The sequence below is a fragment of the Patagioenas fasciata genome, chromosome 3 (genome assembly GCF_037038585.1).
Source record: "Patagioenas fasciata isolate bPatFas1 chromosome 3, bPatFas1.hap1, whole genome shotgun sequence".
NCBI lineage: Eukaryota > Metazoa > Chordata > Aves > Columbiformes > Columbidae > Patagioenas > Patagioenas fasciata.
The window spans coordinates 49,774,432-49,897,173 of NC_092522.1; the positions used below are offsets into that span (position 1 = coordinate 49,774,432).

Below are 122,742 nucleotides of genomic sequence, written 5' to 3' on the forward strand. Positions count from 1 at the left end.
GGACACATAGGTGTTACTGTACATAGGAGAGCAGCACAAAAGAAAGTGCCAGAAAAGAACAACCTAATGTCTAGACTTCTGTTTGTAAAATGGAACAAACAACGAAAAAAAAAAAGCATTTACTGTTAGAGCGACAGTGTTGTCATTATAGGCCTGATTAGTTTTGAAAAAATTCAGAGGACATTTCAAATGCTAGCTTTTGCTACAAGTCGTTAATAGATACTTTTGAAGTTCATTACAGATTTGTCATGTTTTCCCCATTCTACTTCATTAGCTGGCCTCTCCTGAATAAAACCACAATAGCATTTATGGCCCTGGGTCTAAAACAAGTCCTAGTTGCATATCATTTTCACTAGAAGTGTTTGATCTTGAGTCCTACATTATTGTGCATGTCAAGTTCAAAGGGCCTCTAGATCTGGCAGGCCTCACCCGCTTAGTATTTAATATTCAGAAACTTCTCATCAAAGTGCAAACATCAACTCAGCAACTGATTATTTATAAAACTTTTCTTTTATACAGTCAGCAGCTGACTACACAGAATTTGATTCATGGACTAACATCTGAAGTTCCTAAAGAATCAGATGCATTAGAAATTTCCCAAAATTATAGGCAAGGAAGCACCAAGTTCTGTGTTTTCATTAAGAATATACTATGTTATCAAAAGATATAGAACATAAACAAGCTGTAAGTAATTATAGCTCAGCTAGAAAAGGTGAGTGCAAGGATACATGCAACTCCTACCAAACAGCTCAACACCTCACCCTGCCTGCAAAAAAACTAAGAGGAAAAACATTAGAACTCCAATTTATTTAAAAAAAAAAAAAAAAGCCATGACATGAAGTTAAAAGCATGTGATTTATCCTTAGATAAATTCTGCATAAACAAACAATGGATGCAATGGTGTTAAGGATTATTTACAGCTACTGTCATTCCCTATATTAAAATATAGAGGTTTATTTCCCTAAGCTTATTTGGCAACACTATTGAATAGAGATTAACCACCCTGAAGTTAAGACGCTTTACTAGTCCAGAATTGACAAAATCCCTGCTTAAAAAAACCCACAACACAATATAAAATAAACCTGTACTTCTCTAATATCCAAGGAAAAAAGCAAACAAACAACTGTCTTGGAAGACTGAAGTACCTTGCCATATAGGAATTTAAACAGTGCTGCTTTCTATCCTTCAACAGCCTTCCTTCTTCTGAGCAGCCTGTCCCAGGGCTCACACTGGAGATGACAGTAGCTCAAGGCCTTCACAGCAGCAATCGGGCTGAGTAAAAAGATTCCTTTAACCCCCAACCCAAGAGAGAGGGAAGATCAGTGCTGAGAGGGCAGAGGGGCCATCGCAGCCCCAGAAACACCAGAATAGTGTTGGAAACAAAATCCAGGAAAACCATCGAGGGAAGGGAAGCAGGGGTCTGTTAGAATGAAAATTAGGAAAAGGAAAACCAAGGTTTCGCCTTTCAGTATCAGCAAGCTAGACAAGCAAAGCCAGGCCTCTAGAAGTTCTTATGCTGTGGAGCAAAAGCCACTGCCTGTGGTCATGTTTTACGTCCTTTCGTATGGGTCCAAGTATCAGCTCAGCAGCAGCTTCTAGTGTAGAGAAGAGTATGGCACTGGGGCACAACTTCAGGCAGGTGTACCCCTCCCAACCCACTTGTGGATGGATGTTCTGGTGAGGATGCCCTCTTTGTCCTTTTAGAACAGAACGTGGGGTGTACCTTGCCGTTCCAAAAGACACAGCCACGGGACTTCTAAGATTACATATTTGTCTCACGGTATGCTTTGGAGGTTAAACAGTTCATAACCTGACATGGGGTAACCTGAATGAAAAGACTTCTTCAGGAGTTTGCTTTCTCCCCTAAAGAAAAGCAAAGAAGACAAGACTACATTAACAGGTTCTGAAAGCACCGTCTCTTGGCGTGACGTAAATACAGCCCTGAGAGGTCAGATGTACAATTCTGCCTCTGGCATTTAGCTCGAGAAGCTGAGAACTGCTGTGCACCAGCCACAAATTGTTCTATTTTCCTTGCAACATAAAATTTTTCTATTTGACTTTCAAGGTTACTTAAAATGTCTGAACCCCTAAGAAATAGAGCTGATGAAAGAAAACTATAAATATGCCATATCTTTCACACCACAAAATTGGTAATAAAATACTATAATCTACCTCCAAATCAGAGCAGAAAATTTACTGCAGAGATGGAGAAGACCCATGTGTGTAACACCCCACATGCCGACATCTAAGCCATGAGTATGCCTGCATGTTCTAATGAGCGGATAGACACTAGACATGCGAGTTTAACTATTGTCCCGCTCTCAGTTTTTTACATCAGATTGCAAACTGGCAATTGATTGGGTCAACCAGAAAGGGAAGGAAATGGTAGTTAAAATACAGTTACACGCCCCCTGCCCCCTCAAAAAAAAAAAAAAGTCTCCCTTTCCTTTAGGTTTGCCAGTCATGAGGGCATCTTGATGCACATCTCTCCTTGTCGCAGCCGAAGCGATGACGGCAGCAGGTCGGTGAAGGGCCGCGTGTCCCCTGTCCCAGGGCAGAGGCAGAGCCGGGCTGAGCTGCAATCGCTTGTGCACCTGAGCGTTCGGCAGTCGAACCGCCCCATGATGCTCCGCCAGCTACAAACACTCAACACTTTGCTAAGATTTGACGGTCAAAAGCGATTTGTCATTTAGGCACAGTTTGGGATTCTAGAGACAGGGTTTCAGTCCCAAGCCGCTTTCATAGATGATTTTTTTTTTTATGACTATGAATGAGCTGCAGTTTCTGGACTTCAACTGCCCACCTAAGGAATAAACCAAAAATACTTTATTTTTCCTACCATTTGTCCAAATTGTATTTCTGGGAACCATTAAGCCCAGAAAGTCTCAAGAGTTTACACACAGGCTGGTATAGTCCCAACAGCAATTTCTAGAAGTTATCAGAATTCAAATAAAAGTTATTAACAGCAGTAGCATTTCCAAGATACTGCAAGAGCAAATAATTTTCAACCCATTTAAGAGAGAGAGGGCAGAGAGAGTGTATGTGCAAGATGCATGAAGTAGTATCTTCAGGCAGAGCAAACCTAGAAGTCTGTGTTCTTTTCAGTCTTACCCCTCTGGTCTCAACTGACTGCAGGATTAAAATAAAGGCTTAGTAGGTCTTGGATCATCTTTCTGTCTAATAAATATAAGTAAGATTCAAAACTGTAGATTTTATGAAGTTGCATGTCCATCTTCCCTTAAGAAGGCTATATTAAGGTATTTAGGAATTTTATTTATTGGATTAAAAAATTTAGATATAACTTCAGTCTCAAGGCAGGGGAAATTCAGCAAATCAAAATACTGGCTGTATATACTCATGGGAAACAATGTATTCTAAAGGAGAATGTAATGATTTGGTAATACCATATAAAATCAGGTCTCAGTTCATAAGTCTATATTAAAAACAAGATGACCACAAAGGACCCAGGATGGCTTTTTTTAAGCATCTTATTCACTCATCAGGAATGTGTAGTATTTCACTAAACAGTCAGGCAAACACAGCCAAAAGAAATTGTTTTGCTTGGCAGCCTGAAAAATCCAAATTGTTGAGACAAAGACTGCAGAAAGAAAAGCAACTTGTTTTAAGCACAGCCTGATACATGCAGAGGTAAGAAAGCCAAGTTTAAAATGACTGGGAAAATGACTTTGCCTTGCTGAGTGTACAAAACCAAAATAAATATGTGACCCAAAGTAGTTGCAGTTTTTGCTTTGTTTCCTGTGCACACAGTGGGTGCTTTCAGGATCTTTTCAGAGTCAGAAAGAAATCTTCAGGTCAGCAGAGACCAAACACAATGGCAAAAATAGAGCAAAACACTCAAAAATAATCTAAGTAATTTTAGTCCACACAACACCAGAAAACACCAAAGTTACAAAACGTGGAGCTTTGGAGGAAATTTCATGATCTACTCTTCGGTGATAAGAACAGCATTCTGCCCTGCCACTGTTAGTTGCCAGCCTGAGAAACTCATACCTACAGTGCCTGGCGTGTACATGGTTTTAGGCTCAAGACCAGCTGTCTAAAGATTGATGCAGGTAATTGAATCCTTAGCTGAGAACACCTGGCCATGTAGATTGAGATAAACCTTGAACACAGCTCTTATTACTGCAAGCTGGTTTGTTTTTGTTTTTCTCATAAACTAATAGTCAACAGCAGTCTTACAGCACTGTTTTAAATATCCGCAGTCTAGATCAAAAAGGGAATGGAAAACCCCAAACCTCAGGCATCACTCTTCTTTCTTTCCAGGGAAGCATTGCCATTTGTGCCAGCTTGATAAAAATAATCACGCCAAAGAATAGTTTGTAAGAAACAATTCTAATACCAGGCTGCTAAGGAAGGAGGGGGGCAAATTGTTTTCTGCCACTTTCTTCCAATTAAAACAAAGCACAAAACCAACTAGGATTTGTACAAAGAAGGATATTGAAGACTGCCTTTTAGTTTTAGATAAAGAGAACAGTTTGCAAACCACATTTTTAGAAGTGCAACATATTTTTTTTTCTTTCTAAATCATCACTAGGATTAGGTTGCTTCTGTAGCAGAGTAATTAGGGAATTCAGACAGGGAGGCAGCAATCAGATTATTGAAGGGTTTTAAGCTTGACACTCTTTTTGAGTTTTGTTTGTTTGTTTTTAAACCCATCTTGAAGGTTTCTCTTTTCAACAAGTATCTGAGGGCCTGTTGAAAGTAGAAGAGAGCTGAAGAAGGAAAAATCCAGGAGTTTAAATGAAAAAAGTACAAAAAAATACTCTAAAAGCTACTTTCACAACTATTTTACCTGTATCATGAATAACATGATGCACATGTGTAAATTTTAAGCATTTGGAATGAAACTTACGTTAGTTAATAGCATGAATTGGAAATAGATTCCGACTGACTCAGACGCTGCTCTGTGCAGCAAATGTGCTGGCTGAGGTGGCGGACGGAAATTGTATTTTCTGTCCACTACTAAATTCATTAAAAGTTCTGAGTTTGAGAAGAGTTGCAGAGAAATTCTATTTCCAAACCCAGGCATGATTCCTGTTTTCCATTTATATCTTGGGGTCTGTGCTGAGTTTCACTGAATTTTTACTTCAAACAAACCAAGAAACCTCAAAGGCCAAACTCAGCCAAAATGTCAGCTTTCATCTCACTTAAACTGGAACCCATAAGCAGAATGCCCTAAATTCATAAACCTGGCCTTAGCTCCAGTTAAAAACGTAACCCACATTTCAAGATGTGTTATGTTTATGAGGGCTCCACCCATGAACCAAATCACTCCTTCCAGTTCAATCTCTGGTTTTAAAATATCAGCTTATTTGCAGTGCAATGAAAACTGTTTGCTTCCAGAGTCGTTTTACTGCTGAGAAGTGCTACAGTTTTCTATTAAAAATATTAATATTTTAAATGCTAACAGCCAACTCAGCAATTCACACTGTATTTCTGCTTTGTTCGTCTTCTTAAAGAACTTTAAATATACACCAAACAGCTAAAAATGGTGGATATAATCACGGAAGTGTCTGCTGTGACACAAGTGACTTAAAGCCATATCTCACATTTGTGCTTAAAATGAAAACACAGAAAGTTTACTTTTGACAGAAGTGAAGTTATCAAGCCCTTCAACAATGATCTGCCCAAAATGACAGCAATTTAGTACACTGTTCTCTGGGTAAGTTTGACAGCCACGGAATATTAGGGAATCTGTTGCACCAGCTACCATGAGAAAAATTTGTCCATACCTAATCAACTGGAATCACCATTGGCATCACTGTTAACAGCTGAGAGAGGCTCCAACCTGCAAGAAACAAGCTCTCCCCTCTTCCCACTACCCTCTCAGTTTTCCTGAAGTAAGTTACAGACAAATTTTGCTGCTTCAGATTCTTACAGTCTCAATGTTAAAAACTGAAAGAAACAAGCAAACAAAAAACCCAACCAACAAACCAAAAAACCCCCAAGCCTATTGGTTTTACTGATTTGCATCTCTGCTTTCTCCTTGTCTGGAAAAGCAGAGAGTGCCACGTTCCCCTCCTAGGGTAAGCCAGAGCACATTCACGCAAAGCTGCAAAAGAACAAAGCAATTTTGTCATCACAGAAATAATGTGCAAAAAAAAAAACGCAAACCAAAACAAAAACTCTGCATGAAAGGGAGGCCAGGGAAAAAAATATTATGGAAAGAATAACCCATCATGAGGTACAGCTCATGGAATGGAAAGAGCCTGACAGCCTAAAATAACAGTGGGAACAGATGTGGCTCACACGACACTAAATGTGCATTACAACATGTCAGCCTTACTAAACAGCTCATTCAGGTGTCTTCACTGCTTCCTCACACGGGACCGACTGGGGAAGGAAACTTCATGGAGAAACTGCTTTGCAGTATTATCTCATTAAAGTACTGGTTAGGGAAGAGATCAAGGAGTGAGCACCAAGTGAGATCACCTTTAGAAATGGAAGACTCAGCAGCTGAAGGATTTGGCTGAAAGACTGACACAATATGAGGCACTGGGGAAAAAATAAAAGGAGGAATCCATACAAACCAACCAACTCACACCCTTTAAAGTTGGATAAAATGGATTATCCAGAGTTTTGCTAAAGGAAAAGGTCATGCAACTTTTCAACCTACAGCTGAGGCACAGCTATTAACTCTGGTCAGCAAGGAGAGAGTGGGAAAGCGGGAAGCACAGCTTGATTCCCTGAGACAAATAGTTAATTCAAAAGTAACCTCCTCCCCACCACGCCTTTCTTCAGCAGTCATCAGTGTTTCCATGTCATTCTGTGATTCTTCTTTCATTATAGAAACGCATGAAACTAGATGTCCATTATGGTCCCTCATTTTAAGACACCAGAAGGACAGCAAAAATAATCTTAATCAGCAAGAGATAAGCAGTAGGTTGGGTTGAAAAACACTTCACTAGACATACAAGCATTTAAAATAAAAGATGGCTATCAGTTACAAAGAAAACCCATTTGAGTGTAGATAGATCTCATCATGGATCACTAGCCAGTTCATTACAGAAAGCACTAGCTCAAGAAAGTTTCAGTATTCAGAACTTACAAAACCCTACCAAGACAGAGCCTAGAAACACAACTACAGCTGCCATGTTTCCAAGCCTGAATTTTGGGGTTTGCCCTAGAAAGTAAGAGCAAGACAACAGCACTGCTTCCAACACAGGATTGATTTCACCTCACTGTCAATGAGGCCCACTACTATTCTTTTCTTGGCAGCTTCACCTGAGTACACGCACTCTAAATGCCTCTTTAGTATTACACTAGAAGCCAGTGGCTTCTTCTTCTAGGGTCCTGAAAGACAGGAGGGCTTGTCTGAGCTACCTGGCTTCCACCACAGGAAATTCTCCACTGGCTCATGAACCACCACAGCTTACAAGGGGTTTTTTAAGGCAAGTGAAGACCAGCAATGCTTTCTCTTAAACTGCAGTGTTGTAGGCTGCAAGGACCCAGGAGCCACATCGAGTTAATCAGCATCTGCAAAGCACAGATGGGGTGCCAGCCAGAGGCAGTGACCTTGAGCCGGGAAGGCTGACAACAAGTCTAGGGTTGGGTCAACTGGATTAATTCAGTATTCACTGGCATTTCCAAATAATTACTCTGCATTAGGCTAAGATTATATTCATAAGCTCATACATGATTATCTACACAGTTCAAGGGCAAAAAATAAAAGAAAGAGAGGGGGGAGCAGCTTTCTCTGGCAGATAAAGCCAGAAAACACAAACTATGAAACGTGATTAAATTAACATACCCACCATACCCGGTTCAGAAAGACAATGAACTGAGGTTTTTCTCCCATATTTTCTTCAACAAAAAGAATTAAACTTTATTTCCCACCAGAAACATGGTACAACTATGTTTCTTCATACTGCAGGTTCAGAAAGATGGGGAACTCTGGCTCTGTGTTAGCCTTATGAGAATTCCATTGTAAATAATACTTTAACAAAATAACAGATGTAGAGTAAAACAAAACACAAAACAAACAAACAACCAACCCACCCCAAAACCAATCCAGCACAGAAAAACATTGTTTTTGAAGGAGCTGCCTTTTGGAGAAGAAATGGCACAATGTTTCCAGCATAGCCTCAGGTTAACACATTCCATTACATTGTAGTACATAATGTAAAGATTAATCATAGGACAGGCTTTAAGAAAAAAAAATCCAAGGAAGTTACCGGATATCTGTATCTTTCTCAACTCATTCCCTAACTACTCCACTTTTGACTTCAAAAGTGAAATGGAGTTGTGCTCATAGAACGCCTGAGACACTGGTCTCACCAAACGTGGAAAGCTGTTTGGAAAGTTTACTATGAAAAATCTGATCATTTGGACTGAATCAGTTTTACACCTGCACTTGAGGCCAGAACATTAGTTCATGAAGTACATTTTGTGCAAATCGAAGCACACCAGCCCCGTTTCATTTGCAGGACAGTCACTTTACACAGCTCTCAGAATAAATATGACATCAGTCTATCAAGTCTCAAATTCAAGACGATATAAAAGCACTAGCAACAGCATTAAATGACAAACCAACTTTAAAAATAAAACTGCTGCATATTTACCTTTGTTTCCCAGGAGAATGGAGCCGAGTGTTCATCTTGCCAAGTTATGTCCTGAAATAGAATTCAAGAATGACTAAAAATCAGCAGAGCAGCTTTACCTGCTCAGGAGCATCATATGAAAATGACATTATGTTTCATTGCTGGAAGCATAACAACCATTATCATAGAACTAGCTAAAAAGTGAGAGCACTACTTAGTGATGACACTGATTACAGTTGAAGACTGACTAAAAGCAAGTTCTCTGTGGGGAAGATTATCTATTGGTATACCAATTTAACCTAGAAAATATATGAAGGTTTAACCTGGTCTAAACCTCTTGAAATGGTTTCTCTACAAATAGCTTTAAAACATATTATATTTCCAGTTTTCTATTAGGCATTTTCTTTGGCAGACACTAGCAACACACAGGGACAGAAATAACAAGAGAAGTAGGGGTCTTAGGGAAATAAAGTCCCATTTCCTCCTCTGCATAGATCACCGAGCATGTGTGCAACCGGGCAGTCGTGTGGTAGCAAAACAGCTGCACGTCCATCAGGCCATGCCACAGCTGGATCCAACCCTGACAAGACACATCACTGCACCACTTTGATGACGATCAGTCTGAAATAAGTATTTGGTGCTGTTGAAAGAACCACACGATGTCCAGAGTGAAATCCCAAGCTGAAATAGCTTTTTACAGAAGTTGTTTATCTGCAAATAATCTCAACTTGAGAAATTTAAATAATCTCTTCATTCGCAGCACGCCCTTCAGAAATACCTGCAGCCCACATCGAAAAAAAAAGAAGGGGTGAAAAAAAGAAAATTGTTGTTCACATTTGTTCAAGACTTGCAACAGAACAATGATCGCACTTCTCTTAATCATGGATAAGGCTAATTTGGACGTTGGATGTTCACACTGGTGGAGGTACTGAGTCACATCCTCTGTACTGAGTACAGCATTGCTTGGCCACCCCAGAACATCATGGGAGGAACAGGAATGGAACAGTGGACACCAGGAGTGACCATGCGCAAGGAAGGAGAGAACAGAACAAGATCTGGAGTGCTTGTTTCCCACTCAGGGTGTTCAAAGAATAACAGAACTAGACCATGTCCTAAGCTAACAGGGGAACTCCACATCCTACCATGACTGCCCTTCTCATTTCTGACCTCTATCTTTCTAGAAATATATTTCTCAAACATTTCTCTTACATCACCCTAGGCAGATTTTGCTGGCCAAGGGATATGAAATCACAATTAGAAGTGTCTGAAACCATCTCCTACACATGAAAATGTGTTGTTCTCCAACTATTACCCATCTGTGAAACAACAGGTTTCTAGCAGCAAAGTATTTGTGGTATATATGAGGGTGATCCCATGCTTCTAAAAATAACTGGGATAATCAGAAACCTCCTAAAAGGAAAGGTCTGGGCTCTGCTGGACCACACATTCTGTCCAAAAAATAAATTGGGTACAGGAAATTCTTGCCAGGAACACAAGTGTAATACCAAGTTCTCTCATTCCAGGAAATGGATACTCATATTTATTAACATTTAAAGGAAACAAAGGGAGTAAAAGTCCACTTTTTAGCATCTGTTCTAACTTCTGTCAGTATGTGCACTGTGGACTGCTGCTGACTACATGGAATGCCACAGCACTTAGGTGGGATACCTCGCAGCAGGTGAGTGTCAAATGATTTCAAAATTATTTTAGGACTGTATCCTCTGCTTCTGAAACTGGTGGAGTGGGCACTTCATTTCTGAAGTGTGCATGACAGGAATCATGATCCAGGAGGGAAATGAGACGGGAGAGTCCAGCCACTGAATCGAGTCTCACACACAACGTAGGACTGTAATCCTTCTGTCCACATGGGTCTGGACAGATCAGTACTCAACTTCAATAAACGACAGAAATAAAGTCCAGCAAACAGTGCAACATTCCTACATGCTGTCACAGCACCTTAAAGCTCCAGACATGTAGGCATAGCTGTCAGTGGAACCTACCCAAGTAGTTTAAAGGAACTATGACTTCTTGTCATTTACAGGACATGCAAATCAGCTGTGGACCGGTTTTAAATTTGGGAATGAGCCAAGACCATCCTCATCCTGGATTGGAGATAGACAGTTCTTTATTTTCCTGTATTTGAGGCAAGTGTAGACAGCACTGGAAGGGACACTTCTTCACCCAACACTCCCTGCACATCCTCAACTCAGCGATCACACTGCTGCTGCAAACAAACCCCGCTGACAAAAGCTGCCTGCAGAGGGGCAGAAAAGCTGCGCAGGGAAAGCAGAGTGAAGGTATCAGGTTGCTGTACACCAGGATGCGTCATTCCCTACAGGATGGAGCAAATAGAATCTTCATAGAATCTGATGTCTTCTCAACCACCATTGCACTTGTTGGCACCTCAACTTGTAACCTCAACCTTCAGGTTAGGTAGACAAAAAGCTCCTGAAATGAACTAATGGTATTTTGGTACCAGTTGTTAAAAAGTTCCTGTAAGAAGCAAAATCGAAGACTTCCATAGATTACTTCAAAAGATGGAAGTAGTAGACACTTAATAGGCAGAAGCAGTTCCTTGAAAGAAAAGGACTAAAGATTTTTCTTCCTAAAAGGCCATATCTCAGGCCACACAGCCCAACACACCTCACAGCTAGTATGTCTGAAGAGCTTTGTCCACATTCAAGAGCTCTTCCATGAGATCTAGTAAAGGATAAAACAGCACAAGACATGGTTTGAGGATATAAAGCTCCAAGGAGCTGATGACTGCAGTTATTTGAAGTGTACTTAAAGCCAGGATGAGGGGGACGGTTATAAAGTTATGTCCATTGTCAGGGAAGGAAAATAAGTTTGTGCTCTCACACAGAGGACATGCAGAGGACCAACTGAGAAGAACAACAACACAGTTCAACAGTTTCCCATCTGATGCACCTGATTCATATTCAGCACCAACAAAATCCAAGAAATAACTTTGCTTTCTGTAAGAATAAACAAGTTCTCACACACTTGAAGAAAATGTGAGCAAAAGTATCAACTATTTTAATATTCACAAAAGCAAATTACAAGTAGAAATTCTAGGGAAAAATACTTCAAAGCTTTTTATAATCAGCACATGAGAAGAAATCCATATCTGATCAGCTTTTGTTTCCAGCACACAACAAAGCCTCTCCGGAAAGAAGGCAAATAAATAAACTTTTGTTCACCACCATTAAAGAATGTATTTGTAAGAAATGGAGCCTAATGCAACATATTTCATAGCTAAAAAAAAAGAAAAGAGAGAGAAAGGGGCAAAAATCCAGTCATACACTTGATTTCAACAACCAGCTGCAGAATACATAAAAAAGAATCACAAACTACGTTTGCTGTATGTAGGCAGCTTGTTGCAAAACACCATCTGCTGCCAGCATATCTGACATGAGCATTGCTCTGAGCAGCTGAAAGTAACCAGGCAGTCACAAACCCACCAACAAACGCATCTTAAAAGTGTTACCAGAACAGGACTTGCTGGTTATGGGGATTTAACTGCACTCAAAGGCTGCCCTGCATTTTGCATTTTTTAAAGAGCACAAATCTATAAGAGGCCAAACTGAAAAGTTTATTGCTAAATTGAATATTTGTTGCTTTAAAGCATTTTTAAGTAGGAGATAAAAGGGTCAATCCTTTGGCTTGGTGCCAAAGTTCTTAAGGCTAAGCAAAACAAATACCATATCTGCCTTCAGGTAGATAAGTCAAGCTGCCCTATTAAAAGGTGATGAATGAAGCCAACTGAACTCCTATCTGTCTTTCCTCCACATAAAATGTTTACCGCTTCCTAAAGCACATGGTGTCTTCTTCAATGAAAAATTTAATTATTTCAAGTCCAATTCTTTGAGCTGCTGAGTACCACTCAAATACTCAATATCCCTTAAAAAAAAATCGGACCTTAAATCCATGTCACACACTTGTGGATACAGAGGGACAGTATTAAGAGAAGGGTGAGAACTTGTTAACTGAATATCTTAACTACCTTTCACTGAACTAAATGAGGAGGATCCAGTGGTGTCAAATGACATCAAATCAGATGCTTAACACAAGCTGACAACTACAGTGATCAAAGGGTGGTAGCCTCTCACACACTGCTGGTTTTCCACCTGTTTCCCCCATAATGGCTCATCATTTATGGCATTGGATATAAATGGAGAAATGCCACCAACTGGAGGCTTGTTGGAAAAGACGAAGATCTGCGTGAGGGTTGCAGCATCCAAAAGCCCTCCGCAAGAAGACCTAGGCTGTCTAGACACAGGCAATGACGGTGAAGCAACAAATAGACTCCTGGTGCTGGGCCCATGTGCAATAGCAAGTCAATCTTCAGTAAACAGGACAAAGTTTCTTTCAGAGGAATGTTAAATGACCCTATTAGCCTGGAAGAGAGGAAATTATGTGCACCATCTAGACAACATGACTCCAGAACATAGAACAAGATAGAGAGGCAAGAGATGTTTGGTTCCGTAAGGAGGAGGTATTGAAAAATACCAAGGCCTGCAACTCCATCAACGTTCTTGAGCTGCTGTATTCTGGGGTCTGTTTCAAATGGGAAGTCTTGACTTGACATCATGAGGCTGATGGTGGACACATAATGGCTGGCGTCAGCAGTTGTGTGCATCCTCACCATGGAAGTGTGGTGCACACAGGCAGATGCCAAGTGTGTTGGGTGCCACCCAACCCAACTCTGTGCTTTGGAGAGAAATGCTGCTTGGAGAATCAGTGAGCCCAGTTCCTGTATTTCTACTTCTTTCATCAAGCTTTTTGACACATTTAAAAACACCTTCAGTTCTTTGACAGAAAGACAGCAGATTAAAAAAGCAGCTTTGGTGTCCTGTCACCGATCCTGTTTGTGAACTGCATTCACAGTGCATGTACAGCTTCAGTGATTACCTCCATGACTGGCAATGCTGCAATGAGGATGAGATAACATAAGAGGAGCTGTGGTGCTCAGCTGACTCCAGGCATTTGCTAGGAGTCACACATGGTGCCTCAGCGCTCCAGCACTACAAAATGACCGTATCACGGCTACAGGATGCCATGGTCCTCTTACTGCCCATCTGTTTTCTGTCACAGCCTTCCCACACAGCCAACACACTGAAAGGTGTTTTAAAAATATAAGACATGCTTATGTTTTGAGAACTTACAGTTCTGGGCTACAAGTTCAGAAGATTAGTTTGGTGTTAGAAAAGATATATGGGAAATGGTAGGGGCAAGAAGAGAGAACCAATTGTCCACAGATACAAGACCACTACATATACCCCCTGAACGACCTTATCAAAGTAGTCACACGCAAGAAAGTGGGACTGAAATGGTGAGTGTCCTGGACAGGTAAATCAGTATCTTCAGCTTTCATCCTTATTTTGCTTTCTCCCAAGTCCTCCAAAGAACACGAGGTGAAAGAGATCAACTTGCCATGCTTAAGCAAGCACAGGTAGATCGCTACAGATTTCAACATCAGTTAACAGGGAAGATGAGCTGTGGCTGGAAACACGAATCCTTTGGAGCAGGTGTCAGCAAGAACATCATCAGACCAGAACACACTGAAACAGCTACAGCATGGCAAGTGATTTGGAGGTAGGCAGACTATTCTCCATTTCCTTGCCTCAGGACACTGTACACAATGGGACAGGGACAGCAGCCAGGACCAATCTAGTTGTCTCCTGAGTGAGGGCTGGGTGGCCATGGCATGTGCAGCAGTTACAACTTAGAAAGACAGCAGTAGTACAGCTCAGTAAGCTGTCAGACCAGAAGACAATAAGAAAATAAAGCTCTGTAAGCAAAGCACTTGCAAGCCTGGAAAGCTGAACCAAAATGGCAAGAGACCAGCCAGAGTGGCTCTGTAACAGCAGGACAAGGAGGAACAATTACCAAGCTAGGGCAAATGTCCAGGAATCAGGTCGAATGCCAGCAAGGGAGCAGGAGGAGAGGAAGCTATCAGATGAGGAGCCAGGAAAAGCTCCAAGGCTCAAAAGTGCAATTGGAAGAACTAAAATGGAAATGGAGGATGCCAAAACAAGTGGAATCTCTTTTCTTCAGAACTATGATTTATATTAACTCCAGCTTGGAAGTCAAGGAGGAAGTCAGCTGAGGCAGATGCTTCCAAAAGTGTTTCGATGAACCATGCTTTCTTTAGTTTATGGCTACACAAACGCTAACAACATTATTTGTATCATAGCTGTATTTCGGGGGAAGAGGGGAAAGAAAACAACTTGCCAAATTTCAGGTGGACTTCCTAGCTGTAGTTTTGTCAAGCAGGAAATTACTATTTCCATACAGTGCAGCACAACAACCTAAACATGCTTGCTTTCCTTCCAGATCCATATAATTCAAAGCAGAAAGCACAACAGAGCTGTCTGAGACTGGGAAACCTGAACATACTCACTTTCCAGAGTCATGAACCTAAATCCTTTTGCAACTAACTTCAGGTTTAGGTTTCCTTTCAAAGACTGCAGAACCCAATTTGCTGTCTTGCGTCCTTCTATACCTCTTTCTCACCAAGAGTTGCAGAATTTCTGGTATCGCAGACTAAACAAAATTGAGCTTGGCCATATGTTCTCTAATTCCAGATACCATGTGTGCACGGCACATTGTCACACTTTCCTGACAGGTGAAACACAAACAGCAGTCTCTTCTAACATAAAGCTGGTTGGGAACCATGATGCCGAGAATCTAAAAGTGCTTCAAACACTCCTTACAAATACCATTGCAAGGGATACTGGCAAGGAGGCTAAAAGTAGCACTGTTCCCTTTAAATTGGATTGATAATTACAAGTGCAGAAGCAGATTCTTTTTTTCTGGCAGAAGCCATGCAGTTAATTAACAATAGGTTACTTTAAGATATTATATGAACATAGCAAAAGATGTTGGTTCTGTACTCATACCAAGATGTAACAGAAAACATAACAAAGGAAATCTCATAGGGAATGTAAGAGAGATCCAGTATCTGAAGATCATCATCAGGTCTTCGCAAGGATTCTTAGACCTTCCTCTTCAAGGGATCACACTCACTAATATGACCCATTCCTCTGGACCTTGTAGCCTTATACCTATGCATTTCCAGAAAGGCTACTATGCTTCACCATTAAATAGGTGGCACTCAGAACCTTCAAAATCCATACTTTCTGCCATCTATTTTCCCACACCCTTGTTTTTCCTGGCGTGTGACATGGAACAGGCTGCATTTTTTAAGGTGTCAAAAATACCAAGAGCCGGAATGTTTTCAGTGCTGTATTTTTAACTGTGTCTAAAATTAGAAACAAAAAGGAAGAGATTTAACTCAGTGTAAACATTCCCTACAGCGCATTTGCAGCAAGGGACTGTTTCCAGAGCTGGCCGCGGCCATGCCCGGCTTGCAGGGGCAGCCGGTACCGGCCTCAGCTCTAAGCCTCCGCTTTGCAAAATCCACTTCACAGTTACTGCTGCTTCTCAGACAAACTCCGACTTGGTGCCTCTCCTGCTTTTAAGGGCTGACCAAGTGCCCCCTCTTACAGTGTAACATCCCGCCCTCCTGCACAGACACGGAGAGGAGAAAAAGAAATACATCTCTCTCCTGTTCATCTCCAGGGCAACTCCCCCCGTTGCCAACGACTAGAACCGCCCGCTCCTCCCCACAGCCGAACGCCGCCCGGGCGGCGGCACAGACGGGCAGAGGCGGTCGTGCAGCCGGAGCGAGGCTGCGGACACCCCACCGGGGCGCGCCCCTCTCCCCCAGCCCTGCCACGGCAGACCTCCCTGCACTGTCAGCGGCCCTGAGGGGAGCGGAGCGGGGCGGGCCCCGCTGGCGGCCCCGTTCCCCTGCCCCTGCGGTACCTCGTCGCCGAAGTGCACCACCTTCTGGCCCGTGTTGAGGCGGAGGCTGGGGTAGGAGGCGGGCGGCGCGGCGGGCCGGGCGGCGCCGCGGTGGGCGGCGTAGCGGGCCTGGACGTGCGGCTCCACCAGGCACTTGTCGATGATCTCGTCCTGCTGGCGGGGCGGCAGCCGCTCCCACTCGGGCCCGTAGCGCTCGCGGATCCGCTCCTTCTCCGCCATGATCTTGCGCGCCATGGGGCTCAGCGAGGAGAAGTAGCTGAAGCGCTTGCGCTCCCGCTCGTCCAGCGGCCGGTTGCCGTTCATCACCGCCGTGCGGGAGGCGGCGATCGCCGCCGCCATAGAGGCCATGGCCACCCCGCCGGCCGCCAGCCCCGCACGCACCGAGCCGAGCGCACTCGCACGGCGGGAATGGGAATGGGAATGGGAACCGCCTCCCTCGCCCTCCTCCTCCCTTCCTTTGCCTTCCCTGCTCCGCTCCCCGCCTGCAATCGCCGCCTCCCCTCGCTCCCTATAAAGGCCGGCCGCCGCCCCGCACACCCCGCCTCCCGCACGCCCAGCGCCCGCGGCGGGCGCTGGCGGCATTACTCGCCCGGCGCTCCCGGGAGGGGGAGGCGGCTGTTCTCCATAGGGCCGCCTCGCAGCTGGCGAAGGAGGGAGGGAGGCTGCCCACGAGCTCGCTTCGGTGTCATCGCCGTCGGCAGCGTAGGGCTGAGCGGGCCCGAGTCAGCCCCAGCCGCGCTGGGTGAGGGCAGGCTCCTCCGTGCCGGGAAGCGGAGGGAGCCAGAGCCGAGTCCCCGGCTGCAGCCCCGGCCATGCCCGCCCGGCCCCACTGTGCCCCAGCCCGTAGCGCTCGCCTGCCACAGCCCGTCCCGTCCTTTCCAGAGGGGGCAAGCAGGAGTGTTCCCACGCTGCGGGGCCGGGAGCACCAGGAAATGACTTGGCTCAGCTTGGCAGAGCAGCACCAGAGCCAAAAACCCGCCTTAACCGACTCCCAAATGAGTCTTACGTGCTTCTTGACACGGTAGAAGGGCCAGCAGCTCCTGTCAGAAGAGCCATTGTGCCTGGGATAGACTATTTTGTCCAGCTCAACAAGTTCAGCAGCTACTCACTCCAAAGCCTCTGTATTATTTTTGTAAAATTAAAAACAAACCAAAACAAAACACTGCCCAAGTGTAAGAAGTCATGCAGTGGCAGTAGTTGCATCGGTAAAATGTACTTCCTAGAGGCTGAAATAACTAGCTTGTGTGTGGTTGTTTTGGGTTTTGGTTTTTTGTTTGTTTGTTTTTTTTGTTTTGTTTTGTTTTGTTTTGTCTTAGGTGTGCTCCAAGAGGATGCTTTCTTCCAAATGTCCTATGAACGGGGCAAACGGGGAATAGAAAGTAGCTGGTGAAGAATAATTACAGCACAACACCAACATCTTAAAAGAATGTTTCATTGCCAAACTGTCTAGTTGGCAGCATTAGGACCAGCTTGTGTCAAAAGCAGGGTTCTGTTTAGCTTTAATTCTTTTCTCTGAATCTATTTTTCTGACTAACGTACTTCCAGGGAGATCCTGCATTAAATCAGCCTTTGCTCCAGCACCTTGCTTGTTCTGTTGGCCCTTCTCCATGCTTGGTGCTGACTGAAGTCATCGCTATTGACCACAGGTGACAGGAGTTGTCTACCAGAACTCCCCAGTACACCAGTATTGCAGCAGACACCCCATCACTGCTGTGTAACACCTTCAAAAAAACCCCTTTGACTATCTTTCCTAGCATGTGCGGGGGTTTCTGTATGTCTTTTCCACAGCTGCCTGATCGTAGCAAATTTTATTAGTTGCAACTTCAATTACCCAAACTTGAAACTCAGTATCTGGAAATTACAAAGTAATATGGTGAAATTGTATCCAATAAAATAATTTCAGGTACTTTCAAATGTTGAGTTCTCTTTCCCTGGTATTCTGTGCCTCATTTTACTAACACACCCGAACTTTCCATAACTTGCAAACCTCATTAGCACACCACACTACTAACCTCAGCTGGCCTGGAAGCCCACAACCTTGTTTTTCCCTTTCAGACAGCTCCTCTGCCCTATACAAGTGCTCTCCTTTCCTGTACCAAATCCTAACTTACTGTGTGGTACCTCATCAAATGCTTTACCAAACTCCCAGAAGACCCCTAAGGTCTCCTTGGTCAGGAAGCATAGTTCCTTCCCAAAAAATTCAAACCAAGTGTGCCCAAGACAGGTAAATATGTCAGAAGATTTATCTCAAGACTAAATCTATTTTGCCTTTTGGTCTAGGTAGTTGTATGGGGGATTTTTATTATCTTCAAAATATATTACAAAGTCACATAAATACTGAGGTTCGGATTAATGGGTTTTCATTGCTTAGCCTATTTTTTCCCTTATTCTGCTTTATTTAATATTATTCTTAACAGATAAATGGTTAGGGCTGTAATACATTAATGTTCCCATTTAAGAGTTCAAGTGATATTGCTAGACCAGCTGTCTCAGATGACACAGAAGAGGATGGAAAATTATAATTAGATTTCTCCACATATCTGGTTCTTAGGAGGTAATTAAGAGTTCTCTAAGTCATCACATACCAGCCCAGTTATATAATCCTGTTTTGTTTGTTAAACTTGTTTGAGAGCATTTGACTTGAGCTCATTTTCTTTCTTAGTCATCTGTATCATGTCCAGAAAAACAAGCCTTTGAAACATGTGTACACACACATATACACACACTCACAGAGGTGTAATACATGTTATACCTTACCCTCCCTGATTGCCCATTAATCTTTTTGTCCGTCAGCAGGAGGATGGGTATGAAGTCAGTCACAGGAGTACAAAAAAATGAGAAGGAAACCTGGACAGCTGTACATTGTTTGTTTGTCCAGGGAATTTTCTTCTTCCCCTACCTCTGGTCTAATCCCTAAACCAAGAAACCTCTATTTTCTAGTTGCCAACACAGATTTCCCCTTTCTGAATGAATAATACAAGGTAAAAGAAAACTTCCAGGCTTAAAAGAAAGATCGTACTATTAGAACACAATCAAGGCATAAAGTTAGGCATCTCTTCCTGGTTCTCCATGAGGCAGGCAGAAAACAACAATTCCTTTCCTCCATAATGAAAGATACTACAGGTTTCTGAAAATTCTAGACCTTTAAACAGAAGGCACCAGAGGAGCAAACCATGCTTATTTCCAGTGCAGGAAGGGAAGGTATTCAAGCAAAAGAATGGTGGGAAAACACCTTTGTCACAATTGAACAGCTTTCAATGAAAATGCACAAGCCTCCTTACATGGAAACAAACACCTACTTTCATCCTTTACACAAATTCTGATCAATAAAGTTTAAAATGCATGTTTATTAGTACCAGCCAAACAGGTGGTCAAATTTGCCTTTATCATGGTTTGGTTAATGAACCTGAGATCTGCATAAGAAATTCTGCCTTTTTATAGATATATATATATAGATAGATGGATATAGATATATATAAATATACACACACACACATATATATACACACATATTTTTATATATTTTTAATATATATGTATGTATTTATATATTTTTTTTTTCTGATGAGTTACTTACTCAAAATTATACCTATACTTCCAAATGCTTAGCAGCATTACAAGTGCATTAGTGCTCACTAATAACTAAGAACTTGGATTCCAAACAGGTGTCTTCCCAGTTTTCTAGATCTCCTTGCATTTTGGGCACCCATCTCTAATGCATCCCCTGATCAGATATATGTACCTAAACTTACTTAATAATTTCCCCTGCAAACAAACAGGTGAAGAGAAAAATAGGCTTTAGGAAAAATGGGCACAGCACTTGTTTTCTGATATTTGCAAAACAAATGTTGATTTCTACAGTTCAAGATATTTCATATTAGGTATTCTTCCCTTGGCTGGGAGTTGGGTCACTATTTTTTTATCAAATCTACCAGTTACCACTGTAGCTCCAGTACAGTTCATACAAATTTTGAAATAGATTCTAGACCTACTGGCAGACATAAGAGAATCAGGATTAAAAACATCTAACAAAAAATCTGCTTCCTATTCCATTCCCTGTCTTTGTACAATATTGTTTCTGCTGTGCTTACAAGTCTGGTTAGCAGTACCCCACTTTAGCATGGAGGAAGTTAATAAAGTAACAGCACTTGTTCTTAGGGAGGAAGAGTTACTACACAGACACCAACATTTGTTTCAGCAATAGATGGTAAAAAGCATTAAGTGAAAGGAAATCACATTAATTCCCTACCCTTGTATTTTCAACATACAATCTTATAGTCCAAGAGTTCACGAAAACTATTTCCCAAGAGTATATGTGCACCACTGGTTTAATTTAAATTGTGAGCACAATTTTGAAGCAATTCTCCTCATTTTCTCCACTTATCACGTTTCCGTTCACAGTGCAGAGGGGTTTCAAAATACCCATTTCATCCAAAAGACATCCGACCTCGAAGATGCATTTGCTCACATGTACTCCAAACGCAATGAGCAGCCAGTTCAGGAACTAGACAGGCAGAGAGAACTAAAACCTCTGAAATGCAAGTAGTGTGGCAAGTGAGCTGCTGATATAGGGTGGGATGCATTGGTTGCTCATGTAGACGTCATATGCACCCACTTTCCAGGACTCATTTTCCCTCTCAATGAAAAACTTTCAAAAGCGTAAACACTTGGGTCTTTAGCTACCCATGGCTGTCCTACTCTGCCAGTGACCAAGGTAACAAGTAGTGAAATCTAACTTTAAATCAACAGGGCTTTTCTTACAATGGATGTCAGTATTGATTGCAGCTTCTAACTTACCTTGTGGCACTTCCCACCCCCCAAACAAACACACACAGATATAGAGAGTCCACTTTGAATTTGACAATTACTTGGTGGATAATCAAGAAAAGACCCTTCATTCAATAAATCCACCCTGTTTTCAGTCCCACTATGAAAGTAGGTCACTTATATCAGCATTCCTGATGCTTTGCTGCATTTCTCTCTTCATTAAAGGGGACTGAGACTGCCCTGTGCTGTAGGCAGAAGAAAGAAACCACAGCACTGCTATTGGTACACCGGGGGTATGCAGAGTGCTCTCTCCTCTCCCTTGGTAAATAACTTATTCTTTAGCATATCTTACATTACATGGTTAGGACAGGTATTTGCAATTGCCCAACAAAGCCTTAACCTCTGGAAGGAAACACAGTAAAGAATAGAGTACTTGTGTAAAATATGACAGTGACATAATCTCAGTTTAGACCATCAGTATTAAACAAGCTGAAAGCTGTACCTAAACCAGAACAGTCTTGTACACTTTCTGAAATGCTGCATATTCAAGCAGGAAAAAAAAAGTTGATCAAAACCACTGAGGAAACCAGACATTTTCCCCACCATTGCTGCTGGTTCTGAAATCACTTAACCTGATCTAGAGCTCAAGCTAAAATGAGCATCATTTAGTTAGGACACACTAGAAATATCATCACTATTACAATCAGAAATTGGTTCATGGTACTGTCCATGTTGTTTGAACTGCATTAGCCCTACCTTACAGGAAGCCTGCATTCCTGCATTTCCAGAGCACTGTCACACCCTCCCAACAAAAACACCTCAAGAAGCCCCAGTTGCTGTCCCAATATACTGTCAATGCGGTGGCATCTCCTGCCAACCACCACGAAGGAGCATTTGGCAAGGGAGACCTATGTACAGTTGTCACGTTTCTGACATTTACTCACCAAGAGTCTTAACTCCAAAAATGTCATTTGTTTGGTTTTGTTTCCAAATGATGTTTTCCTGAAACCCATTCTTTTAAGCTGATATCTTTTCTTTTACTGGATTGCATTACATGAAATGGCTGTGCATTTACCAATTACTCACACATGTACAGCTCACAAAGTTTTCCATGCAGAAGGCAAAAGCTTTGAAAAAAAAACCCAACAAACCACAAATGGGAAGTGGTATAGTGGTATCTCCAGTACAGATTACTTTTTTTTTTCCCCAAATAAATTTTCACCTGCAGTATGTTACAATCTTAACTGTGATGGAAGTTTCCTATTGCTCTTTGGTTTCACCTCTGAACAACTGTATTTCCTGTATACCTCAATACAATAAATCAGCTGCTCTATTTTTTTCTTTTTTCCTTTCTTTCCTTTTGGTCACAGAAGGATTCCTTTTAACCTGGTGATAACTAATCAAGTAAGTTTAGTCTATTAAAAAACAAAACCAAAACCAACCAAAAAAAAAAAAAAACCAGCCCAAACATTTTGACCATAATTTCCCCTTCAAAAAAATGTAGGAAGCAGTACCTCTTCACCTTTTATTTGTATAAGTTATACAACAACTATAGTTTTTTTTAGACAATGAGATGAATCTGTATTTAGCACTTCAATCATCATTCTCAGGGTTGGAAAAGTCTCTGATACTGATGGTAGGCTCCTGTAAGAAGGTGAAATACTGAAAAAGGAGGAAAGAAAAAAAATTATCTTTTGCTGAGTTTTATGATTTACCTGGAAGTTAACACATTAGCTTATACTTCACTTCATGCCCTTCTCCAACAAACTCAGGACCTGAAGTCAAGAATCTGTTGCCCACAACCAGCTCTTACTTTTCACGACTTCTCACTCATTATACAGTATAAAAATAATGACTACATGAAAAAAGCCTTTGGAAGTAGCAGAAGTTAACGCAAAATTTTATTGCTTTAATGTCTCCAGCCTTACTTACCTTTCCCACTATTATTCCTCTACCACAGACAAATTAGCCATTCGGGTTAATTACCTTCATATTATTACTTCATGTCTTTTGGGCTGTGGTTCTACAGATATTTTTCTCAGCATCAAGCAAAGCCAGCTTTAGCATTTTCTCTACTCTGGCTCATTCTTCACCCATTATACATCTCTTATTTGAGCCAGCAATACTATCAGTGGGACTATGCTATGAAATGGTCTCTGTTAAAAATAAATTTTGGTTTTGGCAACGTTACTTTTAACAGAAATCAGTTCCCTAATATGGTTTGCTATGGATTCTCACAGGTTTCAACAGTACATCTGAGAGCGTTGGAAACACAGAGGTAGAGTTGAAATGGCTTAAGCTGACTTTGCTCCCATGAGAGAAACTCCCCTTTGGTAAAGATATGTCTTTAGAGAGAAAAAAACAAACAAAACCAAACCAAACAAAAAATACAAAAAACCCCAGAGGATAAAGAAAGAAGTTGTGTATATAAATTAGATTTACAGTAAAAAATGATGTGAACCATAAATATTTTATGTTTCAAAGACAATCAAGTCACAACATTCGTGCAGACTACTTTTAATAAAAAACACAACTTACTACACTGTAGTTTAAAAATGTCACTACTTAACAAGAGTTGAATTTTCCTACATTTACATTTAGATTTTTAGCCTGAGTCTGATAAAGATGTCCTTGAGTCTTCTTAATGGCCTTCTTAATTTAGAAGATTTTATAGTCCAGTGAAATTCACCAGGCTGAGAACCACCAACAGTGAAGTTAAACACCACTAATCGGTGTGAGATATTTAGCACTAACAGCAGCTGCAGAGTTCCTTGGGCTCTCAGAACAAGACAGGTGGGTCCAGACTTCAGGCGGTCTGCAGTCTAACATCCTGCTCAAAGCAAGGTCAACTGCAAATCAGACCAGGGTGTCAGGTCTCAAAAACCTCCGGGGATTGAGACCACACAGCCTCTCTGGGCAGCTCTGCTGCTTGACTGCCCTCAGGGTGAATAGATAATGCTAAGTCTGAAGCTCATTTCAACTCATGCATCTTGCCTTTTGTCCTCCCACCAAGCACTGCTCAGCTCCATTTCTCACTACTCACGGGTACCACTAAGCTGCTGTTAGGTCAAAGCCTTCTCCAGGCTGAACAAGCCCAGTTAACTCCTGTTAAGGCATATGCTCCAGCTTCCTGACCATCATGGTGGCTCACTTCTGAATTTACTCCAGTTTATCACATTCTTCACTGCAGCTGCCCCCAAAGTGGATGCAGTGTTCTAGATGAGGTCTAAAGTGCTGATTACCCCCTAAATGTGATTATCCAAACAGCTTTTTACCCATCTACCTTGTCCACTCAGCTAGACCATAATGTGCTGTCTTGGTATGAGAGTATTGAGGGAGTACCTGCTGAAGTAAAAATAAGCAACATCAACTGCTCTCCTCTCATCACCAAATCTAGTTGTTTTATCACAGAAAGCAATTATACTGGGTCACACAACATTTGGTAAAGCCATGTTGACTGCCCAAAGTCACCTTCTCCTTCACATACCCTGTAATACTTTCCTAGAGGACTCACTTCATGGATTTACCAGGGACCAAATTGAGGCTGACCAGCCTACAGTTTCCCTGGGTTGTCCTTCTGGCCTTCCTGAAGGTGGTTGCAAGATTTCTTTTCCGGAATTCACCAAGAATGTCCCCAGATGTGCACAACCTTTCGCAGATTATAGATGGTCTTGTAAGAACATTGGCCAGTTCTCTCAGTACCCTTTAAGTGTCTTGACCCTGACTTGAAGGATGCTAAAACTGATTTTGTCTGAGGCCCAATTTTTAGATTTTGTATGTGGAATAACCAATAAGGGTCACATCAAATGCACCAGATTCATAATATTGACAAGGAATTAATGTGCTCAGTCTTTAAAAAATCAATTCATATGAAAATAAAAATTTTAAAGCTTTATACAAAGTCATGCAGTTATACTAAGTTCTGTATATTCAAAACTTCCATCTACTTTGAAAATACTTATTCTCCAAATTAAAATAGCACTAAAGAATAAGTAAACACTAAACAGTGTTAAAAAATAGATTGGATCATTTACTAAACTCTTGATTTAAGCAACATTTTTTAGTATAGGTTTAAATTTTACATATAAAGTCTTTAATATTTTATTTCCTCACCCTCATCTGAACAAAAAGATTTACCTTTTTAGATTCATCCAGCTCCTTGCTATTTTGCTGAAAGCTTCAGACCCTGGTGCTGTCATTGCTTCAAAATCAACCAGCTGAAAATGCAACACAATAATAAAGATCTTAGGAAATCAGAGAAGTTTTAAGTTATCTGATTTCAGGAAGCTAATCCTTAAATATTCTTAACACAAATTCAACTTTAAAAACATATCCTTTTGTAAAAAAAAAAAAAAAACACCAAAACCAAAACACTGGATTTTGTTAATCTTTTAACAAGATGTTTACCCTAATGGGTCAGTGCCAGAAAATATTGACTGTCTTCAGCCCTTTATTGCAATATCCAAATAAAATTGGGATAGTTCTCATTTCTACAGACTGTATTCTGCAAAATATTGTGTCACATGATTGCTAGATATATATTGGACTTCCCAGGCTCTGTACTACTTCTTTCCACAGTGGGTTTTCAGACAAGCTTCACTACATACAGCCAAGAACTCTGTGTATCTTCATGTCTACAGATGAAAATAAGTTTTCAGCAGAACAATGTTTAGTCAAAACCAATTGGTTCATTGGTACTGAAACACGTAAGTTGACAAGTCTGCGATTCAGTGAACTTTGGCTGAATTCAAGGAAGGATTCTGAGAGCATGCTACCTGTGGTTCTTAGTAAGACAGGAGTAAGCTTACTAACTAGTCTGTGCCCAGACTACTTTATCCCTCATCACCAGTCAGCATGCATGGAAGGCACTGAAACTCTCCATGGGTCTGCACAACCCACCAAAACCGATACTGGAAGCTACGCTGGCCATGGCTACTGACTGACCTGCCAGGCAATAACAGGATTCTTGACTACTGGGCATCTTTATCTTCAAAGTAGTCTGATAATGCATGCTGTTATATGCTTGGGACCAGAAATACCCTTCTAAGGAATCTAGCAAAAAAACAAACCAAACAAAACCAAAATCCCGGTTTCATTCAACTGGGGAAAAAAAATTCTTCCTGATGGTGAAAACTTCTCTTAAAAATGGTTTTGTTCCAATTCATGCAACTCTGTTTCAGGAAAAATCCTCAAATGTAAAAATGTCCCCAAAGCCTCCTGCAAGTCAGAAATCTTTCTTTTTAGTTATCCCAAAACTCTGCTTGCCTGCATAAAATCAGTCAAGAAAATGCACTACACTACTGAGACCTAAGAAGATGCGTATGAAAACTCACCTACGTCTTTTACCTTAGCTTGAACTCCCACAGAACGGTGAAGATACCGGCTTAATGGCATACTGAAAAGGAGCTTTCTTGCTACTAAGCAACTGCAGTTTGCTCTTAAAAGCTACTAGGAGTTTATTATACTGAAAGGAGAAACTTACTGTTGTCAGGGCTTTCTAGAACAAAAGGGAAAGTCGCTCTTTCTTCAGTTGACACCCTAGGATGCAGCTAACTCATCTTCAGTAAACAAGTGTGCAACTTCTCTTCATTCTTACAGCTCCTTCCTTGCATTTACAAGTATTGCTTCCTCCATCAAGGCTGAACCAGTGTATTCTGATACTTACCTTTCCTTTAGGGATTTTTCCTGATACTTCTTTTCCACTTGCCATTAGTGCTCCCATGATCACTGAATACGCTATCACACTAAGGAAAAAAAAATCAAAATCCACAAACAAAGTACAGTAAAAGTCTTTCCATAATGCTATTTTAATCTACAAAACAAATAGAACACAGTACTGTTTCACAGAAGGTTAGCAGAAATTACTGTGCTAGCTACTTTATTTTAGAAGTAAAACCAAGCACGAAACACTTAAAGTGCAATCACTGTTACCTTCCAACGCCACTGGAATGAAGCTATGATCCTATGGAGTCTGAATACTGAAGACCACTGTTTCTACAGTAGTCAGAATCATAATTTCAGACTTACAAGTTCTTAAGACTCTACAGAGCTGAAAACAAAGCAAACTCCTGTTCCCAAGCAGCTTAGCTGTAGCCCACAAGAGTTTATGAACTCCAGTGATACAGAGCTACAGGCACTGTAAAGCTGTTCAGTCACTTAACATTTTAAAAAATCTAACTTAATTTTTTTTAATTGTGAAACTCAAGACAGATTCTTTTAATTTTTACATTCTATAAGATCAAAGTCTGATTATAAAAATGAAGTATCAGGATTTTTAACATTTTATTTTCTACCGAACTGTATTCAATAATAAGCTTAAAGATATTAAGTTCTTTGTGCAACAGAGAGTCAGACTTATATGTAGCCAGGTTTGAATTAAACTAGAATTTCAGTTGAAGAGATCTGCAACATATAGGACTTCATTCTAGGGTTTCATTTGGTGACCCTAACAGTTGCAATAAATTACTAAAATAATATTTTAGTGTATTTTCTTAAAATAACTTATCTCAAAGTATATTTAATCTTAAACACGTTTTGATAAAGCTTCTTGAATGACATTACAGTGGCATAACATAATATGGATTAAGAACTCAAGTATTTTAATTTTAAAATGACGCTTTTCAATCTGTGTCTATAAATACCGACTACTCATAAATTTAAATATATATGCAGCTATGAATAGTTACCATCAGCAATTACAAACTAGCTTTCAAAACATTATGAAGTCAGCACCCATCAAGGCAACATAAATTAGAGACTGCAGGACACACAGCTCAACCCAGAGCTTTTTTAGCTTTTTAAAATATTTTTAATATATTAAGATACTGCAACACATGGACATATACGGCATGCATCCAAAATAACAAGACAGGATAAAGACAATCACTAACCTAGATCCTCTGGAAAGTGGCATTAAATTATAGAAGTAATAAACTAATGACAGGATCAAGTTGCAAACAGCATCTACTTCCTAAACAGGGGGAAAAAAAAGTGAATTAAAGAAAATTTAATAGCCAGGTAATACCATATAAAGGAACACATATTGGAAAGTCTTATAGGACTATTTTGAATGCAAAAAATGTCAAGCTGAGAAGTCTGATTAACAGATGGTTAAGCAAATTGTTTTGTTATATCTTTACAATTTAGGTGAAACTTAGTTCAAATACATAGTGTTAAAGGATGAGAAATGGAAAGCACAAGCTCAAATGTACTCAGACTGTCATTTCAATATTAATAATCAACACTAACACAATTCTAGTGCTTGTCATGAATTTATGTTGCTTCTCATCTTCTATGTAGCCACCATGAGCCAAATCCTAAGCAGAGCTTATAAGGATGATGAAACAGTGAACATAAATCCATGACAAAAATAAATAAAATAGGGAGGGGATGAAAAAGAAAAAGGAACACACTGTGATGTTGAGATCTTGTCTGGACTCTCTATAGCTGCAGCAAAGCATAGCAAATTTTGAAGTAACAGGTAGAATTATGGCAACTGCTTATGGTATTGTTGTAATTTGGTTTAAATGAACTCAATTTTATTACTTAAGATCTCTTTCAAAAGTTATTAGAACAAGGACTGTTAAACAGAAGGACTGTTGAAGATAATTAAATTTTATCAAGGAATTAATAGTTTCCATTAAAACAGCCTTACCGCCAGCTCTGCAGACAGAATTAGAACTTTTCCTTTAGCTGTTAGATCCTTATATAGTGCATCTATTTCTGCATGATACAGCTGTGTTCTCTCTTCTGTTGTCTGAGTTTCTACCGAAAATAGTACATTCCCCACCCTATCAAGTAGATGAAACAAAAAAGGAGGTAAGAATTTTTTTTAACAGAATTTGATACATAATCTAATATCCAGGGTGAGTTACAAATGTACTACAGTTAAACAGCACATCATAACCTTTTTTCTATAATTTTTCCTTAAACTGGAGATAATGTGCAATGCCTTTTAGTAAAAAAAAAAACACAACAAAAAACCAAACCCACACACCCCCCCTAAAACAACACACACACACACACACACACACACAAAAACCCCACTGAGTTAGAAACATTTTGTCCTGTTGTGTGTCTGAAAAAATACATAAAGATTGCTGTCTAAACACAGATGAAGTATTTCAATTGAAGAATATCTGACAAGCATTAGTGTTTCACTTAAGGTGTAGGTAAAAAAAAAAAAAAGAAGAAAATTTAAAATATCTTCATGGGCTTGAGATATTTCTATAGACTGTAAAGCATAGTTTTGTTAACTTTTAAACTACCAAAATGTTTTGGTATAAAATGATAGTTACAAACTATGGATCAAAACAGACTGACTGATACAGAACAAAGTTTGTGCAGAACAATGTTAGATCATTTTACTGACACCAAAATATTTTCCCCCCAAAAGTGAGTCCATATATTGCATGCCATTTCACTGTATACAGGCATATGATTTAGAATGTAAAATTAAAAACCAAGAGATACGTTAACATTCTATTATAAAAGAGAAGTTTGGCTTCTATGCCACTCATTGGAAGCATACAAGTTTTGGGAAAAATTTCCAATGCATAGAATTTTAAAACACGTAAGTCAAAGTCTTCAGTTAGTAGTAAGACAGAGCTACTGAGCCTTGGATTATTGCTCACTCTTTGGGAGAACAAGGAACCAGTATCCATAAAGTAAGAAATTTACTATCTCACCCTAAGAGTGGCCTAAAGCCTCCTGTTTGTATCCTCAGACATTCAGGTACTATCTAGGTTGGCATCTGCAGATAGAAGGTCTGCAAACATCTCAAAAATAAACACAAAAAAAACCAAAACTCCAAACAGAAGAGTCTCTTTCATTCTTAGATCACAGAAATTTCCATTCAGGACTTTTCAGTCACCCTAAAAGACAAGGTCTTACGACAAGAAATGTATTTTGTTATGAATAAAGACTGAGATTTCTGAGATCTTTCCCCTTTAGGCATTTTGTGTTCTAAGATGAATAACAAGGTCTCTCTTCATTTTTGCACTGTATGTTAGAAAATCACCTCAACTGGGCCTACTCCATCAGTGTTATCCATATTCCCTCTTTGTCAGGGAACACAACAGGAATGAGAAGTCCTCAAATGAACGCATTTTTTTAGTTATCTACAAAAATGTCACTAGTGAAAAACAAAACCCGCTGAATGCAAGTAGAAATGGCATTTGAAAAGATTAATTGCTAATGCTGGATCATTACTTAATGTATGTGAAGCCCTGAAAAGAGCAAACATACTTATCGCCTGTTATTGTAATTGTGAATCCATCATATTCTTTCCCTTGATCCTTGAGGCTGGGGACTTTAGTGTTCACAGTAAACCCATCTCTTGTTTTACTGTTAAACTGCTTTCAAAAGAAAAAAAAGTGGTATTAGAGTGAACATATACAGAATGCCTAGCTATTGTTTAGAAACATCTAAAATACACGGAGCAGAAATGAAAATGGACAAACTGAGAGAACAAAACAAAGAAGTAGTGTCAACTACGCTATTTCATTTATCCTTTATTTCCTACTGAATGGAAATGACAAATAACTGAATGAGGCATATTGACATTCAACTTTATAACTACATGATTAATTTAAATGGCACTATTTATGAGAAGCAACTGTACAAAGCAATTGTATAGATTTCTCCCCAATCGTATGATGATAGTAACCTTTTGGGGTAACAATGTAAACGCAAAAGCAGGAATTTGAGACCCTGTTTTGTGTTTACACCAAGAAGTAGGTGCATCGGTCTATGCATGGACTCCAGAATACAGCTCACAGCCGCAATTTCTTAACTGTGATCCAGTTCCAATTAATCTTTATCTTCATCATAAGGAAAAGTATCACAGAGAATTTTAAAAAGCTATATTATCTAAGTGCAATACTGTAGCCAAAGAGTTGTATAAACCAGGAAAAACTGTATTTAAGTAAAGCCAAAAGGCCAGATTTTGACATGCAACATTCCCCAGCTACACAAATAGTTGAACTACATCAATATTAGCAGAAATTCACTTTATATAGGCACTATTAATGACTATCATGCAACAGTACTGAATGAATTACTCAGGCAATTATTTATTTTAAAATAGAACTTGTGATCTGGGATGTTTTGTTTAAAGATAATCTGCATTTATTTTAAAGAAACAAATCTAAAAGCCTCTAATAAGAAGCAGCATTCCGAATGGGCTACAGGAGATTCAAACCAGAGCAAAATATACAGGTTACAAAAACCAGGAAGAGTATTTGCTGCCAGTTCAGACATTTATTTTGAAATAAGTCATGTATAGTCCGCTATGTTTATACATTTTCATCATCCTCTGGAAGCAACATGTATTTTTAACTCCACAAATTGCAATTTTTCTGGCCTACAATTCAAGAGTAGCCATATTAGGTGCTCCACAGGGCCCTATCTGCACATTTGTGCCAGTAGGGAACACTTAAATGTCTATCCACCCTAACATCTACTACCTCTTAATCACAAGTCTTTGTTTATCTCCACTTAGTATGCACTTCATCTTTCAAGGCCAAGAGCAAGACAGTAATATAAAAAAGACCTCCAAAGTTATGGTATGTTCTTTGAAGACACTTACATTAGGCATGTATATTAAAAAAAAAAAAAAAAAAGGAAAAAAATTGGTGCTGGAGCTGTGTGGCTTCTGTAAAAATAGCAGTAGTGCACAAGTGAGTGAGTGAGTGCTATCATCATAAGCAAATCCAGACCCGACAGTCTATCAGTAGTAGCAGCAACCTCTCTTCAGAGAGCTCTGTTCTATGGCAATCCATTGGTTTTGCTCAGCTATGGAATTGCAACATGGACACACCCAACAAGAAAGCAATGAGTTTGTCTCTACTTGGAATGAATGTTTCTTCCCAAATTTTATTCTATTCTTAATAAAATCCTGTTAAATCTTTTAGACAAGACACTTTATTTGGGTTTGGGGAAACACTGTTACAATTACATACTGCTCATCCTAGATTAATTTGAGGGAGTGGAAAAACGGAAGGACCTTTTACTTAAACTCAGGCCAAGCCCTATTGCTCAAGAGTACAAATAATTTTGCACATCATATATCTAAAGCCTTTCTAAGAAGACCATTACTGGCAAAAAGAAAACCCGCAGGTTTCCCCAATCCTTTTCTGACAGTCTTCCAAAGCACAAGAATGTAAACGAAGATTTCATTTCAGATTAGCTGTCACTAAGGGCAACTACTCCATTACTTCCTCCTACCAGCCCCACCATGTACTGCCCTGCACCAATGAACCTCCAGTAAAAAGAGCACCCACGTTCCTAATCTTTCAGGCACACATCTTCAATTTTCTCCTCCATACTGCACAGTCATAATGTGAGGCCATTATGGTGGATCTGACCACAAACCCTCCCGGTTGATAAGGCTGACTTCAAAGAATTACATTCAACATTTTGTTTTACCATCACTTCTTCACCAGTTCACAGTTAGGCCAAGCCTTTCAAATATACATCACACATCTGCATTTATCAAAAGGGAGGTCATACCCTACATTTCCACATTTGAAATAACTTAAGAGGAATACCTGGAAACACCATGGTTATATTCTGAGGAACTGGTTATCTCCCCAAATACGTTTTTATTGTTTTTATCACATTTTGAAGTTTCCTTTTAATTTACCTTCATTATGGGAAGAAGATCTTCTACTCTATGTACCTTTTCCAAAGCTTCTCGAACCTCTAATAGTCCTTTTGGATTATTAGCACTGGAAAAAAAATATGGAATCACAATGGTTGAACACATGTAGCATTTCTGGAAATCCATCTAGGTTTAACCTAATTAGCCACAGTAGAATAAGTTCTTGAAAGTTACTTAATGATTTCTTTTCTAAAAATTAGTTCCTTCAATACCTGGCCACATGATCTCCTATTCTTCAAACAGTAATTTCCTCCTATATGAGTTCTGCTTAATTTTTTTCAGCTTCAAAACTCAACTTCAACCTTCAAGTTTATCTTACTTATGTTCTGTTGGGCACGCTAAAGCATTAAACGGTATTTGAATGAGCGCATGTGGGCAGGGGGTTGTTGATCAGGAAAGATGGAAGAAGAATGGAGGTAATGTTAGAAAGATTCTTCTCAAAATATACACATCTGTGTAGCCTTAAAGGTGTGTAAATACTACAAACGCAGACACAGCTGGACCGTGAGGAAACCTGTTGAACTAGTGATCTAATATTTATTAATTACTGTACCCAGATATTAGGAACAATTAAAAAAAAGAAAACAAACCACAGCACAAATTGTTTTGGTTTAAGGTCAAATGCTGTTGGCTCACTCTGAACAAACTTCCTCCCAATAGAGGACAGACTTCACAGTTACTACAGAACTTACATATCTTCAGCAACTAGCATAGATTTTCCCAAACTTAAATATTTTCAACTGTTATACGGATTTTCTGCACTTTAATTTTTTTATATTTAAGTAGCATAGTGAGATTGAAAACCAGAACTTAATATTTAATAAAAGTTAGCAGCCCAAAGAAAAATTAAAGGGTTTAAAGCTACAAGAGTTTCTTAAATTTTGACCTTAGCAGAACACTGTTGCCACAAATGAGCCGCAGGTGGGGAAGACATTTTACTCATAAAAATATGATCAAAGTTTGAAATAGATGTCAACTTCAATTTTCAGATTACCTTTAGTCATATTCTTTCATTCAAGATTCTACAACTGTCTTCTATTCCACTAAACTGTCTACCAATATGTCTATGTAACAGGTAGCAAAGACTATCTGCTTCTTTAAGACTTCTTGTTTCAATTAAAATTACCTTCCCTATCATCTTCTCCCTTTTTTCCTCATTCCTATTATTTATTAATCTTAATATTCAGATAAACTGTACTCTATTCTACCAGGAAGAAACACACCATCTTCAATAAATCATATTTTTTTAGAAATAATTGAAACCAAACTGATGCCAAAACTGTGGCTACGAATTCAACACCGTTATTAGTTTCTAGGTATATTGTAATTTGCAACATTTCTTCCTATTAGTTTCAGTTTCTTTGTTTGGCTATGAACAGGATTTTGCATTTCCAGTAGGAAATAAGACAATTACAGTTAACAAGAAAACTAGAACATACTAAAATTAAAAAAACATCCCTCAGACTTTCTGAAATGAATATTATGTAAATTTCAAATCAGTATTACCAGGGGAATAAAGCATGGAAAAAAATGAGTAATTTACCCATGATAAACAAGGATCCTGTCTTTGATAAACTGAAGAATTTTCTCAAAATATTCCAGGTATCGCATGTTAATGACTTGTCCCCTAAAAAGAAAAGTTTCTTTTTTAAAGTCTTTTTCAACCCAGCATTCCAGGGCTAAAACACAAATATTACTCAGTAACATTTGACCGAATTTTATCCACAGATGCTTAGTAAATTAAAGGAAATAACTAGAGTTTGTCTGAAATGGTGAGTTGCCCATCCCCCATTTTGAATACAAATTCCATAGTGAACTTGCAAAAGCTCATGTATGATTAGTGGTGTTGTCCTCTCATAAAATACCTTTCATGAATATTTTCCCATTTTCAGTATGTCCATGTCCAATAAACCTTATCTACGCGATAATTATATCCTTGTACAAATTGATAATCTTACTTTATTAGTTACACTCATAGATATTGCAGAACTAGGAGAGAATTCTCAGTCTACACATTGATTTACTTTGAGAACCTACACACTCCAGTTTATATATTTGCCAATATATATGCTGATCTGCTCTGACAGGCCACATACATTTTTTTTTTTCACCTACGCTCCTTTATATTGAAGTAATTTTACTTTGACTCCTAACAGGTACAAGCAGTAACTGTTACACTAAAACATCAGAAGTGTGTTGTTTTATCCCTTGGACCACTAAAGAAAAAAAATATACATTACAAATTTGGTAGAAACCTGCTAGGATTACAACCACTCTGAGAGGAAATATTACATACCATTATTGCATTTGTAGGAGTCCTTCCTCTTCTCCCAGTCTACAAAACAAGATTTTATAAAGCAAACATTACCGCTCTCTGAGCAAGCAAAACCACTGTCAACCACAGGAAGGTGTGCACATCTAAGTGTTTTTTGGCAGCTTAAGACCCTGCCTAATGTCTCACTCAACAGTCTCACACTTTAGTAAGCCTAGTCTCAGAATAATGGCAGAATCAGTCTTTAAAAACTGAACGGGATTCGAACACACATACATCTGCACATCAGAAAGGGAGGTAGAGAAAGCAGAAGGATGAAGACAAATCTATATACAGAATATGCCCTTGTTGTACGTCCCATCATTTTCCATCTGTTTTAACAAATATCTGTACAACAAGCAGAAGTGTGTCAGTATAAGGAACTGGATTTTCCTTTAGTGGCATCTTGGAAAATAAATCCAAACCAGACTTATCATTCTGTAATGCTGTCTAAAAGCAGTAGTACCAAAAAAGACTTTTAGTGGGTGGTCAGAAGCACTTCGTGTTTATTTCCACACTTTCTCCTTATTTAATAAACACTACCAGCAAGAATTCAAAAGTAGCAGTGATCAAGAGAGTGTCTTCACATTTTATAAGCATATTGAATGTATCATTGATGTTCAGCTGACTCAAGATCCTTGTTTTGCCTATGAAAACAACTTAAACTTTCAGGAACATTTTCTCTACTTCAAATGAAACTTGGTCATTTAAGTCAGAAAGGAGATAAGCCAAATTTGCACTTGTCTATAGACCCATGAAGGGGTAGTGACAGCCAATATACTTGCATCTTGAGTATGTTAAGATCTGGAAGCCTATCAAACATTGTGAAGTGCAAGACGTTTCTCATATACGTTTAACAAAAGGTCCCCAAATGGACTCAAAAACAACATACAAAAAAGAGTTTGTTTTCTGACACTCTCCAAACATTTTGCCACTCTGAAAAATAATTTTTAATTCAGCAGTTATTGAATGCTAGTGCCTCCATCCCAAAACTCATGTGGCAGGAATCACTGAACAATAATGGATTTTAAATGCAAAGAATTTCGAGTAAAGAAAAAGGTTAACAGATACCTAATCCAAAAATTTAGCACACGGAAATTACTGGTGTACAACTTAGACCAAACAAAACCTAGAGACAGTCTGAGCTCAGCATCACTAGACCTGTTACAAATACTAAAAGAACACCCAAGTGCTATTGTTACATTTCTTATTTGACTGGACAGCTTATATCTTTTTATCTTTAATAACCATGAAGGTTGCCATTTGTCAGCCTAAATAATGTACTATTACACCTGTTTTCCAGGTAGCCTTGCTACAGAAAGAATTCAGCCTTAGTCATACGGTTATCAGAATAAACTTTCAAATCATAGCAAATACAAAGCAATGTATGTCTTCCTGAAAAACAGTCAAAAGACTATAAACTGATCTCAATTATCAACAAAAAAGGTGTTAGCCTATTGCTATTTTACATCAGCAACCATTTTACAGTTGAGTAATGTGAGACTGAGAATATACAGATCTGTACAATCCATTAAGAGTAAATTTTCATTTTGAAATCATAAAGGACTAGAACATGCTACAAAAGTAAAATAAAATAAATAAATACCACTTAACATATTAGTTTATCCCTCACCTCATGTGACATCATCAGGAGGGAGTCCAAAAGCAGAAACCAATCACTACAGAAAGCTGACCAGTGAAAACACCTATTACTCTGGATGATTAAACAAGTATGGGCTTCCAGAATAAAAAAGTATGCAGTGACCATCCAGTACTAAAGTCCAATCAACTCCTAAGGCTGTGGTATCTAGGCTGCTTCAAATCTATTGTTCCTTCCAGAAGAAGTGCCCAATTAATAGTTTTCAAAGAACCACTACCTAGCTGTTAAAAAAAGCACAACCAAAATGAATGCTGATGAAAACCCCAAAAGTCAAGGCTGAGCCAAAAACAAAAGGTTAGAATGAGATTCACTATGTGCCTACCATTCAGAATGTTCATGAGGCTTATTTCAGATTTCTATGAAATCACCGAAATAGCTGGAACAGTAAATAATGAGTTTTGCTAGCATTCTCTGATGAGAGAAAAACAAGTGAAGTACTTTGGCCAGTGAAAAACAGAGCTGCTGACACAGAGATCCTGTACAAGGACGCATTTCCCCAGATTAAATGTTCAAAGTTATTTTCAGCATAGTAATTGTTATATGAATGCCTTTCTGCCAGCACAGATCACCTAGAATTTTTTACTCTCCCATTTAAAACAAAAACAGGAAGAAACAGATGAAGTACAGAATGCATCCTTGTCTCAAAGTACAGATGGTTGTGGGTTCTGCTGCATCATACATGTGAGAAGAGACAACTGCAGCAACAGCAAAGAGAGACAGAGCTTGGAGCCCAACTGTGACACTTAGCTTGAGGGAAGACAGAAGCCTGAGCTTAAGACTGTTCCAGAAGCAGCACATCCTGCAAGGCAATTACTGATCTGCATTGGAGTGTAATGCTACATGGTAACCACTCCCTAAAGTAACACCAAGGCTGGTGAGGTCCCTTCCTTAGAATGCAAGACAGTGGACAAATTCTCACTAGCCTCTGTGCGTGAACATTAGAACATCACTGTTTTTCTCTGCCTAAAATAATTCCTGAGAAGGTTTTGCTTCCCTTATCTTCCTTTTTCCAGGCAGCTTCTCAAAATAAGAAAAAAGAAATAGACATAAAAGCAGAATGACAGATCAAAGATTCAATACTTCCCATGTGAGGGGGAAGGAAAAAAAAAGGGAAATAAGATGACACCTGGATACATCTTTATTTACACAAACACACTCTGCTCCTGTGATTGACAGTGATGTTGCCACATTGAGTCTCTCACACTTCCACCACTTCACGGGAAGCAGCACTGTCATGACTCCAATACCGAGTCTTGCAGCATGGGAGAAGATGGAACGTACAACAGTGGTTGAATTTTTTAAAATGTGACCTTTGTTTGAAAGTGCAACTATTATCTTTCACAGGTTACTTATTTTATAATTTTTGCTTTACTTTGGCCTGCTTTGAAAACAACTAAAAGAACTATGTTTTTCCTCTTTATTGTAAATCGGTATTAAAGCTGAAAGAACAGCATTGTTTCATTACTGCTGCCACTATGCTAGAGAAGCAGCATTTGCAAAAATTACAACTGCGATGACCTTTACCTTAAATGTAAAAATTAGATTATTTGGGAAATAAAAACAGCATGTAAAAATATGCATCTTCTGGATCTTGGTTAGATCTTGCTATAACTCAGTCTTACAATTAAAACTCAGGAAAAAGAAGAAATATGAGGTAGAATTTGAGGTGCACAAAACCCAAATTCTTCATTAGAAAATACAAAATAAATATTAAAGCAAAACAATCAGCACATATACATTCAATACTGTAATCTGCTGTTTCATGAGCAGCTGCTAAGTTTCGCTACAGTCCCTTAGTACATGGGGGAAGGTTGTTTGGTAAAACTCCCATACCTGATTAAGTTAATGTGATTATTGAAACCTCTGCTAAGACTTCGGGCAGGCATTTGGTCCAACCAAAGCACAGGCTGGTCAGGGTCAGCTATCCTACAAAGACAATGAATATTAATATTGGCACACACTTCACTCCATGTAATATTTCTAATTGAGCTTTGTTCACACACAATAACTTTAGGCAAAAGCCAGAATTCGGAGATAACAAAAAAAAAAAAAAAATTGAAATGCATGTATGATTTTCATAAGAAAAAACTCAACTCAATTATTTTACATTGCTGGAGTTCGAAGCTGTTAGTTTGTTATTCCATGCTGCAATGTATCCCATGGTCTTTCACAGCTTTGCCTCAACCAGAAAATGCTATTCCCAACTCCTTCCCTCTTTTAAAAGGAAGAAAAATGAGTATTTTCAGAAGCATACTCCTTGCACTTAAAGCATCCCTCTCTTTTATCAGAACACTTTCTAATTTTACCGAGTGGTAGCAAGTGTCATTTTCTCCTCTGTGACATCAGCCCTTCAGTTAACCAAAACATAAATCATTATCACAACCAACACAAGGTTCGTTCTCTCTCTTCTTTTACCATTACCTTCGCCACTTCACAGCAATATCAAACATATCTCTCCACTGCATCAGTCTGGTTTTCCCATTCATCCGAACTTTTGAGTTTGCCCAGGTCCGCTGCACAGCTTGCATTACTTCTAGTGTGGCCAACCCCATTGCTGGGGGTGAAGGAGGAGAAGAGATGGACAAATAACAGCAGAAAGAGAAAAACAATTAAATCAAAACACTCTCTTTTGTACAGATAGGAAAACTGAAGCAGGAAAGCAAAGTATTTACAGGAAAAGAATCGCCAACATCAATAAAATCCGGAAGACCATTATTTCTGGTCCCCAATTAGGTCAAGACACTGCTGACACAAAGATTATTTTCATTTTAAACTTTTTATCTGATTTGAAAGGAAAAAAGCATAGAACTAATTTGCAGATAACAAAGGTGTAGCATGGAGTTATCACCACATTGATTTTTTTTTTTCCCACACTCAAATATATAGAGCATTTTTAGTATACCTCTATGTATTCTTCTATTTGGAAGAAATCCTGGTGTCTCATACTGCATCATGGAACCCAGATGATCAGCTACACATATGAGTTCTTGCACATCAGGCTTATAGCTTTCAAAATTCTGAAATAACACATCTCTTATGGAAGAGAAAAATATGCATCAGACATAACTTGGCAACAGTGAAACCCAGGTGCCATTAAAAAGAGAAAAAAATCATCTATCAGGTGTCTAGAAAATTACACCTACAATAAAATAAAAATCTAGTATGCAACAAGAAACTGTAATAAGGGTGCTATATAACACAACACTGAGCATCTCAAACACTTCAACTCCTTCACATTAATTGCAAAAAACAAACGAACAAACAAAAACAGTTAATCAATAAGGCCATAGGATATGAAACAACATCACGTGAATATGATCGTTTATGTGAAGACAGAAGTGAAGAAGATCATTGTAAGTGTCATTCTTCCTTTTTTATGAGCTAAACCAACTCCAATCCCTTTGATTGTGAAAAGGATTTATACACTCAGGGGAATTTGACTGTCATATATTTATGCTGTTATAATGTCTTTAAGAACAGCACTTTAAAAAGCCAAACTGAAAAAAAAATGGGAGTAGGCTTTAAAAAAAAAAAAAATTACTCACTTTATATGTGGCTGTAACCCTGGCTGTTCTTCATAATTTTCTATAAGAAAAGGAAGATTTTTGGCCCAATGGTCCTTGAAATTTCCAGGAAGATCTATATCAATATTATACTCTGTAAGAGGGGTATCCAAATGCGCATGCAAATACCTAGAATACTCTGAAGGAAAGAAATAAAATTAAATACTGTTTGCATAGTCAGCCTACTTATGTAATTACATAAAAACAACCACTAGATTATGTTTGTCAGTTATCCAACGTGACTTTAATAAGGCATTCCTCTTAGATACCTTAATTTTGCTATTAGCTAATTTCCAATACAAAAATAAGGCTATTCCAACTAAGTATCACACACTTTACCATTATACAGAAATTTATGTATAATTTGTGGTCCTAGCTTTTAACTGTATGAAAAAATAAGAATCGGTGTATATTTTGTTTTAAACACACTCAACAGTGCTCTTGAGAATGTACAACAGTTTCTTTAAAATGGCCCACAGCTACAAGCATGTTTGGACTTCCAGGGTTCTTGAAGGATTTAAGAAAAATGGAAAAAAGAAAAAATTTGAACTTACCTCGGAGATATTTGACTTTCAGATATTCTGGGCTGGCCTTCTGACCTGGTAGTGGATCATTTAACATAACTTTAGTCTGAGCTTTTATGCCTTCATAGAACTGTCCCATTGCAACGTGGCTGAGACCTTTCATGTACTGGCACACTTCATTATATGGTTCTAGCTGTAGACACCTCTGGGAAATTAAAGGAACAAAGCACCCATAAACCAAGAGAGAAAATCAGTATCTTCAAATAAACAAACCTGTTTGGTCAGAAGACCCTCAGGAAAATATTTACTGATTCTTAAGATCCACTTCTGTCACAATTTTCTTTCAAATGATGCTGAGCACTTAAATGGCTAGCAAATGTAAAAAAAATATATATATTTTCAGCTTCATTAAAAAAAAAGGAACCATGAGTTCAAATACACTTTTGATCACACTTTAATTGTTATGAAAATAGATCATGTTTGTTCTAATGATATTAGCACTACAGACGTTTCAATACTACTTGAATGAAATTAGACAAAACACACTCCTGACAGTATTAGTAACAAGTCATTTTTGGCTAGTTCAACACATACCATACCATTTCTTCCATACATATCTTCGCCAGTTTGTGCATTAGTACACTTCATTATGTCAGTCAAATATTTACTATATGTTAAACACACAGCAAATTCATATTTATTCAAACTTAATGCTCTGATTCTTCTAGCAATTACATGCCTTTAGAAGAGCATCTCCATCTTAAAAGTTGAAATATCTTTCCAATTACAGCAGTATCTATAAATTGTGTTATAGAAGGTAAATACATAATAATGCACATGAAGTGTCCTCCTTGAGACAAACATTCATTCAGAAAGGGATGCAATAACTTCCACATCTTATTTCAGTCATTATTTTAAGGATATGGACGTATAATTAACTTATGCCTTTATTGTTCTGTCTAAAAAAATGAGGCCATTATTTAATGCCAATGGAGAGAGGTAAGATTTTGTTTACCTGTGGAAACACACACATTTTTACAGGGCAAATGAATCACAACAAATTCTGGGTTTTTCTAAACAAATAGAATACCTCAGAAAAATTATATAAATATTGGAACTCTGTAGGTTTATTTTAACCTTTAAAGTTACAAAGAAGACTACATTCCCTCTTCTGTCAAATATGACAAAAAACCCTTACGTTTCAACCCAAACAAAACCTTTATCAAGAACACAACTACCAGTTTAACCAAAATTAAAGAAAAAAACCCCACAAACACACACAAACCCACACCAAAACAAACAAAAAAACCCCACCACACGCCAAAAAACAGATCAAACATTTCAACAAAAGCTCAGTTTTAGGAATTAATAAAACCACTAGAGGATGTATCTTTGTTTCAGCAAAATTCTATTTTTAATTAAAAACTGTAATGTGTTATACATATTTTTAAGACAAACTTCAGAAAATATTAACTTTAGTTCAAATGCACACACACATTCACAATTAAAAACTTCAACACTTGTCCATTTCATTGCACTTGTTGAATACTAGTCCTTGTTAAAACATTTTAATTTTGTATTTACTTTGGACCTTGCTTACCTTAAAATTCTTAAGTGCTTCATCTAAGCTACCATGATGATAAAGCATCATTCCTTTAAGCTGTAATGTCTGAACATGATTTTGATTTAGCAGCAAAGCCTTCTGGAAGTTCTCTGTAGCAGCATCGAAGTTACCAAGTTCTCTAGTCGATTCCATAAAGTGGAAATTGAAAAATATAGACAATGAAATTGTTAAACGTTGCTTTAATGCATCCAGAGGGTATATAATTACAGACCAACACAGTACTAAGGGAAATTTTCTTTAACAAAAGCAGTAATTTTGCAACTGTTCTTCAGTGGTAAGAACAGAACAGCTGCACAGTTTTTTCACTCCCAGAAATGTGTACTCTGAAACAACCCCACAAGACCACAAATCTCCACAATCCTCAGCGGACATAAACCATAAAAAACACATAACCTATGGTATTTCTTCAGAAACGAAAAGAAACGAAACGTCCACAGAAAGCGTTCTTGGAAAACATTATCTATGGTAAGCCTTTTAAGCTATTAAATATAAACACATTTTTAAAAACTCACTAGCTATTTAAATGCTGAATAAGAAGAAAGCATCTAGTGCTCGAAAGCTGAAAATAAATAAAAATGTATTCACTGGAATTACTCCCATGTGCAGAACAACTTTTAGTAAATACAGCCACAGAGAAACTATAATAAAAAATGAAAATAGTATAAGTATACAACTTAATTTTTCTTCACGTTTTTTTTACCCAAAATACAGATTTTTATTATTTTTTTTTAAGATCATAAAATTCTTCCCACATCAAATTAGGTGAAATTAATCCAAACAGAAGCAATGCAAAATAAACAAGATTTAGTAGTTCTAAATACTTTGGTCAAAAAGAATTTTTAGACAGAACAGTGAATAACCACAGTGCTCCAGTTTCAGATAAATGCAGTCACCAGATTTGAAGCAGGAATTAATAGGTAAAATGCTATAATTCATGTTATTAAGCAGGATAAATAAGACTCATAACTGTATATTTCCACAATAAAAATAATTTTTTTAAAGGTATTTTTAAGCATTGTTTTTGAAACTTATTTGATGTAGAAGAAAGTATGAACTTGAAACACAAGATTTTAGAAAGAAAGAAAGAAAGAATTTGACAGCTGGAGTCAACAGTACCCTGGAGAAACGAGTTTACTATTCTTGCCTGTTTTAAGACCTGACTGTTCATGGGAAAGTAAATCAGACTTTTCATAGTTGGTCACTAGATATGGTGTCCTCAGTTATTAAACAAAATACTGTTTAGCTTCTGGTCTTCTCTAACTGATGAGCATTTAGAAGACTCAACAGTAATTGTGCGTTGTACACAGGGTAGAACAGCTGATCAACTAGAGAGTTAGTCCCACATCCAAACACAAATTAAAAAGGTTAAAGCATTTATTGGAAACCTAAGGCAGCAACTGCTCATCTTCCAGCCTAAATTACTATTATTTAACACTTTGAAGGAATTTATACACAGTAAGAAGTATCACAGAAAAACTCATGAGGAAATTAAGTGATTCTACGTTGAGTTCAGAATTTAGATACTGTGGTAAATAAGGTCCAAGTCCACAAAGCAAAAAATAACAACAACAGAATTGACACTGCCTTCAATGAATACTGCATGTTCTGTAAGCTGAAGGAAGCATAAAGCCTGAAGAAAAAGAGCACATGATCATGTAACGCTTGCCCACCAGCCCTATCCAACTTCACCCTTGTTACACAAAAGCCATTTATGTTGCAGCAGCATCTATGCTGTAGATCAGTGCTTTCCAAAAATAAAAACCAGGAAATAAAAAGCTGTCAAGACACAGCAGGTTGCAAAAAAAATTAGAACAGGCAGAGATACCCAGCTGCTGACTATTTATGACTATTTATGTTCTTATTTTGTTATAGACAAGCTATATGTACTTTTCTCCTTCGTAATTATCTGCAGATCACTTTTTATTCAACTATAAATTATTTTATCTTTAATGTAAATTAAAAAGCAAAAAAATTACTAGTTACCTTACTAAATAGAGATTGTTGGGGTTTTGTTTGTTTGTTTTAATTACTTGTTTAATAGGTAAGAAACTACATGTCTATATTAAAAATACCCTAAACAGGAAATCAGCTAAATAGTCAGAACTGTAAATCTCTTTGTTGGGATATTAACTGATACATGGTCTAGCAGTTCTATAAAACGATATGCACTATGCAATGAGTTTTTCATAGATTTTAAGTAGCACAATAATCTCAGATGACAACTAATGAGCATATTAATCAGCAGTTTATATTAAACATTTCCATAATTTAAAAAACATTTAACGTGCCTAAAACACATCTTACTGAACATCACCAATCACCTAACCTTTGTGTCTGGGAGACTCAAAGAGCTACTGGAGACTACACTAAAAATACAAAGCAAACCTAGAAATTATTTATATCAAACATATCCTGCCAGAGCCTTACTGGCTGTAGAAGCTACCAAATCCACATAGGATTCAGCAGTTTTGTAACAAATGTACAAAAGTTACAGACCGCATTTAAAGAACACAATCAGATATACAACAGACTTTAAAACTATTTCTGAATGCAATTACCTGTAGGCTTGTCCCAGACTTTTATATGCATCTATGAAGTCTGCTTTCTGCTTCAGAGCTTCTTTGAATGATTCAATGGCTTCCTACAGAAAGGCAGAAACAGAAAAATTTGTCACTTCTGTGTTAATCTAATTTTAGTATCCTCAGTAGTTACTAGCCATAAATTTGCAGTTATTCACTAGAACCTTTGGAAGGAACAAACAAGGTATGAATTTATCACAAAATCTATAGAGTTATAATCATCATATAAAAAATAAAATATTGCAACATTATTTACAATAATTACAGATTTAGCTGGAACTCCTTTGCCTAATAAGCTATGGGAATAAGTGATTCTTCTAGCATTTTAATAGAATTCAGAGATGAAACACCTTCAGAGTTTGCTTTCTAAGCTCAGTTTGGTCCCTCCTTACAGTCCTTCCTCTTCATTCATAATGCACCTTAGTTTCTGCAGTCCAAAAGACTCCTTCAAATCTGTACTCTGCCTTTCATTGTTTTATTGTGTTCTGTGTTAGTTGCAGAGTTAACAAACACTCTGTTGAGGGATTACGGAGTAAGTGATCATCTTCACACAATAGCATGTACTGCTGCTGTAAGGAATACAATGCAATAAAAATAAAATAGCTAAAAATAATTATACGCATACATTCAAACAAATATTTTTCTTCAAAGGATTTGATAGAGAACTCAGGTTTTTAAACTGGACTGGGGTATAAATTGGCAAACAAAGTACTTACACTTGGAACTAAGGATGGAATTATCAACTACTTTATATTTAGAAGTAATGTCTGAAAAGTATCTTGAAGTCTATAGTGCAAGAAACTAAACACTGCAAGGCAAGAATTATTAGTATCATCTCTCAGTTTAGATATTCTTCTTTAGAAAAACTATCAAACATATTCTGAGCACTACAACGTTCACAAAAATATGTATTGAACAAAAAAATAATCTCTCCAAACTTGAACATTAGAAAGGGAAGAAACTTTCTTTGAGAAAAGTAATTCAGGGGGAAGGAGGTGGAGGTGCAGAAATGTGATGATCTGTATGTCAGAAGAAAGTATGCATTGCAAATTGAGACGTTATTTATCCTTGTCATTTATATTTCCACCATCACTTTCTGCTGCCTACACCAAATATCACTAATTCAATCAGACTATTATTTGCAAGTAAGTAATTTGACTGCAATAAGATACAGACAGTAATCTTAATGATAGCCAGAAGTTCTCACTGCATACACTAGAGTGTCAAAAAACCCCACCAGCTTGGGTACTAAGAAAATGGAGAAGTAGTCTGTTTACTAAAATAATAATAAAAAAAAATACAGTGATTGCCTATGAAAGATACTGGGCTGAAACTCAGGACTCCAGGGTTATCTCCAGGTTCTATCACAATTTCTTCATACAACTCATAATGAATCCCAAGCTGTTAGCAGAGGCTGAAAGAAAGCCTTGACTCTGCCGGATTTTAGGAATCACATAGTTGCATCCTCACTTTTCAAACTGAGGATTTGGGATAACTTGCCTTATTATTCCCCCCTCAAAAAAAACCTGCAGCAGTATCTCTAAATACTTTACAAGCAAGAAACAGGTACAATAATACTACACCTAAAACATAGAAAAGTTTTGAGTCAGAAAATGGTGAAACATTAAAAAAACCTTTGTAAGATCTTACTTCCCTGCTGGTTTTAGAATCTGAGAGCGCAACAATGTTCAAACATCTCAGAATCAACATATAAATGAAAGAGACACGCACAGATGCAGGGCTCTCTATCAGCAGTTTCCTTGATTACCTCCTAGCTCATTCAGGGCATAATTTCAAATTATTTTATTCTTCATCCCTTTCCCCTTCACAAAAGCTAGGGAGCCTCCATTTCATGTAAAAAAAATTTGAATATAACCCTACAGATATAAACAAATGTGCCAAATACAAACATCTTTTAAAGAACTCCATAAACACGTCTGTTATAACTGATTTACCAAAATCTAGCAAGACCAGCAGTATTTACATGCCATACCATGAAGTATTAGTCAACAATGGTACCTTCTCATTTTGCTTGCACTCTTTTGTGTTAAAAATTCTTCCTCATGCGAGAGAAAATACATGTATCAACACCTACGATATTTCTACTACTTTATAGAAGTAACTTCAAATAGAGGGCATTGTTCTACATGAACTATTATTTAACATAGCATTACCTTCAAAAGTCCTCTGTGAAAGAAGGTTAAGCCTTTATAAAGCATAGCTATAGGCTGATTTCTGTTCAGTTCCAACGAGTGCTGAAAATCTTCATGGGCTGTTGCATAATCCTGTGGTAAAGCAGATTTTAGGTGACAGAGGAAATAACATACAAATAAAGAGGAATACACACTTTTATTTTCCTAAAAGTAAACTACAGAATTTTGTTTAATATATGAAGTCAATCTCAGGGCTAAGCAGCCACAACTGTCAACTGCCAGTGAGAACACCAAAGAACAAGGAATGCACAATACGCTTCCAAATTTCATAATAAGCATCAGACAAAATGTAGTAAAGTAAGAGAAAAAAAACAAACAAACAACTGGAAACAAAGGGAGTGAAAACAGAAGAATAAAATGATAAATCAGCTATTTAGTATTCACACAATCTTTGAAGGTAAAGTTGCTTGTTTTATATTAAAGTGTAAGAACACTACATAGCAAAATAGGATGTTTGCCTTTTTGTGAGAAAGTCAACTACAGGAAAATCAGGCCTATATTGTTATTTTGTCTGTGGGTTGTTTTTTGTTTGTCTGTTTGTGTTTTTGTTGTTGTTTTGTTTGGGGTTTTTTGTTGATAAATTTAAATAGGAAAGAAGCCCTTGAGCGAAAGTAACAACTGGTATAAACAACAAAGTATTCAACGACACACACACACCCCAAACCAAACAGAACACCCCAAATCCACTAACCTCAGATATGAAGTAAAGGGTACCTCTGTGCCTGTAGAGTCGCGCTGATGGTTGCAGCTGAATAGCTTTGGTGAGATCAGATAATGCTTCACTAATTCGTCCTAGTGGGGACAATATCTAAGAGCATAAAACAAAAACACGGTTTGGAGCAAACAGTTTCAATAAGTTTGTTTTACAAATATGAAGATTACTATTTTTCATGTTCAGCTGTAACACAGTAACTGTATTTGCTAGAATAGGCTGGAAAGTTCTACTATAAATTTCCGTACTTACTGCTTTTAAACTCCTATCAAGGAAAATCTGAAGGCCTTTTTTATCCAAATAATATCAGTGGATATGAACATCACCAATAACATTTGCAGAAACCTAGCATTCTAAATAAAACAAGTCAGACAAATCAAAATACTCTCTTTCAAGTTATTTCAACACACTCAACTGAATATGTAACTAAGTAGTCTCATAAGACTTTTTGACAAAATATTCCCCCATGGGAAAATAGGCTATTTTCCAATTATTTGAATGCCTTTCACATTTTTAGATCAAGACAATTAAAAAAAATCATTAAAAACATGAAAATTGTGAATCACAATATCATACTATGGCAGTTATAATTATGCACTACACTGACTTTAATAAATATTTATGCTTTTGTTTTGTTTACAAAGCTGCTTCTTGAAACCCATTTTCTGTAATTTAATTAGCAAAACAAAACATGATTTTCAAAATGAAAATTATCTGTGTATCTGAATAATACTTAACTTATACGCATGAATATAAAACTAAAATATTTGATCAAAAACTAATTCTTCACAAGTCTGGCATCTTACCAACTAGTCCTAACAATAAATTTACTAAGGTAACACTAAGTGCAGTCAGGTTCGAGTGATATTTTGATTCATTTAATTAAACACACACACACACATCTTGATATATAGTATGTAAAAAACTAAACACTTAGATATAATATATACTATTCTATTGACAACAGTAACTCCATATGGCGTATGTCTTATTTTAAAAATATATATTCCACAAATTATAGTTTGAGAGCAAATGTGTGTTTTAAAAGAAAGGAGGAATGTTCTCGGAAAATATGTTTATTCATTAAATCAGTGAAGAAATACTTGAAAACACTGTATTATTGCAACTTCCCTAAAAATCTGAAGAGAGATAAAAAATGCTCACTTCTGCTCGCTGTTCAAATACTTCAGGATGATCTGGTTCTAGACTAATCACCCTACTGAGCTCAAACAGAGCAAGTTCAGCATTTTTCATATCCTGAAAAAGAGAAAAATAAAAATGGTAAATAACTGTGCACACTTAGAGTAGTATACTCTGAAGACTGAAAGAAAACCAGATTGGCTGTGTTTCAGAAACTAGCATAAAGTGGTAGTGAAACAGCCCTTCACACCTTTGCTAATAATATTAAGAAGCAGTATTCTACAAATAGTTGAGAAAATTCCCACCTATCTGTTATAAGCAAGAAAAATAAATTTTACTTGTACACATCATCTTTGTGCTGTATCTCTAAAAATGTATTAATATAACTCCATGAATAAACATTAGGTTTGTGGCTCCATAGCTACTTTTATTGGCAGCAAAGCTGCCAATTCACACAACTCGTGACCTCCAATTCGCACATACTCTCGCCTACTACTGTTTTCATCAGTACTGTCTGTAACTTAAGCCAAGTTTTAATAGTATTGGTGAATGGTTTGATGCCATCAGCACCTTGCCTAGCTAAATCTTTATAATATTCTCAGTAAATTGTAGGATTGAAGCAGTTACCTAATTAAAAAAAAAAAAATCAAACTGATTAGATGGCAAGTTCTGCATTAGATTTCATTGATCTTTTTTAAGACAAAGAAGTTTTGCATGTGACGAACATCATCTGTGTGTCTTGAAAGTGTCACTCCTGGAAACTTCTATGAAGTGAAGCTGTCTCAAGATCCAGACAAACTGAGAAAACAAACTCATACTGGTGTTAAAAACATGGGGGAAAGAGGGTGGATGTTCAGAGAGATGGCATTTGTCTTCCCAAGTAACTGTTATGTGTGAAGGAGCCTGGCTGCCCTGGAGATAGCTGAACACCTGCCCGCCCATGGCAAGTAGTGAATGAATTTGTGTTTTGCTTTGCTTGTGTGTTCGACTTCTACTTCACTTATCAAACTGTCTTTACCTCAACCCATGAGTTTTCTCACTTTTACTCTTCCAATTCTCTCCCCCAGACAACTGCTGGAGGAAGGAAGTGAATGGCTGTGTGGGGCTTAGTTGCCGGCGGCGGTTAAACCACAACATAATTGTTTTTTTTAACAAATTGAAGGTGGTATACATATCAAGAGGCATAAGCAATCAAGAAGCAATATAAAGCCTACCGGACTGCAAGAGCTGACAGTGTTTCCAAGTCTCAATAAAAGACTTTTTCATTTCCAAATAGAGATTAGATGTGGAGACAAATTCAATAGGACTTCATAAACCTGCTTCTCAGAGCCAAGGTACTGCCTGTTATCTAATATGGTGTCCTAGTTTTGTTAAAAACAGGTTTCTCTTTTGGTGAATTTGCCTGTCAGCTAAAGCCTTCATGTTAGTTGCATTTTCCTGGAGAACCCAACACATGTTTTGGTTAAACCTAGCAATGGAATGCAAACTTATTGATAAGCACGGATGGACATCTCGCGAGAGGGGCAACGAGAAAACTGATGACCGAGAGACTGACCAATGGTGTATAACATTCCATTCACGCGAATACTTCATATAAAAGTGGGAGACCACGAGGATCTCGTCCCTTTTTTCCCTTTTTTTTTCCCTTTTTCCTCATGGCTGACATTAGGAAAGGACCTTGATGGTCGTCCCTGCGAACTGAGGCCTAGTGAGAGACTGAATCCAGCTCCGGTTGGCTACAGAGTCTAATCCAGGACTTTGGGTGCTGGCTCTGCAGTTGCTGAGACTTACAAGATTGGTTTTGTATTATTTTCTCTATTCTTATTGGTAGCATTAGTAAAACATCTTTAACTTTGCCAACTCTCTTCTCTCTGTCCTTCTTTCCCCCCCCCATCGCCTGTCCTGAGTGGGAAGGGGGGAGAGGGAGGGGCAAAAGGGGGAAGTGGGGGGGGAGAGGAGGTTAACAATACATCTGCCAGGGTTTGATTGTCACCCCGCAATCTTAACTCTCGACAGATAATTGGCGCCCAACGTGGGGCAAGAGAAAGGGGTAAATTTGGAGATTTTTGACTTTTCTACTGCTCTGACGTACCTTTCAATTTTCTTGGCACGGTGTCAACTCATAGAGTTGTGATACTCGCGCGTCTGTTTGATTCGGATATTATTTAGTGGTATTAAGGCAAAGTGAATTACATTGATTTAAAGATGTTATGGCAAAAGTTGTATCAGTTATTTTCTACATTGTGCTCGCTGATCCCATATCTGTGTTGGTGTTTCTTTCTGAATCGAAGTATTCATTATATAACAAGAAGAAACTGGACAGCGGTCATGATGATTCTGTGTGGTACGGCACTGGTTTATTTCATTATACTGCAGCCGCTAATGAATTTCTACTCGCTTCTGCTTTACCTTGAAAAACCTCCAGGAGAGATTAAAGAGCAGAATGGCTCTATATTTGCTAATTGGTCAAGCGAATCTTTAGAAAGGCTGACTAACAATACTTTCGTGTTTTCGCTGGGACAGTTTGCAAATGTTTTAGAGAACTTTGAATATCCTTGGAGCTTTGATAGAACTGTGATGGTGTTATCTGGTTTGCTGAATGTGTGTCAGTTTGTGTTACTGTTAAGAGAAATGAGGTTCAATAGGAAGTTTGCGTCTCTTTTTAGTCCTGAGATTTGCAGTGTGTCTTCGGAAGCTCTAGCAAAAAGCACTCCTAGCCGCTCGAGAAAAGGCAAAACAGGCAAAGCTGCTGCTGCAGCCACTGCCCCCCCAACCGCGGCTTCACAGGCTGAAGCTACAGCTCCTCCGCAGAGCTCCTCTGCCAAGGTCGCTGCAGATAACGTTACTTCTCCAGCCTCAAAGCCTAACAAGGCAGCCCCCCCGTCTTCACACGCTGGGCACTGTTGCTGCTGTAACCACAGCAATCACTGTGACAGTCATTCAGACTCTGAAAATGAATCAAATGATGGTGAACCCATATCAGCATCAGTTGCTGGTTGTAAGAAAGTCACTAGAAAGACTACCTGTGCAGCAGGTGATGGCACAGGGCCAACATCAACCCAAGGGGCATCATCAGGACAGGGTGGAGATGAAGTGACCACCACTCGGTCCTTTTCTCCAGGTGAGCTGAGAGATCACGACGACTAAAGTCTTTTCGCAGAAGGTGAGAATATTTTAACCTGGCTGCTGCGATGCTGGGACAATGGGGCAGAAACAATTGAATTAGAAGGCGGTGAAGCCAGGCAGCTGGGATCTCTGCCAAAAGATTCCACCATTGATAGGGCAATTTCAAGAGAGTCTAATGCCGCTACTCTCTGGATCCGACTCCTGGCAGCTATGAAAGTCAGATTTCCCTACAAGGAAGATTGTACATCCAAGTTAGGGAAATGGAATACTATGGAGAGAGGTATCTAGTTCCTGAGAGAATTAGCTGTGCGAGAGATCATCTATCTAGGACCAAACAGCCAAGAGGGGAGAGACCCAGATAGAATCAATTGTACAAAATCTATGTGGCGCAGATTTGTACAAAGTGCACCACCTGCATATGCTAAGTCATTGGCAGGAATGGTCTGGTCAGCTAGAGGTGTACAAGAAACCAATGAAGTGATTGAGCAGCTCTGGTACTTTGAGGACAGCCTTGCTGGTTCTCTACGGGCTTGTGTCTCCACTGTGGAGAAACTGTGTGAAAAATCTGATGACCGGTTTGAAAAGCTGTTGCAAGAAATCAAAGAGCTCAGAGAAGACTCGTACCGTTCACGACCTGCACAAACCTATGTTTCAGCTGTTAGGAGAAGGTGTTTCCAATCTCGAGAGAGAGGGCAGAGACAGCCCACAAAAAGAGGTTCACTGTGGTTCTTCCTACATGAGCAGGGAGAAAACATGAATAAGTGGCATGGAAGGCCTACCTCAGAACTTCAAGAACGAGTACGTGAGATAAAAGGAAAAACTCCTAGGAAGGTGGCTGCTCCAGTTTACAAAAGGAGCAGAAGAGATTCTGATGCTCTTGAAGGAACCTCTAATTCACACCCAGGGACTGTGCAAAACAGGAATTAGAGGTGCCCTGCCTCCAACCAGGTGGAGGAAAGGGATAACAGAGTTTATTGGACTGTACAAATACTATGGCCTGGTACAACACAACCCCAGGAGTACAAAGCTTTAGTGAACACTGGTGCTCAGTGCACAATAATTCCTTCTAATTATAAAGGAACACAATCCATCAATATTGTTGGAGTGACTGGGGGATCCCAGGAACTGACTGTTGTAGAGGCTGAAATGAGCCTAACTGGAAAAAACTGGCAAAAGCATCCTATTGTGACTGGTCCAGATGCTCCGTGCATCCTTGGTATAGACTACCTCAGGAGAGGGTATTTTAAGGACCCAAAAGGGTATAGGTGGGCACTTGGTATAGCAGCTGTGGACACTGAGAAAATTGAACAGCTGTCTGATTCGTCTGGTCTTTCAGATGATCCTTCTGTTGTAGGACTGCTGATGGTTGACGATCAGCAGGTGCCAATTGCTACCACAACAGTGCATCGCCGACAATATCGCACCAATCAAGACTCTTTGATTCCTATCCAGAAGCTGATCCGTCAATTGGAAAGCCAGGGTGTGATCAGTAAGACTCGCTCACCTTTTAACAGCCCAATCTGGCCAGTGCGTAAGTCTAGTGACGAGTGGAGACTAACTGTAGACTATCGTGGCCTGAATGAAGTTACACCACCACTGAGTGCTGCTGTGCCTGACATGCTAGAACTGCAATTTGAACTGGAGTCAAAGGCAGCCAAGTGGTATGCTACAACTGACATTCCTAATGCATTTTTCTCTATTCCTGTAGCAGCAGAGTGCAGGCCGCAGTTTGCTTTCACTTGGAGGGGCATCCAGTATACATGGAATCGCTCGCCCCAGGGGTGGAAACACAGTCCTACCATCTGCCATGGACTGATCCAGACCACGCTGGAGCAAGGTGAAGCTCCAGAACACTTGCAATATATTGATGACATCATCGTATGGGGCGACACAGCGAAAGAAGTCTTCGAGAAAGGTGAGAGAATAATTCATATTCTTTTGGATGCTGGTTTTGCCATAAAACGAAGCAAGGTCAAGGGACCTGCACGAGAGATCCAGTTTTTAGGAATAAAATGGCAAGATGGCTGTCGTCAGATCCCAATGGATGTGATCAACAAAATTGCAGCAATGTCTCCACCTACTAATAAAAAGGAGACACAGACTTTCTTGGGCATTGTAGGTTTTTGGAGAATGCATATTCCTGACTACAGCCACATTGTGAGCCCTCTCTATCGAGTGACTTGTAAAAAGAACCAATTTGAGTGGGGCCCTGAACAACGACAAGCCTTTGAACAAATTAAGCATGAGATAACTCATGCGGTGGCCCTTGGACCAGTCCGAACTGGACTAGATGTTAAAAATGTGCTCTACACCGCAGCCGGAGATAATGGACTTACCTGGAGCCTCTGGCAGAAAGCACCAGGAGAAACCCGAGGTCGACCCTTAGGTTTTTGGAGTCGAGGATACAAAGGATCTGAGGCCAACTATACTCCAACTGAAAAGGAGATACTAGCAGCATATGAAGGAGTTCGAGCTGCTTCAGAAGTGATCGGCACTGAAGTACAGCTCCTCCTGGCACCTCGACTGCTGGTGCTGAGCTGGATGTTCAAAGGGACGGTTCCCTCTCCACATCATGCAACCGAAGTTACATGGAGTAAATTGATTGCACTGATCACGCAACGAGCTCAAATTGGAAGTCACAACTGCCCAGGAATATTAGAAGTGATTACAGACTGGCCAGAAAGCAAAGACTTTGGGATGTCTCCAGATGAGGAGGAAGTAAAACATGCTGAAGAAGCACCACCATATAATACGCTTTCAGAGACTGATAAACGGTATGCACTGTTCACAGATGGATCCTGTCGTCTTGTAGGAAAACATCGAAGGTGGAAAGCTGCTGTGTGGAGTCCCACACGACAAGTTACAGAAGCCACTGAAGGACAAGGTGAATCCAGTCAGTTTGCAGAAGTGAAAGCCATCCAGCTGGCTTTGGACATTGCTGAACGAGAGAAGTGGCCAATACTTTATCTCTATACTGACTCATGGATGGTAGCAAATGCCTTGTGGGGGTGGCTACAGCAATGGAAGAAAAGCAACTGGCAGCGCAGAGGTAAACCCATTTGGGCTGCCACACTGTGGCAAGACATTGCTGCTCGGCTAGAGAGCCTGCCTGTGAAAGTTCGTCATGTAGATGTTCATGTGCCTAGAAGTCGAGCCACAGAGGAACATCTAAACAACCAACAAGCAGATCAAGCTGCTAAGATTAAAGTAGCTGAGGTGGACTTGGACTGGCAACATAAAGGTGAACTTTTCCTAGCTCGGTGGGCCCATGATGCTTCAGGGCATCAAGGTAGAGATGCAACATACAAATGGGCTCGTGATCGAGGGGTGGATTTAACTATGGACACTATTTCACAGGTTATTCATGAATGTGAAACTTGCGCCGAAATCAAACAAGCAAAACGGTTAAAACCTGTATGGTATGGGGGGCGATGGTTAAAGTATAAGTATGGAGAAGCTTGGCAGATTGATTATATTACACTTGCACAAACACGTCAAGGTAAGCGTTATGTACTTACAATGGTGGAAGCAACCTCTGGATGGCTGGAAACATGTGCCGTACCTCATGCTACAGCCCGAAATACTATCTTGGGCCTTGAGAAGCAAGTCCTTTGGCGGCATGGTACGCCAGAAAGAACTGAATCAGACAATGGTACTCATTTCAAAAACAGTCTTATAGACAAATGGGCCAAAGAACATGGTATTGAGTGGGTATATCATATTCCATATCATGCACCAGCCTCTGGGAAAATTGAAAGGTACAATGGTTTGTTAAAAACTACACTAAAGGCACTTGGTGGTGGAACCTTTAAAAACTGGGATTCACATTTAGCAAAAGCCACTTGGTTGGTCAACACTAGGGGATCAACCAATCGAGCCGGGCCTGCCCAATCAGAAATTCTACGGACTGTAGGAGGAGATAAAGTCCCTGTAGTACACATAAAAAATATGTTAGGAAAGGCAGTCTGGGTTACTCCTGCCTCAGGCAAAGGCAAACCTATTCGTGGGATTGTTTTTGCCCAGGGACCTGGCAGCACCTGGTGGGTGATGCTTAAGGATGGAGAAGTTCGGTGTGTACCTCAAGGGGATTTGATTTTAGGTGAAAATATGCAATGCTGAACTGTATGATGTGAATTGCCGCACTAACAATGTTTAATAAGTGTCTTTCAGATCAAGACAATGGTGATGAAACTACAGCTAGCTTCTTCGAGTGGCGCCCAACACCTTCTTCGAAGTTGGTGTCCTTAACCCACAAACAGTGGTCATGAGATGCACTTGTACCATTTTTCCTGCCCTGGGAGACTGTTGTGACAAAATGAACTTAATGAACTTTTCAAAGGATGGTCCACTGATTAATTACTCCTGTGTATATATGTACATATGTATATATATATATAGTAGTGATTAATTAGATTGTATTGATAGATTGTATTGATAAGGTTTAAGTATTCAGTGAATGTCATATTATAAGGGGTGGAATGTTCTGGTTTTGTTAAAAACAGGTTTCTCTTTTGGTGAATTTGCCTGTCAGCTAAAGCCTTCATGTTAGTTGCATTTTCCTGGAGAACCCAACACATGTTTTGGTTAAACCTAGCAATGGAATGCAAACTTATTGATAAGCACAGATGGACATCTCGCGAGAGAGGCAACGAGAAAACTGATGACCGAGAGACTGACCAATGGTGTATAACATTCCATTCACGTGAATACTTCATATAAAAGTGGGAGACCACGAGGATCTCGTCCCTTTTTTCCCTTTTTTTTTTCCCTTTTTCCTCATGGCTGACATTAGGAAAGGACCTTGATGGTTGTCCCTGCGAACTGAGGCCTAGTGAGAGACTGAATCCAGCTCCGGTTGGCTACAGAGTCTAATCCAGGACTTTGGGTGCTGGCTCTGCAGTTGCTGAGACTTACAAGATTGGTTTTGTATTATTTTCTCTATTCTTATTAGTAGCATTAGTAAAACATCTTTAACTTTGCCAACTCTCTTCTCTCTGTCCTTCTTTCCCTCCCGATCGCCTGTCCTGAGTGGGAAGGGGGGAGAGGGAGGGGCAAAAGGGGGAAGTGGCGGGGGGAGAGGAGGTTAACAATACATCTGCCAGGGTTTGATTGTCACCCCGCAATCTTAACCCTTGACATATGGTAACTCTTAAGTGGCTGTGGCTCCCAGCCTTACTATCCACCACTCCCAACTGTGCCTGTATCCTCCCCTTAGGCACCCTCACTTCAGGGTGCTTTACTCCCACAGTCCCACAAAGCGAATGTACCCATGGCTTGAGCAGTATGATCCACTAGATCCCCCTAGGTTATGGACCACCTACCCATGGATGGACACAGCATTATAGTAGGACAGCACAAAGCCTTTGGGATGTACCCAGCAAGCTCTAATTAGTCTATCACTTCTGTTACAGGCCTTCTAATGACTTGGATTCAAATAATTCAGTCAGATATTAATTTAAATAATTATCTACTCACATGTAGTCCTTTTTTTCCATATGCTATCCCTCGTCCATAAATTGCACTAACCAGCTCTGGTTCTTCCTGTTAAGATTAAAAATTAACACAATAATCAGTTAGGTTTGCTTTTTTATTTTTTATAAAAGGTATATTTATTCAACATGTATTTTATTCTTGTAGATCTTAAGTAGTAAGCGATGAACAATCATAGTTGTCAGAAAAGTAAGTTTATTATATTACATTCCATATTTTCATATGCTGACAACTTCCAATTCAATATCCTCGAATTGTGCCAGAGTATTTGTCTGGAAAATGAGTTAAAGTGCAGTTACAGCAGCAGTGACCACCTATCAGAAGCTATGTACACATTAGTATAGTCTGTTGTCTAAACTTCATTACTTGTAACCTTATTGGTAATTACATGACTTCTTTTGTCTAATGTCACTGAAGCGATAATAAGATATAATTCAGCCATTCAAAGCTTGTTTTGTTTGCAATTTAAATTTAGGATTTAAAATTAGGAAGCAGGAAATTGTGACATCCTGATGAAATTTGTATTCAAGCAGCAACTACTAGAGGCGTTCTGCCAAAAAAATTCTGCAAACAAACCTTCCTTGGGTTAGATTTAATTCCCTGGCTTTCCAACTTCGGCACTTAAGAGGATGCATCTTACATAGTGAATATATTTCTTGTTCAGTATTATTTACTCCAGATAAGGTTTCCCATCCAAATTTGAAGAACTACAACAGTGAAACTGATTTTCTTGGCACAACACCTGTGCAGTCAGTTTCCCTGAAAACCAGTCAGGAATCAGGCGTCTTCACACCTGCAACCAACACAGCTGTGCTACACAAGTTTGTAGCATAGACTCACTCTCATTTAATCGGGACAACTGCCAAGAAACAAATTCTTTCATTGACAAAACAACAGAGAGGTGGCACAACAATGCTGGCAGCTTGCCAGACCTGAGCTGATTCTGAGTGTACACTTGTCAACATCAGCTTTATGTAACTTCACTACTTTTAATACAGCGGATAAGCAAGGCTGTTTTGTTCTGCTAAATGTTTTAGTACCCATTATATATCTATTTAAAATTGCCTTATGGAAGACAGAGTAAACAATCATAACCACTTTCCAGCCTCTCAGACATACAATAAGCATATTAATTTCAGCTGAGATGTGTGCATTGCATTCACACTTCCCACAGTATCTTTCTGCAGTCAGTGTATCTTGCTTATCTTCATTTATATTAAGTTTCTCTCTAAACGAAGAGAAGGCAGGAAACATTATATAAGCTTAGCGGGTTTTGAAGCAGGAGTTCTCATTAGGGTTAAAAAAAAATCCTCCCATTGAAAACAAATCAGAGGTCACTAAGCACCTAAAAAAACCTCTAACACAACAACAACACCCCCCACACATACACACACACAAAAACATCTGGTCCTCTGATAAGTTCCCTGGAATCATTTCGCTAAATTGCCATACTTTCACTCACTTGCAGTATGAGACATATGATATTTGAGTAAATAAAAACAAAAACATGCTAGTATTTGCAGTATTACTTTCAGCTTGCATTTGTGTACTACAACCAGCTTAGATCAAAAAGCAAGTCTGTACATCTTGTAGTCCAGACTCTTAGCCATAAAAATACATTCTTTTGAAATGAGCTTTAGTTGAAGCTTTTGAACTGTTGGGATTGTTTTTGTTTTAACAGTTGATACATTCTACTTCACAGAAGAAGATTTTGAATAAAAGAAATCTTGAAGTATTAGTTATGTTTTACTTAAATATTAAACTCAAATACTCATGCTGAAAAAGAAGGATAAACCCACGATATACTATCATTTATTATCATGAAAACAATGCAGTACTTGTCACTAGCAGTAAGTGATCTCTGTCAGGCTTTTTTTCTGATGTTACTGGCAACATGCTAACTGCAACCCTCAAAACCCCAGATTAAAATATCTCAGCCTACACATTAAGAGGACAATTAAAGGAACTTCAATTTTGCACAGGTCAGGTTTCCAAATATGTTTTGTTTTGGTTTTTTTTCCCTCTGGTCAAAGTACCATTAAAAGTTTATTCCTACAGATGAGAAAAATACTCACCAATTAACCAAGATACAGAACCACCTTTAAGAGTATGCTCATGTTTGGATCGGAAAAAAAAAAAGAACAAATAACAAATTGCTCTCATTTTAAAACCCTTAATTGAACATTTGTTTTAGTAAAAGCCATATCTTTTAATTCATAATTTCATACAGCCATTTTTAGGGGCTCAAACAGAAAACTTACCTGCAGCATTGTTGAAAAATGTCGTATGGCTTCATCGTACAAGCCGTTGCCAATCAACACATAAGCAATTGCTAACAAAAAATTAAAAGTGTAAATAAAACAGCAAAATCGATCTCATTTTTAAAGACATTTTACATTTACATTTAGTTGTATTTAATCTAAGTTCCTACATTGCACTGAAGATTTAAGTAGCCTAATATTTTCTGAACTTCCCTCAACCATTACAGAGCATTTGTTCACTATTCAATTCATACTGTGCTCATCAGAATTGTTTTGAGTTTTGGGATTCATTTGGTTTTTTGTCTCTCCTTTTTGCAAGTTGTTCAGGAAAGGGTCTTGCTTCTAAAGTACTTCAGAAAGGTACCGTGATCCCATTTAATAGCCCTAGATGCTTTCTCAATGGTAAGTGAGCCTGGATAACACTGCTTAACTTCTCTCATAATTCCATTAGAGAACATCTGAGGGTACCTGTTTCTACACATTTTGCTAAACTTTACTAGCTCACAGTAAGTTTTTCCTTCATTTTAATTAATTCGAAAAACTACAGCTAAAGTGATTCCATTGTTTACAAAAATACTTTAAAGTTCTTGCATATCCCCCTGTTTTGGAGCAGAAGTCAAGCATCTGAAAAAGAAACAGATCACTGTTGCAAAAACATGTTCCTGTAACCTCCAAAAGATACAAAAATACAGTGAAGTCGTAAGACTGGAAAGCTGTGATTGTGCTTGCATGTCTGAAGTTCAGTATTTACAGTTGAATATCTCAAGATTGTTTCATTTTGCATGTTCTAATCTCCCACAGTTTTTAACTCCAGACTACACTGCCCACAAAAACCAAGTATCTTGCAGACCAGAGCTATAAAAGGTAAAATACAACTTTCCCCCAGGCAGTTCGCATGAATGGCTGACAGGGGAGCTAAAAGCAGGAATTCACCTTTCTCCATACTTCTAATGAGCTTTTGCAGTCACTCAAACAGAATGGAAAAGGTACCTAGCAGCTTAATCATTTAGTCAAATGTGAGAAAGGAAACCTTGCCTCATTCTTGGAGCAGTTCTGTTATGAAGAAGGAAGTATTTGTGTGCAATAGAAGCTTTTTCCTCAATACATAAAAAGCTTCACTTGATACAGATACATAGAATTGCCAAAAAAATCCCAAAGAAAATTGGCAGAGTGAAGGACAGGTTGAAGAGCTCTTTAATTTTCCTCATTTCATTTTCCTTCAAGATTACGCAGCTCTTAGTATAATTTTTATGGTTCCAAACCCAGAACAACACAGTTGGCACATAAAATAAAAGGAAGCAAGATAATGAAGACTGTCTTGCTGATAACGAGTTTGTTTTGTTTATATGAGACAAAATGCTTGAGGCTGTAGACAGTGTCTGTAAAACTATGGCAAGTGATAGGCAGCTAGTAGCTGATACAGTATCAGTTCTTTTTAAATTTTATCTCTTTGATTAATCTTTTAATCTTTAATTAAATACTACAAAAATACAAATACTTTATTATGAAAAAAACTAAGGGCTAACAATGGTCCGTTAGCCCAAGTATTTGTGTACCAACATTGCTTCAGAATGCCCCACACATTTCACACTGCTTTTCGTCAGAACGGTTAAAAGTAACACGCACAAACAAGAAGGACCCTTATTAGGATCACATTAAAATTAATGTATCACTAAGAAATCATCAGTTTAGTTTCAAAACATTCACTGCTAATAATTATCACACAGTTCACCTGCACAAACTGTAGATAAAGCAGCTTACCTAACTCTTCATTTGTGTTGTCATTATCAGTAGCAAATGGAAATCGTTTTTGCTCTGCAAGCAACTTCGCTTGATTCTGTAAAACATCATGTTTTTTAAGCACTGAGCAAAGAACAGGAAAGAATTTAATAGAAAACCCATGCCTTAAATCCTTAAGAGAATGCCTTAAATCAAAAAGTTAAGGCTAACACGATTGCTTTAAGGTAACTGAAAACAAATTAATTCCTAACCTTCCACAGGGAGAGAAATTATTCTTCGGTCAGGTGCTACTGTTATTCTCTCTAACATAAGGCTAATCAAACCTTTCAGATGGAAGCATATTGTCAGCATTTTACCAGTGGCTGATGTTTCTATATGACACCTGCTTAACATGAAGTTTTGGAAGTTTTTCTAAGATGCATGCTACTTCATAGTAAGGTTTGTACTCCTTTGTCTCCTTCAAAGAGAAGGGTATTACAGAGGAGTATAACACTGAAAGCTAGACATTGAAAGGAATATGACTCCAGCAATAAAGACAAGTTTAACTTACCAGTGCCATACCACAGTAAAAAGACTGTCCTTTTAACAAGAACTTTCTAACTACAAAGATTTTGTTCAGCTAATTGTAGCCTTTTCTAAGTTTCTGTTTCCCAAATAATGTATCTACAAAAATCAAAACTGCCAAAGACAACCCCTCAGAAATACAGAAATACTCTACTTGTTCATTTTCACAAGTATTTTGCATAGAAAGCTGTAAGCCTACTAGAGCAGTTTATGTTAGGAAAAAAAAAAAAAGACGAAATGATCTCTTAATTAAGGGGCCTTTCAAACTGTTTTAGGAAGCAAGAAGAAAAAAATAACTTCTTTCAATGCTCAGTTCTGCCCTTTTTTTTCAGCTAAACACCACATATGTACATCTTCTACAACAGATAAGACAATTAAACACCTTAAACTTCAAAGAACATACTTAATTCAGATTGTCCCCTACTGAGAGGACTGCACTTTGTCCTCCTCCCTTCCAGTTTTTTTGGCTTGTTCCATCCTTGGTACTTGTGTCCGTGACACAGACCTTTCAATGACCTACAAAGCACAAAACTGACTGGCCAAATCTCACTGCAGAGTTTCTTCTCATTTCTAAGATTATTAGATGAACAGGGCAGAAAGTTTGGTCTGCTCTACAAATGTAATTATTTCAGAGGGTATGAAAGATTAGCAAATCAGATTTTATAAATCTTGTTTTTACTGAAATTAAAGATCATGTATGAGCTCTACATTACACTATAACGTTTATATTACTCCACCTACTGCTGCACCAACAGTAACAGAACAGAAAAAAAAAGTCATTAAAAAATCAGCACAACAGTGAGTAGGGTTCAACAGGTATACCAACTCGAAAACAAAATCTATATGCTGCAAAACATTACTCTTCTATAATTGTCTTAACACTAGGAGAAAATCATTTTTACTGAAGTACAATCTCTTCCTTCGTAGATTTACAAAAAAGGCCTACACTTCTTTGCCTGCAGACAAAAGATATGATACAGCAAGATGCCATGCCAAGTATTGGAAAATAAGCTACAAACAGAAGAATCTGGCATTACGTTATCATCCTCTGAATTACAGAGCTGCACATGACACTTGGCAAAAGAAGTACCACACAGTTTACCCTGCCCTCAGCTCACTTGCCTGTTTTGTTACCACAGAAAAACAGAATAACGTTTGGTTCTTGGGGTTGGGGAGGTTGAGGATTCATACTTCATCAACAGACTCTGAATCCAGTTATAGGTTTGATTTTCTGCAGCTCAACATGCAAAAACTGTGAGTTATTCTGTCTTCATGAAATGAGACAAGAATTTTCATCACAGCACCAGCTCCGATAGGCTGAGTTGTTGCTCTCTTCAAAACATTTTTTTTTTGAAACAGAGAAATTTCTAACAAACTAGTTTATGTTTCACTGCCTTAGAAAGAATTGCTGGTACCACTAGACCAGACAGAAGATCTGACCAATATCTGATGAAGTAATGTCTAAGGAGAATATTCAGGTCAAATAATTGGCCTGGTGGATTTGTGATACCGTAGTTTTATTTCCATATGGCACCTCTGGAGAAGTTGCTTCAAATTAGAATATTGTTTCCATGCTCCCCAATAGCCAATAATTTCCACAAATTTGCCAAGGCTTCCTTGTATATTCACATGAGAGTTATTTGAAGATTTTCCATTTCTGTGACTCTACTGGACTGAAAAAGTAACATCAAACCTGTGTTCTGACGTAGACTAAAGATTACATTTATTCAAGACCAACAGATTAACAGTACTATTGCAAGTAAACCCAAATTCCAAAATAATGCTCCTGAAGACTACCAAAAGATACTTCTCTTCCGTTTGAATATCCTCCATATACCATGTCTGTATTACATTTAGTGAAATATGGTCTGAAGCCTCCAACTCGATGACCTGTGCACATGTTATTTCTGTAGCAATTGCAAGTTAGCACTCCTATTCTTACATGCATTTCATGGTAAACCTCCTCAGGCAGTTAATTTGGGTAGAAACTAGTGCACCTTTCCCTTTTTCAGCCATAGCCTCTGCACCCCTAAAAACAAATTAAAAAAAATTGGTAGACTAAGTAGTTGAAACTGCTGACAGCCCTAGAGACTACAAAATCATACTTTCATGAGCAACTTGAGTTCATTCTCACTTAAGCCTTTTGGGGACCTATGCCTAGTGATGAAGAAATTCTATTTGTAGCTATTTGCCTGAAGTTCATTCTAATTGGTTATGCAGCTAAAGTGATCTGTAATGTTATATTTTTGATAGCCTACCAGAATTTTTTCTGTATGGAGAGAAAGGACAGGTTCACAAGATGAAGACCCTCCTACGTCACAATCCGATTCATGGAAGTGCAAAAATGATGAATCTGGGGAAAAAGAGAGAAAACACCTTTAGGAAGTAAAAGAGTTACATATATGTTCTCTTATCACATCTTACATTTACTCATGTTCATCTGAATACCCTGTTAGGCACTCCACGGGGTAGAAGTTTCATTAAGTGCTTTCTGCATACAGCACTACATCTACACAGCCAGGAAAGCAACAGTTGACGTGACCGCTTTTATAAAAGTAGTTTTATCACTACTTCTGCTTATGTTTTTTGCTAAAAATACATTGGGTTGACATGTCCCCACTTGGCATTATGATTTCATTCTCTGGCCCAAGAAATTAAAGACCAAATTATCACTCCAATCCCAGAGAGGAAAATAAATGGAATGGACCATACAGAGGCAGGGAAAGAGCTGCTGGGAGACCAGAAAACAGATGTATAAAGACTGCAAAAAGCAGGCAGAATAGCGAAATGTAATTGACTGAACACATACAAAGGTCCCCACAGGTATATTACTAAGAAAGCAACCTACGAAAAGTCAAATGCAGTGTGTTGGCATAGCAGAGGAAAAGTTTAATAAATGAAAAATTAACAAGTAACAACAATAATCAACAAAACATCCCAGACTGATAGACCATAGAAGTTACTACTTCATCTGCATGGTGCTTTAACTGATATCTCAACAGAACTGCTAGCTTTTAAATCTTCAGGTCTTAAGGCTTCTATTAACTTGAAATACTTCAAGACTAAACAAGAAAAAGCAAATAAACAATATTATCTCTTTGGTTCCATGGCACAAATTCCAAATTTTATCATTTGCCCTAAGGTTTGTAAATAACAAGCTTGATACTAAGTTGGAAAGGCTGGGAAGCAGTGTGTGTTTCTAACTCACTTTTACAGGCAGTGTTATTTTTATATTTTGATTACACAAGGGTTGCAGTTAGTTGACTCCCCATTTCTCACAAGGACAGTGCTAAAAGAGAAAAAGAAACGGTCTTTTTATAAAGACAAGTCAAAATAGCATCTAAAATCATTCCCTGTAAATAGAAACTTGGAACTAAGCTGAGCCATAAATGATAACTGGTGGGAGAAGTTTTACAAGAGAAGCAAGAGTGGTGAAAAGCAGAAGGTCAAAGTTTAAAGTCAGAAAGTCCTGTAAGAACAGTGGGTCACCACCCATAGTTCCCAGAAAAAATGCTGCCAGTAAGAGGTTTCAACACTGCCCTTTGTTCTTCAGGTTGGCTAAACCCTCCTGTGCTATGGCAGCATTGTGAACCCGATTTGTTCTGTGTTGGTGCTCCTAAGTCAGTGACAATTAAGAGCCATCACTGTGGACTCACTGAGGAATTTTTGCTTCACAAACCAAAACAAAGAGGTGCAGGCACAAGACTACCTCCAGAATAATTTTCTGCATAACAGAAAGAATTCAGTGAAGGAATTTCTTAATAAGGTGGCAGGGAACAAGAACAGCCTATCTGTTACAACTGATAGGAGGAAAAGGACCCTTCAAATGGTGAAGTTCTTGGGGCACCAAACTGCTTTTACTCATAAGGAAGAATGGATCTGCCTTTGCAAGTCAGATGCAGTCAAATCCTCACCACACTGCCTCATTAGCGACTTCATGAAAAAGGAAAAACACCAACCAGATAAATTACCCTGGACCTTGTAGTAGGCTACAAAAGAAACTACTTGAGATAAAGAGATTCTCAGCTTCTGGGAAAGCTGTACTAAAACAAAGACTGAGAGCTTAAGGGAACTTTTCAACTGGCAATTTATTTAGCCACAGGATTTAAATAGCAAGGAGTGAACTGGTATACAGCTATTTCAGGGTGAGTATGCTGTTCCGTAACTAAGGGCTACCTTATTATCAGTGCATGCAAAGTACCTGAGATACCTAATGATTTAAGCAGAATTCCTTATATCAATTCCAGTTACACTGGTCTCTTTAAAACAACACCCATCATTAAATCAAAATCTAATCTTCTAAACACACCTCTGAAGGAGTATCCTGAGTCAGTCATTCATGTCTTAGTAACAGGAGAGATGTATTCAAATGCTTTGTCAATTATTAACTTGTATAGTATATAGATTTTATCTCAACACTGTGTGAAAGTCTTTTTGGTTTATGCTTGAACTTGAATGATTTGGAGCAACGGTCACCTGAGATAAATTTCACAATCTTATTTAGTGTTTACGTACTATGGCTCTCCGCTACTGTAGCCACCTCTCCCCTTCCCCCCCACCTCCAAAAGGCAGCTCATGTAAAATGCCTACTTAATACAGCTAATACAAAAACTAATCAAAGAATGTTAAGCTGTGATAACAAAAACACACATAAAAAACCCCAAACAAAACACACACACACACACACCAGATGTAGGAAACTCCTAACAAGGTATTTCTAGAAGGTCTGTAACTTTGAGTGGATTACACACTAGCTGTATATTGTCCCTAAAGACCACAGCAACTCTTGATATGAGCACAGACTTTATGAAATAAGGAGAGAAAAAAAACAATCCTGCAGGCAGCTAAACAGTCATGACATATCACTGGTTATTTGCATATAAATAATTGTCTATAGTGCATTGAACTGATAATTTTTTCCATCAGTTTTACATGCACACTGTGATTCAGACTGTCATTTTCGTATAGCACATTCACACCATGCTCATGATAAATGATCATAGAAGATCATACTTAAGCCACATGATCCTGATGCAACAAATATTTCGGCATATAAATATAGTTTTAACTGTGCCTGTGTTACAGGCCATCAATTAACTTGAAAAAGACCAGATGATCTGCTACCTGAACTTGGACTCTTAGAGCAAAGCACTCAGTTCACCAGCAAAATATATAAAAATGTAGCTGAAAATGAATCAAGCCATATGCAACTCAATAATATGAGTACAAGAGGATGGCATATCCGTGTACTACTGAGGTCAGGGGTTAAAAAACACGCAGAGCCCAGCCGCTAGACCTGGCACGTTGGCAAGCGGGACAACAGGAATCCTGCCGGGTGACACTATGGGCCCCAGGGTATACCCGTCCAAGAGGCGAGAGCTGTTCCCCCGTTCAGAGCCAGAACCGCGGTCTCTGCTCCGCACTGCACACCGGCACAGCGCTGCTCGGAGCGCAGCTCACACAGCAGATACCTCGCTATGAGTCAGCTCAACAGCAGCAACGCGTACAGCCGCCGAAACCCCGCACCGGCCCCGGGCGGGCGTCCCCTCGCCCACCCGCGGCCTCTCAGCGCGAGACGAAGCCCCGCCGCGTTTCCCTCTTGTGCTCCCGCCGCCCTCCGCAGGGGCGAGGAGAGGAGATGTCCACCCCAGCGCCCCCATCACCGCCCTGGCCTCAGGGCTGTGCGGAGCCGGCCGGGCGCCGAGGTACCGCTAGGCTAACGGCTTCCTCCCACCGGCCCCGGGGCTGGGGCGATCACCGTGGCAACGCCCCCCGACTCACCGCACTCGGCCGAGTATTGCTCTGCCCAGTCCCCCGCCGAGGCGCAGCCCCCCGCTGGGCCCTGACGCTGGCGGTGCAGTTCTTGTTTCAGCAGGGACAAGGCCGGGTACTGCTCGGTCAGGGCCAGTGCGGCCCGGGTCAGGGCCAGGACAGCCAGCAACACCCACAGCTCCCTCACGGCCCCGAAGCCGCCGGCAGGTACCATCTTCCCAGGGCGCATGCGCACCGCTTCCGCCTCGGCCGGGGACAGAGGGCGCCCCCGCCACCCCTCCCACGGGACCGGCAGGGAGGAGGGCGCGGCCGCGCTGCCCCCTGGGACATGGAGTTCCGCCCCGGAGCGGCCTGGCCGACAGCGGCAACAGAAAACCACAACTCCCGGAATGCACCGCGGCACGCCCCGGCAAGGCTCCGCCCCCACACGCGGAAGCGAGGCGGTTTGAAGCGCTGACAGGCCGGGGCGTGCTCTTGCGCGCCATGGCGGAGCTTGTCGCCTACCGCTGCATCGAGTGCAACAGGGAGGCGGCGGAGCTGTACCGGGACTACCAGCGTGGGGTGCTCCGTATCTCCATCTGCGTGAGTAGGGGCGGCGGGGGCGGGAAGCCGGGGTAGTGGGCGAGAGAGGCCAGAGGGAAGGCTGCAAGCGGGAGGCTTCGGCGTCAGCAGGCTGCGGCGCGCTGCACGTGGAGGCGTGCCCGCCGGCACGCGGGCCACGCGCGGCGGAAACTGCCCGCTGGGCTCGCGTGTCGCTTCCCGCTGTTCGTGCTTCCCGTTGTTCGTGCTTCCCGCCGTCGTCTCCTCCGGCCCCTCGAGGGCGCCTGCGTGGCGGCGCTGTCCCGGATGGCCTGTGGCTGCGCTCCGGGGCTTGTACTCGCTGACAGGCAGACCCGAGGGTGGCCTTGTGGTTAGGCGGCTTCAGTGAAGGTGGAAAACGGTCAGATCGAAATGACAGGTTTTGACTGATGGTTATTCAGCATACTGCACTTTCCAAAATAATCTGTGTGTTCTGGGATGTTCGCTGCTTTCCCTTCCCATGCCGTCCAGAGTTCATTTTCTTTCACATAACGTTTTCATAATGTAGAAAATAACTTTCTTATAGTGTCTCCTACATATTCTTGGAAACTTTGCTGCTGCAGGAAAAAAAACGAGTTCACTTTTTTAAGCAGTCTTTTCAACTACTTCTGAATTACTGTTTTCAATTTTTAGTAGGGTTTATGAAGACTTGTCCCCAGTGGTTATTTTTGACCTTTTTTTTTTTTTTTCTTTTTTTAGCTTTAGATCACCTAGCACCCTGTATTTCAATGTGTGAAAAAACTAAGAATTTTGGAACGGAGGGATCTGCAAATACATCTTGATCGAGCGTTTGATTTTTATCCGTGATTGTTTCACAATTCCTGTCTCTGGTCCGTATAAAATTGGAAAACCTTGTGCTTGAACCAATTATTGAATATTTTGTAAGGAATTAGTTGTATATCATTCAAACTCCCTCTTTGGTTGTTTCCCCAGTTTTGTAGCCCTTGACATTTTTAGAATGCTGATAGAACATGAATTAGTTTACTAACCATGAAGCTATAAATGTAACAGATGACTAGAAAGCTTTGTATGAAACCTGTGGTGAATTCCTTTATGGCTTTATAGCTCTGAGTCATTCAAGCATTTCTTAGACCAAAAATAAAGATAGTAGGCAACCAGATCTTAGAGCTCTATGGCCAGTTATATTTGGGGAAGTAGTGGTTAGCTCAAGCTGAAAGGTGTACATGTTAGATCTCAGCTTCTGTTATCAACAAGAGACTGTGAAAACACAATGCTGTACAAATTACTGGTGATAGTAGAAAGAACTCATTAATATCCTTCTCTTTTTTGAGTCCAGCAGTCAGTTAAAATGACTTGTTGCTGTAGAACCTAAACCAACTAAAAATGTACACAAAAAACTCTGCAGACATTTCTAAAACTGGAGAGGTCAGCAATTTTCTTAGATAAAAGACAAAGCAATAGAGATCGATTTCTGTTGGCTTTAGATATGCATACTGCAAGGAAAAAAATTATTTTTAGTTGCTTTTTCATGGAGGTATAATGTACTGTGTTCAATGGCAGGTATGAATTACATCAAATCCCAGGTAGTCAAGTCACGTTGTCAAAATTTGTCACTGGTGCATGATAAAAGTGTAAATGGTTTTCTTTGGAGCTCTTTCATGTGGAACTTCAATCTTGTCTTTGTAATCAAGGATAAGCTGGATACAATAGGACAAGTATCAAGCTTATGACTGCAGCCATATCTCATAAGATTTAGCACATCTTGTAAGCCCAGGTCATCAATTATGGTTATTAATTTGGCTTTGATAATCTCTAAGGGAAGCTGGGAGCCAGTAGATGGCACTCGTTCCTCTTAGCGTTTAACCATTTGAAGACTGAAGATCATGATCTTCTGGAGCTGTGGCATCCCATGTAGAATCAAACACTTAAGTTCCAGTTGCTGTGTTCATCACAAACACCAAACTCTTACAAAAAGAGTAAAGAACAGTGTAAAAGAAAGAACAAAGAATCACCTTTTCCTACACTGGAATTCTGTCCACCTTTCTTCATGCAGGTCCAGATTGATACCATTTTTCACTTAACTCCTGCCAGTCTGTTTCCTCTATGTTGTGGGTTATCGTGGTTCAGTTTCAGCCCTAGTCCTAGTTGCTGTTATGTGGTGCCATGTCCTATCATCTCTAACCCTTTCTCTGTTTCTGGCCATCTAGGAAATGCTCAGAGTAGGAGTACTCCACGAGAGGAACAGGCAATAGCAATAGTTTCTTACTAAGCATGTTATTAAGAAACGCATTAGCTTACTTTTTATAAAGTGGAGATGAGCATGTTAAAAGATTGCCAAGGTGAAAAGATTCTTTCATTTGAACCGATCTGAACTCAGCTTCATCTGCGTATTGCAGGAAAGCAGTGCTGTCATCTCCAGCTACCAAGAGCTGATTGTTTCTGATAAGGCAATTCTAGTTTTACTTTTTCCTTTTAATCTGGAAGAATAGTTTTGTTGCTGCACTGACCTTTGGCAAATGTCCTACTCTGTGCAGATAGTGCTGTGCTCTGGCCAGAGATCTGCAAAGTTGGTCAGCATCACTCCACTGACAACATAAAATAGTCAAGTACAGAATGTCACTCAATATCCTTCACAAACTTTCACAAGCAGTGTTATAGTGAGTTCAGTGGTGTTGCGAGTCATCTTAACTTGAAAATAATGACAGTGTAGAAATTTTCTCCACTTTAGAAAATACAATGTGAAACATCATTTATCAGGTTATTTACAAAACTTAGACGTCTAAAAATTTATGAAAAGCTGAAGGTATTTAAGAAAAATTGGAGATCTGAAGTGAAATTAGAGAGTGTGATCACTCAGCCTGAGAACAGTTTACATCTATCTTTGTGTAATTAGAGCATTGAGTGCTGCAACTCCTTTGTAGCTTAAGGGAGAAAAAGTGAAAAGTACATAGAAAGTTTGTATAGTGATACTGAAAGTGAGACCAATGTACATCATCTAAATATTTTGTTGTTGAAGCTTTGGAATACTTGTGTTTCATTCTCATTTTCAAGTAGTACAAAAAAATATGGACAAATTATGGAAAAAAAAAAACAACCCAGCCCAACATTTGTTCAATATGATATGTAACAAAAATGGTTTCTTATTTCAGCCACTGAAAATTAAGAACAAGCAGAATATTGCCAAGGTCATCACTGCATCATGCTAACCTACAGACTTGTCCCAGTCCTAGTTTAAAGTTATTCTCGATAAATTCATCAGTCTGCATCTAAAAGATCTTTGCCATTCTCAGGATGTTCCTGTCATTCAAAACTTTTCAGAGCATCACATTGAGGTTGAAGAAGCTAAGTTCTCCTAACAGCATCGTTTATCTGATTCTACATTTATTTTTAGGATGTGTTTAACCTCATCTGGGCCTGATTTTCAGGTGGAAGATTTAAATTTGAATGCCTGAGCAAAATACCATGATTTTGTATTGTGTTTTCAATCTGTTGAAGAGAAGAATAGATTTTTTGCCAGAGGCAAATACTAAAAGCTTCCTTGAGGAAACATCTTTTTCCAGCCCACAATATTAGAATACAGTTTTGGAAATTCAGCCTAATATTCATGGTGCTGCTTCAGCTTAGTTCCTGCAGCATTTGTTATTGCTCTTAAGATAATTAAATGTTTCTTTGAGGTCCATATTTTAATTTTAGTGCAGACAAGCATTAAAGATTTCACAAGTGTTGTCATCCTCTCTGGAAATAAATTTGCAATGGATACTGAAGAAGCTAAATAAACTTTTTTATCTCAAACATAGAAGTCCACTCAATACCGTGAAACTTAGGATGGAAAGGTCATGTCTTTTGATGAGAGCTCTGCAAGGTGGCTAAGTGCCACAAATTCTTTGAGTTCTGTAACTTTTTTTTAGTCTGTTTTGTTTAATCAAGGCCGGTTTTCACAGAACCCTAGCCCAGTCCTCTGGTATTGCGCATTCCTTCTTGCCCCAGATTCGCATTTGGTGAAGGAACCTATTTCTACACCATATTTTGCTGTGGAAGTGCAATTACAAGAGACAGGTGGACTGTTGCTCCTTTAAAAGAACTTGAAGGTACATAAGAACAGGTAATAAAATTCTGAGGACAGTCACCTACTCAGGGAGACTTGTTCAATATGCTTTCCCTTCAGCATGACAACTTGGGGGCGGTGGGATAATTGTGGGGGTGTGCAGGTGTGTTAGGATTGGGGAGGGGGGGAAAAAACAGCTAACCTGAAATAAATTCTGCAAAGTGCAATGAATATAAAAGGAAATCAGCACATCTGGCTTATTCAAAAATAGAAGGAAAACCATGCAAATTGTTTTTAATTTGGTTTTAAATTGTATATATGTTGTGTTAATCATTCTAGACCTTAACAAAGGGGAAATAAATTATTTGTTGCAATATGTACAACACAGTCAGGATACCCCTTGTGTTTTGTAATAAGAAGGCCAAATTGCCTGAGCAGTGCACACTTCATTTAGCTTTTCTGCAATTAAAAAATAATTGAAAAGCTTTTTTATTGCAGCAAGGCAGAGAGACTGTAAATGCTTTGAATGCAAAGCATTTAGGTGGTGAGGTGATTAATCTGCCAAGAGTACAAAGATAATCCTGGAAAATAGTGTGTTGTTTTTCTTACTTATATAACTCAATCTACAGACCAACTCACTACTGGAATACGTATCGTATAGGAAAAATTATAAAACAATATTTTTAATTTCAATTTTCTGAAATGGAATGCATCTGAAACTGGGGTGTTTTGTTTTTCAGCTTATTGTGATACTTGGCCACACCCCTAATAAAGAACCCATTTCTGAAAGCACAGCTAATTACATTTTATTGTTTAAGGGTGCAACTGGGATTAAGAGCGCTCTTGCAAGATGAGGGGTTTGTGTTAGTTTGCCCTATGAACCTGTGTAAATGGACCTGTGTTCATGCTGAAGCTATGTAAATGTTATTAAAATTTACTATATATGTAGTCCAGCAAAAAATTGTAGCTTAATTTTGCCAAACTCCAAATCCTGGACAAAGAGTACTAAAATGAGACTGTTTCACTGATGTTTCTGAAGTCCAGACTTTTGCAAATATATTCCTGGTGCAGTTTTCATTGTAGTTTTAGTTCAGGATGAAGCTTAGTTATTGAATGTGTATTTTTATTTTCTGTTGTGTCCTATGGTATCCTCTTAAAGCACATTTTTCCCTTCCACCACCCCCATCTCAAAATACTTTTACTTTAAAATTCAGTTATGTCTTAATGTTGGAGAGAGCACTCTAAACAAGTCACGTTCATATACTTTAGGAATTTTGTCCTTCAGTGACAGTAGATATTTCCTCAAATATTTGTACGCTGTATTGTATTTGGCATATGTTTGTGAACTCTGTTCACAGTTGAGTATCTTTGATGAACAAAGAAGAGGTATATCTTTTGAGTAGTGTTTTATGAAAGGCTGATAAACATGCAGTCAGAATTAACATTTTAGTACTTCTTTTGTCTTATTTAATACAATTGTGATGTTAAAACATGTTACTTACTATTGTTTTGGATTGCTTTGATCAGACACAATCTGATACACTACACTATGAAGAACATGGCTGTACTTGCTTTTGAAGATTTTTTTTTTCTTAAAACTACCTTTGCTCATTTTTTTAAGATAACTAAGCTGATTTCTAAGTTATGAAAATTGAAGTTTGGTTTTGTTTATTTTTTTGGAAACAACAGACAAGCATAGTCAAATATTCCTAAACATTTGATTAGTCAATTCCTAAACTAATATCCATTTAAATTCATTAGAATATTGAAATATGTTTGACACCCTTTTTTAGGAAAGCACAATATCTATTGGACTTCTGTGTGTCAGTATCAAACATTCCTAATTTTCCTTAAATTTACCAATTTAGAAGAAGATGCGTTAGTAGAATTTATGGTGTCAAGATTGACATTTGTCTTCTGCAACATAATCTGAAAGTACCTTTTAATTAAAGTAACATCTATTTTTTTAAGGAAAGTTACCAGTTATTTCCTGTTTCTGATGTCCGTTACATATTTAAGGAAGAAATTAAGAACTGGTTAAAAACATAGAGATATCCAGTTACTTATTTCTGTCATTTTAGAACTGGTTATGATAAATGAGGCATTTGAGAAAGCCCAAAGAAGATTGAAAAAGCTGCGGTTTGTTGAAGGTGCCTCCTTCAGTCACACTGAACAGGCCCTTGGCTGCAGCTGTGCACAACTGCAGTGGGGAATCAGACATGAGCACCATTATTGTAGTTCACCCTAAACTGCCTGACTAAAATCTTATAGGTAAGTGCGCAAGTGGTTCTCCATAGATGAGCTGCTCATACTGACCTTCTCTGAAAGTGTTAGTGATTATTGATGTCTGTAAAGTTACATGACTGTAACTAGGAAAAGCTATCAAGTTAAACCTATGTGCACTTAAACTGCCTTGATCCTTGCTTGCAGTGATTTTGCTGAAGTCAGGCTCTAGTCACAAGTTTCCTTCCTAGGCATTTAAGGTTAGTGTCAGATGTTTCAGTCGTACTGCTGGAAAAAAAAAAAAAATCAAAAAATACCAGGTATGGGGAAAATTTCATCCTAGAGGGTCTACTCATTCTGTAATGTTCTCATGGTCATCTTCAACTGTCATCTTCATTTTCTCCAATTAGTCTATGGCAGTGCACACACAAGTCTTTTCCAGTAAGGTGGTTTGTAGGTCTCACAAGTCCCCGAACGGATTCTTGCTGGCTAGGTCACTGGCTGGATAAGCACAGAGGACTTCTTCATACAGTTGAGACTCAAATAGAAAATAAATACATTAAGAATAGGGCTGTCATCTGCCTCTGCAAGACAGGTGGATATTAACATGTGTGTCTGTGTGTGAGAAGTCCTTGAAGATGGCTGCTCTTTTGTGATACAGCAGATTTTCTGTTGAAGTAAACCGAGAGAAATAGGATCCTTAAATAATTGGTGGTGGTATGCTAAAATACTGAATTAAACATAATTCTCACATCTACAGAAGATTTGATTGAGGCTGCCAGAAGCTGTGGAGCAGAAGACCCATTCATATGGGTGACACCACTATTTGTGTATTCATGTGTAGCAATCTCCTCGTGTATTTGCAGTAGAATTTCTGTATTGTTTGTTTTGCCTGAAAGCTTGATCTGATATATTAATATTTTGGTTGTCTAAAATTCATGTCAGCTGTCATTGAAAATTTTTCAGTACCTCTTAACTGCAAGTTTTTTGATCAGTGTTTGGTTGGGACCCTCCGCCTGAAAAGATTGTTCTTTACTCTTCTGAGAAAGACTTTTGATACTGGTCAAAAATGTTCTGTTGTAGGGAAATTTGAAAGCATAATAAATCCTGAGGTATGTAGGATACCCTTCATCTAACCTTTATGATACCCATTGTGTTAAAGAGTAATCTTCTTTTCTATGTGTTTGTTCAGTGCTTGTGTGAATAAGCCTATAAAAAATTAATTTGACATATGTAAATTACCACCTATAAGACTATCTGTTCGTGATTTCCCTGTAGATAGAAGTGAAGCAAGACACTGCCTTTAATTATAGTTGCAATTTCTTTTTCACTCTATTAAATCCTGTAGGTGTGGTCTTCTGTTAATTATGTCCTTTCTTCCATCTCACTCACTTTAATTACTTTAATTTGAAGCCTATAAAACTATTGGTTGAGTGAATTTTTGAATTCATTACCTTCCTTACATTCATTACATTCCTTAGACACTCTATTCAACCTATGCATTTGTTTGAATGTTTTTCTTGATATAAATGTTGGACTTTTTAGTCAATTTCCTGGTGAAATTTAGTAGTCTCAAATTCTCCAATAGTAATTCTGTAAATAGCATGGCAAAATGCTATAAAATTGAAAAAAGTCTTTTTATTCTTTCGTGAGAGTTTGTCTGTGGGTCTCTGTGGTCTAATGCTGCATTTTTTATTGTAAGAGCATTTCAGAAAGCTGTGTGCGTAGATTTATCTTCCAGCAGCGTACAGCCATGCAGTCTGTAAGGTGGAAATAATGATCGTTTCTGTGACGGTTGTACTAGAATCATGGAATTATAGAATGTCCTGAGTTTGGAAGGGACTCACAAGGATCATGGAGTCCAACTCCTGTCCCTGCATACGCAGCTGATGTGAAGGCCCAGGGGTGCAGGATTAGCTGAGGGAGGGTGGGAGGAAACAAGCATCTGAACTGGAGGATCAGCAGCAGGAGAAAGCTGACCCATTGGAGAGCATCCTTTTGCCAGTGCACTTGTTTGAGCTCAAGTGGTTACTGTGATCAACTAGTGCTGCCCCTCAGCTCTCTGCTAAAAGATTTTTCCCCCTCATGTCTTTCGCATGAGCCTTTTGTAAGACTGTTATTTAACCATCCTATTCACACTTACTATTATAGCCTTTTTTAGCCCTTGTCATTTAACTCAAGTCAAGGAGGGATCACCACTGCAGGTAAGTCAATAAATCTGAAGGCGGCTGATGACAAGCAGTCCTCAGCGGTCTGGGTGAAATAACCTGTGTAGCAGGCACAGTGGGAACCAGCAGATGTCTTGGAGAAGTAATGGTCTAATCTTATCACTGTTCAGTGGCAACTTTTGACTCTTTGGCTGTATCTGTGTGTGTGAAATTTGCGTTATCAGTATTCTGGATATACTGGTGTTTGTCCAATAATGGAAAATAATTTTAAACATCTAGACAATTTACCAGTACCAAGGAAAAACGCAACAGTGAAAAAACATTTTCTGTCTTCTTGAAAGGAAGAAAAAGGTAGGATAGGAGAATAACACATCTCTGAAAAGAAGGGATAGAACAAATTAATTTTCTTTCCAAAAAATACCCAGTAGATGAGCCATAATCATTTAACCTTTAACAAAATACTGGTGCATTTCTTGATTCTTGGGTAGGTAGGTTGTTTGTTTGGTTTGGGGTTTTTTTGTGCTGTGTTTTGGTTTTTTGTTTGTTCGGGGTTTTTTGCATCTGTAGGGCACAAAGTTTCCATAGTTTGTTATCCGTGTCAATCTGAAGCCTGTAAAAATCAATAATGTATATTTATGTTTGATGAGGGAAGTGTGTGTCAACTGAGGGGAAGCAACAAAAAACCTTTTGAAAATGAAGATTACATTAAGGAAAGACTAGTAAGAATTGAATAGCTAGTTTGGATTTATGCAGTTGTGCTAAGATTAGAGGAACATTTCATAAACTCTTGCTTTTTTTTTTTTCCTAATTCTTGTTATTTTGTGACTTTCAGAAATCCTGCCAGAAACCTGTGGATAAATACATTGAGTATGATCCTGTTATCATCTTAATTAATGCTATTTTATGTAAAGCACAAGCATACAGGCACATTCTTTTCAATACAAAGATAAATGTAAGTTGCTATGCCCCTATCCTGTGTTATTTTTTGGTTAAAGATATATTTAGGTTGGGTAAACTGATTGTAATAGTTGTAAGATTTTAGGGAATGTTCTCCTGCCCTTACACGGGTTCCAGCAAGTTGGAGCAGTTACAGCATGAATGGAACACATGAAATCTCAAACTCCAGCTGTTACTAAGAAAGTTACTGTCTCCACAGTAGTGATGCCATGACAGCAGCAAATGCAGCCATCATCTTACATCTTAAAAAAAAGAGAAGGATGTATATGGAACTGTCCATGCAGTTTTCTACACCCTCTAATTTGCCTGTCATATTAATTACTGTTAAAAGGATGATATGCTAAACTACATTGGTTGGAAACAATTCTGAAATGAGCTATACTACTAGAACATACTATATTAAAAATACGATGCAAATTAAACCTTTCTCATTAGTTTCTTCCTGCCCTCAAAACTATAGCAAAAGATGGTGGCTTTCACATGAAGCATTGTTGATGCAGAGTTACATAGTCAGCTTAGTTGTGCTGGCATGGCTGGAGTGTGGAGGTGTAGCTTTTCTGACGGAGTTGCATATTTTTACTTTAAGAACTGATTTCCCAGGAAAGGGAAGCTAATTTAGAGCAAACTATCAACTCATAAGTGTATGCTGTGTTCTTGTTGATATCTCTTGGCCAGTCCAGTGTTAAGCAATCTAGATAAATATACTTGCCTTGTCTTTCAAGCATAAACCTGACTATAGATTTTTAATTAATTCAGTGCTTCTAGAGACTGCTAATGATGTTTTCCATTATGCTTCTGGAAGAACTATTCCATGTACGTGCAATTGGCACAACTAGTTTCTGATGAATAAAGTAAAATCCACACGCAGAAATTGCATTGATTTATTTAAGTTTTTATAAAATCAGAATTCACCGCACATACACATGGGCTTATAGGCTGTTAAATTGGAAGCATGCTAATTATGGAGCCTCATGAGGTCATTTTTGCAGTCACTTCAGTGTGTATTTTAAAGTTTTGTTCGGTTATATTGCTCCATTTATTTTTGGTTCATCACTATTATCTGAACTAAGAACTGTTTTTGGCATAACTACACCACCAGTTTCTTATAATGGATATTGTCCCAGGGGAAAAACAAGGCTATTTAAACCAGTTCACTGAATGGAGTAGTTGCCCTTAAACTGAAAATTGTGATAGTGTAATTCTGCTAGCTATGGCACAATTTTGTTTTTACATTCCTAACTGAAACAGCCTTCCCAATTTTTAAAAAGTATCGAGCAGGCTTTAGAGACCCAGTTACATACCTTCTTCTGTGTGGAACTGTTCATGCAGTTTTCTACACCCTCTAATTTGCCTGTCATGTTAATTGATATTAAAAGGATCATGTGCTAAACTAGTGTCTCAGAAGAAGTAATTTGCTTATATTTCTAAACAAAAAGAAAGAACCTACAGAGCTTGTTTGTGTAGAGATGTTGAAATGTATTTTAAATACCACTTTCATACTAATCCTTTATGCTGTTTTAATCCTGATGCTTTTATTATTCTTTCATTTACAAGATTCATGGGAAGCTCTGCATATTTTGTTTGCTCTGTGAAGCTTATCTCAGGTGGTTGCAACTACAGGATTCAAGCCAAAATACAGATCCTGATGACTTAATCAGATATGCCAAGGAATGGGATTTTTATAGAATGTTTGGTATAGCTTCTTTAGGTAAGATTGATGATTAATTCCTGTCACTATCTACTCTTTAAGCACTGAATAACTCAATGACTCTTTCAACAAGCCCATACTGCAAAAAATTAATCCAGAATGGATGTCATATCCAACCCTGTATGGTTAAATGATTATGCACATACTTTCTAATTTGCCTTCATTTAATGCAAATGTGTATTTTGATCCTGATTACAGTTCAGACTGATATGATCAGCATAAGATATCAAAACACTGAAAAGTGGTACTATCCAGAAATATTCATCTGAATCCATTTATGTAAATTGAAGACGGGTGTAGAGCTCAGCCTTAGTCCGTATTTCATGTTGACTTCAAGGTTTATTACCCACTTTTGTTCTCATGCTTTTTCTGGTGATAGTGTTTAAATCAAGCCTGCAGACTAAAATGAGTATTTCCCTTAGACATTCAGAGTTTAACTTAAGTCACTTATTGTCTAATGTTGCTCTAAGTAGGTTTTCATAACATGTCAGTAAAAATGCTGGAACTCATTCTTCAGAAGTAATTAATCAGTTACGATTGTTGTGAGAGTTGCTTTGACATCTGCATTAATTCCAGTGTTACACGGGGATGCAGCATCAAAAAAAGTCCAATAGTTCAATGATAGTTTCACCCTGGTGTTCTTTCTCATGCTGGATGGAAAGGGTTCATTGCTGGTGACCTTTTCAAAGATGACAAGTATCGATTTTTATTTTACAGACTAGCAGACAGTTGGAAAAACCCTCTCCTTTTTTTAAAAAAGGAAAAGTAAAGAGGATATTATGCTAAACTTCCTGTGCTGTATGGTGCCAAAAATTACGAGTATGATAATCCTACAGTTAAAATTGTGTGATAGAATTATTCTGAATGTCATGATACTTACTTGCCTATTAAAATGAACACAGGAAGTGGAGGACGTGTTTGTATTTGCATCTGTCCTAAACAGCAGTGGCTCAGTTGCATTTGAGACAATGTCTTTCACTGAAATTTATCCAAAAAGGACTTGATTTTGGTGCTTCATTCTTTCTCCTCAACTCCTCTTATTTCCTTATTTCCTCTTAGAACAAACTTCATTTTTAGTTGGCATTTTCATTACTTTATGGTGGATGAGACCTGAGATGCTGAAAACAAAGTCTGACTTCATTTTACTTCTCAAAGCACTGCTGTTGTCCAGCTATGGAAAGCTTTTGCTAATTCCAGCTGTTATTTGGGAGCATGACTACACACCTTTGTGCCTTGCATTTATAAAAGTGTTTGTTTTGATATCAAACTCTCAGGCAATTAGAGGTAAGTTTTTGCATTTTTATTATTACAACATTTGTACAGAATGGCTTTGACAGAATGCAGCTGTTACAGAAGTCATTGTTTTTGATATATTTTTAAAGTGGTATCAAATACATGACTAAAGTAGTTCTCGATTAAAACTGTGCTATTTAGACTTTAACAGAAAGTCAATGAAACAAAACACCTTATTTAAAAAAGGAAAAGCACCTCTTATCTCACTGTCTTATCTGTGTATGTGCTGTATTATATCCATCAGATCCATCAGTTAGAACTTAAGACAACTCATCAAAGATCATTGAAACATAAAATAGAATTATTTCTGTGTTTGGAAAATGAAAATTTCATGTTAATTTAATGAATGGCTTTGGAATGCAGACTTCTAACAGATTTATGGGATTTCTTACATGCACAAATTAATATCAATACTTACATGGTTTCTATGATCTTCTTAAATGGTAACTGATAAATCTGTTTTGTTTTGCAGTTACCTTGAACTTGAACCGAATGCTCCCTTGGCTGGCCATCTTCTTTGGATTAATTTTGGAAAATGGTGTGGTCTGCTTGTTCCAGAAAATGGGATGGGATATTTGAAACAGCAGCCCAGATCTGAAGAAATACCAACAATGTGATGATTGTTTCCTAAGAATGATCTTTGCCAGCAGGCTCCAAAGACACTGTTTTCATAGTGATAAAGAAAGTGATAGAGAACAAAAACTTGCTTTAGCAATGAGTGTAGCCAGTTTTAGCGTGAGTTAAAATAACAAACTTCAGAAGTTTGGCTATTTAATATCGTGAGCTATAAGACTTCAGCCTTAGCTTGTTTATTTTCTCATTATGTCACTGTCTTAATAGCTTTATAAATCTGGCTGCATAGCTATGGCTGTAACAAAAAAGGTACACTGAAAAAATTCAGCACTGCTACCAATCACTGCATTTTGTCAGAAAGAGGAGGATGTATTGATCCCTTAAGAGGGAGTCAGTGGAAAAATGTAAAAGCCCAAACTGGTATTTCTTCAAAAACAGATTTTCAAAGAGAGAAGTGAACATGCGTAAACAGTTTATTAGAGAAAATATAAGTATTGCAGAGTGAAACTACAGTGGGAAAACTAATTTGCATTCTCTGGAATGTTTATGTGACAACACAAAATAATAAAATACTAGTTCTAGAGTAATCTCTAGGAACTATAGTTTTAACTGGCTTGAAATTTTATGTGATCTCATAAATGCTCTGCTTTGTTTTGAAAGCTGGAAAGAGAGTGAAAGGACTCTGATCCCCAGCATACAAGGTTGGTTGGGATACCACTTGTACATTTACTGTTAAGCGACATCCCCCGCACTCAGCCCTTATCAGGCAGCAGGTTTAGTGGAAGCAAAAAGTGAAGTATGAGGCTACTTAGCAATAGAGTAGTTCTTGTTAAAAAACAAATACAACAAAACAAACAAAATCCACAATATGTTTAGGCCTAAATTAGTGAAGAACCATTTAGGGAAGTTCTAAACCTTCTTCCACAGTAGGCAAAGTGAAGACCAGATTGCCCACAAAGCAGCTGGCAGAATCAGTTCCTGCAAGACAGTAATTAGGACATGAATCTACTTCTTTTTTGCAGACCACTTTCCATTACATTCCATCCAGTGTTTAATTCTCCTGCTTCAGTTCTGGAAGGCTGTACTATCTGTAGGTACCGCTTCCTTTCTTCAGGTTGTACATGCAGTCTCCTATCTGTGTTTTGCAAAATGCATCAAATAATGTTTTGCAACATCTTCAGGTTAATTCCAAACAGGTTTAGAGTAAGTCTAGATTATGACCACAGAAGACATCAGACACATTTGTCTGATTCAACTGCCTGGGGCCATGATAAGTTATTCAGTCAGAAAAGCAAATGGTTGCCATTTGTGTTACACTTACCTCTTTCTGAGCATGTAGAGAAGGCAAAAAACCCCAAATGTCAACATTTTGAAGTACATGAGGCAGTTTAACACTGCAACTGCCCCACCAAGCACATAGTTGTGAAGGTGTATGAGGGATCCACCTTGTTACTGGTGTGAATCAGCAGCCAGACAATTGAGTGTAGGTGTGCAGTTGCTCACTCGCTGAGCAGCAGATTTGACAACAGTGTACATAGTACATGCTTTGCTTTACCTAAAAGCATTTTTAAACACTGTTTTGCCAAAGGTACTTTGAGTAGTGCTCATCTCCTTCCAACACCAGGACACAGTGTTGCAACAGAGGCTGCAAGTTGAGAAAGGTACAAAGGGAAGAAGTAGTATATCTTTTATAAAAACTTCAGGGATGCTGGTCTGGCCTGCTTTCATTTTCCTCATTGACTTTCTGCTTGGAGTTTAAGAGGGAATGAAGTTGTGCTGCAGCAGAGAGGATGACAGAAGAATATGCAGGTGCCTGCTGAGCCAAACTCTGTTTGTTACTGTAGCTGTCATCTGGCCTTTACTCAGCTCTCTGTTCATCTTAGTATGACCTTAGCATTGAAGCTGATAAGGTTTCTCACTGCTCTGTATGACACTCTTCAAGAAATGTACATTCTTTCTACCACAGATTTTATTTTTTTTCCCCCTCTAGTGATGTTAACAACAGTGCTTTGATTTGTTCCTCTTACATTAGATTGTTTTTCTTGTTTTCTTTTTTTTTTTTTAATTATATGTGTCATGGTTATATGCAAAAGATTTTTTTTTTTTCATAAATTTTTCCCTTGTTTGCTCTGGCACTCATTTCAGTCTAAAGGCCGAATGGAGCACATTTAAGTGTGACTAATACAAAGGGAAGATTTTGCATTACAGGTAATGTAAATGTTACCTAGTTAGCAGCAAAATTGTTAATACAATGTGTATAAATTTTGTTTGGGGACAGTTTTCATAAAGCTTATTTTGAATTAAAAAAAGGTATTTGAAGACAGGCTGACAGAGTTGGGGTTGTTCAGCCTGGAGAAGAGGCTCCAGGGAGCCTTCTTCCAGCCTTCTAGTACCTGAAGGGGACCTACAAGAAAGCTGGGGAGGGACTTCTTACAAGGGCATGTAGTGATAGGGCAAGGTAACTGTATTAAACTGAAAGAGGGCAGATTTAGATTAGATAAAAGGAAGAAATTGTTCACCCCAACGGTGGTGAGGCACTGGAACAGGCTGCCTAGGGAAGCTGTGCATGCCCCATCCCTGGCAGTGTTCAAGGCCAGGCTGGATGGGGCTTTGAGCAACTTTGTCTAGTGGAAGGTGGCCCCGCCCACGGCAGGGGGTTGATACTAGATGGTCTTTACAAGCCCTTCCAGCCCAAACCAATCTATGATTTCAAGACATTTTCTGAATTTTATTCAGAAGATGTAGAATGGACCTGAACACATTCTGAAAGAAGAAATGCTTATCTGTTATGCACATAATAACATATCACTTATGCACTTTCTAATGCTATCAAGCGCCACCACTGTTATTATGCAACTTTGAGGATGGAGAAGAAAATCAAAAGCTACAAATCTGGAATGAAAGCAGGTGTTATACAGGTTTTCAGTCTTTAGAGGCATGGTTATGATCTAGTAACGTAGGACATTCTGCCTTGTGTGGTTTTATGGCTACTCATCTACCAAAACTAAGATGATAACAAACATACTAATGTTTCATAAATCTAGGGGAAGCTGAAGGATGCCCTCTGTGCGTGGGGGCAGGTGTGTGTGCATTTTTAATGCCTTTGGAAAAGGGTTTCCATATGGTGCTTCAGAGACAACTTGAGACTATTTCAAGCTCCTGCCTGTTTAAAACAGTCCTCTCCCTCTTTCTCACTTTTATTTCTTTTTGTCTTTCGAGCTCCTCTTCTTTCATAAATTCTTTGTAATGAAATAGTCATTGGCGCTGGAAGATGTATGACAAAGAGCCTGCCCTTCCTATATATCTTCAATTGCTTCATTAACTTATGGGAAAGCATTTACTTGGGTTAAAAGTATAACAGCCTGCAAATGAACTCAACTAAATTATTTGAGTTTTGCTTAGAATCAAAAGGGTTATCGTGGCCTATGGGAAATTCATGGGCCTGTGGAGCAAATTCCAGAATTCTGTTACACAAAATGTGCAGGAGAACCAGTGATATTATTCAGACGTGGGCTGAGCAATAGTTTAGTGATTGCGCAGTGGGAGCTGGGAACTTTAGCTGGGTCCGTAAGTCAGGTAACTAGTATTTAGAAATTATTCTATACAAAATTAGAGAATGAGAGTATGAACTAGAAAGGGTTAAAGAGAATGTAGGTGTCAGGCAGAGTGGAGAAGGCTATAAAAACTAAGGGAATAGAATCTCCAGAAAAATTATGTAAGAAAAGATGAGTGTATGATTGAGCAAATATATGAATACCCCACTCCTAAGTTTTCAAAGGATGAACATGAAGGAATAATATTATCATAGATATTTTTGTAATAGTCTAAGTGCTAATGTGAAATGGCAAAGGATGTCTTCCAAACAGTAAATTTTCTGTAGAAAAATTACTGATAGCCTCATTACTTCAACAGTTTTCACTCCATCCTTAAAAATACACTTTTCTAAGCAGAACACCAGTTGTACAAATACAGAATTGTTTACTGTGAACAGGAAGAGCTGTGCAACAGCAGGTCTTCTCCCTTTGTCCTGCAATAGTGTGTGTGGCATTAGGTGTTGCTGGTGGAGGCGAAGGCTACTACCCTTGTGACCTTGTGTAAGTACAGACAAGCGAGTCCTTTCTTCCATGACAAGTTCTATCTCAGGCATATAAACTGCCATTTGTTAGCCCAGTCTCTTCCCTGAAAGTAAAGTAGGACATCTGCACTGGAAAACTATTAGCAGCTGACTTCTCATAAAACAAGAAAACCATTGTTTTCCTGGAGCTTGCATGTTTTTGCAATCCAGCAGCGCTCCCCCAGTTGGGTAGTGCTAAGCACCACAGTGCCATCTGGAGTTGAGAAGTAAAGCACTATTGTTTCCAGAAGTGGGAGAAACATAAAAGCACTGTAAGTACATACTCTTTGATTAATTTTTGTTTCACAAGTTCAAGCTTTTAAAATTAACATTCAGTCTGAAGAAATGTTAGGGTGACGTTACTGGTGAAAAACAGGTCACAGAACACTTGTTTTGGTAACTTGGTATCAAGGTCAATTCAAGATATAAACCCTGAAAGCTATAGAATGCAAATTATTTTAGCAGCACAGCATCTCTTTGTTTAAGACATATGCAGTCCTGCAAGCTGGGATTATTCTGAGTAGCCTCGCTGAGCTCAGAACATTCATGTGGCAAAAGACATAGTGAATGCATTTCTCTGCTGCTAAAAGTCAATAGGAATTTTGTTGCTGAATTAATTTGAAACTCAGGTTGCTGCAGTAAGAATTTGCAGGAATTTTTTCTCCTGCCTCTTATAATGTACTTCTGACCTTCTTAGTCTTTCTAGTAATGCTTACTATATTACTGAGGAGGCTAGAAAGAAGATCTGAACATGAGGAGCTTTTCAAAATCTTTTTCCTAAACATGATCTGCTGTCCTAAATTTGTAAAGCTCTTTTGAGCCCTGTATAGATAAATGGCAGGTCTGCAAAGTGTATAAGAAATTCTGCCAATGATGTTTTTAATTGCTGTTCATTAGGATAGTAGATATTTGTGATTTTTTTTCCTGGGTAACAATGTGGTTTAAATTCCTTTACATAAGTAGCATAAGAGTGTGAACTCGTACAGTTTGTACATGTGCTGTCTGCTGCACAAACAAACCAGATGACCCCTGTAATTTCTTACAATCTCCAACTGTAATTCTGAGTACACTTTTAGGCAAAAGAACTGTTGTCCATAGCTGCACAGAGATGCCTGCCATGGCTATCTAAGCAGAGGAGTGGGGACCTGCGTTAAGACCTGAATACTAAGCCTGGCTATAAGACCGACTACTGCTGCGACCTTGAGCAAGTCACATATGTGGATCCCTAAAATGATTGTGCCTCCATCATCACAGGATTTGAGGGAGGATTAATCTGTTTATATCTGCTTAAAAAGATGAAAAGCATCAAGTCCTCTCAGCTGCAGGTTGTTGGGAGTCAGTCAACACCATGAATGTCAGACATGGAAACAGCCATGCCCAGAGCCAGAGAATGTGAATATTGAAGGTGACAGCTTTAAAGTCTTTGTTATGTTAAGGGAAGCTTTAATTCTGACCTTTGCTGGCATACCATTCTATGACATACATATCTGAAGACTTTTATGGGTATATACAGCAAATCACAAATCCCTTATTGTGAATTTTAAGTTACTGCAGCTGCTTTGTGGCAAAATAAATCTGAAATTAGTTAAAAAACTTGGAGGGGAGGGAGCTGGCACATTAACTGATCTTTCAGCTATCTGAAAGGAAAATTAAGGTATCTTATTTGACTGTTTTAGGCTTTGCGGTAGAGAGCAGAGGTAGGTCTTGTGTAATTTATTTTTTTTTTTAGTTACAAAGCATTGGTATCTTTTCAGTAAGTGAATCGGGTTACATTGCACAAATTTAAGCAAGAAAGCAAAATCTCAACAACACAGGAGCACTTCTACTCATCTTGCACTCTCTTCTCAGAACTGCTAATTCAGTCTGTAAGAATTTGTGGGTGTTATTTTCATGGTGATTCCCAGCCACACGAGCTGTAGCCTATCCGATGCTGTCATACATGCATCACTCCTACACTTTGATCCCTTCGGTCTCTCACTTCACTTCCAGTATAAAACTTTTATTCCAGTCTTCAAAGCCACTGATGTATCATGTCTTGGCTACAGCAGAGATAGCATCTCTTTATCTCAGTAGGAGTAGTGTTCTTTTGATCACCAGAAATCAAAAGCCAACAAAAGTGTAATAATAACTAGGAAGAATACATTCTCTATTGAGATCAGCCACTGACTAATAAAGTGCCACATACCAGGGCCAGGAAGCATGGCTTGTACTTTGCAGGATGGGGAGCAAAAGTGAATGTATCACTTTGAGCACAGTCTTTATCATTTTTTTTTTCCAACAACAGGAATCTTTGTTTCCCTATGAGGACATTTCTCCTGCTTAATCGTGTGGCAATGGTAGGTGGGTTGTACAGCAAGGAGAACATAATTCATCTCTTACTCATTCAATCCTGGGAGAGAACAAAATGAAAATAAGACAATGCTGATTAGCAAAGAATTTTTTCAGCAAGGTTGGACAGATTATTCAAACCCTTTCCTTTGGAAAAGCAAATTAACTTTGTTGTGGATTAACACAATGGTAGGTATACATTTCTTTACATAAGCACATAATAAGACCTAGTTTGTATTAAAACTCACATCTTTGCAAACTTTATTTTATGCTACTTTCATTTTAAGTGGATTTTTTGCTAAAACATTTCTGCTCAATTGAATTGTGCAATTTATCTAACTGATGTGTGTGTAGATGGAGAGGGAAGGTCAATCCTATTCTTAGAGCCTGTGCATTTTCCGCCTTATCTGTGTATGAAATTGTTCAGCTTTGGACCATATAAAGGTCTTACACTGAAAGAAAAGGCCACCTGGGACAAAGGTACCTTATCCTCATAATAGTTTGTCTTTTGTGCAACAGGACAGATTGTATCAGTTAAAAAAAAAGAGTCATGTCCCTGATAAAACAGTGTTGGAAACAAGTACAGATCATGTCTCTCTTCCCTCGTTGTTAGTCATCTGCTTTCATTTAAAATAATGCCAGTGTGGTGATGCTATCTAATTCAGCTGCAGGAGTGCTTTAACAGAAAGTTTAGAAAGGTGGTTTTAATCCTGTACAGAACATCCTGACAGAGGATGGCAAAACAGGAAGCCCTCATGTGCAGATCCTTCCTCACTGTCACAGCAGGGTGGAAGATACTGTCTGTAATTTCACGCCATTATCCCAAAAAGTGCTGGCTCCTCTAAATTTCTTTGCAACAGCTGCTGCTGGAAGCTCAGCTCTTTGTCCTGAGCTGTGGCAGCTGCCTCTGCTGATGGAAGAGTTTTGTTTTCACAGATTTGGATGGTGCTAGAAGTGAACTTGGAGGTCATCTGGTCCTTCCTCCAGCTGTGAGGCTGGACAGGCACTCTTGACAGATGTTCTCAGTGACAGACAGAGATCTGGCTCTGAGATACAACAGTTAAGCTGCCCGTCCTAAATGAGGGGGCCTGTCAGCTTTTACTGTGTGCAGCGGCAATTTGATGCCCGGTTGTTTTTCAGCTTTTCAACTATGACAATTTATTCAAACCATATGATTGTGTAAAAATAGAAGATTTTACGTGAGGGATCCATTGTGAAGGTGGTGGCTTGATATTTTAGTAAGTGTGTGTCCTCTGTTTTTATTCTCCTGCTTGAGCAGTTCACGTTTTCTGCTACCCCATAACAGCCTTGCTCAGCCAACATCATGAAAATCAGTTTCCTTGGCTGTAGAACTGCAAAGCATTTAGGAGTTTTGAATAAATAAGGCAGCCTGTACCTCTTCAAATCAACGACAGGCTTCTTGTAAGGACTCATGCATGGGATTAAAGAAATACACAAAAATATGATCACTGCCTACAAACTAAAGTGTTTAATTCAGAATGGAATGAGCAAACAAGCATAGTGAATTGAGATCTCTGTTCTTGGAGAATAAACACATCTGTACAAACTCCCTTCTAATTCGCAAAAGAAATTGTAGTGTAAATGTCCATAGTTGGCACACTTTTAAGCAGACACTCTTACAAATTGATGTATACGCTAACAGTGAGAGATGCTTGGCTTCTGTAATACTGATTGATGTATTTTGTCCATACACACCTGCATTTGAAGGCATAGAAAATAATTTTATTCTCTGTGAGAAGAACTGACATTGAAAGCTTAGAACAGCCCTACATTTGCAACAAAGGACTTTTTGAATGACCGGCTAGTGATAAGTGGCAGGGAAAAATAAGTCCTATTGTGTAACCACATAAAGCGCTGGAGACAAGACGAATCTATTTACATATGAAAACTCAGACCTCAAGCAAATCTTATGGAAAAAGACATGAGATGGGATAAAATAAATGCATAAAACAGAATTCCTTCTTCCCCACAGAGATTACTGCCAATGTCTACCTTTCTCATTTATCATTAAATTTTAATCCTTTATGCAACTGCAGTGATGGTCCCCAAAATACACTCAAGCTTCGTTTATAAATGTTTTTCCTCTTCTAAACATGCACACAGAGAGAGGTATAAATTATATAGTGAGTAGGTGCTATATATTCCATTTCTCTCTACAGGTCATATTGCATCATGCAATGTATTTAAGAAAATGCTTCTCCAATTTCAGCAACATGACTAAGTATTGGTCAGAAGGAGCAAGGGTAATTCGAAAGATAACAAGGCAAGATTCTGTGTTATTTGTACAACCTTAAACTGAAGAAAAAAGGAATATTGAAACTCTTAGAATATTGATATGCTGTGTTCATACAGGATAAAAACCAAATGGTAACAGGTCTTTGATATTCTAGTGCTATGAGAAATTAATTTCTACTCTGACTTGATGTATTATCTTTCTTTCAGCTGATTCTGATGAAATATTTTTCCTCTATACCAAATAGCTTTTAATATTTCAGTAGTTTACATTTTGTGTAATGTAGCGTATAAAAAACACATTACATTATATGAACAGCCCATGATGTTATTTAATTGTAATGGAACAGGTTAGAAATGTGGTCTTGTTTAAGCTTGTACGTTACCTGTTCAAAACTTTGCATCACTCCTTGTTAATTTGCTTCTGCATGCCCTGTTTGAACTTTCCCCGTATATTAAGCAACCCTAGTGAAATTGTAGGCCATGAGGTCTTTTAATACAAATAATCAGTGCAACGGGTTTTTGTTAAATTTCAGATTCAGTTAAACTGAAGAACTGGAAAGTGTTGAGAGAGAAATAACAACATGTACGGTTTGTATGGGCCAGGTGCTTTTATAACTGAAGTAACTACCGTATTATGTTACCTTTTTGTAAATTATTTAAAAGGTTCTGCTGTTTGAGGAATCAGTAAAGTTTAAGCAAGAGCTGATAGGGCTCAGACAGGCAACTTTATTGTTTGTGACAGTGGCTGGTATCCTCAGCCAAAACGAGCTCTAAAACTCTTAAGTGTCTAGCCAGATAATCACAGGGAAGATGATTGTGATGCTTGTGATTTCCGACAGAGAGTAGTTAGTGCTGCGAGGAGGGCTGAACTAGTTCTGCTAACATGAATTTAAGGCAGTGGTTTGACGCTGGATTGAACTCTTTGTGCACTAACAATTCTAAACGGTCTGCTTCAGTCCCATTTTTTTCAAATTCTAATAATCCAGGATTTGCATGGGATTTCTCCTCTCATTTTAAATTGAGGAGTTCTCAAAGATTACGTTCTCTTAAAGGCATTATCTTAATAATGCCTTAGCATGAATGCATTTAAAACCATAGCAAAAGTTCAGTGAAGAGTGAAATAGCCACAAGTCTGCATATTTCAATAGCAAATGTGTTTGTCTCTTTAAATTGCATACCAGCCTTATCTGAAAAATGTAAATTCTACTGCTAAAAGCACATTCCTCTGAAATCAGATGTGGGATTCATTACTCAAAGCTGGTTGTTTCCGCATTCATCTAATGAATTTTCCTGAATAGAAAGGATGATAGGGGGGCAAAGAACTAAGGAAAGCAGACTTGTGCAGTTAATATTAATCCCTTCCAAAATTACTGTGTCATTTGAAAACAAATGGCCGAATTCACTCCTGGTCATCTGAAGGGTGAACTTGCTAATCCTACTGTTGCTTATAAAGCTTTATTGCCCTGCAAGCTGCAGGTGCCAGCCCAGCACAAATCAAGCCTCACCAAGGGTTTAATTCTTCACATCTGCCCTGGAGCACATTTGGGTCCAGTGGGGCCACCTCTGCACTTCCAGAGGAGCTCAGCTTGGGAGAGTTTGGCACCATGCACCAACAGTGTCCCCACAGATCCCTCGGGTTCTTGGAACCACAGCAGAAGCTCATTCTCCAACAGACCCTGGATGTTTGCAAAGCTGATTGAGGAGCTGGAGTTGCCAGGATGACAGAACAGCCAGTTAGGAAGCTTTAGAACACAGTTTAGGGAGCTTTGAAACTCCCATAAAATGTTAAAATCGATAGAAGATGATTTTGCAAGTATGACAGAGCTTTTAACAAGTTTGCTAAGAAAATAAACAAGTTATTTCCTTAGGTAATGCAGCGTTGCCTACAGTTAAATTTAGTAGCTCTGAATAAACCAACAAAGATATCAGTGGGTGGAAAATGTACTTCTACAGAGTTGTTTTCTGAGAAAATGCAGGGACTATATGAAAAGGAATATGAACCTCAAACTACTGTGGTAGTCTCTACAGGCAGGCATCATGAAAACAGGAGTAAATTCTTTCAAAGGGGCTGAAGGACACAAAGCTGCACATTGGAGAAGAAAAGACCTGTTGATAAGGTTCCCTGCTAATCTTCCCATTTCACATTCCTCCCCAGCAATCAGCTGAACAGAGTGGGGGAATGACAACAACTTAATTCCTCAAACAGAATTGATGGCTTTAGTGAGGCAGTGAGGACAATATGTTCTTCCCAGTTAAGCAAAACTGTGTACCTGCAACAAATGACTGTAACATTCAAAATTCATGACAAGTAGAATATGCCCAGACTTTGAAGGAGGTTGAGAAAGGACATGAAAAATTTCCCAAGCTGTGAGCAGCAAAACTGATGAGACACAGGATCTTCAGCAACTTGCATCCTAGGATCTCAGCATCTCCTTCTGAACTTCGTGACCCTGCGTCCTCCAAAAGCTCTGTGACATCCCTCACCACAATGCTTGCACCTTCCAGCATCCCATTTAGTCCTGAAGGCAACACCTGGGGTCTTCCCTCTTGCTGCATCCCCCTTTTCCATCCTCGCTCACTAAAAGACCCGCTGAAGACTCTCACTTCCTTCCCACAGCACCCCTCGGCACCCAGCACTGCTGGCAGCCAGGTGAGTGCCCAGCTTTTGCTTTCTGGGTGGCCAAACAGAAATTAAAATATGAGATTTACCTGGTATCCTGTCTGTAGAAAGAGCAATATCTTTTCTCTTCCAGCTGCTAGTTTTTACAAGGTTTAGAAAAAACAAAGCAACTTTCCAACTTCTGTCGGATGTGGTTTATAGCAAGCAGAGTGACAGAAAATGGACGGACAGTCATTGTGTAAACTTTGGTTCCTTAAGAACTGGACTAAATACTGGGCAAAACCTTAGGTTAGTGAGTAGATATTAAGTCAACTTTTTAATAAAGATGCTGGTGTTTTTGCTGTTCTCCCTGTTGCATTTAAAATTTTGCAAAGCATGTTATTTATAAGAAAATGTAAACTTTTTTTTTAAAAAAACCCTTATTTTAGAAATTTGTGCAAAATTATTTGGTTACTTACTATTATGAACTTTATTATTATTTACAAATACAGTAATATATTTTTTTGAAAACCTTCTCCCAGTCTTTGAATTTCACATGACTACACTAAATTTTGTATTAAAAACCCAACCCAAGCAAGTATCTGAAAGACGAGTCCAAACTACCTGGGCAATTTGCCTCACTTTTATTGGAAAACTATTTCTGTGAAGCAACACTGATCTTTTTTACAAGTTATTAAAATGATTGCCTACTCCGAGTTTCACTGCATTAAAAAGTTGTACTTTTGAAAACATTTACAGTGTGTATTTGAATACCACTTGTATGTTAGCATAGGTTGTTGGAGATACCATGCAGCTCTTACAGTGTTGGAAATGAGACTGAACTGCAGTTCTGACTTAGAAAAAGATCCCTGCTTCAAAGTTCATTCCCACTAAAATCAATAGGGCTGGCAGTGAATTCACTGCGAGCTGAAGCTGGACTGAAATGTCCGTCTGTTATAGCTGTCAGGGCATGGGTCAACCACATTTTTATGATGCCCGTTCCTCAAGAGTGAAGCACTTCTTCCAGATTCTTCTCTTTTTGTAGACTAAGACCATTTCAAATGGACGAGACTCTGATGTAATTATGACTGTATGACTCTGCAGTTGTCATAGCAATAAAATGAGGATGGTATGTTGTTAAACCTTCACATATAGTTAGCACAGACCTAATAATCCCTTGTTTCTAACCACTTCACCCCAGTTGTTGGACCTTTGGAGAAAGGTCAGTGAGAAGTCAGCCATGGTAAATTGCCTTCTGAACCTCTGTACTCCCTGTTTTCCACCTCTGAGCACCAGGAGCCCAACTGTCCCTCTTTCCTTGCAAACCTGCCTTTTCCTGCGCAGCTCAGGATGGGCTGGCTGTGCTGCGTGAGACTGAGAGAGTTGTGTTATGTTCTCTTGGTCATTAAGTTTTCAAGAGTTTCTCTTGTTATAGCCTTAAAAAATATTCTTAAAAGGTTATATGTAATTCGAATTGGGGTTTTGGAGTGAAAATGGGAAAAGGATTATTGTTGGTATGTGGTTTGGACCAAGGGTTGCAAGTTTTGTAGTAACACAGCTTGTTCTGTCATGCACACAACCAAACTCTGACTTGAAGCTGCATGTAACAATTACTCAGTATTTAATCTCTGCTTTCCCACCAAGCACCTCTCTTTCAAAGCAATTTCCCCTACTTCATGCTGTTATAATGTGGTGAAGAGATACAGCTCATAACCAAAACACCAGGCATAGAAATCTGCCTCTGGAACAACTGTTTGACATAATAACAAATTTACTGTTTTTAAAACCTTTGTCTAGGTAGCCAGGCTTCACTGCAATTGAATTTGAATAGGAATATTGACTATAACTTCTCTCCCATGCAAGAAGGTGGTATTAAAAGGGACAAAGTGCCAAAAACTTAGCAAGTCCTAAATAATCCATCCTTTTTCCAGTGCAGATGATGCTGTGGAGTGATGCCTTAAGACTTCTATGCTTCTTTTGGTACAGCAAATACCAGGCAACCATTCCACATTCCCCAACACACAAGCATGCTGCATTAAAATTAGAAACATAGTTTTGCCTTTTACGTTTCATTTATCTAAAAGAAAGTACTGTCAATTTTGCTTAAGTCCATTCTCACCAGTGGGACTATTAATGAATGGCACCATGTAAGAATTCGTAAAACAGAATCTTTAATTCTAGTAGAGACAGGATTCTCTACGTTGAATTCAAAACTAAGTAAAATCCAATTGAGACAGAAGTAGAAAATTCCCGTTCCAAATACAGGTAGGAAGAAACTTTTCTGCTGTAATCTAAAAACTGCCTGCTTCAATCCAGGGGTGATGACTAGTCATAGGGTTTTTAGGGGGAGATATGGAAAGGGGTGAAGGTTTGGATTCACTGAAATGGTAAATAAAAATACACACAACATTAAAAATTTATGCTAAACATCATGCTTTTTATTTTTTTGAGAAAGAGCAAGAAAACAGCAGCAGTTCAACAGACTAGAAAAAGCCTCAACTAAATACCAAAAGCACAGCAAATTATATTAAAAGCTGATACATTCTTAAGTCAAAGCATAGAGTTGTGTGTACATATGCATGTATATATACTTGTATATATATATATACACACATACACACTGAACTTTATTTAAAAATAGAAGTAGCCATTTGGATTATCTGTGTTTGCTTTATCATTCATTTTAGTTTTGGGCGAGTGAAGTTGTTAGACCAGAATTAACATTAAAAAAAAATCCAACCATTGCCACAGACTAGATTAATAATTTATACACATACACAATTACAGCACAGTCTTTACTGTTGTGGCCTTTAAATTCCACTAAGTAAGCCAGTTTTAGAGGGAATGCACAAAAACTCCACCCTGGAAGTCTCTTGACTTTCATCACTGCAACATCCTAGCCTTTGCTAAAAACTAAGAGAGGAGCTACCCCAGAATGTGATCTCCAGTTCTTTCTGTAAACTGTATGCATGCCAGTCACGAACCATGCAAAAACCCTTTGAGATTTAAGCCCTTAATTATTAGCTTGTGTCAAGATTCAGGCACTGTGCTTTAGAATTAAGAAATGAAAATCGCTTTGGGAGCTGATTTAACTTAGAGAAGGGTGAAGACTCATAGTTGGCAACTCTCATATTCCAAGCTGATTAAGCATTACATTTACACACTATGAAATAATAAAAACTTAACTGAGTGCTTTAGTAAGTTCTGAAAACAAAAATAAGTTATACTTCGAAGAACAAGTTAGTATAAAAAGTTTTAACATATGCAAAGTATGTGCTCAAAATACTTATTTTGCATTTTTAAAAAGAGCCATAGTCTACCTTACAGAAACAAAGTTCACCCAGTATAAAATATTGCAATTTGTCCCATTTTGTCATATGAGCGGTTTCCTTATTCTTCATATGATCGAGAAAACTTGCACAAGAGTTCACGTTATTCCAAGCCACATAGTGGCAGACAGACTAAGTTTGAATCTGTGCTTTTACTATGCAGTACAGTAAAAGCTAAGCAAACCATTTCAGAAGAGAGTTTAGCAGGTCAAAGCGCTATGTTGATGCAAGATATCCAGACAATAGTATAAAAGTTAATGCCAAGTGGCAGTACCAAGAACGTGAATTAGATCAACAGAAAAAAACTGCTGATAACATTCACTATCACACATGCAGCTTGTAAGCTAGGAATAAGGAAAAGTCAAAATTAGCTTAAGGATAAAATTAAACCATGTAAACAATCCACCCAGTACAAAACTGGATGCAGCTGATAAAAGCAGAACTAGCTTAGTAGAGCTGAGGATGTGCGTGCATTCAGATGCCTGTTCAAAATGCATTTATCAATACCACTGACCAAAAAAACCCCACCTATAGCTATTTACACCACAGCGGAGGCTTCCCTCCCCCCTTACAAAGTTATTACAACTCAGGAAGTCACTGCTGTCTTCTACGATTAAAATTCCAGTTATAAACTACCAACGTTTGTAGGTTGAAAACACCCACCTTGAAAATTGAATTGAAAACTCTTGTCAAGCATGTCTGAGGACTTTTCAAGTTAGAGTACAGCACTTTCCTCAAGTGGTATTTGCATGAGTAACTTGTACTAACAGCCTGTTAAAATAAGTGAATTTAACACAACTCGGGGTAGCTGGGTGTTTCTCCTCAGGCAGAGAGATCCGTACAGATTCCAGTCGTTCTTGCTGAGGTATGTTACAGGGAGAGAAGGACAAAAGAACCTCTGTCAGCCTGGAGGTGAATCTTCCTGCTTCTAGAAGTATTCCTCCTCTTCATCAAAAAAGCCGTTTTCCAGAGCATACGTGCAGTCTGCATTAGAGTCAGCTTGGCAGGCACCTTTATACTCTTGAATCGATTCATACAGGGAGTACAGCTGACACAGTAATGACATATCTAGCTGCCGAAGGCCAACCTGAGCGGTGAAGAATTCAAACAAACAAAAAAACCCAAAAAGTATTGGAATTGTGATTTTACAGGCAGTATAATGCTATATATTTTCCGTTACTAAACAAAGGCATCAAGCTTCTTGCTACCTTAAACAATTATGAAATACACAAGTATAATTCATTTTCGAAGGTCCCGACAGCATAAACCAGACACAAGAGCAAGGAACAACGTGATGCGATACAGCACAACGTGGGCAAAGTGTACTTCAAGATTGTTGTATTACAATGCCTTGCTTAACTTCCAATAAGCAGTTCACTCCTGTCCAAAGCATTACAAATAAATTCATAAACTCTACATTCCTCATTGTGCATTACTTTTCCAGTAACACTGTGTGACTGTCACGCATCTTTCTTACGCAGTATCATAGGCTCTTCAGTTTGTTTTAAAGTGGCCTGGATTAAAAGTTGCAAATGGAGCTCTGGCTGGCTTTCCACTTCCCAGACAAGTATCTTCTACTGTAATTATCTTTTTTGTATCCACATATATAGGCAACTGACAAGGATAGGTATGTCTAGCACAATACAGAGTGCCACTTGAAGGCAGCATAACTAGGGCAGATGTGAGATAAGGATGTACATTCTAGCCTACAAATCTTCAGGATGTTTTCATGTGCTACTCAAGCATAGGCCTGATTTATAATTAACTGCCTAATATTTTGGTCCCCAAACTTCTAAAATATTAGTTCCAGGGCTAATTAAAGATTTGGAGCAACAGTTTTAAAAGGTTACCTTGTAGTCTGCATCTTTGTGTCAGGTACAAAACCAGTACATTGCACCGCAAAACAAAATAAAGGTAGTCATTTAACTCAAAGCAGTTTCCCTCTCTAGCAATGAAATGGAGAGTTCATTTGATAGTCACCTAGACAAGTCAGATCAAATTAAATCTAGCTTTTGTCTTAAAACCACTACCCAATTTAACATTTTCAAGAAGCTACTATTTCTGCCTACATTTTCAAATAAATGTTAGGCTGACAGGCTGTTCCTAGTTAGCCTCAGTTTAACCAAATAAAACTTTTTGCTATAACTCATGTTCAGAGAGGAAAAAAAAAAAAAATTAAAAAAAATTGTAACATTAGTAGCTTTTACTGCAGCCCGAACACCAGGCTACATTTCACCCATAATGAGAATTCTTGTCTCAAAAATCTCTCCTAGATTGTAAGCACAGATACACTCAGCACATGAGAAAACCACAAGAAGCTAGCATTAAGATCTTCTGGCATTGCTGAACTATCCTACCAGCTCCTTTTTCTAAAGATGGAAGGACAGGAGGGTGGAAAGTATCACCACTACAACAACTTGCCAACTAAGAAAAACAGATACGGCATCATTCAGGACCAACATATACTATTTGGTGAGGTTGTGAAGCTGAGACATGATGTCCCATACAGACCAAACACGACGACTTTAGGACAAGACATGGAACAAGATGCTGAATACTGTGCCAGCTGCCAGGAGGTTATGGACAAGCCTTTCCACCACCTCGGATCTATGCTGCTTTTCATTACCCATCTCTGTTTTCCATTGTAAAATGAACACGACAACTTTCTCTTCCCTTGTTTAAGCATGCACTTGGCAGGAAGCAAACGCTACTCTTCCTTGCTCTCTATTCTGTAAGAGGAAACCAGCACTTGTGCAAACGTCCTTCTGCAAAAATTTGTAAAACAAAAGCAACCAAACAAGACTGCAGGAGGGAAAATGCAAGGGAGGTGTTTGTACCATATCCACCCCCATCTAGCCCTGCTGAAGTAATTTCATCAGACTTGTTAAGCTAATGACTGTTTACCTGCCCAAGAATAAAGTCTGCACATCAGCCTTTGGAGGCGGCAGTGGATGAAGTCTGGCTTGCCCTTCCTAAATAAACTGCTTGCCTTGGGTGAGAAAGGATGCTGTGAAGTTGTATCTAGTGCTATGACATGCGAACAGGAGACCCACCAGGTAGACTTACATGAGAGCTAAACATCTGAAGGACAAGACTGCAGCGAAAAACTGTTCAAAGACCAATTAGGAGTGAGTCGAGCCAGAAAACTCAACCTGTAGACACAAGAACTGTTCTTCATCTCCTGAGGAACGCAAGAGCATTTTCACCAGCAGCTCTCCTGTTTCAGCTCTGTAAAGCACTTCAGTGCTTACTGTGAAGATCAGTTCTATGCCAAGCACAATCTCCAAGATAGAAATTGCTCAGCAGAATTAACTTGGCAGGCTGTAACACCACATAGTTGCATTTAAGATCTTTTCTGTAGCTGCCACTAGTGTCAAGCAATGAAACACAAACAATAGTCTATTGAAAAAAAAACAGCCTCTAGCTCTTCAGAACTTTCAAGTCTGATCCCTGAGGTAGCAAAAGCCTGAAGAAATGCCCAAGCCTGCTAGCACAATCATAAAGATTTTAATTCCAGCCAGTCTGCATTTGACTCCAGAGTTTTATCACAGCACCTACAAGACAACCTATAATCCACAGTCCCATGCAATCGTCTCTGTTCCTTGGGATCACAGTTCTGAAGTGATCTCTCCTTTCCTCCCTCCCCCTCCAAGGCATCTAAATCCACCACTTTCTCATCTTTCAAAACTTCTATACATAGCACCTTGCCTGATCATGCAGGGAAAGATGCTCCTGTGCATTTCTTCCTCATACACCATCAAAAATTTAAAGCAAGTTTATTACTCAGTAGAAATGCTATCTCTGCTACAAGAAAGCGTGTTCAATATAAATAATAAAGTGCTATTATCTATTTGATGAATAGCAGCGTATTAATACGTGAGAGTCTCTCTAATTTGTACAGGCCACAAAAAGATATATCTGGAACGGAGGAGGCTGTTGCTTTAAAGCCTTTGATGTGTTCAGAGGTAAAGTATTTTTTCTTCAGAAGTGTTTTATCAAATTATCATCAAGGATAACAGAGTATCAAAGGGTAAGTCTAGTTGCCAGATTACTTTAACAAGCATCCCATTTGATTTTCCATTAGGAAAAATAGATTAGACTTTCATAATGAGTTATCTTTGATTTTTTTGAAAGGATGAAGACTCCTAATATCATATCCTTGCTTCCCCTTAGCACACTGCAGAAAAAAGCCCCAGGGTTGATAGCCACTTCTGCTTCCTGAGCTTCAACACAAACTGGCAGCTCTATTAACGTGATTTTAAGATCATCTTAAATTGTATTTAAACTACTTGTTGCAAGACTGATGGCAGACTAAGATTTCAGCAGACTACATCGTCCTTCTAAATCCGCTGAAAGGTCTTTCAACAGAGTTTCTTGTGCTCCAACACCTTTTTACCATGAGAAAAATGCCTTAAAAAGGGCAATATCATATTTTGTATGTTTTAGAATACTAAGTGCACAACGCCGAGGTCAGTATCGGTCTTAACAACTGCAGCTGGCACCAGCAAAGCACCAACACCCCGGTTAGCGTTCAATGAAAAGGCGTACAAGGCGGCCCGGGAGAATTTCACTAATAACCCTGCGCTACAGAATCAAAACAAAGTCCTGAAGAAAGCTACGCTTAATTGCACCTCACTTGAACTGAATGAATCCGTGCTGATACTTTTGTCTTTATTTGTGTAACCGACAGCCTTCTACAATGGGTGTGGGGCTCCCGTGGGTGCCGCGAGGCGAGGCTCGTTAACCGGCTCCCGGCCCGCAGACCCCCCAGCGCCAGCATCAGCCCAGGCTGGCGGGGCCAGCGCTGCTACCGGTGCGTGTCACGGTACCTGCACCGCGCAGCAGCCGGGCCGGTTACGTGGGGCTGCACCGCTCCGGCCCTGGGCCCGCACCCACCCGGGCCGCCCGCTCCGCCACCACCGGCCCCGGGGAGGCCCGCTGGGCGGCGTCGGCAGCGCCCCCCGCCACCACCGGCCACGTCCGCCGGCCCGCCCCGCTCACCATCTCCTTGCGAAGCAGCGCCAGCGCCGCGTCCAGGTTGGGAGGCTTGGGCGGGCGCGGTGAGCCCCGGCCGCCGCCGCTCAGCTCGTCCTGGATGCGAGACTTCTGCGCGTAGAGCCGCTCCAGGTCCCGCCAGCGCCCGCCCTGGCCGCCGCCGCCGGAGGAGGAGGAGTTCAGCAGCCCGCTCAGGCTCTTGGGCAGCGGCGGCAGCCCCGCGCCGCCACCGGGCCCCAGCAACCCCGGCCCGCTCATGGTGCGGCGGCGGCGACCGACGGAAAGAGCCGCCTCGGCCCCGCTGCGGGAGGTGCCGCCCGGAGCCCGCCCCGCCTACGGGCCGGGGCGGGGGGGAGAGCCCCGGCGGGCGGGGCAGGGGCGGAGAAGCCGCGCGGAGAGAGGCTAAGGGGGGCCTGGAAGGCAGGAGGCTGGGCCGCAGGTGCCCGCGGGTGCGGGGCGCACTGGGGGTCGGCCTGGCTGCCACGCCACACCCCACGGTGACGGCTTTGTCTGAGGCGAGGCGAGGCGAGGCGCGGCGCAGCGTCCCCTCGGGCAGGGCCCGGCCTGCCGCTTGCCTCAGCCACGGCGCTGGGGCCGGCGGGCCTGTGCTCCGCAGAAACGCCCCCGCGCCAGCCGCCTGCCCGGGGCTGGGAGAGGCGGAAGGTCCCTGCGGGCACAGCGGAGCCTGCGGGCTCGGTGCAGGGGTGCCGGAATGAGCTGGAGAGAGATGAAATGCAGTGAAAGCAAGCGCGAAAGCTGATTAAATGCTCCAGGCGGAGGTGGCCGGTTTTTCTGTGGTGATGGTGTTATTTCAGTCACCTGATAACACGACAGTGCTCTCCCTATCAAGGTGTTTCCCTTTACATCCTCACAGCCAAGCTGTGTGTCAAAAGCCTTTATCTCCAAGCGTTGAAACTAAACAAGCTTGGGTGTATCTGCTCTGGGAATCAATTCTCTCAAGCTGACAGCTCTGATGTTTTAATTCCAGGTTTATTCACAGAGAGGTTTATTGTTCTGGCTTACAGACATACCCGCGCACCTTAGAGGGTCATAGCAGGGGTGCCACGCTGCACGACAGGCTGGTTTTGGGCAGGGGGATACAGTATGGGAATCCCCAAAACTTCTACTGCAGCCACAGTTGTGGTATTACAGGAATATCACCTCTGGGCCAACTGTAGTGTGCACTTGGTTTCTGGCCCTGTATTTTTTTCCTCGTTTTCCTTGTCATGTTTGTATTTCTGCAGTCTCTTGAATAAATTACAGCAATTTGGGATTATTCAAAATTCAAACTAAAGCAGGGTATAAAATTAGAGTTCTGGGAAGGCGCTGCCATTGCAAAGCCTTTAAAGGTGCAGTCCTATTGCCACAACCTGTTTTGTCTGTGAGATTTTTCTCTTCAAGAAGGAACCTGATATGGTGATTTTGAGTTAAGCCTCTACCTTATTTGCAGTTTTGTTCCCAGACTTCCATGGCTTTTTCATGGTTTAAATGTCATCAGACTGTGACAATTGTTTTAAAACTGCTTACGGTGGAGGAAGCTTTTCCAATCTTTATTCATGTTTACATGCTACTTTAGGGATTGATTTTTCAGATGACCTGATGTGCTTTTTAATGCTTTGTACACTGGAATCAAGAAGATATTTGTTTCCTCTGTTATGATGCCACTTTGGCCCACGTCAATTGTGAACAATAAAATAGTGTTGATAGCCTTTATGAAACTAAAGACATTTTAAACCATTGCTACCATAGATTAAAAGAATCAACAACCCCCTTGTCCTTCCAAGCCAAGGGTGCCTCACAGCAAAAGTATTTATTCAGTTTGCTGAGGATGTAAGCATTTAACTATCTTCCTGTTTATTAGCAAATACCTTTGTTCATCTTCCAGCCCACCCCCCTCTCCCCCTTTTTTTTTTTTTTTTTCTCAGATGACAGCTGTTTGGAAAAGCTTGTGAATATTCTTATTTTATCTAGACCAGCTTATCTTTATTTTTTTCAGCTTGTCTGATCTTATTAGATTCTAAGTGCATTTTCTTTACACTCGGATCCTTTAGGCACCTTGTCGTCATATCTTTACTATTGCAAAAACCTTTATGTTGGCCTACAGTGCCACTTTGTGATCTGAAAAATAAAAAAGATTACTTTTTGAAGTCTCAGTGACACTTGTCTCAGTTGGCAACCTTATCTAGGCTTCATTCATATCAAATTCATAACTATCCTTTAAAATCTAAATCTACTGCTTTATTTGGTCTGATTTAGTTATAATGTGGTGGTAATGGAAGCTGGAGTCTTTTGCAGTTACGCCTTTGGTTATGGAGTAAGCCTTTGTTAGCGTATAAACCTCTCAGCCTTTGTTGGTTCTTAGAACTGACCTACAGAAATGTGTTACTTGTCTAAACTGTCTTTTGTTAAGGACGTTACCTAAAAAAACCCACATTAAAAATACATGTAGTTTATGTCATAAAGAATTAGGAAGTGCCAGAAGAGAGGTGTCCCATCCCATTTCCTTACACAAATGCATTATGGTATATTTTTAATTTACATATTCATATGGGATGTCTTTTCCTTTCCTCCTTCATTAGGAGGGTACACAATGCCCGTGTATCATTTGTATATCATTTACTAACATTCCTCTTTCCAAATGTGGTGATCTATATGCATTATAGTGTATCTCAAACTGATATATCAAGACTGTTTCCTACAGCCATCTCTGTGATGCTTTCCCCTCTAATAACTGACTTATCTACAAATGTTAATGAATTCTTTATGACAACCCTGTGATAGAAAGTGTTATTGTTATCCACACTGGAACCAGGCCACAGGGAGCTAAAGGTAGGTCATGGTAAAAATCGTGTACTAATTTGAAGTGCCTGGTTTGTGATTCCTAGGGGTGATTTTCCGCCTGACAGAACTGACAGAAGGACTTGTGCCTCTGCCTCAAGCTACCCTGCGCAGAGCAGCACCTTTGCTTAAAAGCAGCTTCATTAGAGATTTAAAGTAAGACTCCGGATTTTGCAGTGATGTGGCTAATGTCACATTTTGTCTGCTGTGCAGCAGGGATATCTTAAAACTTGCCAAACAAGATGCGCCAGAACTCACCTGTCAGTGCCGCTGGCACTTCTAAGTCCTTTTTGTGTCTGCAGGCTGCCTCTCATTGGCTTAACTTTAAGTCAGGATTGCAGGTCAAGGACAGCTCAGGATCCAGATATCACAAACTAGGCATGGGCAAGACAAATTATTAATTAGTGACATGTGCTTTGGTCTTCCATTTGCTCCTGTAGCCAGAGTGCTACTCTGTTTCTCATGAGGCCTATGGTTTTTATCACTGATGTGGAGGAACAGAGATCACGCTGTTCTGTGGTGCTCTGGGAATGACAAGAAATTCCATTGTTTGGTTAAGGTGAATTTAGAACATGCTGGGTATAATTGGCACCTGATACACGACACCACACAGTGGTATATCCAGACAGAAAACACATTTTCAGCTAAAGATCATTAAAGTATTCAGTATTTTTCATCAGAGAAGTGTTTTTAAATAAAAATGTTCAACTCCTAACTTTGCCACTTGTTTTTCCAGGTAAGTTTCCATAGCTATGCCTGAAAGGTGAAAACCTTATTCGAACACTAGAGCAGGGATGCTCCTGTTTAACCTACCTGAACAAATGGAAGAAACAGGCTGTTACCTTTTTTTATAGGTCTGCTACCACATGGACACCCAAGAAGGACACCTCAGCGTTTGTCTGTGGGGTTCAGAACTAACTGCTAGAAACAGAAATAAAGAGATTTGGGGATCCAGGCTTTAGTTTAGAGTTCATGATGAAACGTATTCTTGTGGTTATAAACCCTTCCGTGTGCCACTTGCTCTCCCAGCCTGTTCCTCTTGCCCTCATTGCTGTTTTTCCACCAGTTGTGTCCTTGTATGGACCCTGTTCCAAAGCAGCGTCCCTTGGCCATGGTCTCTGATGCCTTAGGTCCCACCCCTGCCTTTTGCTTTTGTCTCTCATGCTTCAGCTGCCACACATGTGCTCTCACTGCTGCCTTTCTCAGCTCCTCTGCAGTATCTAATGCTGCCCTTTGGCCCACTGCAGTGAAGTCAGACTGCTGATTCTTTCTTCATGGAGAAGCAAAAATAGCAAAATTTTGACAACAGGAGAGAAAGAATGTGTCTAGGGCATGGGAGGTGGGTTTGAGAGAAAGGTGGTCAGGGCAGTCAATTCAGAAAGGAGCAGGAGTGAGAGGTTACAGTCTATAGGGGTCTGTGAGTGTGTGTGAGTTAACAGTTTCACCACTGAAGGCATCTGCCAGCCAACAATAATGTGCACTTAGGGTTATTTTTTTCCCCCATTTTGTTCGCAAGTGGCAGTTGCCCAAAGCAGAGCTCTGTTTCATCTCTCCACAATGGGAATGGTATGGATTTTTTAACTAATTTATGTCCAGCATAAAGCAGTGAGAAACAGTATGGAAAGCCAAAGAGCGTGTGCATGTGGCAAATAGGCGGTTACATTCCTGCAATGACAGGGGGTCTTAATTCCTCTCGCTGTTTGTTTGTTTGTTTGTTTTTTACATTGTAATCAGTTACCAAGTGCTGCTGGTGCGTGTTGTGAAGGGGAAAAAAGAAAAAAGAATCAATGTCTGTGCTTTCATATCAGAAATTCTCTTTCAGGATTATAGGAAGATTCATGGTCAGGAGAAATAAGGACTTGAGCTGATAGTAAAGCTGAAGGGACTGAAAGGTAATCAACCATTTATTTTCCTGATGATGCCAAAATCTGGCTTGTTCACATCTCTGTTTAACCTTAGATCAAACTATAAATCATCTCCACAGTACATCACTCAGTGCTCTGCAACATTGCTTTTAAAATCTCCTCACTCTGTCCTCTCACTTTATTAAATTAGATGTAGCCATATAAGTCCTTTTTTCCTACCTCTCCGGTCTCAGATTCTTCTCCATTATGTGAACTCTAGCAGAAAAAAAGAGTTGTTGTTTAGGTCACATCAAATTCATATTCCTGCAATGTGTCCTTGTCTTCAGGATTTCTGTGGTAATTAACAAAGCAAGACATTTTAGTATTTCAATTCAGCTGGTAAAAGCAAATTCCCCCAAATGAAATGAGAAACAATGGTAGGTTGTAGGAATTAATAATTTCAGTATTATGTGAAAATTCATAGCTATGAAAGACCCAACAGAGTTTTGTGAGGTAATTATGTAACAAACTAGCCTCATGCCCACAGTTCTTAACAGCTCTGAACATCTTCCCTTCGTCTCCTTCTATTGTGTGAAAAATACAGAAGAAAATGACTTCAAAGTGCCTTTTGATATTTTTTCCCCCTTTTCCTATGAGTTCTGTATAGTTCTGATAAGCATTTGCCTCTTCAAAAAGAGAGCTTGAGGGGGCATTTATTACCACTGCTCTGCCGTTAGTTCAGTTTGTCAGCCTCACAGCACCGTGCTGCGACTCGTAACAGCACCAACTGGACTTGCAGTAACAGCTTTCCAGAATCTGATTACTGAAAGCAGATAGCCGGGGGATCAGAGGTACAGGCTTTAAGGGTATTTGTCTTATTATCCCAGTGACACTGAGCAGACCCTTTCCTTCAGTGAGATCTGCATCAGGGTCAAATCTGGAGGGTGCTGGCTAAGCTGGGCCGAGGTCATTTGAGGTAAAAATGACGGGAGTCCTAAATCCTCCAGCAAAAGTGCATGGCAGAAAGAAAGCGCTGCTGAGCAGGGATGGCTGCGGGTGTGCGGAAGTAAGAAGCATTTGTGCTTGCAGAGTACAAAATATTGCACTAGTAGTCTGATATCTGCTTTGAAGCATTTTTTTAAAAAATATTTATTTATTTATTTATCTGCAAAATGGTCTGTTGTAAGCAAACATGGAAGTTTCTGTATACAGGGTGTTTCAAAAAGATGGACCCAATTTTAAAGCATAGTGACTTCAAATTGGGTCCATCGTTTTGAAACACACTGTACTATTATCATCAACAAATGTTAATAAAGAGATCATATTTCTTGCTGCTTCTGCGTTCTCCCATTGTAAATGTGCATATGAGATTATTTTTTTCCGGGCTGAATATGGAAAACTGTTAGAGAGCATATTTCCATCAAATAGATGCAGATTACACTGCCCAGGAGATAAACACTTCTCATCAGCTGTGAATGGCTATGATGCTGGGGATGAAGGGCATAATTTTATATTCAGATGTACCCATGTTCTTGAGAAATGACCTTCCTCTCCCACAATGCAAGTAAACAGACTTGTGCCTGAACTGCATTGCTGAATAATCAAATGCAAAACAATTCATACCTTTCAGTTCAGCTGGGCCAAATGCCATTATCCCATACTGCCCTTTGCCTGTGCTGGAGTACTACCTGGTGGTTCAAAGAGCTGCTGTGCAAGGTCTCAGCAGAGGAAAGTGATGAGCACATTTCAGCAGGGCCTTTTCCAGCAGTGGGGGCTGCATGGGATGGCTGAGCCTACAGGGATGCCTGAGAACCCAGCATTCAGGAGCTGAGTGGAGGCTGGTCCAAAGCTTGTATGGAGCATCCTTGAATGGACCTGGATGTCTTTGTCTCGTGCTGAAATTGAGCCACTTTTGAGGTGGGACAAGGGCAATAATTTAACAGTGCATAACATTTTTTCTAAACAGTTTAGAGGAGAAAAGTACTGTCTGTAATTGAAAGTTCATTTAGGTAGAGAGAATGTAATTACCTGGCACAGTTAGAGGAGCAAAGCTATTGTGAGCCTCTGATGAAAGCTGTCATCAGTTATTTAATGGCCAACAAGTGATTAGAACTTTTGTTTTACATTTCACACGAGAATGGCACATTCAGCAGCCCGGTGACCCCTAAATTGAATGCAGGGGCATGCTGTAATTACTGACTCAGAGGCAGATGTTCTATTAGCTGACCTATGATCATTGCTTCTTGCAGCATTTTAGTATGTGGCACTCAAACAGCAACAAGATTGAGCCTTATTTAGTATGGGCAATCAACTTTTATAATAGTATGGGCAAAGGAATAACTTTAAAATACTGTCAGTACTTGAAAGCAAAATGTAGTCCATGCAGCAAACATAACACTTGAAAATAACTTCTCGGTGTATGTACCTCTTATCATATCAGATTTTTACCTGAAGTGAACCTGTCAGAGAAACAGTCAAAGCAGTTGATATTTCAAGTAGTGCAAAAACAATCCACCCCTCTTATTTTCCCTCTTTTTCTGTTAGAAAAGCCTTTTTTGGGCCCTGCAAACTGCACGGTTGCTTCCCTGAGTCCTACCAAGCACCTACCAAGAGAGAGGATGCTCCCTCTCATCATGTGCTGAGCTCTTGTTTACTTCACACCACCATCCCCATTCATGGTTTATTGCAGCCAAATATCACTGTCCCAGACAGACACTCAGACCAAGAGAAACACATCCAGAGCACTGGAGTTCCATTCATCTTCCCTCCCTTGAGTCCCTCCAGCTTTTCAGAGCTGTTCTTCCTTGGCAGAGCCCTTGGGGAAGAAACGTGATGCCAATAGATGTCACTGCCCTGTGGGAATTGTGCTGGAGCACAATGATTCCTGAACCTGTTGTATCGTTGGAGGCAACTCACATGGCAAGTTCAAACCATATGATAGTCCAGTCATTTCTTTGCCATTTTACAACTTCGTGCCGTCTGGAGCAACGGCACAGACAGAGCCTAAACCAAAAAGCAGTCTGCAGTATCTGTTAAAGTTAAAAAAGGAAAAAAAAAAAAAACAAACAAACAAAAAGAAAACAAAAGACTAAAACCCCTGCAGAGGGAAATGAGACAACAAATGTCCACAAAGAGGGGAAGCTGCAAAAACCAAACATCTGTGGTGGAAATGAGATCAGATCGAGCTGATCACTGCAGCTGTAATCAGTTGCTAACAGGAACAAACAGGTAGACAAATTAGTTAGAAGGAAAGAACAGGGATTTCTGAAGTATTTTTGGCCAGTCTGGAAAAATAAGAGTCATGCTGCCCAGGAAAATGAAACTAAAGTACTCTTTGTCTCTGCTGAATTGGCCAAGGAAGATGGAAGTCTACAGAGACTGCCTGAATAGGAGCTATCAGAAGTATGATTGCTAACAATTCCAACACTTGTTGTGACAATGAACTTTTGATAACATGACATTGTATGAGCTTATTGTTTCATAGATTCCTGTTTCTTCATTTCTGTATGCTTGAAGCATCAGTAACTAGCAACTTTTTACCGATGTATAAAATAGATATAGTAAAATAATATGTCTTGAAAGTCAGTTTTAAGGCCCATCAATAACTTGATTTCCACTTGCATCCCTAAAGAGTGCTAATGGGACAAAAGTGGCGGAGATTGTTTGCAGCTCTTGAGTTTACAGGTCTGACAGACAAAAGGAACTTGTTCCTTCTCACTCTCCTTACTCTCAGCTTCATTTTTAGAAACTGTGACAGGGTAAACCAAATGTAATTTATACAAGGCTACAAACCCCTACAGTGTGAGAAATACGACTTGAGGTGCAAGGTATACATACTTTCACTTCAACTTACCATTTTTACATGGTCACATTTTGGCATGCAATTGTGTTTTAATGAATTATGAGTTTTCAGAACTTTTGGGAATATCAGTGACCTGAAATAACTTTAAGATATCTCACAATTCTTGTCTAATTTCAACTGTAAGCAAATAATAAAAAGAACCAGTTCTGTTTAAATTATTATGAAAATTTTTAGAATAGAATCAACATAATTCTGTCAGTGCTCTGAAAATAGGTTACTTGTGTCCTGTGGTGCTTGGTCTTTTGATGAAGCCATTTATATTTACCAAGTTTATTCTTGTTGAGTCATACTTTGCTCTGATATTGCTTTGAGGCAGACAGAGAGGTAAGATGATAATGTTATATCACTTTGGTGAACTGTCATAGAAGATAAAGAAGTAATAATTTATAAATACTCTGCTTATTTAATCATTTCATAACTTAAATACTTTGCTGTCTCTGCTCTAGACCTGATTCTGAAAATGGATTACTTTCAATTCTCATTCATGTAAGGAAATATCAGCAAAGCCCTAGCTAGTTAAAGCTGCAAGAAGCATGCAATTTAAGGTAGTTTCCAAGATTTTCATAGGAAGATGCTTCTCAATATGCTTCTGGCATTCCTAAGAAAAGCCCTACAAAGCCTGATCCAAATCCCATGGAAATCAGTGACAGTCTGTCCACTGATGTCTGCTGTAGAGGCAACTGGGTTAGATCTGACAACTGAAATAAGCTCTGCATAGAAGTCCTGTGCACATCCTGCTCATTGAGTGAGTGATACTCAACCTCAAAGGTGAGCTTACGTCCGTTTTCAATGGAGGCAGCAGCCTGGTTGTCAAATACACCCCAGCAGCAGCGATGACTCTTACAGTGGTTCATAATACATAAATACAGTACAACATAGAACCAAATCAGTGCACAGGGGGCATCTCTGAAGCCAGTACCAGATGCAGCTGTGTTGTCAAGGGAGGTATGGCCTCTTCAGCTTTTCATCCTGTACATCCACACCTTCCTGAAATACAGCTTGGATTGTTCTTGGGGAAAATGGGCTTTTTGGGACTAGTGCAAACCTGTGACATAACAGCCTGAGACAGGTTTATGTAGCCTTGCTGAATTAGTGCAGTGATGATGTTGGGGGTTCCTGTTCACCTGTGGAAGACACAAGGGTAGACTGAGCTGGAAACTGTTGGTCACACAGATCATTGTGACCAACCTCTTCTCCCTGCTCTAAAGAAGTGACTGGATGTCTGTGGTTTCTGAGTGCTCAGTGTTTCAGAAAAGAGCTGATGAACAAACATGGTATCACTCTTTTTCCTAGGGGAGCTAGGTCCTCTGTGCAACACTGGTGTACCAAATAGAGCTGGGAGATGCATAATAGTCACATACACAAGGATCAAGAAAGACCGTGTCATTTGTAATGCTATAGCCTGTATAAAGGACACCATCAGATAGTTTTACCACAGAGAATGTAGGAAATTTGAAGAAGGATTTTGCTAAATTAAATATCAATAAGGATTTCTATCACATTTCACAAATAGCCACTAAAATGTTTATTTCTTTTTAGCTGAGGGCAAGCACTTAACATGTGTGATTTACAAATGCTACTTCCCATAATAGGTGATATCAGACAAGCTGAAGGACTGCAGGTGACTGTGCCCCGGCTTGTTGATGTCAGATAACATCACTGTTACACTGCCAAACACCCAAGCTGTGCAGGTAATGTGTCTTTAGTCTTGTCCTCTTGCCCTGATTGGTTTTCACACTATTACTCCTTGCTAATACAAGTGAGAGTACTTCAGCCTTTCTCAGTTTTAATCTTCATTTTTCATCTTTCCTCGGGTCTCTTTTTTTTTTTCTTTTTTTTTTTTTTTTTGTAGCCGTGTAGCAATAGCTTTACCGTTGCAGGCTGGAAAGCATGGTTTGATATAATCACTCCTTTTCCTCAGAACTTCTCCTAGAAGTGTTAAGTGCTCTGCCCCATCCATTTGAGCCTCAGCGTAGCAGGACCACAGCAGAACAGTTTGGTTGCATAATGCACTTCCCTGAATCAGCTTGAGCAGATGGGAAGGAAAATAGCTTGAGCTAGCACAGTGCAGCTCCCCTTGGGCACTTTTCAGATGGCAGCCTGGCAGTGCCCTACTGTCTTCATTTTGTCCTCTCATATGACAGAGGCAGCTTAGCCTGAACAAAGGATTATTCCCCCTGGCTCTTCCTCTCTTCCCAGTTTATAGAGCTGTACAACAACATACTTTTAAACATCACTTATATGGTTAATTTTTCTCAAACATCACACATTGCTTCATTTCTACTTGTATTTTGGAAAAAAAAAAAAAAAGGATAAATTTAAAAATTAAACACTCAAATGAAATATAAAGAAGAAGAAAGTAGGTTAAAAGATGACTGAAAATAGTGATATTAGTAAGCCTTTTTTTATGCCCACCAGGTAGAGAGCCCACAGCTGTAAGAAGAAATTAGACCTGGTCAGTTTATTAAAAACCCATGATCACCACTGGTTAATTTATCAAAAACAGAAGGCAGGGAACACTACCAAGTGAGGCTAAACACATCACTTAATTCAATTCCACTGAAGTGATGAGAGTCATACTGGCATAAATTTGTGTTTAGCTGGCATCATCTGTTCTCTGGTGTAGAAGCAAATGGTTGTATAAAAACAGTAGAAAAAATAAAATTAAAGCTGAATGTTGTAATGGCCCTTTGGAGAAAACAAGCTACATTTTAAGACAGTTGAAGCAGAATCCATTGGTTTTGAGCAAAAGCTTTGCCTGCAAAATTTGTTAATGTGAAATGAATTGCATACATGAATGTCAGTAGTGGTGTCATGGGTTTTAAAGTCCTGGGTCATCTAGTCGGTGAAGGAGGGACACAGCCACGATCTGGCTGGAGGTGCTGCTTATTCATGCTCCCTCATGCTAAAAGGAGGAAGAGCTCAAGCCTGTTTAACACTCCTGCCCCAGAAGGAGCCATGGCTCTACCTGAGAACCTGCCCAAAGGGCTATGAGAAGATCGCAGACTATTCTCCTGTACTTGCTCTGCAGCACTGCCTGCCTTCTTTTCCTTCTTGTACTTCATCCAAAGACCCAGTTCCTTTCCAGCCCACTTTCCTCATATAATTTATTGATGTCAGTGGATGGGAAATTGCTAACTACTTTAAGCTTTCATGATTTTCAAAAAGACTACAGCCCTGTGTGCAAAGATATTCCCTTATGTGTGTCCTCTGCAACTTAAATGACGCTAGACCTAGTTTAGGATGATGTCAATGTGGGCTGAAGAACTAATAATGCTACAGAGGGTTTAGGGTGTCAAATACTTTATAGTCTAGGGACACAAATTGACTGTTAGAGAGCCTGGGGCAGCAAGGTGCCGAGACAGATTTAAGCCTTTCAAAAATGACTTGGTACTGATTGCCTATGTGTGCAACAGTTGGGTTAACTTAACCTTGAATTTTTGGACTCTAATTCCTTTCTATCTCCTTTCTTTCCTGTGTAGTTTTGTAAGTTTTACACCACTCTGCTCTTTATCACCCTTGCATCTTAACCCAGTGCTGTGTATTCCCTTCGCATTTCTGAAACTCGTTAAATGAGTCATTCTGCAACGTTTTGCTTTGCTTCCTTTTCTTGCAAAGGTTGAATATATTTATCCCTACCTTTTTGAAGCCTCAGTGTAATGTGAAGCACCAGGGGAGCCCTTCCAGCTTTTATTTTCTCTGTGGGAGTCCATGCTGGGTTTATTGTCTTTGCAGGAGACCATGTGAACAGCAGAGTTCATGATTGACACAGGAGGCTTGAAAGGGCTATCACTATCAGTGCAGGTAGGGCCAATGCATATTTCATCACTTTGGCAGGGCTTTCTATGGATCTTGTGATCTTTGCAGGGATCCTCATGGGAAATTCAATGAGGAGCGTCTCGGGAGAGGTTGGAAGACAAGAAACATAGGGGCGGCTTTGAGGTGGTTGTGCTGGTGGTGGAAAAGAGAGATAATGACACTGAAAAAGAAGCAGTGAAATAAGAAAAAAGTAAAGATGGAAGAAGAACCTCTTGTGATGCTAAGACCTCTGCAAGGAAGAAGGAGCCGAGTTCAAAGATCATTGGGACTTTGGCTGATGCAAAGATAACGGGGAGGAATAAGAAAAATTGAAGCGTGTATTTGGGAGATATCGCCCCAGCAGTAGGGTGGGGTGTGTAACTAACCAGTGAGACAATAAAGAAAGAAATAAAAAGATAGATGTGGAAAGCAAAAGTTTGTTGTAAACAGTGCTAAGAAAAATAACACCCTTAAAACAGTTATTAAAATGGTCAGCAATGCAGAAAGGAGAAGCTGAAAGATGGGGGGAAAGAGAAAAACAAGAACAGCTATGCTGAAATGCATGAAGGCGAGAGAGGTCTGTGATTCCCCTTATTTCTTCTCACATTTCTGTTAATGTACAGGGCGAAGAGCTCTTATTTTTCCATTCACATCTCTCTGTCTGTGCTTTTGCATGCAGCTTTTCTATGTTTACCCACATATAAGTGACTTACAGATGGGGTTACCCCATTCTGCATCACCCCTGAGTGTTTTCAGAGAAGTTACAGCCTCAGCAGAACACAGCTGTCAAAACCATCTGATGGTTTGCAGTGTGAGCAGTCTGATGTTCAGTAACTGATGGACATTTCTGACACCCCGTTTTTCAACAGTTGCAGGAGTTTCTTATTTACTTCTGAATATACCTCAAAATTTGATTTTTGAGTGCCAAAGAGTCAATTCTTTCATTAAGAGCTGCTGGGGGTTTACAAGCCATCTTCCCTGTGAAGACCTCTGCTGTGCCATGTCCTAGTCAGGCAAGGACTGTGGTGTGGCTTTCAGGGAAAGGTTACAATTTCATCTCTTTCCCCAGGCCTTCATCTGAAGGAATATGGAAGGAAGGACTAGATGGTAGATGTGTTTATTTTGGGAAGTACTGTGTCTTTTTCTCTCTCTGAGAGAGAATACGTTTGGTGACATGTTATTGTTAAACTATATATGTGCTCTCTGAAGAGTCTTGTACACAATGTACTGTATCTGTAAGAGGAATAAACAGGTACATGCTGGTACAAAGCCGTGATCTGTAATAAGAGCTCAGCTCTTCATTGACAAGGGAAGTACAAGTGACATTTGTGCAGGACTTTGCAACTGCTTCTCACACAATATTAAACAGACTGAGAAAAACCAGCCCCTGAAGAACAGACGAAGATGTGTTCTTCAGAGATTACGGTGTGACAAGGCTTCAGAAGCAGCGTGCAGCATCAGTAGCCAGAGTTCTGAGAGCAGTAACAGTCCTCTTGCTCAAGGCACTGCCATCAAAAATGGGCAGCCTGCTGCTGTAAAGCTGAGGGGAGAAATAAAGTAAAAGACAAACCCTCACATTTGGAAATTAGTCAGCCACTCTGTTTCACTCCTGCCTGCCTGTTTGGCAGTGGAGCAGGCTGGTGAAACTGTTCCTCTCTTCACAGACGGTTTGGAAGGAAACTGGCAGATCTGTAATTGGAGCCTGTGTCGGCATTACCTTCAATCAAAATCCTTCACTAAAGGATTTGCTTTCGTATCACAAAAAAATAAAGGCTTGGCTTAATGTTTTCCCCCCTCTTGTCCTTGTCTTGCTCCTTCCCCTGGAGGAACCCTGTGCATACCCTAGTGAAGGAGAGGCAGTTTCAAACAAGTTTCTCACAAAAGAGCCACACTTCTCTTCTAGAACTTGTACCTGCCTCCCCTTGATTCAGTCCCATCCCACAATTCTCCAAGGCGCTCAACTGATGTTCAGTATAAATCACTTCCAATCCCAAAATAGGTTTTATGTCTGTTTATAGCACAAACTCCAGGCTTTTTCTTCTCCAAGCTGTTGCCCATCTCTACATCAAATACTGCCTTTGCAGGAATTTGCATCCCAATTACCTTTCCCTTCTTCCTCCCTCTCCCATGGTTTTCTCCCTGCAGTACCACATGTGGCTCAGGCTCTTATTGTCTCCTCAGTCTCCTTCTCTTCAGAGGTCATAAGTCCTCAGGGTGGAGGAAGCTGCTGATGAGAGGGAAGAGCTAAGAAGCAGTGAACCCCTTGCAAATCATAGAATCATAGAATGTCCTGAGTTGGACCCACAAGGATCGTGGAGTCCAACAATCCCAAATGTGAGCTGGAGATGGATCTTCTCAGCTCTCTGGTTGCTCTCAGATGTGCTTCTTGTTAGTCTTGCAGCTCTTGGGAGAAAGTGGCAGAAGGGCTTTTTTTTGGTCTCGGTTTGGCAGGTAACCAGATAATCAGCTAGGGCAGTAGGGTGAGTGGCTACAGATTAAAAAACAAATAAATATCTGAAGTCACTGGAATAAAGTTGCGCAAAGCCAGAGAGTGATCGTGAAAAATAATTCAGACAGCTTCACTCTATGGTAAGCTTCATCATCTTGGAAAATAGATTTTTGCTGTTGGTATAATAGAAGTGTTGGGCTTTGACAAACACGTCTTTCTTGTTTCTTCTTCCTCTGACAGAGCTCTCTTTCAATAATTCAAATAAATTCTCTTTGGGAGCTGCATTTCTGTATTGGAATAATTAGAATCTGAGATTATTCCTATAAACGGTTAGACAGTGTGGCATCAATCAAGTCTGTCAGCAAGACTTACCTCTGCTGTAGCAGCAGAAGTATTGGCTCAGCAGTGGTCTGCAAACAGAAGAGAAGCAACATAGATAGGAGACACAACAATTTATTAGACCAAATGACAGACCTGGTGAAAGGCCTTTGTATCACAAGTTGCTCATTTTCTCCAATAGTGTGTGCTGGTCTAATGAAAGACAGGATTTCTTCCTCCTAGCCGTGTGTTGTTCACATTACCTGTGCTTTGATCAGGGCCTGCAGTTCACTTCAAACACTTCCCCAGGACATTTGCTTGTTTTAATCACCACTGGCTGTCTCTTTTGCTATCAAAGGAGCTCCTTTTGCTAGCTTTTGATATGGAGAATGCATTACCCTGTAATCAAAGTGATATTTAACTTGTCCCTGAGCATCTGGTAAGAAACTTTGAATGGCAGTTACTGGCTAAATGTAAAATACATATTTATTAACAGCTGTTCAGGCTGAAGTGTGTGGTGGTTGTGTGTATATGTATGTATATATTTTGTCATGCTGTATTTGTATTGCTGGAATGTGAAGACAACTGCTTTTTTATATTCCAGATTCAAGGCATCCTATCTTTACTTTTTAAATGCAGATGTGAAATTTAAAAAAAATATTGCACAAGAAAAATAGTTTTAATTTCTTTTTATATAATACCATTCAACTGACCATCTTAGAATATCTCAAAAACACACTTTAGTACCTACAGTGATCTTGTGATTATCATTGTAATTATTAGTATTGGACTGCCAAATGGCTCAGTAAAAATATTTGAAATATTAAAGAGGAAGAGGCAAATGGAAGGCAAGTGCCTTTCTGTTCTCACTGAGGTTACTTCATCAGCCTCTTCCAGAATTCCCACAGACCTCACTCACCCCTGAGTCCCACCCACCCTCTCTGGGTTTTGGTGGAACTACACAGAAAAGCAGGCTGAAATTACTCAGAGCTGGTCAACAGGTATGTCCCATGTACATACACTCACATAGAACAGGTTTACATGCATGAAAAAAAATCTACTACTATTTTGAGACCCCTGTTGTTTCAAGTAATGACTGCACTAATGATGCCACTACATGTAGGTCCAACCTGTGTACCACCCAAGTTTTAGCTTAGAATGTGTTTTGCCTGAGCAGATGTTCGTCAGTGGCAGCTGTGCCTCAGATTGAAATATAATTACAGCTTCTGCTGAATAAATGGTTGAACACACTGTCCTACCCAACAAGCCATGAAGTGAGCCATCCGAGTTTAGTAACAATTACTGAGAAGACAAGGCAGACCAGGGGGATGTGTTTCAGCACACAAGAGGTAATAGAGAGGACCAGTGCCTCCAGTGGGGCTGAGGTTGGAGCATCTCTGTGGGCTGGAGGAAGGTTCCACAGCCATGGAGCTGCTCCTGGTCCAATGCCTGGGACAGGCACCATGGAGAACCTACCATCTCATTGAACCCCCAGGCAAGATGATGACAGGAGAGATTAAGGGCTCCCCAGACAAGGATGCCTGGCCTATTTCAGTGTATTTATAGTGTAGCCTTTCTTTGTTCTGCTCCGTGTCCTTGAGGGATGAGGGTCAATTAACTCTGAATGTCAGAGCTAGTATTGCTGCCCACAGGCACTGGATGAACAGAAACAGCTGTCAGCAAGGCCAGAAATAACCTGATGCTCAGAAGCAGGCAGGACAGTCAGTAAAGTGGAGATCTGTTGTACAAACTGGTATTTTCCCAAAAGAATGATACCCCCATCTCCTCTGGTGCCTGAAGTACCTCTCCAGCCCTTAACCAAAGGTGCCGCTGTCACTCTAGCAGGCAGAGTCCCCAGAGACAGCATTTGCCCCATCCAGCTTGACCCACCTGAAGGGTGTGTGTCAGGTGTAACCTCACTACCTGCCTGGGGTGACACAGCGGGGGTGGTGGGTGGCTCGTCCCCACGGCTGGAGCTGTCTGTCCTGTGGCATGATGGGCCATGCTCTTGGGGTGAAATGGATCCCACCCTCCATTGCTGCGCTCTTGCTTGTGGGCCTGTGCTGTGTGCAGATCATGAATGGAGACTCAGTTTTACCAAAATCAGAAAAACAAACAAAACAAGACAAAACAAAAACAAAACCCAAAACAAACAAAACCCCCTAAATAAACAATAACAGTCCAGCAGCATTCAAACCGGAGACATACCAATTATTAGGAACAAATAGGAACCACCACACTCTCCTCGTGCAAAGCATTTGCCGTGCTGCTAAATGAGCCGCTGCAAACATTGTAATGCTCCACTGACTTTTTGTTACTCAGCAACTACTGTGGTGGTTCAGCAGCAAATAGGCTAAACTGCATTTTCCTAGCATAAAAATAATGAAAAAAAATTGAAAGCTTGAGATGTAGAAAGGGACCGATGGCACCGCAGGAGGGTAATGAGGAGCAAATGGAAGTTTGGCAGTCTGGAAAGGTTATGTTGCAGGCAGATCACTCAGAAAGGGATCAGGGTTCACCATCCTATTAAGAGATCAAGAGAAGGCAAGTTGTGAAGCCAACAGGAATAATTTAAAAGAAGGCTAGTGAGAGGGAGACGTTAGGATGGCACAGCATACTACTAGGGCAGAGATCTGCCTGGTTTGGGGCAAAGGAGTTTGGTAGGATTGTTATAAACTTAATCTTCCCTTTAGCTGAACTATTATAAATGATGCCAACACACATTTTGAAGACACATGGTTTCTGCTTGCAGTTAAAAACTGTTTGAATCTTAGTAGCAATATAGCAATATTACAAATGAGCAGTTGGCCAAATCCCCGCTGCTCTGCCTCTGCAGGCAGGGGAGCTGATGTCCATTCGCTGCATGAGGGAGTGCTCATGCACAGCCAAGAGCGCAGGTCCCTGCACGCACCGCTCCTGCTTGCAGCTGCCTCCCTAGAAATCCATGTGCGCTCATCCATGGGAGCAAAGCCTCGCGTGCACTGACACGGTACATGTACAGCTGTCTACAAAACTAAGAGAATTTTTTAGTTCCTCCACCTGCCTTAACCTATTTTTCCTCTTCCTTAAATCCTTCTCAGCATGTTTTTTTTCCTATCTGTTTTGTTGCACCCCTGTTTTGTAGTCTTCCCCTGTATCCATTACTGGTTGCTGTCAAAGACAAGTGGGACGAGGTTCATCGTTAGGCTGATGTAATATGACCTTTTAAAATGTTCTTCCTTAGGTAATGGCTTGCTAAAAAATAAATCAATTACTAAAAGGACAAATTAATTAATCAGCTGGGGTTCTTTTTTCCTTGTGTAACAAAAGAGCATGTATGTTACCTTTCATTTGAATTAAGGCTATAATCATGTACACATTGCTGAAACTGTTATGTTTCAAAGAGTGGCCTTATTATTTTCTGAATATTTTTCTTTGTGTGTGGAGTTTTTTCTTTCTGTTAAATTGCATATCCATGGAGGATTTGGGGGCACTCAGCCAGTCAATCCAATTTGGAGTTGGATGGTGGTTGTAGTGGGCTAAATCCCTTATCTGTCCCCTTCAGCTGTTTTACTTCTCTGCTATTGATGGAAACATAAAATTAAAAGTGGAATCAACTCAGAGGCAAGAGCCCAGCAAGAGACTTAGGAGGGAAAAGTTGAGGGGGGGGATTCTGACTAATCTCTCTGCAGCTGGGGTGATGTGCTGACAGATTTGGTTTTAAATGTGCATGCAGTAGATTGGGTATTTCACAGATCTTGCCATTTCAGTTATCTGTGTGGGTATCAAAGCAAGTAAGAAGAAAACCCAAATCTGATTGGTAATGGTTGCAAACCTCTCTGTTGTGCTTCTGTTTGGGGGCTGGCATTATGCAATGCACACTCACAGATAAAATCTCTCATGTAAGGGCTTCTCCCCAGGGAGGATCCTCAGCCTTTTGTACCGCTGCCATGTGAGAAAGAAAATGCCATGGTCAGCATTGTACCCCATCGCTGGCTGCTCCTGCTTCTCTTGAATGAAGGTTTTTTGCCATGGCCAGTATGGAGGACTGATGGGATAAACCCCACCTCTTTGTGTAGGAATCATGTTCTCCAGAATGGTTCCCTCTTGTCCATGGGGGAGACAAAGGTGCACCTGGGGCTGGGCTCAGTGTGAGGTGGGGAACAAGCGGAGTATGGGAAATGGGGGATATCTGTCTGTGAGACGAGTGGTAGGAGAAGGGCAGAAAAGATGCAATGGGTGTCAGGAGGGGAGGGTGAAGAGACTTTACCTGCAACAAGGAGAGAATGAAGAGTAGTAAGGGAAAGCAGCATAAGGAAGAGGGAAGCAGAATCTCTGTGCTTATTTAATAGTATTAAAAGACACTATCATAGATGAAAAGAAAATGTAGCAAAGGGAAAGAGATAACAAAGGCAGAAGTAAGATTTTTTCAAATTAGAAAATGTAGTGTTATATACAGCAATAAAATACAGTGCTAGTGTGAGGGCAACTGATTTGGCTGGCTTCCATTTCCTCCCTCCTGCTGGGCAGCTCAGCAAACTGTGGGAGAGAGGGCCACATCAAACTCAGGTAGGTGAGGCACTGAGCTGATGAAAAAAAAGTATATAAAGCTTGGCATCTTGTGGACTTGCCTCCCTACTTGATTGATGCTGATGTCTCAGGTTACAGATGTTGCTCTTTGGATCTGGTACAAATTCCCAGTGGTGCTGCCAGGGGACACTCCATCCTGCCCCTGCTCTCATGCAGGCACGGGCATCTCTGAATTGAAATACCGATGCTGAAACCAAACCGTCCTTGGCTGGATTAATTCTTGTGGCTGTGTGAATGCTACTGCGAGTGCAGGAGAGGTGATGAGAATGGGTGACTAGGGCTGGTGGCAGAAAGGACCCCCTTTACCAGCAATGGCAGAGATTTATGCCAGATTACAGTGCTTGTCTTCTCACCAACTGGCAGGACATGAATGCCCATGCTCATAGGAGGCCTCTGGTGCATAACAATATAGCAGTTCTTGTTTACTTAACAGAAACCAAGCTAAAATGAGAAGGGGAAGCCTAAGGCAACCCCCTGAAACCTGTCAATCCAGGCCTCACTCACAATTATCTCCTTCATTTCTCCCAAGTGATGCTGCTTTCTTGGCTCCTACCCCTTGTTTATTCCATGCAGCTTCCATACCACTTGATTTTCAATGCTCCTGGGCAACATTACAATAAATAGAGAAGGTTTTGGTCAGACCCACTAGAACTGCATGTAAATTTTGTCCCAGTAGCTACAGACAAGGCAGATTTCACAGGTGTCCTGGTCTTTCAAATACATGTTCAGAGCATGGTTTCTGGAGACCTTATGGGAGGTTCTGATCTTGAGCTGCCTGTGGAATAGAAAAGAAAAGCCCATCTCTTAAGGTATTTATAGATCCTTTATGGCTCGGGGATATTTCCTCACTAGTTGTCTTTTGATAAATAACAGTAGCACTTCTTATCTTTTCTTATGTACAGCAAAGCTGTAGCAAATTTGCTTAGGCCTCCCTTCTAGATAAAAGACCTTTCTGTGTGAGTCAAAATGGATCAGGTCCCTAGCCCTGTTCACAAAATACTGCCTGCCCTTTCAAGGAGAAAATTCCACCACCCCCTTTAAGTACTTATTTTCTTTACATGTGGAGAGATTGCCACACGGTGGCAATTTACCTCCACTTTACAACTGTATATACAAGCATCTAACCCAGCCTAGCTTCTTTTCCAACTGTGCTTCTTTCAGCCCACCTTGTGCTTTTAGGAAACGCTGGCACCTCAATGTTGATCACTTGGTCTTCCTTTGGTTTTGTCAGAGGTTTTTGTCCCTCTTCTGTTTTCCCTCCCCCCCAGTGCACAGAATGCCATTACTTTTTCCTACCTCCTTCCAGTCTTCCTGCCAAAAGGGAATATTTGGACAAGTTTGGATTTTATGTAATCCTTGGCTAGTTTTTTTAAAAGCCAGATAAGCTTCTTTCCCTTACAGGCATGAGCGGGATGACCATGGGGACAGCTGGGGAGAGCAGACAACCGAGGCAGGAGGGGAGCAGAGGGTTAAGGCAGACTGCGAGTCTGTGCTCAGGACAGATTCCTACCACCCTCTCCTCTATAATAACCACACTGTGAAGATTCTGACCATGATCCCATCATCAATGGTGTTCTGAAATGGGTCCAAAGGAGGGCACAACTTCCTGCTCTCCTTTCGAGCAGCTGCTCAGGGTCCAGCACCTCTCAAAAGAGCAAGCACCCTTCTGAGGATGCTGCCTGCAGGTTGAACTGCAGCAGTGAAGGAAATGATCTCACTCCACTGCAGGAACAGCAATGAAGAGAGGGCTCCTCGCACAGCAGAAAAGCCAAGATGTCCTTGGAGTAATTCCAGGGCTTACAGGCCAAGGTATTTTTACAACATCACAGAAACACGA

At 39.7% G+C, this 122,742-nt stretch overlaps 4 protein-coding genes and 1 long non-coding RNA gene across 16 annotated transcripts in view; 2 read left to right on the forward strand and 3 right to left on the reverse strand.

Annotated features, from left to right (window-relative positions):
* C3H1orf198 (chromosome 3 C1orf198 homolog) overlaps window positions 1–16,865 on the reverse strand; it is a 22,656-nt gene extending 5,791 nt beyond the window's left edge. The window contains exons 1-2 of the mRNA XM_065834023.2: window positions 16,392–16,865; window positions 8,583–8,633 (exon numbers count right to left, since the gene is read on the reverse strand). Coding sequence (XP_065690095.2) covers window positions 8,583–8,633; window positions 16,392–16,739 — 399 coding nt within the window. The 5' untranslated portion in view covers window positions 16,740–16,865. The remainder of the gene's footprint in view (window positions 1–8,582; window positions 8,634–16,391) is intronic.
* A 5,804-nt stretch (window positions 16,866–22,669) lies between these two features.
* TTC13 (tetratricopeptide repeat domain 13) lies at window positions 22,670–68,355 on the reverse strand. Of its 2 annotated transcripts, none has more exons than XM_065834269.2 (23): window positions 68,109–68,355; window positions 64,586–64,680; window positions 61,785–61,860; window positions 60,024–60,094; window positions 57,748–57,813; window positions 49,171–49,263; window positions 47,986–48,102; window positions 47,256–47,366; window positions 45,061–45,143; window positions 42,479–42,620; window positions 40,909–41,083; window positions 40,337–40,493; window positions 39,694–39,824; window positions 39,213–39,345; window positions 38,625–38,717; window positions 34,364–34,447; window positions 32,803–32,887; window positions 30,405–30,514; window positions 28,813–28,948; window positions 28,049–28,128; window positions 26,824–26,902; window positions 25,296–25,375; window positions 22,670–22,820 (listed from the first exon to the last, which is right to left on the reverse strand). In XM_065834269.2, exons 1-23 carry the CDS (start codon window positions 68,326–68,328, stop codon window positions 22,697–22,699), a joined length of 2,541 nt encoding a protein of 846 aa, XP_065690341.2. In that variant the 5' UTR covers window positions 68,329–68,355; the 3' UTR covers window positions 22,670–22,696. The 2 variants fall into 2 exon arrangements, with proteins under 2 accessions (XP_065690341.2, XP_065690342.2); XM_065834270.2 differs by having other exon boundaries at window positions 30,405–30,511; window positions 68,109–68,354.
* Window positions 68,356–68,522: 167 nt separating this feature from the next.
* ARV1 (ARV1 homolog, fatty acid homeostasis modulator) lies at window positions 68,523–94,045 on the forward strand. 10 transcript variants are annotated; one of them, XR_011738326.1, is made up of 7 exons: window positions 68,523–68,681; window positions 77,908–78,027; window positions 79,587–79,740; window positions 80,800–81,024; window positions 81,506–90,332; window positions 90,838–90,887; window positions 91,781–94,045. XR_011738326.1 is itself a non-coding variant. In XM_065833659.2 (5 exons), exons 1-5 carry the CDS (start codon window positions 68,583–68,585, stop codon window positions 81,610–81,612), a joined length of 705 nt encoding a protein of 234 aa, XP_065689731.1. In that variant the 5' UTR covers window positions 68,523–68,582; the 3' UTR covers window positions 81,613–94,045. The 10 variants fall into 10 exon arrangements, 1 of the variants encoding a protein (XP_065689731.1); XR_011738328.1 differs by having other exon boundaries at window positions 92,460–94,045; XR_011738324.1 differs by having other exon boundaries at window positions 81,506–90,887.
* Window positions 94,046–95,319: 1,274 nt separating this feature from the next.
* On the reverse strand, window positions 95,320–101,559 carry FAM89A (family with sequence similarity 89 member A). Its single transcript, XM_065835598.2, has 2 exons — window positions 101,234–101,559; window positions 95,320–97,319 (listed from the first exon to the last, which is right to left on the reverse strand). The coding sequence occupies exons 1-2, from the start codon at window positions 101,483–101,485 to the stop codon at window positions 97,161–97,163; spliced, it is 411 nt and encodes a 136-aa protein (XP_065691670.1). The 5' UTR covers window positions 101,486–101,559; the 3' UTR covers window positions 95,320–97,160.
* Window positions 101,560–101,698: 139 nt separating this feature from the next.
* Window positions 101,699–113,986, forward strand: LOC139827565 (uncharacterized). Of its 2 annotated transcripts, XR_011738331.1 has the most exons (4): window positions 101,699–104,221; window positions 105,888–105,957; window positions 111,364–111,462; window positions 113,639–113,986. It is a non-coding gene; the product is annotated as an uncharacterized lncRNA (long non-coding RNA). The 2 variants fall into 2 exon arrangements; XR_011738330.1 differs by lacking the exon at window positions 101,699–104,221 and having other exon boundaries at window positions 104,527–105,957.
* The last annotated feature ends 8,756 nt before the right edge of the window (window positions 113,987–122,742 follow it).

What these genes read in the sequence shown, in the direction of transcription:
- TTC13 (XM_065834269.2), bottom strand. Translation starts at nt 68,328, where the DNA reads ATGCGCCCTGGGAAGATGGTACCTGCCGGCGGCTTCGGGGCCGTGAGG. An exon ending in TCCATACAGAAAAAATTCTG is followed by an intron (nt 61,861 to 64,585) that starts GTAGGCTATCAA and finishes GATGTTTTACAG; the next exon opens with AATCAAGCGAAGTTGCTTGC. An exon ending in TTCTGTCTGCAGAGCTGGCG is followed by an intron (nt 28,129 to 28,812) that starts GTAAGGCTGTTT and finishes CCCCCTGTTTAG; the next exon opens with GAAGTAGATGCTGTTTGCAA.
- ARV1 (XM_065833659.2), top strand. Translation starts at nt 68,583, where the DNA reads ATGGCGGAGCTTGTCGCCTACCGCTGCATCGAGTGCAACAGGGAGGCG. An exon ending in GTTTGGTATAGCTTCTTTAG is followed by an intron (nt 79,741 to 80,799) that starts GTAAGATTGATG and finishes ATTTCCTCTTAG; the next exon opens with AACAAACTTCATTTTTAGTT. An exon ending in AAACTCTCAGGCAATTAGAG is followed by an intron (nt 81,025 to 81,505) that starts GTAAGTTTTTGC and finishes TTTGTTTTGCAG; the next exon opens with TTACCTTGAACTTGAACCGA.
- FAM89A (XM_065835598.2), bottom strand. Translation starts at nt 101,485, where the DNA reads ATGAGCGGGCCGGGGTTGCTGGGGCCCGGTGGCGGCGCGGGGCTGCCG. An exon ending in CGCTGCTTCGCAAGGAGATG is followed by an intron (nt 97,320 to 101,233) that starts GTGAGCGGGGCG and finishes TTCACCGCTCAG; the next exon opens with GTTGGCCTTCGGCAGCTAGA.